This window comes from Brienomyrus brachyistius, chromosome 13 (assembly GCF_023856365.1).
Source record: "Brienomyrus brachyistius isolate T26 chromosome 13, BBRACH_0.4, whole genome shotgun sequence".
Classification (NCBI taxonomy): Eukaryota; Metazoa; Chordata; class Actinopteri; order Osteoglossiformes; family Mormyridae; genus Brienomyrus; species Brienomyrus brachyistius.
In genome coordinates, this window is record NC_064545.1 from 25,093,125 (window position 1) to 25,236,701 (window position 143,577).

The 143,577-nt window shown below is 46.2% G+C and overlaps 2 protein-coding genes across 6 annotated transcripts; both read left to right on the top strand.

The window, feature by feature from the left end:
• Positions 1-1,218: 1,218 nt before the first annotated feature.
• Positions 1,219-61,955, top strand: ccdc102a (coiled-coil domain containing 102A). Of its 5 annotated transcripts, none has more exons than XM_048972811.1 (10): positions 1,219-1,352; positions 23,608-23,707; positions 24,543-25,247; positions 29,359-29,576; positions 31,267-31,375; positions 32,681-32,797; positions 36,807-37,016; positions 49,835-50,005; positions 50,535-50,638; positions 58,776-61,955. In XM_048972811.1, exons 3-10 carry the CDS (start codon positions 24,615-24,617, stop codon positions 58,906-58,908), a joined length of 1,695 nt encoding a protein of 564 aa, XP_048828768.1. In that variant the 5' UTR covers positions 1,219-1,352; positions 23,608-23,707; positions 24,543-24,614; the 3' UTR covers positions 58,909-61,955. The 5 variants fall into 5 exon arrangements, with proteins under 5 accessions (XP_048828768.1, XP_048828769.1, XP_048828766.1 ...); XM_048972812.1 differs by having other exon boundaries at positions 1,225-1,352; positions 23,611-23,707; XM_048972809.1 differs by lacking the exon at positions 1,219-1,352 and adding an exon at positions 2,022-2,131 and having other exon boundaries at positions 23,611-23,707.
• A 26,478-nt stretch (positions 61,956-88,433) lies between these two features.
• Positions 88,434-139,904, top strand: LOC125706472 (docking protein 4-like). The gene is made up of 9 exons (XM_048973189.1): positions 88,434-88,741; positions 115,603-115,852; positions 128,974-129,081; positions 130,945-131,059; positions 131,489-131,608; positions 131,715-131,904; positions 132,873-133,011; positions 134,124-134,226; positions 135,160-139,904. Exons 2-9 carry the CDS (start codon positions 115,787-115,789, stop codon positions 135,297-135,299), a joined length of 981 nt encoding a protein of 326 aa, XP_048829146.1. The 5' UTR covers positions 88,434-88,741; positions 115,603-115,786; the 3' UTR covers positions 135,300-139,904.
• Positions 139,905-143,577: the final 3,673 nt, after the last annotated feature.

The following is a 143,577-nucleotide window of genomic DNA, read 5'->3' on the forward strand; positions in this document are numbered from 1 at the left end:
CATTGAAATCAATCCTTTTGTTACCTGTGCTGTTCCCTCCATCCTTTTTTGTTTTGACCCCTCATGATACTGTTTATTTCCTTTGCTCCTGTTTTTGACCCCAATAAAAACCCCCTTTGGTTCTCCTAACTCCTGCCCTAGAGTTTGTCCGTTTTATGTCTCAACATGTGGCAATGTTTACATTGTAAATGTCTAAATTTAGACTTTTTGTTCCTGAGCCACCATTTTTCCCATCAAAATTGCAGCATCGAGCAAACAGCCAAAAACTGAAAAATGTCATACTGATGTAGGCCTGTGCGATGTTGATATTAACTTGGGGTGGCAAAGACTGTCATAGTCAGCTGCGTTGAAATTAAGCCTGGGTGGTACCTAATTTTTCATACCATCATACTATCCACACATTGCACCACAGCACACAGTATTTTCAAAAGCAATTTTGAAATCTTAGTGATAAAATTCAGTGCTCTCAGGGGATCTAAGATACACTCACCATACTGCTATACCCTATTACCATAATAATGCCTAAAGCCTATTACTAATACTGGGTATTTTCTAATACTCTTACTCTGTCAGATAAAAACAAAACTTAGCGAGCTTTCTGGGCCAATCATCAGCGTTGTGGAAATTACTCACAAAAGAGTTTAGGTCCAGAGAGTAAAAAATGCAGACCAAGGATTTGTTTCAACCACCCTGTTGAGTACTCTGTGACTCTAAGTGAGTCTTTACCCTCAACTGGTTGGTTGAAACAAAACCTTGGTCTGGGTTTTTACTTTCTGGACCTGAACTTTCCATTTCTGTCTTTATTTGATTACTTTTGTGAGTAACTTTCCAAACACTACCGATCATAATAATTTTCGTCCTTGCTGTTGGAGTCACTCATAGACAGCATTCGCCTTCACCTTCCGCTGGATGGAAGTCATTTGGATTCCATAAAGGTGATATTAAGCAAAGGTAATTGATCTGATAACAGACAATTGTTAATCACTGGAATTAAAAAGAAATATTCGCAATTTCACATTCAGAGCAATAATCATGTACATCAAGCAGATGATTGATTATCGACAACAAGTTTTGGTTATTAATATTAGGTCACATTATAATCATTATTATTAGTTTTGGCGTTTCGCTACATCCCAGGCGTCAAGGAGACTTCTTAACCTGTCACCCCGCCTGGAGCGTTTTCAAATCCCGCCTTCATCGCGGGTCCCACCCCCCTCCCACCGTACTTCCACGGTCTGTAGGGTTTTTCTGGAGGAAGGGACGGACTCGAAATAAAGGCAGGATATAGCAGGATATCGCACAGTAGTGCGAGCAATCGACAAGGCGTTTCTGTCGAATCGAGCGCCAATAAGGTCAGTGCATCGCCACGTTTCTTATAGAAGGTGTTGGGTGGGTCGGGATAATAACGTGCGGCTGGGGGGCGGCTGCTTAGCTGGCGTTCGGCTCACGGTACCGCACAACTCAAGATCGGTAATGGGTCACTGCCATTGTGTGTTACTGGCTTCAAATGGTTATTAAGTAGCCGGAGAGCTGATGCCGATCATTATAAAAAAGAGACGCGGCAGCCTCTTTCCGCCGTGCTTATAGGTGTGGGGGGCGTTGGCGGTGCGCTCCGCCGCCTGTAACGTGTCGGAATCCTGCCTTGCACTGTCGCCCCTCGGTTAGCTGGTGAGCTAGCGGGCTAACCAGGCGAGCGCTTTGCTAGCGCGCCTCAGCCCCCAGATGAAGGCGTTTCAGATGGGTCTGAGCGCAGGGAGAGCCGCCTGGCTGTTTAAAAGGCGTGAACAAAGGGGGACGCTTCTCGGAAGCGCAGGTTTATAACCGTAAGCTCGCAAACGTACTCGGACTCCGGCTGCCCCCCTCACGGGGAAGTAAGTGTCCTTTTGTTTTAATAAACTTTAAAGTAAATTGGCTCCGGCCATCGCGCTAGCCAATGAGAGACATCGCTGCGAGGACTATATGTCAAATCAGCCAATGAGATTTCGGGAGGATGTGAGGCGCCCGTGAAGTTCCGTGCTGCAGTTTAAATGTCAGCTGAGTGTCTGCATCCCTGGGACTTTATTAGGGAAATATTCGGTTATTAATTACACTTTGGTGTTAGAGCCATTAATTCACCCAAAATGGACACGAGGTTGGTACAGTGATGCGATAAAACGTGACAAGTTGGATTCATATCATGTGGTGTTTTAATATTTTAAAAACTTTGAGCTTTTCGTTCGCAAGTTAAAAGAGAAAGATGAAGTATTTTGCATTCATTTTTAAGTTTTTGTGCATTGAGACTTTCCTGACTGTTATTTTCTGTTTAGATCCTGGCCTCTAGCAGCAGTAGTTGCTCTGCAGGATAATGTTTTCTATGTTTTTTTTTTTGGACTTTAGAAACTCCACAAAAGTCATCTTGACATGCTGAGTGCGGTCTGTACGGCCGAAAGCGCCTTCTGGCGGCGTGGGCGGTGGGCGATGGCCGTGGAGGCCGCGGCCTCTTTCATTCCGTTTTTACGCGCAGTTGTAAAACTATAGCCTTCGCAAACAAAGAAGTTTTAATGGGAGGGCGTACAGATTCAAGTGTGCCGCCTTCCCATCTTCCGCTCCCGGAATAGCACCCAAAGAACCGACCTGTCACACAGTCAATCCCTTATAATGTCAGGCCAGGCCGGATCCTGGGAGTCCGGCATACACACAAACGGCAGTTTTTGGTGCAGCGTACGATATACTGAGGGATCACATAGGGATCACTGTGTTGTATTTCCTAATTTTGTAACATTTCCCCCATATGGAAGTTCTTGTATTGCACGGCTGCGGCTGACAGATTGTCTGTCCCCCTGCTCCGCTCCTTCTCCTCTGTTCTCCACTCCTTCTCCGTGTTCTGCTAGATGTTCTCCACTCCTCCTCCATGTTCTCCTACTCTTGGCTGTGGCGCTCCTCTTTCGGGCCGTGCCTCGGTAACATACTCCCGCTTCGCGCTTCTCCCGGACCCGCGTTTCTCGGCGGTTTCACTGCTGTTCTCGTGCATCACGCCCCACTTTGTCTTAAAGGCTGCATGGGATTTCGTCATATCTGGCCATTTGCTGACATGTAACATCAAGCGTATGTTCTAAGTTAATACTCTGTTTATGGCACTGAAGAATTCGTTTGATTTTTGGAGTAGTTTGTTGGCAGTAATACTGAAATGTTACCCAATGCAATGAGCCATACTTGATGTTTGGTGGCGTTCAGTTTACAAGTAGACAGCACTGTTTTTATCAGATGCTTTATGGAAATCAGTGTGAAGTGCAAGGTTACTGAGCTGAATTTCTTAAGTAAAATATTCAGCTATATTAATGGGTAATGCTGTGTGTGTTTACGATAAAATCGAGAAAGTTTAGGTGTGTGTGGCATATGTAGTGAATTTTGGCAGATGCATAATGGACGTTTTTAAAATTTTTATTACTACAGTCTAGTATCGTGTGTGTGGGGTTGATGGAGGGGTGCAGGTGGCTGAGATTAGCCCTATCTTTTTTTTTTCTTTTCTTTTTCCTGTCCTGTTCCCCATTCTCAGCAGTTTGTACATTTTTGTATTTACCCTCCCTCAGCCCCGCCCATCCTAGACCTCAGAGTTGACATTGATGCCGAAGCTTATTTGCTTGATTTCGATTCATTTCCAAAGCGTGCCATGTTTGTTTATTGTTCCATCATTTTTGTATTTACGTATCTGTCACTTTGGCCTCGTCCTTGTCTCCATCTGCCGGGAAGACTGAGGAGAACCTGTCCAGATATATCCTTATCAGTCTCACGACTTATTAGAAGCTCTGCTGCTTGTTTACCATGCAATTTTCCCATCGCCTGAGGCTGGAAGATGTTCCTAAAGATTCATGGCACCTGTGAGACGGACCACCTGCTTTTTGGAATTGTGTCTGTACTTAAAATTTTTATTTTAAAACCATCATGAAAGATTTTTACTTGGTAGGAAGGTGTTCTCTGCAAGGGGGGGTGGCTCAGTGGGTGGCTCTGTCTCACACCTCCTGGCTTGGGAATGTGTGCATGTTGTCATTATCTCACGTGGGTTTCCTCTGGGTTCTTTTAAAATGAACACATGTAGTTTGGCTAGCTGCCATCTACAAATTGCCCATAGTGTACAGTTGTCTGGGGCTGTGTGCATGCGCTCCACCCAGGGTTTGGCCCAGCCTTGAACACCATCCTGACTGGGACATGCTCCAGGCTGCTCTCATGACCCCGAGCAGGATGAGCGGTTAGATGTTGGTTGGCTGGTTGGTACTTTACTATAGTATTTGTTAAATTGATATCTGTTCGTATTGTTTTTTGCTTTCGGACTTGATTCATATTCTGTATTGAAAAGGAGCCTTCACAGGTATCCAGGTAGCATAAGCATTGCTGTTAATCTATCCTTACACGTGGGTATTTGTACGAAATCGAATCATTTAAAGTCCTGCTAAGAAAGAAAACGTAAATTTTTTATGTCTGATAAATGTACATTGCGTGTTAGATATGAAGGAAATGTGTGTCTGTGTGTGTATACACGCACCATACAGTAGCCTTTGCCAAAGCCGGTAGTTCTATATTTTACATGTAAGGACCATATATCTATACAGTATCTGTGAATACTGTCGTCTTAGGTCTCCAAAATGTCTGACTGGATGCGCAGTTGTTAAGATGAATGAGCTCCCATGTTGGCGTCTGAGTGTCCCGACGGGCGAGCGGCTATTTCTGAAAGCCACGCTTGGTGAACCTCTCCACGGCTTCTCTGGTCCCTGGTGAATGGAGGCCTGGCTGACAGATGCGACGTCGTCTCCAGCCTCCGTTCCATTTTCTTTCTGATTCATTATGGGGAGAGACTCCTGTGTGGTTGCTATGGCGACGCCGTGTTTTCGGTAGACCGGGCGAATTACCACCCATCTGCTCCCGTCTGTTGGCTACGTGTCCGTCTCGGGCGTGCAGAGGATGAGATGTGGCTTTTTATATTGCCTTTTCACAGCCTGTAAAGAATCGAAATATTTCACATTTCCTTACAGTTAAAAAAAAGAAAAGCAGGCAGTTAATGGATTTGCTGTTGTCATATTTGCTCATAGAACATGCTATTAAATGGATATGGTTCTGCTAGAACTTTCTTTCCCTGGGTGATGACTACTGGTTGTTCAAAGTGTTTAACCGCAAGTTTCATCTCCTGGCCTCACCCTGCACCTGCCTTCCACTTTCTGTATCTAATTCCGTTATATTTCCTCTTTGCGTCCTGATACTTCATCTGTGTGTCTGCTTGCCGTTCACCTACCCGGCTTGAGTTCCAGTTTGACGGGCTTGTGTCTTGGTCAAGGTGGAGACATTGCCAAAGGTCTTGATCATGCCAAACATGGTGACTGGTTTGATGTGCTGTATGGACCCCATTAGTTCATATGGGTCTTTTTAAGCTAATCTGCCGTGACAGTTGGCGTGTGACTACTGGAAAGTAAATATTTAATACACTAAGTTCATGGAAGCAAGTTCCCTCTGACTTTTATTATAGTTTTGCTAACCTTTCTGGGGAATTCCATCGTCAGTCCTGTGTTTTGTCTGTTTTGCTCTAAATTTGTCTCAGGTGCAGTAGTGAGGATATATGGCTCTGTGGGTGAAATGCTGCCTGAGCTTATAAAGACCTCTTCTGGGGCGGGCAGTCAGCATAGTCAATATGGAGACAAGATGTTTATTCATTTATTTTGTTTTAAATTGAAGTAGGTGGCTCCATGGTACCTGTGATTAGAAGGTCACTGATTAAAAACTTGTAGGCATCACTCTGCTGGCTGCATTGTACCCTTGATCAATGCCCTTAACCCCATTTACGCTTGTAGTGCTGGAGGCTGCCTGACCACGAAACTGGTCTCACCTGTATATAGGTCTCTTTGTGTCAGGTAGAGCAAGATGGGATGGCAGAAACTACCCAGTTTCCCCACTATCTATTCCGAATATGGGCACCTTCTTGACATTTGGGGTTGGGGGATTTACCCTTGGGAATGCTGGAGTTCACCCTTGGGAATGCTGGAGTTCACCCTTGGGAATGCTGGAGTTCACCCTTGGGAATGCTGGAGTTCACCCTTGGGAATGCTGGAGTTTACCCTTGGGAATGCTAGCTCTGGGTTTGGTGTCATGCTAGACCTTCCCCTTGGTCACTTGGCGCTCTTGGTTGATAACCTGTCAATTTTTATGTGGTGACTCCTTTAAAGTGACCTTTCTGCAACTACGATGCGCGTAAAATATTCTTATAATCGAGGGCCTGTGTGACTCCAGTGCATAGCGCGAGCAGCAGGGGCGCGGGGTCCGTGAGCGTGGACGAACATTCCTGACTCGGGTCTGAGCTCGAGCTGGAGCTTGTGTTTGACCTCGCTGTCTGGATTAATCTACACCAGCTGTTACGCGGCGCGGTGCGTCCATGTTGTTTGCTGGGGATTCCAAGAGGGCGTTGGGGGGGGGGGGGCTTGGCTTGGCTTGGCTAATTCTCTGAATTTTTTTTTATTCCTCTGCATTTCTCTGGTCATATAGTGAAGTATAGAATCACAAATAAGCTGTGGAAATGCCTGTTTTGGTTGCATCTTCATGTTTCTGCGCAGTTCATCAACAGGAGTTCTGTTTTAAAGGAACACAGGACTTTGTCGACGCTTTAAGTTTGCGTTTTTGCTGGACTGTGTCTGTGTGGCCACAAAGCAGTGTTTACTTTTGACTCGTGTGTGTGTGTGTGTGTGTGTGTGTGTGTGTGTGTGTGTGTGTGTGTGTGTGTGTTTTCCGGCCCTAAAACCTGCAGACTAATCAGAACATTTAATGCGGCCTCCACCTCAACACCAGTAACTAGCAGCAGGTAGATTGAAGTCTTAGCCTTGAGTGTTTTTCTTATTTTAGCTTAGTGGTGTGTTTTCTTTACTTTGTTACATACCAATCCTTTATTTTCTTAAGGTGTGTTCCTTGTAAGGCATTTATGTTTTTAATCATTGTGTGCCTTTACGTTAAGTAGTTTCAGTGGGATTTTACCCCTGATTCTGGGGAAATAAACAATGTTTATAAAAAATGCTGGCAATATATATCTGTGTAATTGGGACACTAGTTATGATCTGATAGTCTGTCACTATCTGAAAGCTGGACTAGTTTGTATGGAAGAATAGCCTGTTGTATGATCTCAGCTCCCTCTTTAGGAGTCACGGGATCCTCGGGGGGCTGAAATGGCAGCCTAGGACCACATCCGGGAAAGGAGCCGGAAAAGGCTTGGGGTTTTTTTGCCCCCCTCTCCTTTTCTCTGTGTGAGTATCATAGTGGCGAAAAACTTCCCTAGGGGGGGAGTGCAGCTGGGGGTGGAGCCCGAATGCGATGAATACAATGCAAGTAGGGACTGTTAGCACTGGTGAGGCTCCTCAGCTTGTAAGCCATAAGCCTTGTGAATTGAGGGTGGGAGTCTGGTTATTAAAGGGTCCTGGTGGCAGCTAGTGAACTGCCTGCCCGCGTGTGCCCCCTGCCTGCCTGCCCGCGTGTGCCCCCTGCAGGGCTGTGCTCGAACCGTTAGGTGATTGTGTCTAAAGATTGGTGGCAGAGGGGGGATTTATTGGATGCTGCTGTATATTAAATCATTTTCAGGGCCTCTTGACTAAAAGTAATTAAGATAAGGCAATAAATATACGCAGTATGTCGGAGAGCTGCTGGTGTTTAATCGTAGGTTTACCTCCTTGATACTCAGTCCGTGAAAGTTTTAAGTGGCCTCCGAGAACCGAGACTTTTGAAGGGTAGCGTAGTTATTAAAAATGGTGTAATTGAGGGTTGTGTGGGGTCCTCTGGTTTTCTTTGATTCTCTGCTCCTTGAGCAAAGCCAGATTAAGAAGATGCTCATTTGAATTGGTTAATTAGCCACAGATGTGCGAAAGCTCGCTAGCGATATGAAGTCTGGCTCCGTGTCTCTGTCTAGCCCGGCTTGAGCTGAGTCCTGAGAACCAGCGGAATGAGAGCTGTGCGGTTCTCCATGCTGTCCTACGTGCTGCCCCGTCAGTGTGCGGAACGTCGTCTTGGGCAGACGGGACCGCCTGCATCATGTAGGCTTGTGAAAACACGGACGCTTACATTTTATCACCGTCCTCCTCTAAAATTGTCCTTGTATGTGGGGAAAGGCATGGGGTGCCTGTTCGGTTTCATTTAACTGTGTGTAACCACGTCGGACTTGGCCTCTGACGTCTCCATACCCGTGTTGTTGTATGAGTGGGATGGATCAGCATGTGTCTACAAATGCATCAGACTGAGGCTTTTTTTTTTTTTTATCTATAGGCTTGGGTCTCGGGGGGGGGGCAGTCCATTAGCAGCAGGATTCTGATGCTTTAATGCTCAATTACTTTTTCAGCGTCGTGATCGTCAACCACTTGTAACGTTTGGTTAATGGTTTCTCATCTCCGTCAGCTGTGGGAAGGAGACCCTCCTTCCAGCTACGGATTCTCCAATAAAATCAGGCAGAATCTCCCACGGTCTAGTGCGGGGGCCCCCCCTCTCAGGCAGGATGTGGGCGGCTGGGGGATCTACATGCCCTTCAGAAAAAAAGGGAAAGCTAGCGAATTCCTGAGGCTGTGGAGATGAAGGCCACCCTGAACCTGCAGCTCTGTCGGAGCAGGGAGCCTGAGAGTGTCGTAAAGGTGTCAAAGCCCTGCTTGGAACCCCTTTTGGTATGAGATCCAGAGAATGGAGGGTTTATCGTCAGCTGGAAGCTTGTAGCCTTTGGGGGGTGGGCGACGTGACCTGTGTGTCGACTTCATTCCAGCGAGGCCGGCAGATGGGCTTCAGGCCTTAACAGCAGGGTAATCTGCCAGCCAGACGGGATTTGTGTGTTGATTTTCCCCATCGTGTGGGACCACGCCATGGAGATGGAACCCCTGCATGGTTCACTGCAGGCGTCAAAGATCTAAGGGGCCGTTTGTCTCCGTTCTTCAGGGCTGTGTGTAGGGGTATGTGTCAGATGTCCCTTTCTTATAATGATCAACATCTGCCCAACTGATCTGCAGTTTTACAACTATATCATCCTACTGAGCAGTGATATCCTGTATGTATTTCAGTAGATGTGCCATTAAACACTGCCAGTCCTCAATTTGTTTATCCACACCAAATAAGTATACAGTGATCGTTCAGGGAGAGCAACTTGTACTAATGTCTTTTCGCATGTCTGGAGGGACTGTGGTTAAAGACGTTTAAATATAGTTGAGGAACTCCTTCCACATGCTTTCTGGTAGCACAGAAGCCTGTTAGACCTTTTTTTCCTTTTCTTCGTAAGGGTTTTGCGCTGACCTGTAACACTGCATAACTGGAGAGAGCGGGGATCAGTCAGCAGATATAATTATGCATTCTGCTCCACTGCTTTTGACGGCTCTTAGCTCATAAGCATCTGTGTCATGGTTGCCTAAGAATTCCGGTCCTGCTGCTGATGTCCTCAGTATAACTGGGATGAGATGATGGGTTGTGTCACACTGCGTGCGGATGGCTTCCGGAGTTCGTTGGGAAAGTGGCGGCACGCTGAGGGTGACCTCACCACGGCCTGGGCGACAGACACTGCTGGAGTGTCTTTGACGGCCACCCAGCTCGCTCGTTTGTGGACATGGAAACCGAACACGGGCTGTTCCCGCTGCCGAGGGGCACCGATGGAGAGCATCCAAGGAAACCCAGGTGGAAAATTTCCAGCCTGGTAACGGATAGTTAATCTTTCCACGTATACACTTATCCCTTCTCGCATGATCCGGATTGCTTCTCATGCTCTTGGGTCGTCTTGAAAGGGCTCATGTGCAGAGAGACTAAATTTTGCCAGATGGGGCGGTGAATGTGCTTTTTCACCTGACAAGGTCAGGCTGTGAAATGTTACCCCTCTGCTCTGATCGGCTTCTCATCCGCTGAATAAATGATGGGCAGTGACAGCGTGGCACCGTGCTGAGCTCCCAGCAAGATCCAGACGGACTTGCCTTTTTACATACGACACCCTCCCCCGCACTAGGATCGGAATTCTTCTCGCAATGCCACGGCGGCACGCTTACAATGTTTTCCCCGCCATTTCATTACGAGATTAACGGCCCATTTGGAATCGAGGCGGCTGGAGTTTTATTGTCCTTGCCAACATCTCTCTGTTTTTTTCTCCCTGCAACTCGAGTAATTGGCCTGGTAATTAGAAGCTCTGCACACAAAGGCTGTTTGTCTTTGGGCAAAATGAATCGGAACACCGTCTTGATGCAGGCCTGCCTGCCGGTGCTGTGGGCTGATCGTGTGTTTGCGAGGCAGGCCTGCAGTTTCTTCCTGGTCCTCTTCGCTCATATCGGTCTGATGGTACTTGCATTTGAATCTCTGTGTGGGGTCCTCCTTAACATCTGTGTTTGTGTGTGGCTGAAGAAAGTTTATATATAGCATAGAAATTGGACAGCTGCAAGTGGAATGACGCGTTGAAACATGGCAGGAGGGACTGTTGTGCAATGTCAATCAACGTTTGTTTTAACCCCATGTGACCAAGTAAAGTAACCAATAGAAAGTGGGTTAAACATATCACTGCCCGTCAGTGTGTGATTGTCCCTTCTATTATGCAATGTTGGGGGGGGGGGTCAACTTTGCTGATCAACTTTGGATTCAGAGGGTTTTTTCCTTCCTTCCTTGGAAGGCTTTGGTTCCTCTCCTCCATTGTCTTCTGGCTTTCGTTCTTTGGACTTTCCCAGTTTCATGTACCATTCTGTATGAATGATGTAGTAGTACTGTGTGTGTGTGTGTGTGTGTGTGTGTGTGTGAGACAGAGAGAGTTTAGCTGTCATGAGAACTGCATGGAAAAAAACTTTTCAGAACATCCCCTCAAGGCAAAGCATTTTATAATATTTTTTTCAAAACAAACTTTCTCGAGTAGTTTATTCATAAGCCAGAAAAACACACTTAATGTAAGATGGGACTTGATGGGAGTTTGTCTCCCTGGACTGGAATACAATCATTGGTGCAGCTTTTAGTAAGATTCAGAGCACTGGAGGAACATCCAGCACTTCCTGTTACTGTCAGCATTGCCGGAAAAGTGAGTCGGCCCTAACTGGATCCCTGCGGAAGTGGGAGGCGCCATGGAAACGGCGGAGGTCCCGGAATGGTGTTTTACCCTGTTTACAGCCGTTTGTGGGATTCTTATTCCTCCTCCTGCATGCATGCAGATTCTGTGGATTGTGCTTCATGTGGTTTGGAACCAGGGACACCCCCGCCCCCCCATCCTGGTTACCTTGGTGGCCTCTGTGCTGCAACCCCTCTTGCTCTGGCCTGTGTGAGACGTTGCATCCAGAAGGGTTTAGATCACATGGTTGGAATCTTTTAGCTGGTGGTACTTTGCTAAAAAAAAAAAAAAAAAAAAAAAAAAAAAAAAAAAGTTGGTACCATATGTAAAGTTCACAGTAGAAGTTTGGTGAAGATTTGGGATTGAATTTGAGCTAGTTTCTGCATAGAACTCCTCTGTGGATGGTCTTAATCGTTTTTTACTCAAATATCCTTGCTGGCAGATGTTCCATGCTGATTTGGATTTAAACTATACTTAAAAATCAAATCCATCCCGTCTATTCCACCCACAGCGCAGAAACAGAAACACGGGAATATGAGAGACCACCGAGTTTTTCCTGTTTGAGGTCTTTAGCCCAGTGTTTCCCAATCCGGTCCTTGGGGACCCCCAGGCAGTCGACTTCTTTGCAGGATGTGGGAGGGCGTAAGAATGGTGGGGGACCCTGAGGACTGCATTGGGAAAGACTGCTTTAGACTGACGTATGTCCATGTGCGAACGTGCGAAATGTGGAGAGTGTTCTCGCTGTGGAAGATGGCAGCTCGCATGTCATGCTCACGTCGTCTTGCCCAGGACCTAGATGACCTTTCAGGCCCCGTTGACTGTTAATCGAAAGACCCTAACGTGGCACGTGACGGGAGAACCGCGGACCGCTGGCGCCGTCCAATCCGCTCCGGGGAGCAGCCTTTCCAAGCGGCTGGCTGGGTGATTTATGTGCGCGAGTCCATCTGGTGTCTCTTAAACCTTGGGGAATGGAAACTAGGCCACCTTTTTTGTTATCATTCCTGCTGCCTCTGTTTCGCTGAGAACTCGTCTCGCCATTGAGCTCATGAATTACTGACCTTCATAACAACAGCTTTCATTCATGTCGAGGTTTTGTAGTGAGGCATTTGAAGAGAGACATTTGTTGCTTTCGAGCTGTCATACAGTTTGTGCTCAAGAAATGTAGAGTTGGGAGGGATGAGGGCAGAAGGTCAGATGGTCACACGTCTCTCTGACCTGCCAGCAGTGAAAAGCGCAGGCAGCTTGTTCCACCAGAACAGACTATGGCCGCCCCAAGGTGTTGGAGGCCCCCAATAATTAAATGATTAAAAAAAGATTTTCCTCCAATTTTTCTCTGTGGGCCAGACGTAAATGTCTTTGTACCTCAATGGAGCTTTTAGCACATTCTTACTCGAGCCTTCCTTGCTGAGTGGGACACGCCTCGCTTCAGACGCTTATCCCAATGAGGCGTGAGGCTGTGGTTCACCGGATGGACAGTGCCCTCTGTTGTAGGTCTGCTGAAAGATGGATGAATGTGTCAGTTTGTCAAATTGTCTGAATGAAGAAGAAAAAAAAAACTAATCAGACTGATCATCAGCGTTTTTATTTTTAGCATCAGATTTGAGCATGAATGGGTATTATAACAAAAGCCAGATCTCTGTGTGGCCAAGTGAGAGAGAGCTGGGTGGAGATGACCATTAAACCAAGGAAGCAGCTGTAACTGAAGCTGGAATGAGTCTCCTACTCTTATGTGAATGGAGAGAAACCGCAGGGATGTTCTAACCCTGGAATGGATGGCTTGCGCTTGTCAGTGTTCCTGAGAGGTGTATTCTATCACCAACCTGCTTTCCTTTTACCCTTTTGCTTGTTGGCAGTGCAGCAGTCTGTCAGAGGGTAGCGTGGACCCGTGTCACTGTTTATGAGCAGTAGTGGAATGTTGTCATGTAGTGCTAAGTGTACTGCGGCATTAATTGCTCCACATGTGTCAACAAGATGTGAGTTTTCCGCCTTCAGCCATTGTGTATAACCGATTTTAGTTTTGTGCCTGAGTGTGGGAGGACAAGCTGTTGTTCCTTTGTCTCATTTGATCTTAGCTGAGGGTTTGCGGCAGTTTATCCATCTTCTTTGCACTCAAAAGACAATAGACTGAAATCATTCTTCAAACAATTTGCTTCTTTCCGGTTTGTTTCCCCCACTGTGGACGTTTCTCCTGATTCCACAGGCACCCATGTGACCTGACAGCCGGGTGACCTGTTCTCACTGAAAATGATATCTGACTTCATAGCATTGGAATGGATTTTTTTTTTCCTTTTAAGAATTCATTTATCTTCCTGGGTGGAGAGTGTCTTTGTCCCCCCCCCCCCCCCCTTCTGGTTGCAACTCCGTCCTCATATTTCGGTTTTATTACTTATTTAGTCTGTTTTCACTGTATCTCCATTTTTACACATGAATGCTGCTACATATAAGCAGGATTAGGGGTCTGTGGCGTCATGCAGTCATTCTGCACGCTTCAGTCCTCATGTAGGCCCAGGGAAATGTAACACCCCCCATGTGGATGGCTGTGTTTCCGTAGCGACTTTTTTACCAAGTGCCGCTAGTCGGGTCGTACCATAAATCAGGTGGCCCGTACCGGGGAGGCGTGGCCCAGTGCCCTGGCCCACCTCTTGAGTAGTAAATAACCGGGGTGTGTGTGATTCCCCCGTTCTGTCTTTGGAGTCCTCCGCTGTGCCGTCTGTTCAGGTCATGGAGCTCTTTTGTCTGCCGCTGCCCCACCCGCATCTCCTCCCATGCGCTCCCCACCCACTGCACAGCTTTCCAGAGTTGGCCTCCACTGCCAGCTGTTTTACTGAATGGGACTGACCTGCGTCTCAGTCCTTATCGATACACACGTGGTCCTCCACTTCAAACGCACGCCGCTTTTCTTTGGCCCTTTTCTTTGCTCTCCACATGGATTCATTTCACAGGCCCCTGTCACATTCCCACCTCCTTTTCGGCTCTATCCACTCCTTCCCCGGCTGTTACAGTGACCGTAGGCTTTGGAGCTTGGACCGTTTTCCCACATCAGCCACAGATGCAGCTGTGGGTTTTGGCTTTTGTGTCTGTCACATGGAGTTAGTGCACAAGCGGGTAGCTTGCCAGGAAGGTCTACCCCGCCCAAGTACATGGTTTGCAGTCATCTGCTGTTCCTCCGTGGCAGTGCGGGGCCCAGCTCTCTGGCACGGGCCCTCGCTGTTGATCCGTAGCAGTCATGGGACCACTGGAGGTCTTTTAATCAGTTGCATGCTATTGCACAGTAAATTAATTGTGTCTCTCTTGTGGAATCTGCGTATGTTCATTTACTTCTCTGTAGGATTCTGACAAAATGCAGCAAGCTGGATTTATCGCAGTGAAAATGATCAGTGAGATAATGTCTCTCCTTCTAAAGGTGTTTCTTGAGTTATTTTTATTTTAAAATGCCTGCTGACAGGAGTAGCAAACCAATGGTTTTTGATCTGCCAGTTTTGAACGGCGCATGCTGGGTTACACAGCGGTTGAAAATAATTTTGAAAAGAAAGAAACAGCGGCTGTATCGTGAAGAAACCGGATATTTTAAAATTAGATTTGCCACAGGAAAAAAAAAAAGGATGAAGTATGTTTGTGGATGCAGTTCGCTGGATCTGCCAAGAAAACAGAAGAGAACTTCTACGGCTAATTGTGAATTTAAAAAAAAAGATATAGAATCAAGGCTATCAAATGTGTGGTTAGACCAACCCTTAACATATTAATAAAGGCTGTCTGTTTGCCTTTGAGGCACAGTGGGTTAAGAGGACAAAGGGTTCAGACAGTGCATGCAGGACCAAATCAGACCTCTGTGTCTTTACAATGAGCTCTCAGGGAGAGTGTTGGACTGCTGGGTTGATTATAAGAGGTCTGTCACAAAGGCACGCCACCATGAAACTTCCCCTCCGCCTTCTGGATTTAATTGCCGCTACATCTGCCTATGGCTTCCGGAAAACACCGCGTGTCAAATTAGAAGAAGCTATGCCGTTAACCCAGAGATGGGCCTGTTACATGCTTGCGGCTGTTCCCGTGAAAGTTCTCTGCCGAACAGGTGCTTCTGCCTCGTTTGAGCGAACTGCACCCAGCGGGTCCCGGGCACCAGGCTCTCTCTCTCCATCGCAGTGGGGGCACATGCTGGGTGCTGACTAGAAGTTCAGCCCCCTACTGCGGGGGCGAAACAGGGAATTCATGTGCTGGAGGTGAGGCACTACTAATAGCCCAAGATGATCAATTGCTGGATACCACTTATTCCCCCTCCATACCTGCCTCTCCAGTCTCTCCTGCTGGTCCTCGCTTGCTCTCGCTGCCCATTTCCCCGGCTCCTTCATCCGCTTCTCCTCTTCTGCCCCCGTTGATGCGTTTTTTTCCCCCCGCGGTGCAGATCTCTGCTCCGTTCCTGAGCTGAAGCCTGTTACTGCCGTGCACCTGTTGTTTTACAGCCCACAGTCTAAGGCTTTCAGCGTGTTTCTGCTTCGTGAATAATGGCTCTTACCATCCAGATGAGTAGGAGGGAGTATCCAATAGCCTGCTGGCCATTTCAGACACTCGACCTCTTCCCTCCACAAAGGGGGTTGTTTTTGTTGGAAAGAGAACTGGGTTTTAGCTGCTGAAATCCCTTTACTACTGTGTATGTGTGAGAGCAGGGCAGTCCACTATTTGTTTTAATGAGGTCCTGAGTTATCAGGTTTTTGCGTTTCACGTTTCACCTAGAGCCTGGCGTTCTGCTTTGTTGCTCTACAGACAAACAGGGGGTGCGTTTTCTTTCTAAGCACTTGCCACTCTCATCTCTCCAACTTCTGTCAGTTTATGCTCCTCGCAGCTGTTATAATAGTGATACTTTTATTTGCCATTTGTACAAGCATATAATTCTTTTGGTTTCCATATATCCCATTTTATTCACAAATGAGGAACACAGACAAGAGTGAAGCTTGCAGTTGGAGCGAGGGTCAGCCAGCATGCAGCCATCCTGGAGCAGCCTTGCTCATACGTTCCTTTGACCTTCCAGATATGGGCACAGACTCCCAACCCTCATAACCACACATTACTATTTACGATTTCCTTCCTAAGCTGTTGAGCTCGCTCTCTTGCAAAGCCCCTGAGCCACACTTTAGCACACTGCCCCACAGGGCACAGTCATCTCCTGTCCCAACCTCCCTGCTTGATTCATTTGCTGGGGGGAGGATTCGCACTTGTGGGTCCAGCCCCCTTGTGGGACTATATGGTGCAGATCCAGAGCTTTTCATGTGATGTGGAGCCTAGAACGGAGACCGTGACCTCTGAGCAGCTCTGTCTCTTGAGGGCAGGTGGAGAGGATGTTTATGTCTGTTTGTCTCGGGAATCTTACTGACAAATACAGCAAATGGTCTCTATGTAGAGTATCCCAGACCTGTAGCAGACACTCTCGGTCTACGCCAGGTGTACTGGACCTGCAGTCAAATGTGTGTGTCTATCTGCTGGAGTATACTGGACCTGCAACGGACTGTCTCTCTATCTGCTGGAGTATGCTGGACCTGCAACGGACTGTCTATCTGCATTGAGTGTACCAGCGGTGGACTGTTGTGTCTATTTGTCTTAGTCATTTTACTGAGAAATACAGCAAATGGTGTCTGTGTAGAGTATCCCAGACCAGCGGGGGACTGTCTGTCTCTGTGTCTATGTATGCCGAATGTAGTAGACCTGCCATCACTTATCGCTCTCTGTCTGCATTGAGTGTATTGGACCTGCAGCAGAATGTGTTGCTCTATGCATGTAGAATGTATCGGACCTGCGGTCAACTGTCTTTCTCTGCCTTGAGCGTACCGGTGCTGTAGCAGTCTCTCTGTCTCTCTCTGTCTCTCTCTCTCTCTGTCTGCCTGCCTGCCGAGCGTACCGGAGCAGCCATTGACCATCACTGTCTGCATCAGATGTCCCCGATCTGTGGTGGATGGTTTCTCTGCATTGAGAATAAGCGTTTTAATATACAGATACTACAAGATTAATTGTTTGTGGAATTTTATTTGATAAAGTTAGTCTTGGCTCTAGAGGTATGTACAGTCGTGCAAAAAAGTATGTACCCTCTTTCAGCTCTATGGTTTTATATATCATGACATAATGAAAAGGTCTTCTGGTCCTTACCAGGTTCTAAAATTATTTAAATATAACATCGGATGTAAAACAACACGAAACAGATTCCACCGTGTCGTTATTTAACAAAAATGTAGTCAAAATGGAGTAACCATTTGTGAAAAATACATCCCATGATTCAATAGGTTTTATAACCACATTTAGCAGCAATAACTTGAAGTAATCATTTTCTGTATGACTTTATCAGTCTCTCACATCATAGTGGAGGAATTTTGGCCCACTGTTCTTAATGTTGTTTCAGTTCATTTAAGGTTTGCAGCCATTCGTTTATGCACAGCTCTCTTAAGGTCCCATCACAGCATTTCAGTCGGGCTGAGGTCTGGACTTTGGCCCATTGCAACACCTCAATTCTTTTCTTTTTCAGCCATTCTGCTGTAGATTTGCTGATGTGCTTGGGATCATTATCCTGTTGTATGACCCAATTTCAGCCAAGCTTTAACTGTCGGACACATGGCCTCACATTTGGCTCAATACTTTGGTATAGAGAGGAGTTCATGGTCAAGTGACTGCAAGGTGCCCTGGTCCTGTGGCTGCAAAACAAGCCCAAATCATCACCCCTCCATCACCATGTTTGACAGCTGGTATGAAGTGTTTGTGCTGATCTGCTGTTTGGTCTTTGCCAAACCTGGTGCTCTGCATTATGGCCAAACATCTCCACTTTGGTCTCGTCTGTCCAAAGGACATTGTTCCAGAAGTCATGTGGTTTGTTTAGATGCAAACCTAAGCTGTCCTGCCATCTTCTCTTTAGAGAGAAGAGGCTTTCTCCTGACAACCCATACTTGTTCTGTCTTTTTCTAATTGTACAAAGTTATGAATTTAAATGAAACATACTAACTGAGGCCTGTAAAATAATGAGATGTAGCTGTTTGGTGTTTTGCAGTTTCCCTGAGCGTTGCACGGTCTGAACTTGGGGTGAATTTGCTGGGACGTTCACTGGAAGATTGGCAACTGTCTTTAATGTTTTCCACTTGAGTAATCTTTGTTACTGTAGAATGACTTGAAATGGTTTGGAAATGGCCTTATGACCCTTCCTTGATTGATGGGCAGCAGCAATTGCTTCTCTAGGATCATTGCTGATGTGTGTCCTCCTCGGCATTGTGTTAACACAAAGCTGAATGACCCATTCAGGCATCCAATGAGGTCGTCACTCTTACCGGTGATCAGATAAGTGCATTAGATTAGCAGTACCTGGCTGCTACTTGTGCTCTTGCCCTCTGGAAGCAGTACTGGAAGCACTGCACTGGGTGTACTTATTTTTTCACACAGTGTCTGCAATATGACTTATTTTTGTAAAATAAATAATGACACTGAGTAATATGTTGTGTTGTTCATCTGCGGTTGTATTTGCCTAATTTTAAGACCGGATTTTTTTTTTTATGATGTCCGGATACATGAAAACTTCAGAATTGACAGTGGGCGTACTTTCTTTTTCACATGAATATGTAGTGGAATTTGTATAAAAATATTCTTCTAAGGTGGCTGTAGGCAATAGCTTTAGGTGCAATAATAGAGTAATCGAAGCCACCTCGAAATTGTTTATTGTTTGCAAGGTGAATATGCATGTGGGCTCTTGATCTTTCTCCCAACTCTTCACCCATGGTGGTGGACGTGGTACTGTGTAGAAGGTCTTTTTCTGGAATGCCACCATGCTAATTATTTCGAGTTGAAATGCAGTCATTGGATCAGGCAGTTAATTTAGGGCTGGTTCCTGACACAATGCCTGTCAGGAGCCGCAAACAACATGAACGCCCACCGTAATTATCATTACTGGTGGAAGGAGTTGTCTCCAAGCTGTCGCCCTCGTTTACCCACATCAAACCTTGCCTCCCTGCGGTGAGTGATGTCATGCACATCTGGAGATGACATCTTTGGGTCCTCGCCCCTCACTTTCTCGCCAGTCCCTCCCACTCCCTTCTGAGTTCCTTGTACTACTGCAGGGGAACTTTGGAGGACGTTCCATGGTCCCCGAGGGCCTTGGGAACCAATGAGGATGAGGTGGGAGATTCCAAGTACCCTGGAGGGGTTCAGGTCATGGTTACTGCTGCATTGAAATTGAAGAAGCAGCCTGTGTCTGATTACAGTGGTCTCCCGGTGGGCTGTACCTGATTTATTATGCTCGTGTTCTCTTGTCATGTGAGGATCCGCTGCCACTTCATAGGAGGGGAGGGGGTAAGCTCAGAGGAACACACCAAAAATGTGCCAAAAAGCAGCGTAGTCAACTCTGCTTCCAGCACTGGAATATGGGAAGAGTACCAAAGTGAAGCTGTACTGGTGAACGCCCAGATACACTAAATCTTCCCCTGTACTGGAAAATGGCACAAACTTCTGTAATTGTACTATTTTAAAACATTAGCAGCCCACACATGCTAACTCTGATTGCACCCGTGGACCCGCCCCCTTTCCTAGTAACCAAAAACCTTTGCCATTATGACCAGTAGTTGGGGATATGTTGTGTATATTATTAAGGTTTAATACCATTGTTTTACTTTTTTGCTTTAATATGGTAAGGGGCACGCACTGATGACAGTGCGTAAGGGGCACCTCAGCACCACACTAGTCCAAATGGACAGTGAAGGAATAGAGCATGGTGAATTTGTTTTAAACATTAAAAAAGCACACACTCTCTGCAGCGGCTACAGCCAACAGTTGGAAGAGCTTTCGTGTTTATGCAAGTAACGGGAAACACAGCTACAGTTCCAGCTAAAGCTCTCTCTTCTATTCTTTTTAACTGAATGCGCTGCTTGTATTTGCGTCCTTAAAAAGCCTGCCATCACTCATTGGTCTGTGAACCAATCATTTTGCTGTAAATAGCAGGTGGGCATTGCCATTGGTGAATGCCAGTCTAACCTACACCTCCTCCCGTACTGGAATTCGGAGCAGCTGTGCCATTTCTTTGCCAGGCTTGTCCTGGCTTTTTAATGCACTGTTCTTACTCTGCCACTCCCCCAATGCAGTTTGTGTATTATCGACACCTTAGCTAGTAGCTGTCAGTATTTTGCTGAAAATTGTGAAACTTATTCCACCAGTGTTCCTTAGTCCCGACCCAAATTATCTGCTTTTTGATGTGGGTATGTTCACCTGGACTGTAGCATTACGAGCAGCACTCAAATCCCTCCTTTCCTGTCCTACATCTGTAGGCATGCCGCAGTGATGGATGGGCTTTGAGCTGAGAGAGGATAAACTGCTCCTTTGGGGACTCTTCTGTGTGGGCTTTATATGTTTCCAGGTTCTTTGGACCCTGGTGGAACCTCTCATCCAGAACCTGTACCTGGATCTAGAGGTGCTCACTTCATCTTCCCCATTCATCACGACTTTGTCATAATGACTCAACCCAGAAAGGTCCTTTCAGCCAAGTGAGCATTTTGAAGGCTCACGGAAAAAATCTGCTTATTTCTACACTTGCTTTTCAGTTCTTAAAATGATGACGATGTCTACGCCTCGATTCCCTCAAACATTTTTCCTCTTCGTTTACGTGCAGTTTTCCAAGCCAAGACACCAGCCATTTGTTTTTGCGTGGGCCGAAGGTTCTGTTGCACCCGATTTGCCGTTGGTTGCCGGTTGTCTTCTCAGTGCTGAGAAATGAGTGGTGAAATTCATGAGTGCGTTGAAGTGGAAAGGAAGTGTAGATGGGTGGTGTCTCCGGTCGTCCCCCTTAGGGGTCCGTGGCAATTGGCATTGTGGTGAGGTGGGAGTTGTGGGGGGTGGGAGGGGGCTGAGTGGTTAGCCATGAAAAATGTCTTTGGGCGAAAGTTCCAGGTACCCCACACTCGCTGATTTATTGATCTTTTCCTTTCTGGCAGCGTGATTTCATCCACCCTCCCCCATCTAGAGTGGAGGCCCCGCTACAGTGAACCACTGCCTCCATTTTTCTGACCTACTTCACTCGCCATCTCCTGGTTTGCTGGTCGTTCCTATTTTACCTGTGGTGTCTGATACCCGGTTAAGTGATACTGAGAGGGGGTAACCTTACAGGATTTATGATGCGTAAAATCTGCCAGAGTAAAACGCTGAAAGAACTAAGCGGACGGGCGTGAGGAAAAACGTTCAGTTTTTAGATTTATAATGTGTGACAGGTGTTTATAAATTTTTATCCTTCCGAGTTTTTTCACTCTGGGCTCCTACATAGTAGGACACGTAGGGCTGTAAATTGGTCCGGCAGTCAGATATTTTTTTATTAGGCTCTTTGGAAAATGAATGGTCTGCCATTCTTTGCTGAGTCGGCCTAATTCTCAGTCAACAGGCAGGTGAAGTATAGATTTTTGATTTCCTGTATTTACAATGCTAACGGTGCCGTGAATGACATGGTCTTCATAGACATCTTCCATTTGGGTGAGGATTGCAGAAAAGGACAGCTGAAGGTCTTGCCTCAGAAGTGCTTGCAGGTTTTTAAATGTTCACCCTCCAAGCCTGCTACCGAAGGACAACAGTGGCGCGAAGGTCTTTGACCTGGTCTTCTCATCGCCATCCCACAGTTCCAGCAATGACCTTTGCATGCCTTTGTAACTCCCTCGTCTTCCCTTTCAAGACATTGCTGAAGAGCAGCAGTAAAGTCAGTTCCTTACCCCTTTCATGCGGAAATATCCAGATGGAATCCTTTCATTCTTTTTCCCCTTTAATCTCTCTCATTCTTCATTTTGGGTTCTGCTCTTCATTTGCTTGCTGCATCCCACTCTCCGTGGCTCTCCTCTTCCCGGCGTTCCAGTCCCGGGAACAGCCACAAGCCGAAGGACTCTTGTGGTTATTGATGAGCTACGGGGGGGCCACTCGAAGTGGTCTTCAGCAAAGTGTCCATGGGATGCTTCTCAATGTTCTCAGTCTGGCACTATGGCGACATGAGCCAGAGTGGAACCTGAATCCCAAAGACCCTCAAGGCGTAAGAGGAGCTGGACATGATGGTACCAGTTTACTTTGATGCCGTTACCAGAATCCAGGATCCACGTGTCGCTTCACTCTTCTGGCCTCGTCTGTCACCATAAACCACTAGCTTTCTTCTGCCCTTCAGCAGAAGATTCTCTTCTTATTGTTCTTTCAAGGTTTTCAGCATCTATATTTCTCCTCTTTCCCCTGAAAAATCCTGCTTTTGTGTGTATCTGATACCCTGGTTTGGCATGTTGCCGTTACTCCGCTTTATAGCTAAAGCACATTCATATGAACAAGGGGCTATTGAGGCTTATAGATGGAACTATGACCAAAAAAAAAAACACTCTTCCCTATGCAGGCTTGTATGAAAATTGAGCCCCTTTTGTTCTGTGCCCTCAGCGCCCAAACTGCTGCTTAGGCACCTCAATGCTCAGACCCCGACTGGAGTGTCGAGAGGAGATGCATCCTCTCTAGTAGAGAGCATCTGTGCCATGAAAATAATGCTTTGTACCAACAGTAATGAGTAAATGATAGTCATTTCTGTATAACTCCAGCAACGTCCGTCCTGCTCACTTTGTCTGGGGCCAGGAGGGATGTGACTGGGCCCAGTTTCCATTTTGGAGTAGTGGGGGACAGGTCTTCAGCTTGATTCCCTTCTTAGGGAGTCTGACCTTGTGCTCACCCTTAATGTTAACCCAGGTGCCAAAAATGCCAGGTGTCTGTAATCCTGAGCATCCACTTCGGCCTGTGAGAGAGAGACGTCTGGAATGAAAAGCGGATTGCTGCTCACCCAAGCAGTAAATACGGGCTGGTAATTTCCCATGAGTCTTCAGTACTGCAAGATTTAAATCAGGCACTGAGAAACGGGTCAATATCTGTGGTATGGGTGGGGGCCTATTGCGGGGTTTGTATCCTGCCTTGAATGTGTGTGACTGTGTGTTTGGGGTTTAAATATCTCTCTTAATCCATAACACTGAAGCAGTATCTGTTGTATCATTGTTACTTCAGTTTTTTTTTGTGTGATAATTTAATATCCTGTCCTGAGTGAGTCCAGTCTCTGGTTCACAGAAGTTGAAGAACATTCACATTATGTCTGTTCATTTTGTGAAGGGTGGTGTCTTATTGATGTAGTCGTGTCTCATGTCTGGAGCCCCACCCCCCAACAGCCCAGCAGTTGTCTGCACAATAGCAGTGGATATGTTGAACAGCTGGAGGCAGGGTTGCCATGGTTGCTGTAGGGTTGCCATGGCATTTCCTGGGCTCTGCAGTGACCCATCTTTACACTGTTATGCACATCTGTGTCCACTGCAGCCTGCTACCGTATCTGCATTTTGAACGCTTGACTAAGTGGACATACGTGCTAAAATTGCAGCAGTGAGATGTAACCACATCAGTGTCGCACGCCCTTTTTGAAGCTGAAGTTCTAATCCCAGAACGTCTGGATGGCATTTCCTTTGCCGCCTTTGTGATGACGTTCTGCAAATAGCATTTTAATGCTGCAGCCAAGTTCTCCACAGTCTGAATCAGGCTTATTTGCTTTTATTTTAATTTTTTTTGTCTCGTTTCAGCAGCCCCACCCGTGAACCACATGACCAAGCCTGGCTGGCCGGAGCTGCTGGAGACCTGAAACGTGCTGCCAGGTTTCACAGTTTGCCTGCTTTTGCGAAGGTAAGATGCCAGTTTGATTTTTTTTAACCACTTTGTTCTCCCCAAGTCTGGGGTCACGGGCACCAGAAAGCTGATTGCCCCCCCAGAGCCCCCTCCCCTGTCAGTCACCAGTTCAAAACACACCATTGGCTAATGATAGGGTTGGCTGCTCTCTCTCCCTCCCTGGTTTTCCCAACTTGGCACAGAAAAACTTTAGTTTTTTTTCGCACATTAATAGTACCTGTGCATAGTGGGTCTGCTAGTGCGGCACTCGGTGTCTCTCGTGGGGTCGGTCTGTCCCGCCGTTCCACGTGCTGCCGCCCTTCAAAGTATTTGTCCGGTACAAACGGACCCAGGGACTGATTATATCTTTTATTTAAGCCTTTGTCCTCACGTCGCCTCCCTCGGTCCCAGGAATATGGAAATAGGGGCTTCTTGTCCCGGGATGACGCTGCAGGCTGTGCCTGAGCTGCAGAAGTCCGAAAGTCATCAATGTCACCCCTTTGAAAGACTGCGGGTCTCATTTATTCAGTGTTTTGTGTTTGTGTGCATTTGAAATCCTGCCTCTGTTGTAGCGTTTAATCTCATCCTGGTTCCTCTGTTCTGTTTTCATTGCTTTTTATTTTTCTTGAAAAAAGATTCTAAATTATTGCTTTGGGTTGATTTTAGTAGATCAGTTATACATTACATTTCATGTAGGGAACTGAAGCTGTATGACTTAATGTGAATTGTACTCTGTTCATGGTCGTATTAATCAGTCTGAGCTCTTTGTCTCTTTGTATCTTCTAAAAGTGACACTGGCTCCAGTAGTTTTGTTTAACTTGCACTTTCCTGCCGCCTCCCATATGTTTTGCAGGAAATCCCCTATGCAGAGGATTATGGACTCCTAATACAGTTTCCTTCCTCCTCCGGAAGCATCGGTGCGGCAATGAACCACACCCCCAGCCCCCACATGACTGAAGCGGCCAAATCAGGGTCCGGCATCCTCTCCGGGTTGGGCCTGGGTCTAGGCTCAGACAGGATGATGTCCCCGGATAGCATGGCCAACACGCCGAGCCCCGTGGGAGGTACGCCCAACTCCAGCCCCCCGCTGCTGCTGTCTCCCGTGGGCTGTGTGGGCGACGGGGGGGATTGGGAGGGCCGGGAGGAGCTGCGACTGCGGGAGCTGGAGGAGGTGCGCGCACGGGCGGCCCAGATGGAGAAGACCATGCGCTGGTGGAGTGACTGCACCGCCAACTGGCGGGAGAAGTGGAGCAAAGTGCGGGCGGAACGCAACAGGGCGCGGGACGAGGTGCGGCAGCTGCGGCAGCGGCTGGACACGCTGACCAAGGAGCTGACGGGCGTGCGGCGCGAGCGCCAGGAGCTGGCCGCCGAGAACGAGCAGCTGCGCCGCGATGCCCAGCGCTGCGGGGGTGCCTCTGAGCCACCCGCCCACCCAGCCATCGACCCTGGCTCCCCGCCACCTCCTCTGGAGGACAAGGAGCAGGAGGCCGAGAGTCCTGGATGCCTGGAGCAGGAGCCTGTGCGGGACGTGGGAGCCGAGAAACCGGACAAGAGCAAGGTAGTCAATCATAAGTTTTGAATGGATGAGCGACAGGGGAAGGAGCATTCGGGGGGCCAATCAGCTTTCATTTGGGGCCAGTGCGCGTGTGGCCCCGCCCCTGAATATGTGCTAGGGCCCCGCCCCTGAATATGTGCTAGGGCCCCGCCCCTGAATATGCGCTAGGGCCCCGCCCCTGAATATGCGCGTGTGGCCCCGCCCCTGAATATGCGCGTGTGGCCCCGCCCCTGAATATGCGCGTGTGGCCCCGCCCCTGAATATGCGCGTGTGGCCCCGCCCCTGAATATGCACTAGGGCCCCGCCCCTGAATATGCGCTAGGGCCATGACGTTGGAGCTCAGAATGGGTCGACGACAATATCTTAAGTCGATTCATCTTTTTTTTATATTTTTACTATTTATTATTTTAATAAAATTACCTTTTAAATTTCTAAAAGACATCAGTTCATTGTAACACATTTTGTTTTATCACTACATAATTATGGGAGTAGTTTAAATTATCACAAAACATAAAGGTGGTTTTAGCCTGTGCAAAGTGCGTGCCATAGCGGGGGGGGGGGGGCGCGTGGCATAGCGGGGGGGGTGCGTGGAATAGCGGGGGGGGGGGGGTACTAGCATTGTGCTGGAGCACTGAAAGGGGACGGCAGGCGCTGTTCTGCATGAAGCATCATCAGACGCACATCAACACCAAGCGTTTGTTCAGGTGTGTTCATGTTTATTAAATTGCCATCAGCAGCAGAGCTTTATAATACGTTTTGTCATTGTAGCTGCTAAATACACTCATTATTGAAGCCATTAAGCTGTCTGCCTGCTGCATTACAGTCTCCCCTGAATAAGTGTTTGTGAAAATGTTTCGGCTAGAATCTGGGCTTGTTCTACGTTGATTGACGGTGCCAGTTTGTGCGTTCGAGTGCACTGGACTTGTTGGGACTTAAACTGGCAATCTCCCATACTGGTGGAATTTCATGTTTTCATGGAATTCCCGCCATTTCTTACATTTTGCGAGTGATAAACAAGGGAAAAAACTCTGATGCAGGTAACTTATTACTGCGCTAGGTAAGCAGGTAGCATTCTGTTTAAAGATAAGTTTGCAGTTGAAGGTACCCCCCCATGTTTAGTACTTGGTTTGGCCCGTCTGAATGCGTCTGCCGTTCGTGCCACTTTCCAGGTGGTCTGGTGCGAGGCATCTGTGCCGTGCTCGTGTTCCTGCTCGGAGATGGACAAGCAGAGGAAATGTCCCCCCCCCCACGCCCATCTCGCCGCGATACACGAAATTCCATCCCTGAAATGCTTCTACCTCCTAATGATCTCCCACGGCAGATGGGCAATCCCAGAGGGCCGGCGGCTCCTGTTTCTATGCCGACGGCCCCTTTGTAGGTCAAGGTCGCTGTTCTCCATCCCGGCTGCTATTTTTGCGAACCTGGAGCTGCAGGCTGAGGCAGGAATTCGTTGCAGGTTGTTTGTCTTCCCGCCGATACCACTGTGTGGAGCCTGACACTCTGGTGATGGTGCCCCTGCTGACCCACATTTTAAAAGTGTCCGAGTCCCAAACGTACTTGTGCTTCTCTGTGCCCCGCTACCCCACAGCGGCTGCGTAATCGCTGTGCGATCGCCGAATCTGTCTTTATGCCTGCTTTCAGTCTGCTGTGTCCCCGACACCCATGACACATTCTGTCCTGTTGACACCTATTCCTTCTCCCTTTTTTAAGAGTACGATCCAAATCGTTCTTCAGTTTTGTCTTCGCAGTTTTAATACGCAGCTTCATTTTTCTCCCTCTCTGTGATTGGCTGCCATCTCAGCAGCGACAGTTTATGTAATTAATGGCCGTATGTTAGAATCCCACTGACGTTTAGCTTTTGAGTTTTTTCACTGGGCGCGATGCTCTTTTTTGTTTACTTTGTTACAGGCTGTATTTGTCTCTCTTGGCACTTTGTTTTGAGCTGAGATTAGTTTCCGGCTAGATGTTCTCAGAATGTGCAAGGGGAAAAAATGCAAGACTTTTTTTCAGTTGTGGTGCCAAGTAAACTCCATATGTTTCCCTTAGTAGTCGGCTCTTGCAGTTACTTAATAGTTCTGTTTTTCTTTTTGCTCGTTCCAAACACTCGGATTTCGTTCTAGTGTTCAGAATGCAGACAGGTCCCCGAATCTGCTAGCTATGCAATCCATATTAGTACGTATTTAAGCAGTTCCTTTTTGTCACAAATGCTAAATATTGTTTCTCTATTTCTCTCCATCTAGAGAGGTTGGCATGGTGACAGTGTTGCTTCACACACGCAGAGCCGAGTGAGAACGAAACCTACAGCGGGGATGTGCAGTTTGCATGTTTTCTCTCTCCTTTGCCGTAGTCCATTGTTTCCCAATCCGGTCCTCAGGGACCCACAGTTGGTCCACATTTTTGCTCCCTCCTACCTCTCTGGGAGGGAGCAAAAACGTGGTCTGTCTGTGGGTCCCTGAGGACCGGACTAAGAAATAATATCATAGTCTAACTGCATGTATTTAGGTGCCTGATTTGCTCATTGTTAGTGCGCCGTGATAAACTGGCTTCCAGTCCAGCTGGTCCCCTGTGCTAATGGGTTCTGGGTTCCGAATAGCCCTGAATTTGATAAGTGGTTCCGGGAAACGAATGAAACAAGCAAAGTTTATTTTGGTTGTGTTCGAGGAAACATTCACACAGTACCTTGGAAATACATTTGGCAAAATGTGTTGTGGGAAAGCCACCCCAGTCAGTGAATTTTGGTGCCAAGATTTAAAAAATTCTGGAATAATGTTGCTTTTGAAAACGGCACTAAAATACTGTATACCGTGGTATAATGTCTGGAAGGTATGACGGTATGAAAAATTAGCACTCAAGCCTTGCTGAGACCGCAATGAATCTGCTGCTGTGTCACGGACATGTAGCTATACTGGCATTGATATAACCCTGCACAGGGCTGCATGCGTTACTGCTGGGTGTCTGGCTAGTGGCTTTAAATGCCTGTGCTCAGCTACTGTGTTACACTCACACACTGTGTTAAACACATGGCTCACTGGGGAGGAAAAACGGAACATTAGATAACGGGCCACCCTGCAGGAAGACGCCCTACATGCTGTACATTGGCAACTGCTTCTGTACCAACATAAACAGGACATATTTCGTATACATACGCACACAGTGTATACACACACGCACAGTGTATACACACACACACACACACACAGTGTATACATACATGCAGTTCACATACTAGTATATTATAAATCTCTGCTGGATAAACAGCTTTTAGAAGAGTAATTCAATTCGGAGGCCCTGGTCAAATTAGATCCCGTTTCCTGTCCCGTCCGCGATTCCGCTTTGAAACGCAGACTTTCCTGAGTGCTTCCACATGTGTCCAACGCCGAGTAGTTCTGTTTACATACGGAGCCCTCTTGTGGTAGATATTCGTAAGTGCGCGCAAGCTGACAGCGTTTGCAGCCCTTACGGCAGCTGTGCTTCGGGAATTAGTGTAGCTCAGTAGAGCAGCTTTGACATGCGACCACTGCTTTCATTTTCAGGCAGGAAATGATAACATGATCTGAGTCTGTGGTGCTTCCCAGCTATTTAATGTTCAGTGTCTGACATAACACATTTACTCTGTGTGCTTTAGATTATATACCCTGTTTTTAGACTTTGTGGGTGCTGTTTGTAATTAAATCCAGGCATATGTATACATTTTCTTCTGACGGTTGACAGCTTTTTACAACCCTTATGGTCGTGACATACTGTTCTGCTTGCCTATACTGTATTGTGGTATTTGTAGGTCAAAACGTTGTGAAGGGCAGTTGTAGTTAGTTGGGAACCTTAATAATGACAGCAAATGTAATTAAAATATAATGTAAACCAGTGAATATACCTCTGGTTACTGCTTAATTCAGTGTGATTCATATTCAATGACCTGTGCACGGTTATTTATATGTACATTCTTGCACTTTTACATTTATTTTTACTTATCTGATACTTCTGTCCAAAGCGACATATTCATAAGGCAAATAGCACATTGCAGCATAGGAGCTGCTCAATATTAATCAATATAGTTAATATTCAATGGACCTATATGAAGTCCATCCGAAAACGATCCATGATGTGCTTCCCCCAGGACATTGACCTCCTGGAGTGCCTCCTGCAGCCCCCAGCCGACACCCCCGAGTCCTGGGAGGGCCGTAGTACAAGCAGCATTCGCTCCGCGGCCAGCCGGCAGGACCGCGGCCGGCTGTTGTGGGACGACATCGCCGCCCTGGAGGGGGACAGCAGTAAGGTCACGGCGCTGCAGCTGCGGCTGGACGAGTCTCAGAAGGTCCTGCTGAAGGAGCGCGAGTAAGCATGCCGGCCAGGAGGGGGCACTAGAGGGACTGTCCCAGCTCACATCTACTCCGCGTAATTAACATGTCGACCGGCTATTTTTAGCTGGGTCCTTGGAGTGTTTTAAGGGAAAGTGCTTATTGAATTAAAATGTGGCTGTTACAAAGGTCCCCGGGTTTCTGATTAGCAGCCCAGAGGTAAAAAAGGCACTTTCAAGATTTCATTATGCTGTTAGTAATGTTTGAACGTTTCTGCTCCACAACTGGCCATTTTTCCACAATCCTGCCCCTGATGACCTCTATGGAAAAAGCCAGCTTCTAGAAAAGAACCTAAACCGACAGGTCGCCCAGAGTAGTTGTAATGGGGGGAGGCAGTCAGTGAGGCTCCATGCTAGAACTCCGCTGGCCGGATGCATGTCTGTCATTTTAAAGAGCATCGGTAATGGCCGTCAGGTGCCGAAGTGAAACCTTCCGGTACTCAGCTGATCTGGGTGCCGCCGCGCCCTGGTGTCGCCGCGCCCTGGTGTCGCCGCGCCCTGGTGTCGCCGCGCCCTGGTGTCGCCGCGCCCTGGTGCCGCCGCGCCCTGGTGCCGCCGCGCCCTGGTGCCGCCGCGCCCTGGTGCCGCCGCGCCCTGGTGCCGCCGCGCCCTGGTGCCGCCGCGCTTGGTCCTCTGGCCCTGGTGCCTCCTGTCTGCTCTGAAGCAGAGGGACAGCAGTAAGTAGAAATAAGCAGTCAGGACTTAGGGGGGGTTATTGCAGTGAAGTCGACATTCTTGTGCTGCTTTTCCATTGCCAGTGTGCTCCAGCCCTCTGTTTCTGAATTTGATACGGGGGAATAGATGTGACCGTGTGGGTGGGGGCAGCGTGTCAGTTGGGAACATGGGGGTCATGACATTGGTGTAGCTTCTGGGTATAGCATTTAAATTCCTCCATTATGAGTGACATCATGCTGCACCCCCCCCCCCCCCAGCCAGGAGTCCCCTCTCTTTAGTAAGGTGGGCTCCTGCAGGACTGCTGAAGAGCGGCTGCTTCATCTCCTCGCTGATGGCGAATGTCATCCTGCTCTCTTCCACGCCCCCCCCCTCCCCCCAGGCAGATCTGTCCAGCCTGAATTGGGCCGTGAGATGTTCGCCGTCACGCTCGTCGTCGTCTCGTTATGAATGAGGATCACCGCTGGGTCCTGCTAACGAGATTCAGAGGAGACTTCCTCTAATTGCTCCTGTTAAATTTTGAGGGGCGCAAATGCTGAGAGGTTGTTCACGTGTTGCTGGAGGTGCCTTGGGGACGACACACGTGTTTGTTACTTTAACTCGGCTCAGTTTTAACCTGCCGGGGTCTATGGCTGCCGTTAAGGTGGCATTTAGTGTCGTAAACGGCCGTATAGAGGATGCCAAGGGCTCAGCGAACGGAAGATCAGCAAGAGTAGTCATGAAAACTAAGATATCGGCAGTGTTTTTAAGGAACCCCTCTTGTAAACAAGACGAGGGAGATGCTTACTTGCTCTGGGCGAGTCCGAGGGCTGTACATGCCGTGTTCAGAATAGGACCAGGTGGACTGTTGTCATGTATTTACTATAGTATGCCTTGTAAAAAGTGTGTGTTGTTATGTTTATGAAAACGCCCAAGAAGGCGAAGAGCTCCGAGGCCCCGGTCTGGCAGCAGCGTCTGCTGCTACTTCTGACTCAGTCTTGCCTTCTCGCTCTGCAGGGACAAGAACTCTCTGACTAAGAGTATCGAGAAGCTGGAGGCTGAGCTCAGTCAGTGGAAACTGAAGTATGAGGAGCTGAACAAAGCCAGGCAGGAGGCCTTGAAACAGGTGGGGAGCCGCGATCGCCGAGAAAACTGCCCTGCAGCCTGTTAGCGGGAGACGGGGGCCGGTATATTCCATCACCTTTTTGGTACAGCACCTAGGGCAGTGTTTCTCAGCTTGGTCCTTGGGGACTCCTGGAGGGGGGGGGGACCCCCCAGTAAGAAGTCATGACGGGTTCTCTGAGGACTGGGTTCAGAAACACAGGCCTGGGTGTCTCAGGAGCCTGTGACACTGATAATCCAACTGCCCACATTCACAAATGAATACCTTTAACGACCATGTGACAGACTGGTTAAGTAACCAGGCCAAGAAAACGGAACCTAGAGGGATTGTTTGTGTGTCTGAGGAGGCTTCCATCTGTCGTAGGTAACACGCTGGCCCTTTCACACACAAACTGGGTCAGAATGGGAGGTATGTCAGTGTTGCAAGTCTGTTCTTTAATCAGTACTGCTGGCATGTTAGGTACCGGCCCCCCGCGGCTTCGGAATCGGAGCCAGCCGCGATTCCCCGCCCCATTCCGCTGTCATTAAAGGCTGGCACGCGCCCATTTTGTGTAGATGCAGCCGAGTTGATTACAGCTTCAAAACAAATGACTTTTTTTTTTTCTCCCTACTCTCCCTTCAAAGTAGGAACAGCTGTGAGGCTGGAGAGGGGTGCAGTATCTGTAGTCGGCCAGTAGGAGGAGCCAGAGCTTTAGTGGGAGGATGCAGAGAATAATACAGGGCAGAGACGCAGGACATAACTGAGAGGTTTCCTTTAGAAATGGCCTTAGAATGAACAGCCAGTCAACCAGGTTGTTCTAGAAGCTTCACCAAAAATAGAACCCTTTACGTTTATTTTAGCCCTTCAGACCAATTTAATATCAGCAGCTCGAGGGTAAATGGTAGGAAAGCAAGGCATCTAGACCCAGACGCTGGTCTAACTAAGCAGAATGCAAATGATGAAAATTAGCGTGTAAAATAGCTAAATGTGCCATGTGTGAAATTACATATGAGATTACGAGTCACGTGGAATGACCCCAAATTCATCTGTCATCCGCTTCATCTGGGAGTCTACAGTGTTGACACAAAATGGGTAGAGTGGTGCGGGTTCAAGCAAGGTGTCTGGAGTGGGACAGACCACAAGTACGGTGACATCCGGCTGACCCCCCGTTTCGGGGTCAGAGGTCGCCGTTGGGGTAGCGAAGTCATCAAGCGCCAGTCCGGTTCCTCTGTCCTTGTATCATGTGCAGTAAATTGGGTTTTATAGCAGTGTTCAGCCGGTAATGGGGTGTGTGGGATGTTGTGTGACCCCCTTCCCCCCCCACTCCAGTTAAATCTCCTTAAGGAGGTGCACCAGGACGAGCTGGGCCGCATGTCAGAGGACCTGGAGGATGAGCTGGGGGCCCGCAGCAGCATGGACAAGAAGCTGGCGGAGCTCCGGAGCGAGGTGAGCGCCCCCACACCCGGGCACCGCAGCGGGTTCTGCTGTCCGCCCAGCACGGGGAGGAAGGCTGCCAGGGTCTTTGATAAGAGTGACAGCGCACTTTGCAAAGGCACGTCACTAATAAAAGTGATCATGTGATGTCATTATCTGACATCTGGAAAGACCCCCCCCCCCCCCAGCACTGTCAGACCTTGATGGCCTGTCTAACGTCACTCATGCTTATGAAATTCATAAAATGTGTGACCATTTCCCATGATCCAGGTACGTCACCCTAAGACCTTTGTCGCTTAACATTTTCTCGTAGCTCTTTTAATTCTGTTAGGTACTTGTTAGGTACATCTCTCTATTAGGCACTATTAGCATATCTGTCTGTCTATCTATCCTATTTATCTGTCTGTCTGTCAGGGTTGAGCATTGTTGGGGGTTGAGGTCTCCACCCATTTAAGGGGGTCCAGGGGGTTGTATTGCCTGGTTTTGATTATTGGAGGGGTCAGAACTCCCCAATCCTCACAAAATGTCAGTCGGTCTGTCACTCAGTCACTCGTATATGATCTACCTTTCACCCTTTCACCATGAATACAGTCCTGGCTGCCTTGCATTAAACTGAGTTGACTGCCTCCGTCTCACCTGGGTCCTTTGCGGAGGTGTGTGTGTCAGAGAGACAGCAGCCCCAAACTCCGAACCCCGACGGCCTTCTAGCTGGTCCGCATCGATTGGCACGGCGCCATCTTGAATAGACTCTGCTCTCCTCTCCCCTTCCGCCGGCTTCGCCTGTCAGGTTCCTAATTACGATCTGTGTCTCGCCACAGACCATTTGTCATCGCGGGATAATAGAGACATCAGTAGCTGAGGCTCACGGGACTGAGTTATCCTTGAGTTCGACGGTACTGCCTCGCCCTTTGTGGCGCGCGGTGCGTTGGTTTCCCCGAGTTGCATGACGTAGACTTTCTGCTGGACTCGGGGCCATCGCGGCCCTGTGGCCAATCAGCTTCTGTTGTTTATGCGAGTGACTCATCACCCCAGTGCAAGGCCTGGTCGCACCCCCCATCCCGAGCCCCACGGACTTTATCAGGCGCTGTTCCAAGGGTGGGGTAATTTCCGGGGATCGTGTTACAATGATGCCCGCTCCCTGCTTGGTCATTTTCATGCTGGGGGCAGGGGGTTGAAGCGTGTTTCCTGTAAACTACGGCGGACATCCTGCTGCGATATATTAAGCAGAAACTCTGAGCTCCAATGCAGCCTGACTGATGGAGTACTCACCCCCCCCCCCCCCCAGCCCCACCAAAAGAGAAAATATATGAGGTGCTGCTACTCAGAGGAAGTGTATGTAACTAATGAGGTATGGGGGTTGGGGGGGGGGGCAGCTTAAGACCTGCCGTTGATGAGAGAGCCCCAGCTGGGTGGGGGGGGGGGGTGGCGGTTTGAGGTTCTGGCTTCCTGGCTCCGAGTGGATTATGACCCCTGGTGATTCTGCCTCCAGAGCAGGCGCTGGGTAGGGGGTCAGCCTCCAGAGCAGGGGCTGGGTAGGGGGTCAGCCTCCAGAGCAGGGGCTGGGTAGGGGGTCAGCCTCCAGAGCAGGGGCTGGGTAGGGGGTCAGCCTCCAGAGCAGGGGCTGGGTAGGGGGTCAGCCTCCAGAGCAGGGGCTAGGTAGGGGGTCAGCCTCCAGAGCAGGGGCTAGGTAGGGGGTCAGCCTCCAGAGCAGGGGCTGGGTAGGGGGTCAGCCTCCAGAGCAGGGGCTGGGTAGGGGGTCAGCCTCCAGAGCAGGGGCTGGGTAGGGGGTCAGCCTCCAGAGCAGGGGCTGGGTAGGGGGTCAGCCGCGGGGACGGTGTGACCCACCCTCCAGGTGCCTATGGATGGCATTTTCCATATTATGGCTTCTGATCACAGAACCTGCATTGATGCCTATGGGAGCCGATTTCTGCAGCGACAGAAATCCATCCTGTCCATCACCTAGATGGGAAGCTTGTGTGGGAGTCTGGGTCAGATTGGAGGGCGGGGGGAACGAGGGACCATCCCTGCAGCTAATCTCCCTACTGGCCGGCTGCGTCTCTGCAAAATGTTGAAAGCCAGGCCGAGCTCTCTGTGTCCGCTGGTGGGAGGCCGTCCGGATCCTTCAGTGTTCATGCGCCGTTGTTGTCGTGGGTCGGTTTTGTCTGTCCATAGGTGTATTAACATTTCCCAGCTTTCTGCCAGTCTGTGTTTTGGAAGTTTCTGGCCTGGTGTAGCTGGATTGTGTCCGTATATCTACAAAAGACTGGGCCCTTCTGCTCCTCATCAAAGACGCAGTCTCTTCTGGGCAACGTTTTATCCATTAAATACATACACGCAAATTACTGCCTGACAATGAATACAGTTTTTACAACTAGCTCCTTCTGTCCAGCATTGATCCCTGAATTGTAAAATACGACTGATTTAAAAAGAATAAATAAAATGTTATGATATTCAGGATATGTGTCTCTGGCTGCGGAGTTTACCGGTTCGCTGTTTTGCCATTATTATCAGCACAAAGAAGTGAAGTGTTCGATATTACTGCCTCATTGATTTGCTGTTTGTTCTGTGCCACATGTAGACATTTATGAAATCACTACTGAGTAAATATAAATCATGTTTATTTCTCTCTGCATGGTTGAATGAGTAGCACTGAGGCCTCACGCATTTTATTTAACTGACGACCAGCCCCTGGAGCAATTGGGGGTTAATGACCCCAGTGGTAAAATCACTCTGCTGACTACGGGATTTGAACCTACAACCTCCTGACCACAGACACGGCATCCAAATCCGCTGAACCACATACCACGCTTGGGTTTGTATGTGGACTTTACATGTTTTCCTGTTTGCATTGATTTTCTCTGGGTCACTTAAGGTTCTTCCCACAGTCCACGTGCTTCAAGTAAACGTTTAACAGGGGAAACCTCACAGGAGTGAGTGTGACCTGTGAAGGATGGCAGCCCTCCCAGCCCTCCCAGTGCGCCCAGTGCGCCCAGTGCGCCCTCTGCCCCGTGTCCCACAGCTGGGTTTGGCTTGGTTTAGTGCTTCTGGCAAAGGGATGGGTTACTTTGTGTTGATATGCAGGGTTAAAGTCAAATATATTTCATAATGAATGAACTATCCACACAATTTCAACAGAAACCAAACATTCACAGCTTGGCAAACAAACCTCTGTTGTAATAATGGTTTTGAGCCAAATCTGTTGATTTGATTAAAGTGAGAGACTTTGAGTAAATAATGAGTCTCGCTTTGTGGTTTCTGAGAATTTCTTCTCCGAAACTGTTTGCTTTCAACAAGGTTTTATCCGCCTGCAATATGCCACAAGCAGGTCCTGTCCGTCAGATTCGAGTCTGTGAACATCGTGTCTGGCAGCCAGGATGCCATTGACTACAAGCCAGTCTACCTAAGGAGAGAAACCACACAATTCAGTTTTTTTTTTCTTCAAGCATGGAACATAAATATTTTTCCCAGCTTTTTATGGTTTTTCCTTTGCACCCTGTTAATTACCATTTTATGGGAAAATCCATGAAAATGTCTCTATGGGCGACTCCCTTGAAGTCCTGATCTTCTTTTTTTTTTTTTTACATGTCAGAAATATAATATGACCTGTTATTTCTGTCCCTTTTTTTTTGCACAAACCACTAATCTGCTCTCCTGCTTCCTTTTCTGCCAGTATCTCATTTCGGGTCCTGATGACCCCATACCCCTGCCGCCGCCAACCCCACATTCCTTTGTGTTGCATCTCTCATCAACGTGTCATCGAGATCGACTGACTATAATTGTGAATTTGCCTAAATAAGTAAATATTGAGGCAAAGTGGGATAGCTGACCGCTGTGTTTGCCTTCTGATGATGATTAGCTCTGAGCGCCCAGGAGTGTCTTTAGGAGGTGCCACCAAAAGCCGTGTTGAATCTGCATCATACTTTTAGGGACCGAGGAGACATGGATGTGTCTGTTTTGTAAATTCTTCCTTGTGTCCTTGCTGGTTAAATACAGAGCTTTTATAATCTTGCCCCCCCCCCAGATGGAGCGACTACAGGCGGAGAACGCGGCAGAGTGGGGACGGCGAGAGCGTCTGGAGACGGAGAAACTGGCACTGGAGCGCGACAACAAGAAGCTGCGTGCGCAGATGGAGGACCTGGAGGAGCAACTGGCACGCAAACGCAGACAGGCCGCCTGCGCCCTGGACTCCGACCTCAAGAGTATCCAGAGCGAGCTCTTTGAGAGGAACAAGGTGAGAACCAGAGGGGCCTCCTGGGAAGGAGGGGGCCTGGGGACCAACGGGAGTGAGGAATTACCGCGGCTGGATGCGTCAGCGTGTGACGCGTGCAGGTGTTGGGTAGGTGGTGCGGTGCGTGCGGGGCTAATTCAGGCCTTATCTTTGCCAGTATTATGATATTTGGGTATATCTTGGTTTTTTGGCTATACTGTGATGTTTTGAATTGCTTTTGGAAATGCTCAAAATATCGTCTACCACAATGTAATGTCTGGCAAATGCTTCCCTAAAAGGACTCTAGCAGGGTCCCTGTTTCCATGCTTTTTAGTGTATATAATGTAGTCCTGTATTCATTTTAATGAGTGTTTTAGTCCGTAACCACATGATGAATGAGGCCACAATCTTTCCGTTCTGTAGGATCGGTGGACTTCACCGTGTGAACGGCCTGCAGTCGCCTCTGTCTGCTCACATTCTCTCACTCTCTCTCACTCTCTCATTATGTGAACGGCCTGCAGTCGCCTCTGTCTGCTCACATTCTCTCACTCTCTCTCTCATTATGTGAACGGCCTGCAGTCGCCTCTGTCTGCTCACATTCTCTCACTCGCTCTCTCACTCTCTCACTATGTGAACGGCCTGCAGTCGCCTCTGTTTGCTCATATTCTCTCACTCTCTCTCTCACTCATTATGTGAACGGCCTGCAGTCGCCTCCGTTTGCTCACATTCTCTCACTCTTTCTCTCTCATTATGTGAACGGCCTGCAGTCGCCTCCGCCTGCTCACATTCTCTCACTCTCTCTCTTACTCTCATTATGTGAATGGCCTGCAGTCGCCTCTGTCTGCTCACATTCTCTTACTCTCTCTCTCACTCTCTCATTATTTGAACGGCCTGTAGTTGCCTCTGTCTGCTCACATTCTCTCTCTCTCTCTCTCTCTCTCTCACTCATTATTTGAACTGCCTGTAGTTGCCTCTGTCTGCTCACATTCTCTCACTCTCTCTCTCACTCATTATTTGAACTGCCTGTAGTTGCCTCTGTCTGCTCACATTCTCTCACTCTCTCACTCTCACTCACTCTCATTATTTGAACGCCCGGCTTTCCTGTATGAGCGATGTAATGGGGAATTTAGCTGTGTAAAAAGGGCCTTTTATGGGGTCCATTAGCCATCGCCGCCCTTTTGGACAGTTTGTTTTGTTGGCTTCCCAGGTTTTATGGGTTGACTTCTTAAATTAGCTCCGGGTGGGGCTGCGTGGCGGTGGTGGGGGGGCTTTGTGGGCTGTGCTGGAGAGAGGGGTCAGCCAGAGGGCCAGACAAAGAGAGGGAAGTCCAGGCTGAGCCAAATCGCTGGGTCTGCGGTGGACTGGGGAGGGCAAAGTCAGCCAAAGGTCAGGGAGAGACAGGCCAGAGGGGAAGGCCAGGCATCCCCAGGGAGAAGGGGGCGTGACAGGCAACAGACGGACTGACGGCCCTCGCTGCGAGCAGAGGTCCGTGTCCCACCGGACGCCTCTCGGGGTCTCTGGTGCGGTGGGGACGGCCAGGGGTTCGTTAATTGCCGGCGACGCTTTTACGGTCACAGAAGGTGGACGGGCATATCGGTGTCAGACTCGGAAAATGAATTAGGCACCATGGTTGATGCTGAAAATAACATGAAAATGAAAACAAATTGAATATCGATGAAGATGCTCCGCTGGGATAGAGTGTGGGCTGGGTGTTTGTTTACTGTGAGGCCTGCCTCGGACATCCTCTCAAGGACGTCACTGTCAAATGTCCGTTAAGGGGGGTGGCATTGGGAGGGGGGGTGTCTCCTAAATGAAGTGGGGACACAGGTGGTAGGGGCACTGGGGGGTCGGGGTGGTAGGTACCCTGACCACAGCACCTCCAAGGCTTATTGATCTGAGAGTGAGTGGCGATGAACACGCGATGTCCTGGGATGGAGCATAATTGTGATTGATACCAAACTGATGTCTTCCCTGTAGTGCCAATTTGGAGAACTGGGAGTGTGTGTGTGTGTGTGTGTGTGTGTGTGTGTGTGTGTGTGTGTGTGTGTGTGTGCGCGCATGTCCATGTCTTCCTAGCTTACTTGGGACATTTTAGACTATGATTGCTATTTATAACATCAATTAGTTTTTGTTCATTTTATTTTAATTTGTGCTTCCGTCATTTGGGATTTTGAATAAATTGCATTAAAGTCAGACTACGATGGACCATCCCTGTGGAGTCCATGTATATATTGCAAATGTCCCCACAATGTAATTAAAACGTGTTTTTTTTTTTTTGTTTGTTTTGTTTTATGTTTTCAGTTCCCACAAGGAGAATCTTATCAACATCTGTGACCGCAATCAAAAAACTAAAAATGGCAAAAGATTTGTATTTTGTTTGGCTTCTTATGGTTAAGGTTAGGACTGGGTAGGGTTAAGGTTGTCATTGTTGGAATTAGGGTTTTGCCCATTGAAGTGAATGGACGGTCCCCACAAAGATATGTGTGAGTGTGAGAGAGAGAGATCATGCGCCTGCAAAATACAAAAGATACTTTAGACGGCCTGCCGCTGAACGTGCACTCACTTTGCTTGTTCTTACCCTGACTGATCCATACTTGGTTAATCTCAATGAGTCATTCATGTCGGCCAAGCAGGAGCGAGACCTTGCTCGACTGCTGGTTGGATGGATGCTGGTGTGAGGAGTTGTGAACCTCAGACACTAAAACTATCCACTGTGTACATCAAGGTACGAGACCTTCTCTACCAGAGCTGCTTTCTCTGAGAAATGGTCCATTGGCTGCTTGGAGTTGTAGAATTTTCTAGAAGGGCTGACTGCGGGCACTGCCGATGTCCCTCAGAGCATTTGCATTTTGTCTCAGATGCTCTGGCCCCGGAGAAATCCGCTGAGCAGAAGGACTCATTGTATGACATATGGCGGTTTTAACATGGTCCTATAATTTAGCACTGCATCATTTTATGAATGTATCATTTTTAAATAGATTGTGTGCAGCAGCTAGAAGATATAAGATGGAGCGGGTTCTATCCTATGAGAAGACAGCGTCCATCCAGCAGATGCCTCCTGTTTCTTTGAAGGGTTCTTCATGATTTGGCTCTGTGCCCTTCCATGTTCTTATTTCTCAACACAGTCTTTGTGGCTCCCCAGTTAGTCCACATTTTTGCTTCCTCCCACCTTCAAACACACCTGTACCAGGTATTCAGTGTTCTTGATTGCTTGGTTTAGGTGTGCTGGGAGCTGGAAGGGAGCAAAAATGTGGACTGTCCGGGGGTTCCTGAGGAATGCGTTGGGAAACACTGGTCTAGAAGCTTCCTGCTTGTGTCTAGGTAAAAGCCACAAGTATACTACAAGCTAATTGGTAACTGCATACTGAAAACAGTTACAATTCACACAAAACTGCACATTAAATAGTCGGATTAGTCTAAGCTTGAGGTGGGCAATATGGATAAAATTTCATATCACAATATTTTTGCTTAGAATCATGACCCATGATTTGTTTACAAACCAGCCAAATTATAATTTATCAATGTTAACAATTTAAATTTTACATGGGACTGTGTTTGGTGTCGTACTGCTGCAGCCTCTGACTATGCAGCCATTGTGTGACTGTTTGTTCTGCCATTATAACAACAGCGTTAAGTAGTGATGTACTGCGATTCTTGCCATAACTGTAAAATGCTTACGTGGATACAGTTGCAACCAGTCATGAGAAATTGTCGTCGTATTGCCCACCCCTAGTCTATGCTCAGCCTTTGTTTAGTGTGGTCGCAAATCAGGAATTGTTTTAGCTCCTGACCATTGTGCCTCTTGGCTGGAATGTCTGGCCATTATCGTTATTGGATGTGTGCTTCATTTGAGCACTAAATGAGCAGAATGCAAGGCGTGAAGTGCAGCTCACTCGCTCCTCTCTCCTTAATTAAGCCGTCGTTTCTAGTGATGTTTTTTTTTTTCTTCTTTAAATCTCTGCTCCATTTGCACTTCGTCGGTTCTGCGTTTCACAGCCACATTGTGCCTGCCGTTTACCCCGCGGGGGAGGGGGCGAGTTCATCTCGGGCCGGTGACAGATCGTTCATTGACATGCTTAGTCTGCTGATGTCCTATTCGGATTTTCTGCTCTGCGTTTGAAACTTATCCTCTCGTTTTGCTAGTGAGACAAAAAGGATGAAGGGTGATCAGTCACAATCCTGATCAAGCTGGGAACTTCAGACAGCTTACTCCACTGTTATGCAAGATGGGAACCAATGAAAAATAAAGTTTTACTGAAAAGGGAAATTTTTTATTTTTTTTAAATTAAACTACTTAATGCCTGAAAGGTTCCGTTTTGGGAGTCAGGATACCCCCCCCCCCACCTTGTGATTAAAAGCCTCTACTCACCTGAGGAGAGTAAATAAAGACGCGGCCGGCAGTGATAATATATAGGGTTGGGCTGTCTTTGCCCAGGCTCCTGCCTTGGAAGCAGCACTTGTAAATCTTTTCCATTTTGAATTTAAAGCATGTATAGTAAATTTCCCTTTTATGTGTTTATGTAGATTATAGAGCTGTATCTGTCAGGAACGCATCAGCTACAAATACATGTTATAGCATTAGCCTGTGGGGATGTCATATTAACTATAACTCATTCCTTTTGTTTATCTGTGGACTCAGGCTTATTAAAGCAGCACTTGGGTAACTTGAAGGTCACTGGTTCAAGTCCCAGTTTGGGATTCTTGCTGTAGTACCTTTGAAGGTGGTTCAAAATATTGCGTCTATAAATGGGCGAAAATGGATTTTCTTTACTTAAAAACGACGTATAAGAAACTAAATATACATTAGACCTCTACTGTTCTCTTAACAGTTTTGTTTACATGGGATGTTTGAGCAGCGATTCTGCGACACATGAAAGGCGCCTTAAGAATCTGTTATAGTTTTCTGCTCTGCAAAGTGGGCTTGAATGTACCAGGAGCACAGGGACCCTCTGGAGGTTGGGTTGTTTCAGGTGGGCGGAGCAAGTGAAGCCCCACCCCCCACACAGATGGCCTGGGGTGGGGCCAGTGGCAGGGACAGTAGGGGAGGGGGGGGGGGGAGGTAGCAATTCTGCAAGGTGTGCGTTTTGTGAAGGCAGGGAAGCGTCAAGATGGAACAAGCCAGCTTCCTTGTAGGGGGATTCATCCCAAGGACAAGGCGTTTCTGCCAGCAGAGCAGCCCTCCCCCTTCCCTGCATGAAGACGGCACAGGTTCACCCGGTGGCTTAAAAATAGACGAGTACCGTGCCTCTCAGACCCAAAAATAAAAGATGTAAGGTCATTGTCACAGTTTGGGGATATGGCTCTGAACGTAACACCGTTTTGTAATAAGACTGTTTTTGCTATGCGGGCTAATGGCCTTGACACTGAATGTGATTTTACTGCCACACCATCTGTTGGTTCCGGGTGAGCTGTGCATCTCCTTAATTCTCCTTTGCTGCTCTTCCTGCTCTTGCTGTTTTTTATGCCGTTATTGACCATTGATTTGCTTGCCTGTTGGATGGCGATCCCCGGATCCCCTGATCCCCCTGAGCTTTTTTTTTTTTTTTCCTTAGAGGATTACATACCTAAACTTGTGAATTTCCTGCAAACTGCAATGCTGCTATCTGCTGGTGTGTGTGTGCGCTTGCATTCGTGTGCGCAGTGTCCTGGTAAATTATGAGCTGTGCTTTTCCCAGTTGTTTAAAAGCACTGGCTGAATTATTATTCACCGTGGTTCAGGCGAGGGCATCGCTATCTCAACAGGCAGGTTTATAACCGTGCATTATTTTGTTTAGTTACTCTAATTGCGTTTTTTTTTTCCCAGGAATTTCTTCTGCATGCGCGTGTGCCAGCAGATGTTCCACACATTCTGACTGCCAGCCTCACACCGCTGCATGGACTCATTAAAAGTACATTATCGAAACTGAGGGTGATGTCACAGCTTGGCTGGATGCAGGATTTGAGCTGTTTCACTGAATATAGGGTAGAATGGTGTAGACCAGTGTTTCTAAACCTGATCTTTTGGGTCCCCCAGACAATCCTTGTTTTTGTATCCTCTCAACTTCCTGCTAAGCAGGTTCGCAAGGAAGCAAAAATGTGAACTGCTGGGGGTCCCTGAGGACCGGGCTGAGAAACACTGGTTTATTCAAACGGCTACCCCATATCGCATGCAAACATCTGGTAACCGGGAGCTGTCCATGCAGTAACCTGTGTTCAGCCGAGTTGAACAGTGAGTAGCGTGTCGATTGAGGACACTCTACAGTGTTTACCTTTTACCCGCTGTTGTATTCTACGACCGGAATGACTCAGAGATGTAGTTTCTGTGTATATAAAGAAGTACAGTTTGGATGAGTGTAAGCTAAAAGGCTAGCGGGGGGGGGGGTGAAATGCATCACGGTGATTAAGTGACTGGAAAGGCATCTAGTTAGGGCAGTGGACCATGTGCCTTTAGGTTCATCCAGTGGGATCTGAGGAGACACTTGAGTTTTTCATCAAGGTGACTTTAACCAGTGATGTCTTGCTGTAGATGAGCCCGTTTAGTAATTAGTACACATTGGTTAGAATACTTATCAGTTCTGTTGGTATTTCACTAATCCTCGTCTGAACGCCACGCAAGCCCCCAGTGTTTGACGCGAGGGCACCACTGCGGCATATTCTGCGGTTGTGATACAAAAATTAAATGATTCATTTTTTGTGTGTGTATCAGTATACGTTCATTGCAGTGCTTCTTTCAAATATCCCCTCTTGTTCTCCTTTTGAGACATACACATACATAGTGTCCTTGGGGTCTGAGCGCAGGGTTAGCCATTCATCTGGTGGCCCAAGAGCGATCGGGGGTCAAGGGCCCCACCTGAGGGCCAGACAGCAGCATCAATCTGCCAGCCCCAGGACTGAAAACGGCAACCTTCCAGTCACGGGCAGGGGGTCCTAACCTGCTGGAAAATGTGCTCACAGGCACAGTAGGAGAGAAGATCTCCAAAGCAGAGGGCATGGAGAGGACCCCCGAAGCATGCTCCAGCTCCCGGCAGCCATCCCACCTCTGGGCAGCTGCATCGTTGTTGACATTCCAAGTGAGGCTTCTTAAGTGGGATGAACCAAGGAAACTTGGGAGGTAGAATGAAAGTGAGGATGGAAAAAGATGGGAAGGGGGCAATAAAAAGAGGTGAAATAAGAGGGAAAACATATTTAGGGTGGGGGGTAGGGTAGGGTAGGGGGGAGCCTGTGTCATGAGAGGAGCTGGACTAGGATAAGGTGACTGTGTGGGCAAGATCTCCAATGGCGTCGAGACTCCAGCTGTGGAGGTCCTTGGTTTGACGCCACCCTCTGTGCTGATTTGTCAGTTTGCCTGTGTCAGGTTCCTGTAGCTCCACAAGTCGAGCATTGTGCTAACAATGCAAAGGTTTTGGGTTCAAGCGTCAGAAAAATGACTTGATGTTAATATGGGGCAGGATGTGTCCTGTATATTTCTTCAGATTGAAAGTGGGAGATGGGTAGAGCAACCTTCAAAATGCAGTTGACGACACGCACAGAGCAAAAACTGAAGATGATCTGAAGACGCATATAAGGAAAGTTGAGCAAAAAGATGGGACTTCAGCTAAATGGAAAGCAAAGTTTTCAGGAGCTGCAGGTAACTTTAGTGTTGATGGTGAAGATGTAGAGGAAATAGACAGCTTTACCTCCCTGAAACAAAAACAAAGGATCCTGCAGTCAAATGTGTCACTGTTACAATGAAAGGCCTTGGGGGAGAAATCTTCAAAAATACTGACACATCTTGGAGAACAAAGATCAGAATTGTATTGTGCAGAATATGGTAGGAAGAGTAATGACACGTTTGAACTTGGCGCTGAAGTAGGGTTTTAAGAACACCGTGGAAAACAAACAACTCAAGTGTCAGCTTTGACTTGAAGCATAAATGACCAAACTGAAGTTGCCTTATTTTGGGCATATGTGAAGACCCAGTGCAATGATGTCACACATGTACAAAGCTATGTAAGGGTAAGTTCTATTTCTTATGGGATTAGACTTGGGTTGTCGTTCACGGGAGTGTATGAAGTTTGGGTTTTGGCGTAGGGTTAATGGTGCATGCTGGGAGTATTTTCAGCGTGGGGTTCAGTTATTCCCGAAATCAGGGTGGGATCATCATCGTTCTGGTAGAAACCTTTTGAGTTTAAACTAGTACTGTTGGTTATTAACATCACATGATTATCTCCCTAATGTGAATTATGAACCATCAGTCGTGTGGTTTATTGCATTATGCTGGGATCTGGGGCCATTCCAAGGTCTTCTAAGGTGGGGGAATCATAAGATATTTAATTCATACAGAGGGGCTAGCCTTATTGGCTATATGTTTTCAGTTGGTGTGGGCCAATCAGATTACAGCCGGGGCCAGTGTCCTTGCCCCTGTATGCACTGCGTGGCTGGGATTATGTGTCCATCATGGCTGAAGGCGTGTCCATTACTGTGTAGTGTATGATGGAGGAAACGGCCAAGGCTGGGAGGGAGCAAAGAGTGTGGACTGTGTGTGGGTCTCCGAGGACGGGATTGGGAAACACTGCCCTGGGCTGAGAATCATGCATCACGGTGCTCAGGAACATGGAGGGCCTCAACATTAAGGTGCCAGGCATCCATTCCCAGATGGGGAGAACTGAAATTGAGAAAGCGAGCTGCAGGCAGGCAGTGTGGGCTGTAGGGGGTGAATGACACCTGTTGGCTTGGATGCTCATGTGCAGGACTGAGCTGACAGTGTAGCCTTCACTGCCCTCATGGCTCTGTAATCAGCCCCGGTCCCCTATTGACTGTGGGCCCCCCTTACCCTCTCACTCGCGTTGCTGTCTGGTTAAATCCTCCCCAATAACACTGGACCCACGAAACGGCCTTTGACGCGAGAGACGTCCTGCTCATCTATCCTGTTTTTCATCCGATGATGCTCTGGCCTGTGTTATAACTGGGCCGGATGGGTGAACAGGGCTGGAGTGGACAGTCACATGGGGGGTTTGGTGTAGCAAACTGGCCCTCTACTGTTATTACAGTCTCCTGTCTGGTGGATGAAGAAGGATTAGGCTCTGTTAAGGCTACAAAAGTAATGATAAATGCAGCTGGGCCAAAGACTGTTGTCCAGGGATGGAACAAGTAGCATAGAGTTACCTTTGTACTGCTATGATGTGCAAAGATATGTGACTAGATAAAAAACACTGGGCTGGAGATGGAACAGGCCAGGCCTTACTGGTGACGTAGTAAATCCGGCTGACCTGTACCTCCTCAGCCCAGGCCTCTTTCAGGGTAGTGGTCACTCTTAGAATCTCAGTGTTTCTGTCTTACCATCTTGATTGTTGACTCCTGTCCCCCTCCATCACACTGAATCTTGGGTTGTACCATTGGGGATGAGGGGTGGGGGGGGGGTGGCGGCATAATGAATGGTCACCTTAAGGAACAGCCCACTTTGTCACACCTCTGTGTAGCAGGGTGGTGGAGCGTCGATGGTGGTCTGGTAACATTTACCTTTTACTGTACAGGGATGCAAAACCATTTTCAGAGGCAGAGGCCCATGTTAATTTGCTGTTTCTCCTGCGTGTTAATAGGTGTGCTTGTTCATCCATGTTGAGGAGCTGGAGTTTGTGTTCTGTATAGCTGGGACAATGTTTTAAAGCGCACCAATGATGTCTAGTCACTATCATAAGAATTAGTTCCTTTTGAAGGAGAAACTAATTTGGCCCAAGATATTAGAAAGGTCAAGTACTGTATAGATCCTTCCAGATTCATTGCTGTTATTTAAAAATTGATTAAACAAAAGGGTGTTTAAATGTAAAGCGTGGTCGTCTGTATATATCAATATAAAATCTCCATAGTCTATAATTAAATGCTGCAGCCACAGTTACATTTTGCGAACAATCTTTAATTTCTGAATTTATCCAGAGAATTGAGCTATATTTGAATAGTAGAACGTTATGCTTACTGTGTGTACAATATTCTATTCTGTTCTGTTCACTTCCACCATTTAGAACTTATAATTGAACCAATACATTCTAAAAATGCAAATTCCTTGCGTATAGGCTATATATAATACTGTGGAAATTCTAGCAAATTGGGGATGTTTAGTCATTTTCACCAGGGGTCCTACTCTCATTTTATTGTGCTTTGTTCTGGCTGCCTTGCCCTGCAGTGGTCACTGGCCTTCTAGAAAATTCTCTGCGCGTGTGTGTGTGTGTGTGTGTGTGTGTGTGTGTGTGTGTGTGTGTGTGTGTGTGTGTGTGTGTGTGTGTGTGTGTGTGTGTGTGTGTGTGTGGTCCGTTTTGTCACTGGGGTCAGGTCACATTCAGCCAGCTGACTTAATAAAGTTGACATCCTGTTTGTTTCAGTACCCAAATGTTTTACATAAAAAAGAAAAATATATATATTAAAACCCCTTTTTTGGGTCAGCTGTCTTTTAGAAGCCCCTCCTTCTGGGGGATGTGGAGTTTAAACCCCTGAGTTTGTGATGTTTTTAACCTTTCGTGCTGGCTGTCATTCGGACTGCCAGCCTCATTTCCAGTTTGCCTGCTGGCCAATGAGATCCACAGCTTTCCTCTGCATAAAGGTCAGTGGGAACCTCCCTGCCACTTCACTCTGAATGCTGCTCTGCATTACATTCTGAAAATCCTTCCTCCTGTTCCGTCTCCTGCCTTGCAGATTCTCATTGTTTCCTGCCATGACCATTTGTCTGGCTCTCGTGTTCTGGGGGGTGCTGGCATCCATTCAGCGGGGGAAGACCCCAACCCTCCATTAATTAAAGTCATACTCCATTAAAATCCCATATCATGCTATTGGTTTTACTTTGACAGTGTTTAGTTGGGCCCCCGCAAACCTGACCTTTGGATGGCCGCCTTCAGACGTAGCCTGAGGTTCACGCGGGCAGTAGAACAGCCGGTGATGGGCATCTTCTGGGCCTTCCGGGCCCCTCTTCCGGGCTCCTCTTCTGGGCCTTCCGGGCCCCTCTTCTGGGCCTTCCGGGCCCCTCTTCCAGGGGAATGGCAGAGGACGGAACCACATACCTGCACAGAGTTATCTTAAAGGGCTGGTGTAGCTCCCCCCCCCCTTTTTAGGCTGTATCACAGCAAGCCGAAGCCCATGGCCTGATTAGCTTGGCCTAGAAACAGCCACATGTACTAGACGTACATGTCATGTGACCCCCCCCCCCCCACTTTTTTTTTTTTTTTTTGTTTATTTATTTATTTATTTATTTTCCTCTGTCAGTGCATTATTGGCATGGAGAGTATTTCAGTTACTACTAAAGCAAAGCATAACTGTCACAAATGCATAAATGGAGTTACTAATTAGCACAGACCTTCGAGATGAAAAACAAAATGCTGAATAAGAAGTGATTAGTATAAGCACACACACACACACACACACACACTCTCTCTCCTCAAACCCCGCACACACACACACACTCTCTCCTCAAACCCCGCACACACACACACACTCTCTCCTCAAACCCCACCCACACACACACACTCTAAATGTGACTGACATGCCTCTCCCTTTCTCCCTGTTCAGTGAAGAGGGCCATGTTGTAAAGTGGTTCTGCTTTTAAACTCTTTGTACTCTGTCGTCTCTATTAGATGTGTGCTATAGCTGTATCCGGTAGTCTGCTGCATGACCGTGATTCGACTCGGGACCATGAGCCTGACTTCCTGTAACTTTCTGTCTGGGGTCTCCGATGGGGTTCCCCTGTATCTTGGTTATTGCTGTCACTCATGTGGTCTCATCGGTCCCCTACAGAAACGGTGTAGCTTGTAGCTTTATGCACATCTGTTCGACAGTGATAAACGACGGGGCGATTCAGAGTGGATGTGGGATGTTTGGATGGGTGGGGGGCAGTTGTGGGGAATGCGGGGGGGACACTGATGGATTGTTCCATTGCACAGTGTGATGCTCAGCAAAATTCTTGTTCCGTGTGGAACTGGGCCTCCTTGGAGGAAAGCCCTCTGAATGGTCTCCTCCCTTCTCAAGGAGAGGTCTCGGCCCCGAGAACGGCCCCTAACCCGGCGTGCAGGCTGAGGTGCGGCCGTCCGGAGTCGTGCAGCGGTCAGCGGGGTGGGGCGCCCCGAGCATCGGCGCTTCCTGACTTACAGGATGTGACACGGCGGCACCTCTACTGCAGTGACAGGAAGTTACTTTGGAACATGACTTGTGAGGGAGAGAGAGCTGGATACCGGCAGCGCGGTGCTCGGAATGGATGTTGCAGCTACTGGTGTTTGTAAGCTGGTGAGGCGCCGTGTTGTGAAAACGGCATGATGTGCTGTCTGTCTGCTTCGGTAACATCCTTTGTGTTGGGGGGGCTTCTTTGCTCTGCTACGTGCCAGCGGTTCCAAATCGCAGAATCTTGCTATTCCTGAAAACCAGCCTAAGTTATTGAGTACAGATGAAGCAACGGAGTGCGGAAATTAAAGAGATCAGTCCTTATGGATAGAGACACATTTTGTGGGGGGTGGAGCTGAAGTCAATGTCGGAGCCCTACCTACAGCATAAAATGCTGTTGACATCAAAAAAACAAACATTTTGGGCCCTTTACAACTTGGGCTAAAGCCTAGGTTAGTCCGTGTATAAGTCCGGCTTGGCTCGTGGGTATAAACCAGGGCTGTTCAAACCACGGTCCTCACGAGCCGAGCACTGCTGATTCTCCAGCCTTCCTTTACCTGTGAGCCAGGTGTGACGCCTCTATGCTCAATCAGAATCGGTAATCATTAGACTAACTGCCTGGTAAAACTGAAAACAAGGCCTGGATTAGAAATCGAGGTTCAGATTTGAAGAGCCCTGATATAAACCATGCGGAAGATATTCGATGTGAATTGTCACGCCCACTTTGGCCCTTGATCTTCCGTCAGGAGCTGGCAGACATGAGGCACGTCCATTCCAAGCTGAAGAAGCAGTACCAGGAGAAGACGGCAGAGCTGGCCCACGCCAACAGGCGGGTGGAGCAGCACGAGGCTGAGGTGAAGAAGCTCCGGCTGAGGGTGGAGGAGCTGAAGAAGGAGCTGGGCCAGGCGGAGGACGAGGTTGGCCATTAGCGGGTCGTAGGTCGCTGGTGGGCACGGGTCGGTGGAGCGGTTGGGGGGGATGTGGGCGCACAGCCCATTGATTCCCTAATTAGCCGGCTAGTCTGCTGGAGGTGGGAGGTGGGATGGGCTCCGACCTGCATGTGCTGGCTCCAGAATGTCACTGGAGGTTTCGCAGCTAGTGAGCTGCATCTCCCACTGTCACTTGTGTGTGCTGGCCGGCTGGTTCTGGGAGGGTGGCACCAAAAGCTGGGCATTCAGCCTCGAGCTGCTTGCAGACCAATTCAACGTTCTCCAGAAAACAGAAGATGAATGTTTAATCAATTCTTTGTTAGTACTACAAAATATGCTGATTACCAAGTTTATTTTGTAAACTCTCAAAGTTGACACGCTCCTTTGTCAATTTTTACTTAGGAAAAAAGATGCCAGTAGCACATGTGAAACAGATGCTCGATGGGTTATTACCCCTTTGTGTATTGGGGTGTTCTCTGTGTGGCTGACCCCCCCCCCCCCCCTCCCCCTGCTTCAGCTGGATGAAGCTCATAACCAGACACGCAAACTGCAGAGGTCTCTGGATGAGCAGGTGGAGCAGTCGGAGAACCTGCAGGTGCAGCTGGAGCATCTGCAGTCCAGGTCAGTGCAGACGTTTTGCAGGCGGCCCCCCACCCCGTGGGGGTTCAGCAGAACCGCTGGTTTGTGGACCTTTAGGTTAGTGTGTGTGATTAAGCAACTGTGCCTGTAACCTATTGGCTGGTGGCTGTTGGGACGGTTCCAGTGAATCAAGAAAAACTTTGAACAGAGTAATGCAGTGAAGAGTTTACATTAAAAACAATTATGCAGTATTTACAGTGCCCCCTACCAAGATACAGTAGTAAGGTAGGGTAACGCTGGGGTTTTCTTAAGAGATATACAGATAGGGTTATCACTTGTATTTGGGGAAAAAAAGTATTCCAAGTATAATTTACTGTACGTATCAAAAATTTTAATTGATGAGACCTTATTTGCAAATCATTCTGTGCTATTGTGTTACATTCCTGGCAGTTTATCAATGAACTCATTAAAGTGCCTCTTTATACTTTGTTTTTGAGGTATTTTCTTAATCCTACTTTCTGGTTTGAAATGGGATAGTGTAAATACAGTCTATTCTGCACCAGTCAGTCTCATCTGAAACTACCTACTGAAGCTAAGGGCGTCTGCCAAATCATGTAAATGTAAATGTAAGCTAAGTTTAGCCTATTGAAGGATATACTTTTCTGAGGCTAGTGGAACAAATAAATATACATTAACTGGAATGTGAATCCTAAGGGTTTTGAATAAAAGTTACTTTTTAATCTATTTGATTTATCACAAATACATAAAGCATAAATGCTTCAAATATTGTCTCTTTTATGGTCAAATGGGCAAACTGTTCATTACATTTTCAAATATAAATGTGGCTGGGAGGTAAGTTAGTGAAACTCACTAATTAATTGCCTTTTTAAAGTGTAATAGAGTTACATGAAAAACCAAAATTTTCCCAGAGCAAAGTGCATAATGAAAGCCAGAAAGGTCACGCTCATGTTGTGCGGGGTTTTTACAGCATTGTCAAAAAAATCAGGGTTCCTGGATAGTGTATGATCGTCTGTCTGTCCTGTCTGTCTGTCCTGTCTCTGTCTGTCCTGTCTCTGTCTGTCTGTCTTGTCTTGTCCGTCTGTCGGACAGACAGACAGACAGACAGACGGACAGGACAGGACAGACAGACAGGACAGACAGACGTCCTGTCCGTCCTGTCTGTCTTGTCTGTCCTGTCCGTCTGTCTGTCGGGGGGGGGGGGTGGGGGTGGTTGTTGTGTATGCTTTACATTGTAGGGACTAAATGTCCCCACAATGTGATAAAAACCTGTTATTTTGAGGCTGTAGCGACCACAAGGGGAAACTCAGTTTTATGAAAATCTGTGACTGCAGTCTAAGAACTACAAACGTCAAAAGACTTGTATTCTGTTTGGTTGCCTATGGTTAAGGTTAGGGCTGGGTGGGGGTTAAGGTTAGGGCTGGGTGGGGGTTAGGGTCGTCATGGCTGGAATTATGGTTTTTCCTATAGAGATGAATGGAGAGTCCCCACAATGATATGCATCCAAACATTCCTTTCATCTATGTCCTGTTGCTACCATTCTGGACTGAATCTGCATAACACCGACCTGGAAGATTATAATAAATAAATAAAAAACGTCTGGTAAGCAAATGCATGTGTGAAAGGCCGCAGTCAACCCGTCCTCTTTGTATTAAAGTAAAGGATGGCTCTGGATTTGCTTGGATGTGTTTATTGAAGACTCGAACAATTGTAACATTAAATTTGTAATATTTCCTGCCGTAAGTGGAGTTTGACATTCAGAAAACAGGAAACTGAATGCAATGGGAAGCTTTGGAGCCCGAGCAGGTGCAGATAGTCCTCTCGCAGACGTCGTACACCGGTACGGTCTCACAGTAACGCCGGCGTCTGAGGCTCCTCTGTAGCCAGTGCAATGTGACAAGCAAGCTGGCGTGTTTGATCTCACTGCCACAGGTCCCCCTACAGTCAGCGTTGCATCGTTAGCACTGGCAGCCAATCGCAGGCTTCCGCTGCTCGCGGCTGGCCACTCAGCAGCCTGTTACCATAGCAACAGAGCGAGTTGGTCCCACCCTCCAGCAGTGGAGGATGCTGGTGTAAGCCCTCTGGAACAATGCCACCCCTTCCAGCATGTGAGAAATTCAGCCTTCGCTTCCCAGCAAATCTATTATAATTGAGTCCCGGGATTTTGGAAATAAGGTTTTTTGGATGGCTTCTTTACAATAAAGATTAAATATTGAGTAATTCAGGGAAATTATTACCGTGGTGGAATTTAAGTGAATTTCTCCATGCTGTGGTCAGAAGTTGAATTAGTCATTTAGAAGAAGCCTTTTGATTTGAATTCTTTCTTTGATGCTTTGCAGTGCTGCATGCTTCTTGCAGTACTGCATGCTTCTTGCAGTACTGCATGCTTCTTGCAGTGCTGCATGCTTCTTGCAGTGCTGCATGCTTCTTGCTGCTGTCTGTTCAGTTTTGTGCTGGGTTGCCAGTCCCATGCTGATCCCAGACCACTCTCTTTTATGCTCCTGGGCGGGGGGGCACTGCACAGCCTTCCATTTTCTCCCCTCTGCTGCCTCTCCATCTGGGATGTAGCAGTCCAGGCTAGGAGATGCAGTTGTTACTGATGCTCGAATGGCCCATTCTAGCCACTCAGGCATGCTCCGATTGGCTGGCTGAATGATGCGGCGGCTGTCTGGGCCGTTCCCGGTTCAGATCGCGGGGCTGAGATGCTTCCTGCTGCTGTTTCTACTTCACTCTATAGCTCATTGCCCTTAATGGCTTCTGCCCAATCAAAAATCTCCCAAAGAGCCTGAGAGCTGACAGCAGACTGCAGAGCTATGGATGGAGGAGCACATGACCAGTGTGCTGTCAGCTCCAGGTTTAATAACCCCCCCCCCCCGACAGTGCTGTTGCCTGTTCCTTGGCATTATGTAGCATGAACAGATATCCATAGGTTATCATAATGATCTGAATGCTGAGCGGTACAAGGCAAGGCGGATGTTGGTAAACACCTCAGCGTCACCCTCTATCAAAGGGGTTTGACGTAACGTGTTTTGACAGCACCGTGGAAGTGAATGGGGGTGTGAAAGGTGACCATCTCTCCCTCCCCCTTGTTTAGCAGTACCCCCCCCCCCGTCCGACTTGTCCCCATTTCATTGCTTTCCCCCCCTACGGCGTCGATGCCTCCCATACTGTTATCTCCCCCTGTCAGCCGCCCGCCCCTTTATCGTGTCGGCAAGACCGGCCGCGCCATGTGGCCGCTGGAGAATGACCCAGAGGGCGGGCGGCTGGCGCATGGTGTACGACATGCTTAGCGTGTGCTTAGCGTGTGCCGTGCATTGTTGTGGTATGTTTCTGGCCGGTATTAGGTCAGATTTCACAGTGCAGAGCTGTCTGCTGCAATCGAACATTCAAAGCCTGTTTTTGCGTATCTTTGTTTCCCAGAGTGTTTATACATTTATTTCTGAGTGTTGTATCACTTGACAGTTTTTTTTTTATGTTAAGTAAATTGCCATCATTCAAACCCATGTCACAGGAACATATTTTATTCCGTCAGTGGACTCTGCACCAGAAATGAAATTTAAAATGAAATGAAATCAATCGATCCATTTGCACAAGTATGAGTACGTTGTACTCATGAAGTACGAGTACGTTGTACTCATGAAGTACGAGTACGTTGTACTCATGAAGTACGAGTACGTTGGAATGCTTCTCTGCACATCTTGCTCTGTTGGTCAGATGGTGCCTGTGTGTGCATGTGCGTTATGTATGTATTACATTCAGTTCCCACAAGGGGACTGAAAATATACAAATCTCTGAATGCAATCAAAAGTCTTGTGTTTTATTTAGTTAGTTATGGTTAAGGTTAGGGGTTAAGGTTGGCATTGTTGGGATTATGGTTTTTCCCCTTCGAAATTATGATTCGAGTACAGGCGTGTGTGTGTGTGTGTGTGTGTGTGTGTGTGTGTGTGTGTGTGTGTGTGTGTGTGTGTGTGTGTGTGTGTGTGTGTGTGTGTGTGTGTGTGTTATCCACAGTTGCTTATGGGGAAGGCAGGAAGACAGGTCCTGCGGTGGATTAGTTTGTCTTTTTACTCCTTTGCAGACAGATCTATGCTATTACTGCCTCTGAAGATTTTACTGCCCTCCTTATTGCAGGCATCAAGGAACCATGTGCTTTACAGTCTCCTCTCCAGTCCATAACAGTAAAGTTGATTTCAAAATCAATAGACGGGGATCCTGGGGGGGGTCTGTGGGAATGGAGTCCCTTTGGTCCATTGCTGTGGGCTCTTGTGCTCCTCTTGATCTTCAGGTCTCCTTCTTGTGTGTGTGCCAAAGAAACACGAGTGCGCCCACACACACGCGCACACACACCAACTCACGCCTAGTGACCACAGTGAGCTTGGCAGCTGTACCTCGAAGATTAAAGACCTCTGTCGGCCAATAATGTCACGTTAGCCTCCTTATATCCTGGGCCTTCACAGCTGTCGCTGTAAATTTCTACCCTCGCCGCCACGTCAGGCCTCTGTGAGGTGCTTAGCGTCCCTCGGGGCTGTAATATTTACAGCTCGGTTTATAGAATGTATAACAAGGACAGTAAAAACACAGCAGGTTCCACAGCGTCTCCAGGGGGCCGGAGGCTCCAGACTTGTGCAAATACCTAGCGGCCACGTTTCCCTAAGAGTCAGGTGTCTGCCGCACGAGCACTGAACTAAGTGAGTGTAGGAGAGCGAAAACATGAAACTAAACCCTCGTCTGCTTTCTACACCCCCCCCCCACATAAGTGGCATTAACTCATTTCAGAATGACTGCTAACCTACTTAATGAGTCTGTGAGAAGTTTGGCTTTGAATCCGCCAGGCCTCATGCAGGAAGTGGGCGCGGGACTGAGGGGGGCCTGAGGTACGTTTCACAGGAACCTGGATATCCACAGAAGGACACCTGCAGAAGACGGGGTCTGAGAGAGTTGAGGAGTGAGCTGGCGCTCACAGCCAGCTCTGCGCAGCTGTCTGCCAGTAGCATAGGACCCAGTTAATCCATCTTCATTTGCTTGGACAGGTGTAAACTCTCCCCCCCACCCTCCCCCAGTCCCCAATTACTGGTTGAGGGGGTTTCCATCAATGATGCAGCAGCCTGCCAGCAAGGAACTGGCAGAAATGGTACTGAGCGCAACCTTCCAGCTAACTGGAAATTCTGCCCTCGTATATCTTATGCATGTATCTGTGTGGTCTCTATCGTATTCCATCTGCTGGTATTTCATCCACATGATTGTAATGGTGTTGTCTTACTGACCATGCCTGGTGATCTTAGGAGGGGATTATCGAGAAGAACTAAAACAAAAGTGGCTACAGCAGCATGCCTGCGCACTGCTTAGCAGACCAGTATCACCACCAGGAGCTGAAAGACGTCTTCTTACATTTCTGCAGCAGGTTTATGGTCATTCCCCTTAATGTGACCCGGCTGAGCGTTTAGCTCCAATCTAAAAGCTTTTAGGGAGAGTGGGTGGCTCTGGTCAGAATGCCGTTGCGTGCAATTTAGTGCCATTAAAACTCTCGTCAGTTCGTCCCTGCCGGGGGTGCGGTCTGGTTCCTGTCAGTACCAGGAATGGCAAGAATCTTCCAGATCCCATAGAACAGCTCTGGAAACACTCGTACCATCAAGTAAAGACACTGTGTGGCTGTGAGCTTTGCAGGGGCATAAGGACCTGCAGGTGGAGCTGGCCAGTGATGGGACACTGCGACCTAATGCTTACAGAATGGGTTGGATTCATTGTTGAAGACCCCATTAGCAAAAAAAAAAAAAGCAATGGGATTTGAGGGACAGTGTTTACGTTTTCTAGACCTCTGATCAGATATTCGGTGTCCTTGATTGGCTGGGAGCTGGGCGAGGGACAGGGCTGAGAAATGTCCCTGGTCTCCCGGGACAGGGCTGAGGAATGTCCCTGGTCTCCCGGGACAGGGCTGAGGAATGTCCCTGGTCTCCCGGGACAGGGCTGAGGAATGTCCCTGGTCTCCAGGGACAGGGCTGAGGAATGTCCCTGGTCTCCCGGGACCGGGCTGAGGAATGTCCCTGGTCTCCCGGGACAGGGCTGAGGAATGTCCCTGGTCTCCAGGGACCGGGCTGAGGAATGTCCCTGGTCTCCAGGGACCGGGCTGAGGAATGTCCCTGGTCTCCAGGGACAGGGCTGAGGAATGTCCCTGGTCTCCAGGGACAGGGCTGAGGAATGTCCCTGGTCTCCCGGGACCGGGCTGAGGAATGTCCCTGGTCTCCCGGGACCGGGCTGAGGAATGTCCCTGGTCTCCCGGGACCGGGCTGAGGAATGTCCCTGGTCTCCCGGGACCGGGCTGAGGAATGTCCCTGGTCTCCCGGGACCGGGCTGAGGAATGTCCCTGGTCTCCCGGGACCGGGCTGAGGAATGTCCCTGGTCTCCCGGGACAGGGCTGAGGAATGTCCCTGGTCTCCCGGGACCGGGCTGAGGAATGTCCCTGGTCTCCAGGGACCGGGCTGAGGAATGTCCCTGGTCTCCAGGGACAGGGCTGACTCTCCTTCCTGTGGCTGTTGGTATTTACTCCTTTTTTCCCTTCCTTCCCCACTAATCAGCAGTTAGCCTGCATGCTCACGCCTCTCAATGACCCTCCCTCCTCTTCCCCCCCTTTCAGTGAGGATGGGTATTAAATGAGAGAAGCTTCCCTTTTCTTTTTTTTTCCCGTAATTAATCTGCATTTATTCTGATGGCTGACAAATGTACCGAGCTGTGATTTTAGAGGCACCCGCTGCTGGAACACGCGTTTCCGGCAGATTAAGTCGTCGTCACCTACCGGAGTGAAACGGCAGAACGGTGCGGTGGCCGGGTGACTCGGGTGGAGAGTTTGCTGGTTTAAGGCATTAACGGCACTCGCTTCCATTTTCTGCTTATCATTTAATTACCACGCCAGCTGACAGACTGCCTGCACATACATTTATAGAAATACATCCTTTAATTCCGATATACTGATGAATATTTACCTCTGACTTAATTTCGGTGAGTCATAAATTATGGCAGCTTTTGAAGTTTAATTTCACTGGTGCTAAACTCGACTCCACGGTAATCAGCTCTGTGTTCGTTAGCATTCAAACATACAGAAAGACATCTGAAAGACAGACTGTGAACTGCTGCTTGTATTTCTGGTGAATGATAGATTTCACTGCTTTATAAATGTGTCGTCCTTGTTCTCCAAGAGAGAAAGTATGACGGAGCTGCCATGTGTCAGAAGACCTGTCATGCGTATTGTGGCAATACAATCTTCTGTCATCTAATCGTAGTTTATTGCTTTGCAGACCATTGTACTGATTTTTGTTTTCCGTGACATACTTTCTATAACAATCTTTTCAGCTGCATTTCCTTTACCCAGTCAGTCTCTGTTGTTCATCTTCATTTATCCTGAAGTTATAACCCTGCATTTTTTTGTGCACTATGTACATTGTGCATCTAAGGCTGGTAAATAGTATATTGACTAATACTGTTCTACTTGGCAGTATATATGTGCTTTTTGGTGATTTTCGTACAGTATAAAAAAACGCTCTATGAAGAACTAAAGATATTCAAATATTCTAAACCGATTAAACAACAACAAACAAATGTGTTTTTGTATAGCACGTTATTACAAAATTGCGTCGTCTCAAAGCGCTTTACAGCATCCCCACCCAAAGCCCCCAGTGAGTAAGCCATAGACGACAGTGGCAAGGAAAAACTCCCTAGAAGGAAGAAACCTTGGGAGGCACCAGACTCAATGAGGGAGCCCAACCTCCAGGGGGCAGCAGGGAGAGTCAAATTGGACTCAAATGCATAATAATAATAACAAACTCAAATGCATAATATTTAAAGTCATTTCAAGACAATACGACTAGAGTACGAGCAGAGGGCCACCTTCGTGAAACCCCAGGAAATAGTTGTTCTGTGCTCCGACAGTGATTGGTGCAGTAACTGAGATTGGTGGGCATCTCACATTAGGACTGGAACAGGGTAAAGAGCAGGCAAACGTATGGCCAACCATAAAGAAACACAGGGTGCAGACAGAGTTTCAGGATGAGGATTAAGTTTTGGAGCCGATCTGTCTCCCAGCCCCCAGCCACGGATGTCTGCTGGGAAATCCTTGAGTGTGTGATATTTCTGTCTGATTCATCTATCTCTCTCTCCTCCCTTTCCTCAGACTACGGCGCCAGCAAAACCCAGGCCTGTTTGGGAAGATGCGCTCATCTCGGTTTAGCCCGGAAAACCCAGAAGCGCCTGCTAGTGACCTTGAGGAAGAGGAGGAGGGTGAGCTGCAGATCCAGATACCCTGAGCGTCGCCGCTGAGAGCCTCCCGCAGCTGTGGCCTGTCTCCTCACGTTGGAGAAGTACATCGACAGACACACTGTCAGCCAGCAACCAAGACTGCAGAGAGTGTGCGGAGTGACCGAACGTGTGGCTCTGTGTGGATCGGAGCTGTAGGTTTGACGCCACAAATATGTCTGTCTGCTTGATGTTCTAGCTCACTGCCCGAGGACACCGATCCAACACACCCCCTCCTCATCCTCTCAGGAACTCCCCCCCCCCCACTGACAAATGACCACAATCCCAAAATGTTGCTCTACTGTTGTGGAACCGAAATGTCAAGGACATTAGAAGAGGAGTGTGTTATGCATTGTTGGTATCTGCAAACAAATAGCCTCTCTGGACGTCGTCTCTGTCCCTTCCAGTTCGGTTACTCAACACCAGTTTAGAATAAACCATCCATAAAAGCAATAAGAACACAGTTTACTTCCACCAGCTCCATCGAAAACCAGTGTAATTAGGACCAAGCCATTTGTGATGGTTATATTTGAGATTATTTATCTTTTTTATATTGAAATGTATTACAGTGTTTTGTATTATGCTTTATACAGCACCGTTCAAAAGTCTGGACTCAGCTTCTTTCTATGTCTTAGTTATATTGTTCGTCTTATAAGCCTCATGGCAATGAAGTGATACATATCAAATACGGTAACCACCACCAGAGGTTTTCAACATCTCAACATTTTCTCAGATTTTAGACTCTTCAAAATTAGCCTCGTTTTGCTTCGGTCTTGAGATGACAGCATCGCAGAATCTTGGCATTCTTTCAAGCAAAATCCAGATGTGGCCAGCAGTCCTGAAGGAGTTTCCACAAGTTCTGGGCACAAGATGGCCACCTCACTCTTACTCTTCGATCCAACTCATCCCAAGCCGGCTCGGCAGGGTTTAAGTCGGGATTGCGGGGTCCAGGTCATCAGTGACAGCACTCCATCTCTCTTCTTGTTCATAAGATGATAAAACCTCGAGGTGTGTTTAGGGTCGTTATCTAGTCAAAAAGCAAATGATTTTCAGGAGGCATGTTCAGACTTTTGACTGGTAGTGTAGCTGTTGTATGTTACTAGCTGCATGTCTGTGCTGAGCCACACCCCTGTTTCCCAGAGTCTTACTTCTGTCTCTCTGTTTACAGCAAGGTCATGTATCTTTGAATTCTATCATCAGATTGTACATTTAGGTACATTTAAATATGTTTTTCTTTTCTGAATTATGATTCTGGAACATTCACTTGTGTGCGTGTGTGTGTGTGTGTGTGTGTGCGCGCACACACATGCCCTGATCGGGGTCCACGGGTCACTGCTAGCCCGTGAAAGCCGTTACCATGCGATCGCCATAAAAACCAAGGAGAAGTAACCTTGAGAAAGTAAATGCTCAGTGCATTTGGAGGTGCTGGTCATAGTAGTTGCTTTTTATATGCTTTTAGTTATGAAAAAATACACCAGTGTTATTTATGGGGAAATATTAAAAAAAAAAAAAAGTTTGACCTGATGAGTCTCAGCTGATACTGAATGTTGTATTTGCGCATCCTGGTGATGCCTGTCGTTGTGGATAACATGTTTCCTTTACCGGTCAGCCTGATTAACCTTTACGTAGTAGTGGTTGGTTAGCCGCAGGTCTTTCTCACGGAGTACCATCAGTCTCGCCTACCGGAAGCTTCCAAGCTTGTAGATTTGTTGCTCCTGCCTTAATATTTTGATACATTTTACATAGGAAAACAGTCTTACTAGGCTTTTCCAGGCCTTCAAAACACTTGAAGTCTTGGGGTGGGTGGCTGGGTGGGGGGGGGGTTTAAACATTGGAACTCACTACACAGTGAAAGATCTTTTCAGATCTGTAATGAAGGAATAGGGAAAACAAACCGTGTCTCTCATCAGTGCTATGAAGCTGGATCCTTCCTGCGGTGTTACGGTCTTTGGGCCTTTCGTCCTTCAGGACTGGCCACAGAGACAAACAAAGGGCACAGTCACCCTTCCTTTGCTGTGCGAAGTGCGTTCTTCTGTCTGTCGTCTTTATTTATGTGCCAATGTTAGCTTTTGCTTCCTCCGATACGTCGGTGGATGCCGTTTCCTAGAATCTCTCTTTCCATATGTATCTTACCCACTACTACAAAATACAGATGACCACTTACCACTGTATCCGATCAGCTGGCGTATTGCAAATGTATGTTTTTAGAGTTTCATTCCAGTTAATGGAGTAATATTCTTGGAATGTAACTGTAATGTTGTAATGATGTCTTGATGTAATGAATCGGCAAGTGAAATTCTGTGTGTTCTCTGCACCCGTGTTTTTCTTCCCGGTCCTCGGGGGCCCCCAGACGGTCCCTGTTTTTATTCCCTCCCACCTCCCAGCACACCTGGTGTAGCAGGGAATTTTGTGGTGATTCGTTGGGAGCTGGGAGAGAGCAAGAATACGGCCAGGACTGGGCTGTGAGACACTGCTCTACACTGCATTAAGCATTACAGCATGTGCATTTTGCATAGTGTTTCGCCCAAAAATGGTTACCTCCCGAAATGCACCAGTTTTAACCAAAAAAGGTTCTAATTTGTGAGGTGAATAAAGTTCTAAGGACAGGCATGAGATTGATGCAAGACTTGTGGAATCGGGCAAGGTGCTGTTAATGGTGCCGAATGTGAAAATCTCTGTCAGCTCTGCCTGTCTCTCGTTCATGGCACTTCCTGTCCTTGTTCTTAGACATCCATTATAACCTTTATGATACACCTGAAATAGAGGGTTCTTCATATAAGAAATTAGTTTTAGGCTGGTGTTTAAGTGAGAAATGCATGTTCTGCTATCTGAGTGTTTCTGTCGGATATTATGGAGGAATATGTTCAAAAGGTGTGATTTCGTTTTATGTGATGTGTTTACTTCTCTAAATACTCATGCTGTCGAACTGAATACCGTTGTCAGCAAAATACCCCCCAGTCTTGACTGTTCCAGGTCCAGTCATGAAAACCATGCACATGCATGTTGAAGAGACTACAGCATTGTGATTTGTTTTGTATTAAATTTTCTAACAAATGTATAGTTGTTTGTTATTGGTGGTCCACCTACTCCTCCATAATTAGTTACGCTACTGAATTCTTGGGGGTCGGGGGCTTTTGACGAGGGAGATCTCTCTCTGTCCAGTTAGTGTGACCATTGCTGATGCTGAAGTTTACTATGGTAATATAAATGTTGGAAATGACTCTCTGATGCATCTTGACTAATGTAGCGCACCCATGGCTAATGTAGTGTGTTCCAATACCCCACTAGAGGGCATTAGTTAGGATGGCCCAGAAAATATCATCCCAGAGCAGCTCCCAGCAAGTCTGCAGCTGCTGTGCGCAGGCTATACGCTAACACAAAAACGCAAACCCTAAAGAGCTGTCCATCGTCAGCCATCATCAGATTTACAGTCCGTGCTTAACATGCATCATCCGCAGCCCTGCGCTGCAGTGCATTACAGCCCTCGCAGCACTTAAGTGCATCTTAGAACTCGCTATTCAAGGTGCTCTCCTCCCTCTACATCTGCACAGTCATCCACCTGCATTTTCTTCCTGTCCATCAAACTAAAGTCATTATCATGAACTTCTCCCTGTCCAAGACTGCAACAATCTGAGGAGTAAAAACCTGTTAAGAAGATGATGAATGGGGTAAATAATGACAAAATTGAACAAAAATGAATAAATGAATGGGAGAAATGATTGCTTGAATAATTCTGCCCATCTGTTATGTCCGTAACGCGCTTAATCTGATTTGAAGGCTTCCTTAACTGTCTTATCAAAGGCAGCGCCAGGCTGAACGGAGAGACCTCTTTCCAGCCAGTGCCAAGTGCTGTAGACATGCGACATGAGTGACCTGGTTACCTGAACGGAGGTAGGAAACAATGAGGTTGCGGCTCCCAGAGGTGGGGCTGGGGGGGGGGGGGGGTTGTCACCAAGTCACTGCCTGGTCCCTTCATGGATCTTCTGGTCCACATGACTTACCAGGGAAACTGGGCTATTTTTCTGGACGGGGTTTAACCATAAGTACCTCGAGACAGTGTTGACTTGTAAAAGTAGGCAGGATGCATGTTAGAACATTAAAATGGGTACAGAATAAGGAAATACCCTGAAGTAACAGGGGACCTTGGGTACAATTCGTGGTTTCAGGCTGGTGTGTAACTTTTTTCAAAGTCCTACCTTTTCGGGATTTTATAATAGCTTTTCTTGGAAAAGAGGGGCCAGAGTTTGCAGTCATGTGCAGCACCTGGGGCTTCGCCGTTCAGGGTCAGGGTCCTTCATTTACTGCACTAGGAGCCCTCTTGTTTTGTCAGCCATAAGCAGGCTTGTGGAAAGAGAGAAGTTGTGCAAGTTAGACCAAGATGACACCTGTGTGGTAGACTGGTTCCCCTGTGATGTGAACACATGCTGTGTGGTAGCATGTGTTCACATCACAGGGGAGCCGGACTGTGTGGTAGCATGTGTTCAACATCACAGGGGAGCCGGACTGTGTGGTAGCATGTGTTCACATCACAGGGGAGCCAGTCTGTGTGGTAGCATGTGTTCACATCACAGGGGAGCCAGTCTGTGTGGTAGCATGTGTTCACATCACAGGGGAGCCAGTCTGTGTGGTAGCATGTGTTCACATCACAGGGGAGCCAGTCTGTATGGTAGCATGTGTTCACATCACAGGGGAGCCAGTCTGTGTGGTAGCATGTGTTCACATCACAGGGGAGCCAGTCTGTGTGGTAGCATGTGTTCACATCACAGGGGAGCCAGTCTGTGTGGTAGCATGTGTTCACATCACAGGGGAGCCGGACTGTGTGGTAGCATGTGTTCACATCACAGGGGAGCCGGACTGTGTGGTAGCATGTGTTCACATCACAGGGGAGCCAGTCTGTGTGGTAGCATGTGTTCACATCACAGGGGAGCCGGACTGTGTGGTAGCATGTGTTCAACATCACAGGGGAGCCGGACTGTGTGGTAGCATGTGTTCACATCACAGGGGAACCAGTCTGTGTGGTAGCATGTGTTCACATCACAGGGGAGCCGGACTGTGTGGTAGCATGTGTTCACATCACAGGGGAACCAGTCTGTGTGGTAGCATGTGTTCACATCACAGGGGAGCCGGACTGTGTGGTAGCATGTGTTCACATCACAGGGGAGCCAGTCTGTGTGGTAGCATGTGTTCACATCACAGGGGAGCCAGTCTGTGTGGTAGCATGTGTTCACATCACAGGGGAGCCAGTCTGTGTGGTAGCATGTGTTCAACATCACAGGGGAGCCAGTCTGTGTGCTTCATGTTTAAATGTTTGCACAGATAATGTGATCTTGGAGTGAAGTGATGTTGTGCTGAATGTGGAACATAACAAACCCACTGCTGCTCAATTACGATAAATCATCACCGTGATCATTTTGGTCAGTATTACGGTCACGGTTGTTTAACATGATTACTCATTGACTTTGGAAATATCACCTTATCTTTTTAACAGAGGGTTTCACTGAAGTGTAATTCGACTGAGAAACAAATAAAAAATGGGAGTTTCGCTGCAAAACAGAATGTGGTGCAATTTCAATTTTATCTCAAATGTTTTGTTCTGAAAATCATCAGAAGGCGTAATTGTAATTAAAATTCGATTAATCGCCCAGCCCACAGACACTGTAAGGCACGAGAGCTGACGCTGTTCGTCCGTCTCTGATGGCCTTTTTGTCCAGTGTTGTGTCCAACCACATTACAAAAATAAATCCCAGCACAATAGTCCTGCCGTGAATCAATGAATTAATTAAGAAAGTGTGTAGTAGAGTGCAGGTGGTGCGAGTCTGATAGAAGAGCCTGTTTTAATGGGAAGATCCTTTGCTCAGTGCTCTGCATTGAAGGAGAGGTTACATGTACTATAGTCCATCAGGATTGTTCTGCTGTCAGCAAAATGAATGCTCTTCATTGATTAAGCAATCATTATAGCAATACACTAAGCTCTTCTGTAATGCTCAGTGAGTAATACAGAACAAGCTTGCATTTATGGCTAGATCTACTCTTCAGGATGTGTATCTGGTGAAGAAGATGCCTGTAGGAATATACCGCTGCACACACCTAACCCAGGTAGCTGAGACCTCAGGAATGACCTCCCCGGCAGCACAGACGGCGGAGCAGTACAGAAAGAGCATGTAAGGTCCTCCCTGAAATCAAGAATGCTTTTTGAGCTGTGAAAGGTGCGAATGCACCACAATAGGCTGCAACCCAGACTTCTAGATTGAAACTGAGAGAGCGAATTCAATTTAGCAGGGCAGGGTTAAGAGAGAGGGTGGTCAGAGGAAGGCTGCGGTTATGAAGGCCCCCCCCCCTGTTCTAAGCTGGAGTGTGATAAATCAACCCCCCCCCCCCCCCCACAAATAGGTCAAGGCTTTCTCTGCCGGGGAAGTTATCCGGACCAAGTTGGCTTCAAAGGCAGGGCAGTACAGAACACGTAATTGTTTTTATCAAGAGGATTTATCGCGGAATCGCTGCAGCGTTTATAAGAGTTTGATCTAGTAAAGTGAAAAATAATTTCGAAAAAGGCCTTATCTGTGTAACCATAAAGGTTTAATATCATTGAAATAAAACTACTGATAGTCTTTAAAGAGCCCCTCTATAGAGACCCAAGCTCCCATTAGTTAGCCAGCCTGTTTGACGTACGCATAATAAATGTAAGTAACTTTAAATAAATCTCATATGAGATTTACGCGTCCATAGCAGAGGTAATACTCTCTTCTGAACCGTCATGCCACCCTGAGGCAGTTCTCTCCCGTTCTTGTGGTTTTAATAATGTTGATTTTCATATATGTGTGTAAAAGAAAATGATTGTGTATGTAGCTATTTGGTGCAAGATGGGAAATGTTGTGGCTGCTTTCATGCATATTAGATTGTTTGTGTTTATGACTATACACTTTGGGGGAGTGGGGGGCTTTAACCTGTGTGGGCACTGGAGCTAATTTCTGTTGCCTATACCACCTTATCTGGCTTTCAACTCTTTATCCAGAACTGTTGGAAATGGCCGGGGCTCCATCCATCCATCCATCCATCCTTACTTTTCCTATGCAGGGTCATTGGCATCCAGATCCCAGGACAAACCGGGACTGGGTACCAACCCGGGACTGGGTACCAACCCAGCACAGGACACACACACATTCACATCTACAAACACATACAGTTTGGTGACTCCAATTCACCATATCATGGTGAGTGACTGCATGCTGGTCCTAGAGTTATGAGATTAACCACAGTTAACTCAGCCACAGTTAACCACAGCTCACCTTCCTACTTATTTCTATTGTAAACACAGCAAGAAAGCGGCTGCGTGTTAATTTGACGGGTCAGTCAGGGCGTTGCTAGGATCTTCTGACATTATCGTGGCTTATCGCAGAGGCATAACCTGTCGGAGGAGTTTCAAACTGAGAGCATCTGACTACACAGTCATTCAGGGCTTGTTTGGATTCATTTGGGGCTTCACTGCTGAATGCCTACGGCTCCATGTGCATTTTCGATCGATGACCTGATACTGTGTCCTACTGGTGTGAGACATGTGAGACCGTCTTAGAGGAGATGAAGCTGGCTGTTGCAACCACGGGCACCTGCTCTGATGACTGTCCTGCAGGCTGCAGATACACCAGGATCTTGTCCCCTCCTCTTGGATAGTACTTCACCGAGGATTTGCGCAGGTGCTTTTATATCCTCTGGGTTCAACGATCGGAAATATAGGATTGGGGAGGCTTTTTGAGCGTATCAGCGATTCTCTGGGGCTGTTTGTGACATCCTTATCTGCTAGAGTGTGATGTAGCACCTCTACTGATACAGCTGCTCGCACACACTCATACATACAAAACTGATGACACAAGCTCAGCCTCAGCCAATGGCAGGCATTAGAAAATGTGGACCTGCGCTTGCAAAAGCCTAGAGTGACACGGTGCCCAGGAGATTCTATCACGCAGTCGTAATTCTCCCGTGTCTTTTAGTGACTCTGCCAGGCGAAAGTGCAAAGAAATGCAAACTAAGAATAATGTCAACAGAGATGTTGTTGGAAGAGGAGAGATGAGAGTTAGATTAAAAAACAAAAGACCCAAGAGGCTGGGAATTTAAAATCCATTCTTCACTCGGCTACCTCCAGCACGAACGCTTATAAAGACATTATGTGAGTCTTTGCAATTCACAAAAAGTGCCGTTTCCGAGCAATGAGAGACTAGGGTCATTAAGACATGCAGTGTGACTTTTTTCCAGGAATGTGGGTGAGGACAAATCTGTTTGCTTTCTCCTTTTTAATGGGCCCTGTTCACGTACATTTGCTTCATAATGAACCACTTGCCTTCTTATCCTTTTCACTCTTTATTCCGAAGCCTTTTTGCCGCCTGTTCTCTCCTTTTCATCCTGCACTCATTCATTCACACCCCCTCTACTCCTCGTTCTCATTCAGAGGGGAGGTATTTGAGTCCGTGGTTGTACTTTCACAGTATTCCCCTTCTCTATTCAGAAAGAAAGAAGATGTTGGGGATGGGGGGGGGGTGGGGGGAATTACATGGTGCTGAACGTGTGCGTTTGCAGTCTTGTTAAAGTTCTCAGCTGACACCTCGGATGGGAGGTGAGCGCTTCTTCACAAGGTTGCCTTTGGCCCGGATTCTGTGCTCAGGATCGTTGCCTGAAGCTACTTTCACAGGAACAGCAGGAAGAGCAAGAACGAAGCGATACGCTGGGAAAAGCAAATAAGTGATCTGTCTGGGTGTTTGGATGCTCACAAATACACATGCAGGCACAGACAGCACAACCGTGGAAGAAACTGAGAGACCATTCTGTGTTTTTAAACAAACATGCATTTTTAAATCCTGGTTTAATCACCGTTCTGCTGGCAGAAGGCTACACTGAGCAGCAGGTTCCTTCCAGGAACCAAATGTTTAAGACAACAGTACAGTCCCATAAAGCAGGGAAGAAGCCCTTCATTAATGAGAAACAGAAAGGAAACTGGGCAAATGTATTTTACACAGAGACACACCCATAAATTGAGAAATGAATGAAACTGAAAATTGTGCTGTGGTTTCTTAATTTTTACTAAGGCAGAAGTGGTTTGTAGTATGAGTTTGTGGGCTGTAGGCAAAATTAGGAATGGGGCTGTGCTGGAGTCTGCCTGATTACCAGAGTGTGAAGAGAATGCCGAATAGTGTGAGGTCTTAAAGTTGGAATAGTCCATTAGAGCTTGGATTGGGGAGGGTCAACTTTGTCTATACAAAGTTGGATGTGTGTGGTGGGTGTGAGTGGAGTGTAGCACAAAGGAGACGACACCCCCACAGAGTGACATCATTAACCGCCGCCGTTCATTTGTGGTGCACAGTGAAAGGCCCCCTGTGTTTTCGATGACTGTATGTCGAGTTCCATAAGTGGTACATCCCTTGATGTCCAAACAGATTGTATGTAGGATTAATAGCACCCCTGTCCCCAGCAGCTGTACACACTTGTAGTATTTACCACAAATCGGAGCCTTCGGATAATGATGGATGCCAGAGTCTCCCCTGAGACGTCTGTTATCACCAAAATTGTTTATTTACACCTTTTTTTTTTCTTGTTCCTGACCTTTTTTTCTGGAACATTCTATTGCTAGATTTGATGACACATGGAACTGACTCTCTAAGTCAGTGATAAAGTTGCTGGAATTTTAGATCACAAGGTGTCTGGTCCTGAATCCATTTCTTAACCAATGAAGTGGCACTACGAACCTGTCACATGACTTCTGATAGTGAGACTGGCCGTAGTATTACGGCACGTAAACATGAGGCAGTGACTGCTGCTGTTAGTCTGTTAATGTTTACAGGTGTGATTCAGAGGAATAGATGCTGGCAGTCTGTCATTGTGTGTGTGTGTGTGTGTGTGTGTGTGTGTGTGTGTGTGTGTGTCTCTCTCTATACAGACAGTTCCAGTAATATATTTGTCATTTGGGTGGCGCATAGTTTTACAGGCAGTGTTTTCTCATGGCTACTGGGCTGTGGGTTCTAATGTATCCCTCGCTCTACACATGCACACTTTCGGTCCAGGTTTCTCCCACAGTGTGAATTAGCGGTATCCTGTTTGGCATGTTCGCCGCCTAGTTCCTTGGACAAGATCCAGATCTCTGTGCCCCTCTGCTGCTGGATTCAGCAAACACAGCCTTTGAGCAGCTACAGAAATCTGACTCGCTACCACCTGATGCATTCAGAATAAGAGCTATTCTGCATAAGTCTGGCTCTCTGGGAAAATGTTAATGTTCACGTAAACTGCGGAGGGCATTTCTTAATGGTCAAAGCTGTGAGATTATGCGTTATGGTTGTATCCTCTCCTAGAATAGTATATTTAAAATCTAATTGGATTTTATTATTAAGTTATGTATTACATAAAAGAATTACTTTCTGATATTAAACAAAAGTTGCAGCTTAATATGTGTGGTAATTTTATGCTTATTTTGTTCTCTATATTTCTGACTGCAATTAAAATATTAAAGCCCAGCAGGCAGTGGCTGATTTGCATAAATGGCAAAAAGATAAACTGTGATTTCTGTACAGGGGGAAACGAGACCTTCTTCCCCTGACATTTGAAGAATGTGTTTTGTTCTCCAATCTAGCATCGCTATCAAAATACCTGGGAAGTAAATCACATTCCTGGCAAGAGAAGATGACCTCCGCCGTCTTTATCGGGGGGGATGGGGGGGGGTGTCCTCCAACGTGTTTTTGAATGTCACGCCTCCCAGTTTTTGAACATTGCACTGGTGTCTCTAGATCTCGCAGAACCCTGCGACTGGGAATGTTGGGAATGTTTATCTGCTTTATTCCTCTCTAAATAATTTTGTATTGAACCGGTCCAACTGTCAATTGTGGCACAATCTCATATATTCACCGGAGAGTGTCAATGGAATTGTCCGATGTGTATCCATATGTACTGCTCTTAGTTAGTCATCCAAGCTATCGGCCCGAAATGGAGATTCAGATTATATTAATATATAGTCCAATGCATTTTGGATTGTAATGTATGCATGTGTGGTTTCCATGGAAACTTCTCCTGAGGCAGAAAAATCATTTCATATAGAGATATTAATGCTGTATTAGTGAGACCGCTGGCGTTTATGCCTTTTCCACACTGTGCTGGATTCCACGTTTGGGTTGATTGCCCAGTACTTTTATCCAAACCTACAAGCAATTTTACACACCTGGATATTTACACTCAGCTTCTGAATTGTTATTAAATATTACATTCAATAGTACAATGTCAAGCAGCAAGTCATCTTCAGATTATTGGCTCATGTCCTTAAACATTATTTTAGCTTCTGCTTTGAAGGATCAGGATTTTTTCTTAAGGTTCGTACCTCTGATCTGCCCCCTCTACAAACTGAGACCAAAAAAATGCACTGGGTGCTTGTGATAATGGACATGCGACGTCTCCAGGGTCTCTTGCATGTTACCTCATGTGTGTATTATAATGTGTGCATGGCTGACAGGAGGTGCAAACATTATACTGTTAATCTCTTCATATATGCGTTTTTCAGAGGAAGGTAAAAGACCCGGTCTGAGAATAGGCCAAGTGAAGTTGACGTAATGAGGGGAGCCGTTTTTTTAAAAATTATTTTTAAATAGATAAATGCTATCCATGAATGTATAGTGTTGATGTGCAGCACTTTAAACACAACAGATATTTTGCAAGTACTTAAATGCATCTTGATTTACAGTAATTGGGGAAACTACTGGGGTGAACTGAAAGGATTGTTTAATCTTGACTGCGTAGTTAGAAGGCAGGTTGATTTTGCCCTTTCAGACACGGTTAGCCTGATAATGACCAGTCCCGAGTTGCCCCTGCTTAGTGCCAGTCGCTGTCTGTCTCTGTGGGAATCGAGCTTAGAGTACTAGACTGGCCAATGAAGATCCCATGCTGGCCGGCAGCCAATAAGATGAAAGCTCTCAGCTGTTTCCTGAGAAGACACAGTGTCTGGCCCCATGGTGATAATTACAGGCCCTGTCACCTGACTCGCAGCACCCCTATATTATGTCACATTGGGTCTGGTATGTCTCAGGCAGGACCAGTGGTCCGTCTGTGCCTCCCTGTAGTAGCTACCTTCCTTTGCCATGTCCTCCTGACATTTGGTAGCACAGCTGCTGTTTTAAGTGAAGCTGTAGATAGAAGAGCCTTTTCTGTCTTCTGTCCTGAAGAAGCAGTGGGCAGTTACTCACCATAAAGCGCAAATTTAAAGTGATGATGCAGCACATGAGGGCTGACAGCGGCTTCGGAGCAGTGCGACAGCGAACATACGGACATACTTTGTCTCCCACCGAAGGCATATTTGCTGCATATAAGACACCATGATTTTTTTGGATCAGCCTAATGAGATAGATTCCATGGAATTAATGAGAAACAAGCATCTTCTCCATACTTGCTAATGAGGTCACCTGGCCAAGACAAGGAGAACAACACAAGACCGATGTTCTGGTCCTGTCCTTTTGTCAGCCAGCAGTATTGGGAATTATGTATTTTACAAAATCCTTGCAGTAGAGTATTGAATGTCAAACTATGATAAAAGGCCAAATCTACAGAAGAGAACATATTTAATTTAATTAAAACGCTCTTCGGGTCTGAATGGGGATAGTTGTACTCATGTCTGTCTGTTGCTATCACTGTCTGTAGGCTATGCAGATGGATCTCTTTTATTAGAAGGGCTCTGCATCACTTTTTCATTTCAATTTGGACTGGGCAAAGTTTTTGACAACTTGAAAAACTAAAGTCTTACAAGACAAGCTCCCAACAGTAGTTCAGGAATGAAGAATGCACATTCTTCCCTGGTACTTGAATGCCTTACTTGGTGAAAAGTCAATAGTGTTTTTGGGACATTAATTCTAACTTGTCAAGCCTTGCTTAGTCATGTGGTGATGCAACGTTCTCCAAATCCCACTTTTATATGGCTCCTGCGCTACAGTTATAGTACGCAAACAGGCTGTCAGTTTTTACAATGAGATCAATCTAGAGTAAATGTGAAATGGCTGGAAACCCAAATTTTGGGTATCTAGTCAAGTGGCTTCCATTTTGCTGCGTACCTCCTGATGCATGCCCTGAATATTAAATGAATACCCATTTTTGAAAAGCCATTTAGTTGGTGCTTTTGTCCAAAGCAACACGCACATTTGAGAAAGCAGGCTTACAAGGGCCTCGGTCAAGAAGCACAACACCTTAGTAGAAGATGATTTCGATCCACCGGCCTCTGGGTTATCGGCCCAGCACGCTTCTGCTGCGCCACTGTGCTCCGTGAAGAAGTCGGCAATGTGAAGAGGCAGAGTCGACGTGCAACGTGAGAACAAAGGAATCGGTGGAATGAACACTTGGTTTGTTACTGTGGAGCCTGAAGAGGCTGTTAGATGATCGGCGCATCATCCCAGCTAAACAGGAAAGTATTTATCTATTTCACAGGAGGCAACGTTGATATCTAATTGTTTTTTTTGTTATTGCATGACGTCTATTCCTGCTCTTACTGAAGGGAAGAGTCGCACTAACTCTAACCCTAACCCCTAACCCTAACCCTTTTCTCCCTACCCTGAAAGTTCTCTGGGGGTGCTTTGTGGTGGAAGCTTGCCATGACGATATCAGACACACTTCTTGGATTGGCTCAGTGATGGGGGCCGTAGACGTGCAAAGCAAGTCAACCTAATGACAATGTCCTTCTCTTCAGGGCAGGAACAGGTAAGTATCCCAGTGCAGAAAAGTCAAACTGACACGCTGAGACCTGGATGCTGAATGCTCAGTCTACATGCTGAGACCTGGACTCAAAGCCAAAACTAAGAAGCCGTCATGCATATGTGCACAGTTTGGGTAAGGAATTCCTGAAGAATAAGGTTAAGGACCAATGCATAGGGTGGAACACGTACCAGACTGCATTTGACCAGCAGATGTGACAGGCACGGTTGAGCTTTTCAATGCCTAGTTTTGCACATTAATAGAAGATTTAACTTAAAAAGATGATGTACCCTTTATAGACTTTTAGATTTGACTATTGTGGTCTGCATACAAGAAGAGCATTAGCATTCGGGTAAACCTTCAACCTGATGTGGAGAATCCTGTGTCCTATTTACTGTACCTTGTGACGCTGGCAGCGTACAAGAACAGTTGTGATGTGTGGGTGGGGTGTTTTTCCGTCTCTGTCCTCCATGTCAACCGTGGGAGGAGAGAAGACGAGATTAATAGGGCACAGGAGGGTGGGCTGCTAGCAAGCCTGGATGTGTGGCACAAAAGGAGAGTAAAGGCAAGACAGACAAAGGCAAATGAAAAGGGAGCCAATTATCTCCCTGTCTGGGAATGAAGGCAATTATTTCACTGCCCAAGGCCCCAAATATAACTACAGCTAGTCCTATAAGATTTTATTAGCCCCCACACGGTTCAGCTTTCCGAGCTGTGTTTAGTGCTCAAGGCCGGTCTGGTGACCAAAGGTCGGAGGTCAGCCGTGAAATGATTCATAGTTCTGTATCTTGTTAATACCATCCAGAGGATCTCATTATGATCTTCTCTCCTGTCCTGCTACTGCTTACGTGAAACATGATAATCAAAGATTCTCATGACTTTTTGTTATGAGAAGATATTTTATAGAGGTGATGGATTAATTCAAGGACACTATAACCAGTGGACAATGTTCATTTGTTCATTCATCCTCAGTATTATCTATGAAACCAAGCAGTTGAGTCCTGTGACTGCGACTCTTTGAACTCAACTGGTTGGTTGAAATAAAAGCCACCTCTTTTTTTTCCCCCACATATCCCATCTTGCTCTCCGCTTTTAAAGACACACAAACGTTAACTTAGGAGAGCTGGGGATCCTACATGCTTATCTGACAAGGCATGGAATATGTATCAGAATCTAAGAATCTGACACATGAGGATCATTACCTAGAGTCAGACACCGAGTGTTGCAAACATTATTTGGGAGAACGAATAATTGAAAGAATAATTTGTATGATTTATTTTGTAAGAATGAACATGTTATGGAGTATATATTTTACTGGGCACCCTCACAATGTTTGTCCTATAGGAAGAGCTGAGAAATTATGAACTGTGTGCAAAAGCTTACATAGGAAGTAAGTTGGTTACATAAGAGAGTTCATGCTGCCAGATTTTTATGCACTAACTTGATATCGGCATCCAAGCTTGTGAATCAGTCCGTGACTCTTATAAGGAAGGGTCCACGTTGAGAGAGGACAGCTACAACCTCTCGCCTTCAGATATCTGGCGAATCGATATGGCTGTTCCTGCATGTGAGCATTTTCTGTGATGGTTCATCAGATATGGACGTGGTGGTGTCTTGGCAAAGGGTCCCACGGCAGACCTGACAGCTGAGACTGAGCCGTCAGATGGACAGTTGTCCAGAGATTCTGCATGACGGCTCCAGCCGTACAGCTTCTCTCTCCCCGACTGTGATTAATGCAGTGACAGTTGTGAGTGTCAACATGGAGTCCAGTCTGCCAAAGACGACCATCCGTGCTTTGTTACTCTCCATCGCCCGTCACCATGGAACTGACCAGCAAAGGAGCAAGTAAACAGAGAGAGAACAGAGATGTTGGTATTGCTACAGACAGGTCATGGTCTATGAATCATGGCTACACAACATACCCATGGCCACTGGGTGCCAGTCACTATCAGAAATCGATGCCTGATTAAATTAACGCTCCTTGTGTTGTGCGCGAGAGGTCTGAGCTTGGAAAGGTGGGCGGATTTCTGGTCTTAAAGAGGCGACACAAATCTTTCGCAAGTGGCACCCATTCGGGGCAGCGAGGACGGAGACGAATTGGCCGTCGAATCGAAAAACTGCCGTGTGAGTGAGCTAGGTAAATACACGGACGAATTAATAAACGCGGCATTATAAATGCCGTCATCCTTCATCCTGCCACGCTGGCCAGCCAGCGACTGAGTGAAGCAGTGACATTAGCACTGTGGTCAGCTGCAGTGACAGATGGAGGACTGGCCCAGTGGTACGTCAGGGTGCCGTTTATAACCCAAATAAAAATGCTGGCATGTTACCGCGTCACAGAGAGAATTACTTCAAACTGCGCTACCATATTCCTAACTCTGCATTAAATCCTAGGAGCATTTAAAGGAACGACATTGTAAGTCGTATATAAAGCTGAATTATCGCACATGCAGTGTGCATGAACACTCATAGTAGCAGAACTGTTAGACTACTTATGGTAGGTAAGTCTGCGAGTTTGTAGTCTCTTATTTATAAGGCTTTAAGACTTAGAATATCCTGCTTATCCTTTGATATTTGCAGCTCGTGAGGTCAGACACTTCATTGATATTCATTTCCAGCTGACACAGCGATCTGAGCAGATGGGAGTCGCGTTAAATCCCATGTCTCTCTGGCCTTTACATGACTCTATTATTGCTTTGTTTTGTTTTCCATTAGGAACTTCTGACAGAAGTTGGGGGGGGGAGCCAAAGTGATGGCTAATATGTCTTCCAGCTGGGAAATCTGGGGGCCAAGATTGCTGCACTTGGACCTTGGGAGCCAAAAACGTTCCCAGAGAGTCACACGGAGAAGCTGGAAGCGCTGAAGTGATGCCGATTAGCCTCCGCCTTAGTCGGCCTCCCCACGGTCCTAGATTCCCCAAGATCAACCCACACCACTGATTTTTAGTATAAAAACTTTTATTCAAAATGGTTTAATGCCAGATTAAACGGGATTTTCACAAATATAGATATATAAAATACATGATGAATGTATGCCACTATGCCAGGACTTAAATGCAGAACCATCTTAAAGGTTCCCTTCCTGAGCCTCTCCGTTACTTTTCGACCCCATAAATAGGGACATATATGCATACTAGGAGATGCCATTAAAGATTCCTAGATCAAGGACAAAAAGAATCCTTGTTTGGGGGAAGGCAGGTGTAGGAGCTGGTTGCTCCTCATCCACAGGGAGAAGATGAAGGTCTCCTCCTCCATCAGAAGCTGCTCCTTGGGCCAGTGTCTTTCTTCAATGCCACAGACAGCTGAGCTGAGACCCAGCCCTTGTTTCCGGGCTTTCTGTCTGCAGCGGTGTGGGACCTACCTTCCAGCTCGCACTGATCATTATCAGAGTAGCGTGGGACTGCACTGGAGCCCAGCTCATGAAATATTCAGGGCTGTGTGCTTGGTAAAACTCTTTATAATCAGAAAGGGGGGAAGAAGGTTCTCCTCCAAGCAAGTTTCAGGGGCTGAACAGTGACAGAGTGCTGTAATTTGTTTTTTGTGTTTTTTTTTATTTGGGGGGGGGGGGGGGGGTCGGGGTGAGTACTTAATACTCATTAAAGACCAGCATCTCTACATGTTAGTTTAGGCTTGATCCCAGCAAGACAAGGTAACTATGCCTGTAGGAGGTGTGGCCTATGTGTAATACTGCTCCTTCTAGGGGGAAATAAGGTCTCACTGTATCTACTAAAGCAAAGATGCCAGATTAATTTACAGTGTATTTCATTTCTGGCGGTCAGAGTTGCCCTCTCCTATAACAAGGGGCCACAATGAGATTCATTTTGTCCTTTTGATGTATCCTCCCTCTGGCTTGGGGCAAATTCTGGACTAATCTGCACCCTCCCTTGACCAGAGATGAGCCAGAGATATTTTAGCCTCTTTAATTAATCTTCACCTGGCTTGTGAAAGACATGGGACCATCTTACTGGTCTTCTCTCTCCATTTCTCACTTTCCTGTCCCTGCCCCCTTCTCCCATTTACACCCATCCCAGACTGATAAACAAAATTTGCTTTGGTTTTTCCCCTCTGGACACAGACCGAAAGACGCTCGGTGGTTTTGAAATGCAGGCAGGAGGATACCTCAATTTCAATTGATTGGGTGGCAAAAAGACAGACGGATCGGGCTGTGATTTCATACATTATGTGAAGTAGCCTCATGCCTTCATATCCTCAGTCAAGGCTGCCAGTTTCTATGCATCTTTATGGTCTCTCTTAAAAGGACTGGTTTATTCATGAGAGGTCTCACACAGGTGTGGAGGCTTTCGCTGTGCATTGAAAAGACGCAACACAAAAAGAGAGAGGGGGCAAACAAGAGTCTATTGTATCTCTTCCTTCCTTGCATGAGACGTTGGTGTTGGTGTTGTTGAACCACTGCATCTATTTCTCTGTGGTGCTGAGAGAAGCAGACCATACAGCCGCAGCCCTGATAGACCCACATTCATCTCCCTGAGCTGTGCTGATCCCTCAGCTACCCTTTACGATCGCACCTCGTAATCTGCCCTAATCCTGACTAACAATGACCGTCAGTTATTTTTATACTATTATCTGTCTTAAACTTGCTTCTCTTTCTATCTTCTGCTATATCCCTTTGATAATGTCAACATAATTTTACTTCAAATTTTCATTCTCTGTTCAGTCTGCATCAGGGGTAAAGAATCGTATCCCATAAAGGGTGTGTGGGCGGGTTTTCGCTGCGGCTTCCAAATTAGATTCCGGATTAGAGGACTGATTGGCTGAAGAGTCCTCACACCTGGGTTTGAACAGCTGACCTGAAGGCTATCCCAAAAAGCCGCACACACACCTTTGCGGGTAAGACTGGCCTCCCCTAGTCTACATCAATACATTCCTTCTGTTTCTTTCTTTCTCTTCCTATGTCCAATCATACATAATTTCTTTGCAAATTTTGTGAAATTGATGGAAATTATTTTTCCATTAAAGCATTTTCAAATAAAACATTACATCACTCTTACTAGATAATCTGTCTTACTTGTGTAAATAACACTCCTTATTCTGGAACTTGTTAAACATTGACATTGGTGCAGTTAAATGCAAAATAATGAATTGGCACTATAAATATTTAAAAAACTGTATGGTAGTCCTGACGAGAACGTGGGAACATTTTTAGGTGTTACAGAACCACTGCGATGGAATAAATGTCATGAGTTGTAAGAGTTCTGTACACACTGTTAAACATGCGGTTTAGCATTTCATTCTGCGCAATTCCAGTTCTGACATTATTCACAAAATCACAAATGAATAGACTCATAGTGACTCTTAGTGTGAACAAAAGATAATTAGAAAAGCCAGCGAGTCTTGCGTTCCTACACGCGCCGGGACCTATCGGACTGCTGGCAGACGGCCCTGTTGACGAGTTGTTTTGGAGGAAATCATGCGTGAGTAACCTGCAGGCCGGCACTGACGATTCTTAGGTCTATGGCAAACGGGGGCTCTACCGAGCCTTTGGTGGGTGTGCTGTGTCACTCTGCTCACTCTGCTCACTCTGTAACGGCTGGGCCTGGTTCAGGGCATTGTCAGCTCCAGAGGGGCCTGTTAGCAAGCTAAAATCCAGCCCTAATGTTCACAAGGATCGTCGGTCCCAGCCCCCAGCTTTTCCTTTGTGCCCAATGGGATTCAGATTAATAGCTTCCTTTTTGCTTGGGGGGCTGGGGGATAGATTTGTTTCATCCGCAGTGGGATTCTCCGGAGATGGGCAATGAGGTGCCCTGTTTGTGATCTGTCAGTCAGTGGTTTGCAAAATGGTCCAGGCCAGCGATAATCTTAGCAAATATGGACTTGCAGGGCCCCACTGATGACTGTAAATTCTTTCCCCTGGCAGAAAACCAGCTTGAGGCAGTTGTAAGAGAGCAGGACTCAACGGTGATGCTGAGGTTTGCATACGCGCAGACGCTCCGTAATTTTAAATATTAGCATTCATTCGCGACGTGGCTGTTGATTGGCCGAGGTGGCTGATAAGCACCAAAATGGGACAGGTGTGCAAGACGTCATGGAAGACGACTGCGTGTCAGCGGGGGCTGCCGCAAACAGGAGCCCGGGAGGACAGCGCTGTGCTTGGAGATGGCAGTGAGGTTGGGCAGCAGCACCTCACTGGCCTGGTGCAGAAGAGGCGGGAGGGGAAGTATGAGAGAATGCGGCATAGCAGGATATGAAGGGACAGCAGGATTACAGGGCCTGGGAGGGCAACTGGGACACAGCTGTAGTGGTTGTGGGCATGGCGTGAAGCAGTCAGACAGTGGTGCAATGGTGACTCACTCTCCCCCCTCTCTGCCTGCCCCCCTCTTTTTCCCAGACAGCCTAGAACTCTGACAGGGAGTGTAAGCCGATTCCCAAGACTGCCACATGGAATCCCCACAGCTGTAAACATGGAGCTGGTATTTTAATCCAGAGATACCATGGCCTGGATTAGGTGCATTGGAGCAACTGTGAGCAGCCACAGGTCCTGGCAGCCATTTCGATGATTAGCCTGTGGTCAAATTACTTGGACTTTCTGCTAGCGAACAGCCTATGGGGAGCTAAGGGCCACATCCAATGGCTATTAGGAACAGAAGTCGTGGGGCGGGAGGCTCTGAGCCGGTAAACGTCTTTCATTGGTTGCGGTGATGGGCGGCCCTCTGCCTCAGGTTCCTTGCTGGCCAATGAACTTGCAGGCAGTCAAGCCCATCAGACAGAATTACAATTATATCTATCCCTCTTACTGGAAAATCTGTGAGTATGTGCATGTTTTTCATGGAAATGATATCTTTGTGCGTGCAACTGCAGTGTCTGTGGTAATATGTAGAAAAATTTTAAAAAAACGCCTGCGCATGTGCTTATGACTGCGCATGTGCTTATGACTGTGCATGTGCTTATGACTGTGCATGTGCTTATGACTGTGCATGTGCTTATGACTGCGCATGCCTTTGTGTGTTCGTGCATATTGATACGTGTATGTTTGTGTAGCTTTTAGCCATTTCTGTGTGTCCATACAAGGTAGGCTCACTCCTGGTGAGCGCGGACATGCGTCCTTTAGCGGACTGGGACATTGGAGCAACATCTCCTCTCATCCCATCAGTCACATTGAATAGATAATAGCCACTCCTATTGTCAGACAATACACTCCTATTGTTGATGCCTGATTACCTAAAAGATACATCCTGGAATCTGTCCTCCAAAGCAAATATGCCCCCAAATGCACCCATTACAGCTTGTGTTGCTGTGATGTAATGCGATAATGGGATCAAGCACTCACAGCAAGTTTAATGACAGTGTGCATTCTGCCTTTCGCCCTGTGCTGAGTTATTGCCATTGGATTTGCAGCAGTCTTGGTACAATGTTACAGCACTGTGGGATTTTTGCAAGCTGTCAAAATGTTTGTCAATGAAAAGCGTTTCTAGATGTACCCATCTGCCAGGATGCATGCGTAAGTGGTGCAGAGTTAATGTTGCATTATTATATAGTTTGTTTTGTAGAGTGTAGAGGTTATACACAATGGGTATTAAATGACATATATTTGGTGGTTCCAGTGAAGGAATTGCTGCAGCTTTCTCATATGGAAGCTGTTTGATATATGAATGTCTCATTATGACACCAGTCAAGATGGAAGTGCCGTATTAAGATGAATCAAGCCACAGAGACTCACACGATGGCTTTACAAAATACTTCTATAGGGATAAGTACGGTTTGACAAATACATCGTTAGGGACTTTTGCCAAATAGGCTTAAGCAGCCAAGAAGGCATTTTTTGGAAAAGGAATTTTTTTCAGGCCCTTTAGCTTGTCTACAGAGACGAGGAATCGCAATTCTCCAAATGACCAGTAATTCCACGAAAATCCAGAGCCTTGCAGAAAATATCCCATAGTTTGCTGTAGTCACAACCTGTTACAGTAAAAGTGATTCTTCATTTTGCTTTATGTAGTCCATAACCCTGTAAGAAGTAGGAGATGTAAGTATGATTTCTTGAGTTTTCCTTTGTTGGAAGTATAGGTTGCTGGTTAAAACGTGGGATCTGCCGGATGGTTAGGCCACGTTTACTCTTGTAGGATGTTTGATTTGCTGAATGGAGAGACCATCCTTACTTTTGGTTGGGTGTATGGTCTGCTGAATGGAGAGACCATCCTTACTGTTGTAGGGTTTACGGTCTGCTGAATGGAGAAACTATCCTTACTGTTTTTACAACATACAATTGTACTATAGGTAAACTGCAGTAGGAGTTAAAGGCAAAATCTGTTTCTAGGTTTGTTTCTGTCACTTGTAGTGTTCAGTCATGACAGCAGTTTTTTCACAAGCTGCTTGTTCTTGCTGTGTTCAGTTCACAGCAGCCTTTCTGGTATGAAGAGTGACAGCGTTTTCTTAGTGTTCAGTGTGAGCCAGCCCTCTACCTGGATTTGGTGGTGACAGTGCTGTGTTCAGTCCTCAACGGCACGTGAAAAATGTCACTGTGCTCTGCTCTGTGATATGAAGCAAGGAAGGGACCACGGTTTGGCGGTTTTTATCACTCTGTGCGTGTCTGTCTGTTTATATCGGTATGTTACGCTCTTGTTTCTAGATGTGCACCCTTGAGCGTTTCGTTTTGCTTGTTCGTCTGTGAGCTTTTCACTGCCTGTGTTTGTATTTCATTGTTTGTACTTTTCAGTTTATGTCTGAGTAAGTGTTTATGTCTCTTGCCTTTGCTCCTCTGTGTGTGTGTGTGTGTGTGTGTGTGTGTGTCTTATGATGAAGCCTCCGCCTTCAGAACTCTGCATTATGTACCTCCCTGACTCCCTGCCAGTTCACATTACACTCTTATTTTTATTATTTAGCACACGCCCTAATACAGGGTCAGCGTACGCTGCTAAAACTTACATTTCTTACACGTCGCGCCCACTGAACTGGTGTAGCGCCCCTACAGAATATGAGTATGGGGGGGCCGACGTCTGATTACCGCAGCCAGGCAGGTGTGCCAGGGGTGGCGGTCTAGCTGTTCTGCATGTTTTGGGTGGGTGACACGACGCTGCTGCTACGGGCTACAGCTGAGACATGTTTACCCGTCAGAGACACAGACCCTGGCATCCTTCCCGGTACGTGGGCATGGGAGAGTGAGCCCTCTCTGGCTCCGCCCCTAATATTCCACTGAAGACAGCGTTCATCTCATGGGTGTATGTTCACTTTCCAGGGAAGGGGGGCCCTGTTTACATATTTGACAATTACCAAGGTAAAAAAAAAAACAGCTTTACAAAAAATAATAATAATATTGCAGCTCCCTTTGGATAAAAGTATGAGATTCCCGCTGGCCGTGGTGACGCTGGCACGATGTCCGGCCCTTGTTGGCCATGCCAGGCTGACAGAAGCTGTACCACACAGTCTGTGGCATATGAAGAATTCAGCTCTTTCTCCCTTCATGTAGCTTGCCAGCATAGCTCATTACTTATAGTAGGATAGCTTGGGCCAAGAACAAACTGTCGCTTGGGTACTTGTTCAGCTCGGTAAAATATAATATAATCGTGCAACAACATTCTCTAAAAGATCCAACCAAAGGACCCTTATTAAGGTTGCCTAAGGTAGCTGGCTTGATTCTTTTGCATGAAATACATTTTATTTTATTGTGCTTTAAGAGGAAAATTATTTTAAATAAGGTTAGCATTTAGTATTCACAATCTTAAAGTGCATCATTTCCCTCTGACTCACTGCATCTTATAGAAAAATTTATAAGATTTACAAAATCATAAACAGGGACCTTTAGACCCTGCATTTCCTAGAGCAAAACAAACCTTTTGATCTGCCCTACAAGCTTTACTCTTTATTAGCACTAAAAATTCTAGTTGTAAGGCAAAGTGGAACTAATATTTTTTGCATCTTCTATAGTGTGTCTGTCTCTCTGACAGCACACAAAATATATGACACATTACCGGTTCTCGAACAGACTGTCGGCGTCCATGTGCTCCGTGAGCATCTGAAAATAGCAGTAAGAGGAATCATTTACCTGCTTTTATTTACGACAAATTCAGAGCCATTAATCTCAGGCTTTGTGATGTACAACAAATTTGGGCACGCTGTCAGAGTGAGAATATGTGAGGTAATATTCATGCCTGGAGACCATTCATATTATTTTCAGAAGGCCTCAATTCTGACCTTCCACAAACAATTTGGCTCCACCCACGTACACAGTACAACAATGTGTCACAGCTACGCTCAATCTGGTTGCACTGAACACCAACTGCTTGGTGCTCTCTCCACCCTGACACTGCAAACACCGCGGCCCAGTGTTGTTCCCAGTGATATCACGTTGATTACGTTTAAAAATGGCAGAAAATTGATTCCTTTGGTTGAGTATCACTGTGTCGGGTTGCTTTCAGGCTACACCCTTACTGATCTGCTCTTTCTCCGCGTCACTGAAAACTTTTACTCTTAGGGAAATAGACCCTCTGCTGCTATGAAGAGATAAACAGTGTCTGCAAGGCGGGGAAGACACCAGGAAAAAGGCTCTCATCAGCGGAAGGCAGACGTTCTTTGTAAAGTCACTGTCGGAGCAGACGTCCTCGGGGGGGGGGGGGGGGGGGGGTACCATTATGCAGATAAATTTAATTGCTGTGGGTCTAAAACCCTCGGAGGGAACATTCAACTAGAGCAGGTGGGTGGAGTGTCAATGGAGAAGTGGGTCGTCATGGGAGAATCTCTGGCATCTCCACCCAAACCATTTGACTGGAAAAATCTTGGTGGAAAAGCACGGAAACATCTTCAATGAAGGCAAATGAGGAAACACTGCAATTGACATTTGGCTTTCATGTGACATTTTTACCTTACTGAGGTATTAATGCACTAAAATTCATGCTGACTTCATCTCTGAGGGCCTTATCTTATCTCCAGCTGCATGTCAACTTCCTTCCACGGAATACGCACTTGTGAAACTCAGAAATAGATCAGTGGGTATTAAATTGTACCATTGTTCAGTTTCTGTTCAAAGGATGAGCTGCATTCTTCTCAATAAGATATTAAACTGAACTGCGGCCTCAGCAGCGATGGCGGATTTTAACGAGATTCGCACGTTAGCGGCTTTTCCGTCGCCCGGCGCTAGTTTTCATTTGTGTAGCTATTCGGATCTTGGCTTCCGACTCGGAGAAATGGGGCCTTGAGAAAGACAGCGTGAGGAGGGGGGGCGTGAATAACAAAAGTGCAGCCAGGGGCAGTGACACACGGAGCACAGGGCAATGCTGGATGTAATACTGGGAGCAGGGACTGGGGTGAGAAAAGCAAGCACTGGCAAAGTTTGTTGGGGGGGGGGGGAGTTCCTGTGACGGATAGACGGGGGGGGGGGGGGGGGTATTGAGGTGAGGTGGTGAAAATAGGGGAGAATCTAAGGTGCCAGATATAGTCAGGCAAGAACAAAATGGTCTGAAAGCTCAGAGCTAGATGTCATAACGGGAACTGGGAGCTGGAGCCCAGTGCGGCTGAGCCCTAATCTCACTGACCCGACTCAATTAACCTCCCACTGCTGAGCAGGAGAAACATATTTAGGGCAAATATCAGGCTGTGTGCTACCAGCACGCCAGTACGAGGTGATTTCTGCCAGCGAGAGGCACACAGCTGTGTCCTGGAAACAGGGAGAGGGGAAAAATGCTACCATTTAGGAATCCGCATGAAGCAGGCCGCAACACGAGGCTCACTGGGACGAGCTCCCAGCACGGACGAAGCGTCCCGCCAGGTTGTCAATTTAAATCGACATGAACGTCACAGGGAAAGCGCCCCCCAAAGCGGGTGACATGAGGAAGGGAGGTGTTCGCCGCTCTCTGTCCAGGTCGCCCCGGCTACTGAACCTGCCGCATGCCACAGATCATGCTTCTTCATAACAGATTCCGATTGGATGCTTTCAGCTTCTCACCGCTGCTGCCATCTCCCCACTAAAACGTTTGACCGTTCAAGCCATCCACTCAAAGGCTGATGGGAGGAATTTGGGCGCAATCGCCCTGCCGCCAATATAGATTAAATGTTTAAGGATGCCCCTCACATGCATCGGAAACAGAGCGTGTCGGCCGGCTCCAAACCGGGCTGAACCTTCAGTGGCGGCAAATTCTCTGGATCCGCTGTCCGTCATCCCTGACGTCGCTTCTAGCGATGGCGCCGGATCGATGTTTGCTGTTAAGGTGTGAGCCGGAGAGGCTGTCATTAAAGCAGGGCTTTGGCGGCAGATCACACAGGGGGGTGATTAATGTTCAGGGGGGGGGGTTATGTCTTTCCAAGTGTGCGGGGAAATGGAGCAGCTTTCTCTGTTTGTGAAGAGGCGGGAGTAGGTTTGCACGTTGCGTATTACCTCCCACATAAACTCGCGTGCTGAAACGCCTATATATATATATATATATATACATATATATATATATATATATATATATATATATATATATATATATATATACATATACATAACACAACTGAGCCACATGTGACGTCCTAATGTACCTAGTGCGGGTATTTTGGCTGTCATGTTTGCTGCGCGTGTCTGTGTGTCTGTCTGTGCGTGTCTGTGTTTGTATGTGTGTGTGTTTGTCTGTGTGTGTGCGCGCGTGTCTGTGTGTGTGTTTGTCTGTGTCTGTCTGTCTCTGTCTGCCTGTCTGTGTGTGTGCGTGCATGTCTGTGTGTGTGTTTGTCTGTGTCTGTGCGCACGTGTCTGTCTGTCTGTGTGTGTCTGTGTGCGCGCGTGTGTGTGTTCGTGTGCGTGCGTGTCTGTGTGTGTGTGCGCGCGTGTCTGTGTGTGCGCGTGTGTGTGTTCGTGTGCGTGCGTGTCTGTGTGTGCGCGTGTGTGTGTTCGTGTGCGTGCGTGTCTGTGTGTGCGCGTGTGTGTGTTCGTGTGCGTGCGTGTCTGTGTGTGTGCGCGCGCGTGTCTGTGTGTGTGTGTTCGTGTGTGTGCGTGTCTGTGTGTTCGTGTGCGTGCGTGTCTGTGTGTGTGCGTGTGTGTGCGCGCACGTGTCTGTGTGTGTGTTCGTGCGTGTCTGTGTGTGCGTGTGTGTGTGTGCGCGCGCGCGTGTCTGTGTGTGTGTTCGTGTGCATGCGTGTCTGTGTGTGTGCGTGCCTGTGTTCGTGTGCGTGCGTGTCTGTCTGTGTGTGCGTGTCAGTGGCTGTGTGTGTGCGTGTCAGTGGCTGTGTGTGTGCGTGTCAGTGGCTGTGTGTGTGCGTGTCAGTGGCTGTCACAGCCAGCTCTGGCTTCTGTCTCCAGACCCACACGGTCTCCCTCCATGACGCTATCAGTCTCGTCTATCAGCCGAGTGGCTCCAGACTGTCCGCAGACATGTTGCTCCCCGAGTGCCTGCAGAAAGACTCACAGAGGAAGCTCATCATTAGCTGCACTCCGCTCTCTCTCCTGAGCTTCGCCGGTGACCTTCGGGTTGAAGTTAACTTCATGACTGCTTTCACTGTTTGGATGTTGACCACAAAATATCTTGGTCTGATCTCATTAGCTGAACACTACAGGAAACATCATTTGTTTAAGACACAGGGGCTGCTCTAGTGTTAATTCCACTGCTCTGTTTTCCTGCTCATTTCAGTAAATTCTGGTCACCGCCCGTCACGGTCTCTCATCCTGGCCATTCCTTGTCTACTGTCCTGTGATTCACTGGATGGACCCCAAACTCTTTGCAACACTGCATTTTATAAACAGCTAGACGGTAGATCATAGACGGATAGTTATTAGCTGATGGAGTATATCTACATTGCCCTGGCACTTCATTAAGCAAAGCAAATGAAGACGCTGTTACCATCTAGGCCTGTTTTATGAACCACGACCTTTTGGGGATTTAATCCATAAGTTGAAAGTGCTGTTCTTCCCAAGAATGGTCCTACTGGCTACGCCGTTTTTGGTTAGACTTATACTAGGAAAAAGAAAATTAATAAACAGATCACTGAAGTAATGAGCAGAAAAATAATTACTAAATCCAGCAATATTACATCTAATATTCACAAAACGCAGGAGCTTGGTTTGTGACCTTTCCCTGTGCAGATTCTGTCCGTGCAAAAGCAATTAAAGGAGTGTTTGTTATTTAAACATGAAGGGAAATGGGATCAGATGAGGCTGTCTTCTCCACAGGGCCGATGAGGACAGGAAACGCCGCTTGTCTCCACGGTGCCGAGATGGACCGCGGCTGTATCAAAGGAGCGTCAGCTTTCTCTGGGGGGTGAGCTGCTTGCCCAGGGTCACACAGGAGGGTGTCTCGGGAGGAGCTGCTGCAGAGGAGAAGCGGTAGAAAGTTGGGCCTTTAGTGGAATTTGTCTTGGATAAAGGAGCCCTTCTGTCCTGACTGCCTACTGAATACATTTAATGAGCAGTTCATTGACAGTCTGGTAGCTTGGAATCAGTAACTCAGATAATATGGCTATAAATGCAATTTGTAGCCCTCTTCACTTATATTTTAACTTTTAATTTGATTTCATTTCAACTGCCTGAATTTTGTCTTTATGCATTAATTGTTATTGATTTTTAAATTGTTTAAAGAGGTTAATTTCCTTCCTGAAATGGGCTGCTTGTGCAGTTAACATTTAATTGAAAAATTTGTTGCAACCATTTATCGCAATACAGGGATAGTTTCACCGTTTAATATCTATATACAATTCTTCGTGAGTATCTCGCTGTAATAAGATTAAATTAGATTTCAACACTCAAAATTATCATTGCATTAAGCTACACAACAAATTCGGCTACCTTCATGTTAGATATATACGCGGTGCGTAATTCTCTCTTTAAAATGGTTTGTTTCAGTAGATGTAGTGAGGAATTTACTCTTTTCACAGTGAAGGCTCCTCACACCTTGTCCCTGCACTTCACTAGACTCACCACCTTTGCGTTTGTTAACGCAATTATCCCTGAAATGATGCATCGCGTTTTTGCATTCATCGGGGCCCCTGGAGAGCCGGAGTTGACCCAACAAACGTGGGGTGTCCATTATAACCCCACTGGCGCAGAACTGAAATCGGTGACCCGTGGGCCGTTTTCCACACCCACAGTACCCTGGCGAGTTACATAGCCATGCAGACTGATGCTAAGGCGTAATTGTCGTTTCTTTTTCCTTAACCAAGGGAAACATGCTGGAAAGTAAAACCTTCTATAGGAATTGTCCGCCTTATTCATTTCTCTAAATTTTAATCGCATAAGTTAACAGAAGCCAAATAAATAGCCAATGTAAACGATAGTGAATTAGTTTTATTTTATACAACCTGTGTTTCGGTTCCTTCAGATCTATATGTCTTTTACTGTAACGCGCCCTTCTTGCAATAGAGTTTAGTTGGGTAGGGAGGAGTCCCATGCCTAGGTTTCCGAAACAGCTGTACTGTACTCTTTCTAATATCTTCGACTTTACATTTATTTATTTTGCTTAAGATTTTGCGCTGACCCGTCAATGTTACTCTTTCGGAAAGGAACATGTTAATTGGATACTCTAGTTTGTCTTTATGGCCTTTTTGTTGATATATTCTGATCTGGTAAAAGGGAATCAGAATGACTTAATATTGTAAAAATGTAACATTTTTTCGCACAGTATTTATGCAACTTGTGCTCAATATTATGTCCAAGTACTGAACTTAGTTATTTATTATTGTTTATATTTGATCATATTATATTTTAAATGAAATCGTTTCATTCCAATTTAAGTGAAATATAAATTTTACTACGAAATCGAATCCATATTTCGTTTTTAATGATTTTGCTTCATTCCAATTGTCCTAAATTGTCAGAAATCAATCCACGTCCGTAATAGAAGACATGAATGAGGGGCGTCTGTTGTGGCAGAATGAATAAATTTGCGCCGTGGCTGCTGTCGGGTGTTTTACGGTAATGGTAAACTACTGAAACGTGTCTCTGTGGAGACAGATAGCTTCTCCCATGCAGGACCGAAGCTGATCGCAGATTGGAGCGATCGGGTGGGTTTGAGCCCGCTGTCACACACACACGGGGCTGCACTCCGCTCACCCGCAGATCGCTCGGCCATCAATGGGATTACTATTAAACGTTTCACATTGTGCTTTTAAGATAGACTCCGTAGTCGCCTCGGCTGTCTGAAGGTCATAAAGTGTTGCACCGAGACAGGAGCGCTATATTTGCGAATCGCCCTTCTTCATTAGATCTGCAAACGGCGGACGACCGCAAGCTGTACAGGTAAGAGGACCATTCAAGAAATACTAATATCTGTTTTGCACACATGCATCTTGCGGTTGCGTTAGTCTTAGTGTATTACTTGTTGAATTGTAGTTGCTGCTTTAGTGTATTGTAGTTAATTCAAAATTGGTCAGTCGACTTTGTTCTCCTCGAAAAAGTATCGCTGCTATATATGTTAAAAATCATCTCTAACGACTTCGATTAATAAACTGTAGACAAGGTAGTAGCATGAATCAGGTCGTTATGGATATTTTGTTAATATGTATCATCACTGTATAATAGTCGGAGGTTGCACATGCATTCATGACTCAACGCATTTTAATGTACCATTGTGAACTGATGCATAGTGCAACATATACATGGGTGCCTGCATATGTGGTTATATGGTAATAAGTCGTCGCGTTTTGTATTCTGAAAAGTAACCCCAGTCCATTACCTCGTCTAAACCCTGCCCTTTCACAATAAAGAGTTCGCAGTAGGACGCACATGATGCAAACTCTATCATTTCTTTCGCTAACAAAACACATCGCATTCCTAGACACGTAATTATGTGCGGCATCTTCCACATAATATGACCGTATTTCCCGAAAGGGCGACGTACAGTCCAGTTCCGATCAGCATGCTCTTATTCCTCAGTATAGTTTCCCTTTACCTGCCTAAAGCTTGCATATTAATATGTCAGTAAAATTGCCGATGCACCTACAGATAGCTGCTATATTTCGCGTATCTGTTAGATCATGTTTCTATTTAAAAAAAGTCACATTTTGCTATGTTAAGTACGCCATGTTAGTAGCAGTCGGGAGACCAGCGAATGTGTTTTATTGTTAAGGGAATGATCGAAAGGATACAGCGATAGTGTTTGGAGATGTGAAATAAAACACGAACACTCGAATTGCATCTAAAATGAATAGGATAGGCAAGAATAGCATGGTTTATCTCGTTATGTATGGTATGCGTATGTTTTATATTGTCTTTAAATACATGATTTGCTGGGAACTGACTCCGGGAGCTTCACGCAATGTATATACAATTAAAGGTGGAGGTATGTCTTTATCCATAGTTACTAATGAAAACAAGAAGGGTCTTTCCGTACCACAGTCAGTTCCCGTTTAAAGACCTCACTGCCTTTTATATATAATTATGATCACCACATTTCTCCGTGTTACAGTACCTTGCCAAAGACAAAGTATCCGGAATAATTATTCCGTGGATGCCCTCTAAGTCTATTAATTAAAAGGAACGACACCCTTTGTTTTCGCGAATAAACGGCACTGTTTCACAGGAATAACGAAACGGCTTAAACGCTCTTCCCATTTCAAAGGGGAATAAATAAGCCCGTTAGACGCCGTGAGCGCGAACCGAAACCCCACGAGTGACACTGATGTCCGGCCATCACTGGGGTTTTTCGTTCCTGTTAGCGCTCTCATGCCGGTTTGGCTGCAGTATGGCAAACAGCGATGCCACCGTGGGCGCTGAAATGCCACGAACGCCCTACGTTGTTCGTCTGATTACACAAACGCATGGGCTTCACACATTATAGCTGCTGACGTATGTATACATCGTACCTGAGTGGTACCCAGGTAAGAGATGACTGGCATTTCATGAATGAATTAAGCAAGCTATTAGGATTTGTACGTAACTGAGCCTGAGGGAGGTGACCTGGGTGGAAAGGGATTTTGTCAGTGTTCATATATATTACAAAGAATAAGCTCTCTCTCTCTCTCTCTCTCTCTCTCTCTCTCTCTCTCTCTCTCTCATATATATATATATATATATATATATATATATATATATATATATATATATATATATATATATATATATATATATATATATATATATATATATATATATTGTGTCTCTGCTTACTCCAGTATGAAATCTTTCCGCTTGCTTAAAATGCGTGAAAAATGCGTGAATACTTGACTTGACTTTGAGTCAAGCAAGGATATAGGAGCAAGTTTTGCCGGTGGGGGTCAACTTAATCATTTTAATGTAAATTGGGAAGGGGGTGCCGATGAAGCCATATTGGGGGGAGTACATATCCTACCCATCCCTCCTGGCTCCTACGCCCCTGTATATAAGACCGTTAACACACACGCACGCACACACACACACACATGCACGCACACTGCAATATACACACTCAGAGTCACATGACTTTCTGATCTCGTTCTGGAAAAAGGCAACGAGGATGGAGGGGATGTAAAAAGATGAAAACCTGTGGCATGTTAAGGCTCCTGCAGTCCATTAAGCGAGCGCATTTAGATCACATGCAATATTTATTTGCGGAGATGCTGGGCAGCCCGAGCTGCGATGCAGGACGCTCCCTGCGGGTTTCATTGCGATGCCCGGTGCGTGTGGATGTGAGGGCATTGAGGACTATGCTAAGCTTGACTGCTGCTCCACGTCCTACATCCCACATGAAGGAAATGAGGCAGCTTCTTTATTTTTTCCTTCACTCCCTGCTTATTGCATTTCTTTTCCTTGCTGGGAAAAGAGCAGGAAGCCAAGCACGTCTGGGGGGGGGGGGTTTCATGGCCTTCTTTTGCCCGCAATCCAGAGGTCTGACAGGGCCTGAATCTGAGCAACCTGGAAAAGCCCAAAGTTCTGTTTGACGAAACTTCTAAACATAGTTCCGTAGTCGGGCAGGACTGGGGGGGGGAGAGTGAGTCGCACTCATTTATTTTAACTGCAGGAAACAGACCTTACAGAACGGCTGAAACGTAGCTCTGCCCCCCGCACCCCTGCCCCCTTCAACCCATCTTTGATTCTAGAAGCTGCAGGAATAAACAGTAAAGGTTGCATAGAACAATCATTTGTCAGCAATGTCATTCATCCTCTGTGTCCTGTCGTTCGGAGCTGTCAGGCTATCAGGTGTGGTATCCCCCCGGTGCCAGAGTGAACCCCCCCATCCTGACTCTTTCCTGCAGAATGCCTACAGTAGGATGAATGCCTCAGCGTTTCTTTGTAAACTGCTCAGAGGGACAGAGGAGGGAGATGATTGGAATAATCAGAAAATATATGAACGGACACAAGCACTTTGTGCGGCTTTAGCTTGGAGAGGAGTTGAAGCAGAGGTAACCTGCCCTTATTTTACTTGCCGGTGACTTTGAGCCAATGAACTTGCTAGATTGGCTGTTAGAAGAGGTGATTTCGTCGGTCTTTTTGTTATATCAGTTTAATGTCTGGGATATTCTCTCTTTTATACTCTGCAGTCTTCAACAAATAAATGATTCATTTAGATAAGCTGATGTGTGTCATTCGGTACCAAGGTTATTGCTATATACTACATGCCTTCATGCTGGGCTTCTTCCGTATGATACTCCTTCGGTTTGTTTGCTGGGGATATGATTGATCTGAACTATTTGCAGAGAGAGAAACAATATTAGAAATCCTGTATGGCAGGAAACCAGTGAGTGTTAAGGGAGTCATAACAGGGGACGAGTCACAGAATCTGTGCTTCAGCCTCAGTCTTGAGGGAGGCATAACAGGGAATGAGTCACAGAATCTGTGCTTCAGCTGCAGTCCTGAGGGAGGCATAGCAGGGAATGAGTCATAGAAGCTGTGCTTCAGCCTCAGTCTCCAGGGAGTCATAACAGGGAACGAGTCACAGAGTCTGTGCTCCAGCCTCTTTCCAGCTCACGCTTTAGCATATTAACATGAACAGTGAAGAACTACGATACATAAACAAGGTTGTTTGTTTCATTCCCCCTTCTCCATCTGTTTCTCTTCCTCTGTGAGAAGTAAGATGTGTAGATTGCATCTCGGGTTTGGTCTTTATCCAGTTAGCTCACAGAGTTGTCCGGATTATTTACCCGCTTGACATTCTGGGACTGCTTTACCAAATTACTGCAATGTAGCAGCAGCAGCAGATGCTTGTGGCCTCGCAGGCAGGGTCCCACACAGCCTGCTCTGCGCCGTTTGCGATGCTGCGCCTTGGCGAGATGCACGGCATCGTGGGAGCTGTCTGGTTCTGCTTGGCTGGCCTCAGTGGAAGCAGGCGGGCGGTCTTTTCCATCCTGGAGGAGCGGTCTGTAATTAGCACCCCGAGTCGACTGCCGCGTCCCCCCATGATGCGAATCGCAGACCTGCCGGGACTGTTCTGTTAGGCCTCTCAGGTCTGACTGTGCAAGGCCAACTCCCCCCTGCCTCGCCCCCCTGCCACCGTGTGATCAGACCTTCTGCCAGGCCATTCTGCTGCTTGCTTTTCCCACCTCAGGTCCATAACCTTCTTCATCTGGTAATTGTTTACAAAAGACTCCCCTGGACCTGAATTCTCTCTCACCTTCTGGTTCCACTCTCAGCACATGCATGCTCACACATACCTGTATATATCCACATTAAATGAAAGCCTTTGTATGTGGTATAATGTAGAACTGTGTAGCGTAATATTCATTTACTGCACGTAGGCACATCCTAGAGTATGAATTACCTGTGCTGGTGTCAGTGGTTTTCGAGCTGAGTTTGTCATCTGCCTGCAGAAGGTGAGGTGACCGGTGACCTACCTGCATCTCAGACGGGCACAGAGGCATCGGACAGACTGGGAGCCTTGGCACTAAGTGGTCCACACGTGGCCTGCTCTGTGGTACTCTGATGTGGTGGCATTATTTATAAAGGTCGCACTGCACTTTGGCGTGCGTGAAAAATCATTTGCGACAGCAATGGTTTCTAATTCGTAGTGAGTGCAGGGGATGACACATGCAAAGGGGTTTGATCATACTGCTGTTGACGGTTGATAGAGCGCTACTCAAAGACGACTTGTATACCTAAAGTTAGCCAGCTAAGTCCTAGGAGGGCTTACAGCCGTCAGAAGGATCTTTAATCTGAATTGCTCTGGAAAAATATTCAGCACACCGTTCTGCACAGACTATGATGCCTGTTCACAGAAAGTAGCTGCAAACTAGCGAAATTGTAGTGGTTTATATTACTTTGTGGGAACCAACTGTCCCCCACAACGTAATAAAAATTTTATTATTTTTTTGATGCTGTGGGAAACCATTTTTCAGGTCCCCATGAAGACTTGTGAATGCAATCAAAAAAGTAAAAATGCCATATTTTGTTTGTTTACTTATGGTTAAGGTCAGGACTGGTTAGGGGTTTAGGTAGCCATGCTGGGATTAGAATTTTCCCCATAGAAATGAATGGATAGTCCCCACAAAGATATAATTACAAACATGTGTGTGTATGTATTTGTGTGTGTTCATTCCTCACACCCAAATTCCCACTGTTCAGTCCAGTCACAACTTGTAATGGAAGTGACCTTGTCGCACAGTCAGAATTCTATACAATATTCATTTTTAATCTCAAAATAGTTCATTTCTAGTTCAGAAAGAGCATTTTTCTCATAATTGTGGCACAGTGTGTAGACTAGAGCTGCTACCAAATCCATCCTCTTATGGGCTTAAATAATTGGCTGAATAATCACTGAAGTGATTCTGTGTATTTTCAGAGAGATGAGACAGTGGTAACTCACACCAGTACCTGCCGCTAAAATGATTCATTACTTATACCAGATCCTACAAAACCATACCTCTGGCCCAGCCTGCTTCTTTTCATAGAGCCTTGCTTGGTGAGACTTTCCGGGGTCTGTGTGTGTGTGTGTGTGTGTGTGTGTGTGTGTGTGTGTGTGTGTGTGTGTGTGTGTGTGTGTGCGCTTCTGCATGTGCATGCATGTGGGGGTGTGTGTACATAAGTATATGCGCATGTATGTGTGTCTGTACATGCAAATGCATATGTGTGTGTGTGTGTGTGTCAGTGCACGTGCATGCATATGTGTGCGTGTGTCAGTGCACGTGCATGCATATGTGTGTGTGTGTGTGTCAATGTGTGTCAACTTCCATGCATAGTGCACATGCTTTCATCCTCATTTTTTGCTCACCATATTTCCAGGTATATCCGATGCTGCACAAACACGCCATGCATGGTGATAATAATCTGCTCTCCCTCCCATCCTGACGACTGAGCTGCTTTGTTTGCATGCTTGTGATACTTTAATTCTGCTTTATCTTCCTACATGATGTGCAAATTTGTTTATGTGTGTGTCTAAAAACACACTTACCTAAAGATTAACAACAGGGACTAGTGCAAATTTGATTAACACACAGTGTTTTAACAGTGATGTCAGAATACACACATTAAATACGACTCTGCTCCTTTGAAAACAATTTCAGATATAATTCCCATTAAAGCAATGTTTTTGCACAATAAATACTGTGGAGTATGAATACGAAGCCACATCTTACTGTAGTATTGAACTACTCCATTAATCCATTAAACGCAACCCCCTGAAGTATCACATTTGACTTTGGTTAGTGAGCAGACCTAAATTCTGCAAACGATTCATTTCCGTTCACGACACTTCCCGGTTTTCGCATTGTGTTACAGTTTATGTTGACATTTAGTTGCCGACTCTTTCTCCAACATGACCTACATTTACGATCCATTTATACATGCGGGATATTTTACTGGAGCACTTTTGTTGAAATACCCCGCTGAACGGATACCACAGAAAACCATTTCTTGTTGAAATAGCAAACTAGCATCCCTTTGGGTCATGCACAGAGGTGCATTAAAATGGTCAGAGGCCCCTGGGCTATTGCAGTTGTCAGAAGGCCCTCTACTGTATTCTGTGATGGTGTAATCATCAGCTGGGGGGGGGGTGCTTAAGCATAAGTAAGGCTGTGTATTAAAAGCCTTTAAGTGCAACTAACTAGCAGCTGCTGGAAACACGTGACTTTCTTTTGCTGCACAGTAACGGCGGGTTTGTCGTAACACACAGACGAACCCTGGACCCCGACATTAAAAAGCTGACAGCCGACTGACTGAGCAATCCTACCGTTGGAAGGGTGTTTATAGGGTTACTGGAAGAGACAGGAATCAGGCCTGTGGTAATCGGTCCTGGCACCTGCTTCCTCTGCTCACGGCACCGCGCTTCTTCCTCTGTCCCTTGCTGACAGCGAGTGGGGGCTGTGGTCCGGGGGGTGTGGCTGTACCCGAACCCTTTGCTTTCTTGTCTCTGGTACGTTCTCCCTCTCTTGCCCGCTGTCTGCCTTGGTCTGTCTGTTGCTGTTACAGATGAGTAGTTGGCTTTGAATTGGACGTGACTAAGAGCATCTTCCCAGTGTCCCACGAGACTGTGAGCTACAAAACAATTTACAACTGTCTGCGCTGCTGCGAATCTGCTCATCCCCAGGAAATCATAATTAATATTGATTGTTTTCATCCAAAATCAGTGCCAACCAAAGTATGACTCCACCCTTTCATCCCTTCTTCCAACCTCTCAGAAACTTCTAGAAAAATATGTCAATAAGTACATATATGTTAATAAGTCAGAATGATTAATCTGTATGCTTCTCTACTCCTATGTAAAAACTTCCACATGCTTCCACACACACGTTATTAATGGTTTCTGGAAATGAAAACGGACATTTATTCATCCAGTGAAATGTTCCTTGAGGAACTCTAAAGGTGATCACCAAAGCCATTTGTATATTGTCATTCTTTTGTTAATGATGCTCTCCGGTATCCAAGAAACTGGCCGTCATGCGCATTAACAAATCTGAGGGATTCCCATATTCAGCTCCGTTTTATAGACCTGTGAAAGACATTGTCTGTATGCCTGTTTTGGACTTTGAGGTGAGGTGGTCCAAGTCTGGCCTGCTGAGATCTCATATTAAATTGTTTTATGTAGTGGATATTTACCCATTATATAACGACAGACATTATATCACTGTGAATCTGCACAATTTCTGCATGTGCCTCAGTCAATACTATTGTACATGACACGAGAAGTGTGCTCGCGTATGACACAGTGTTCACTTTTTGTGGCAAATTTGCATTGATGCGATTCTCTGGAGAGCTGATAAGAGCATAAATATATTCTGTAGAAAAATAGAGAAGCAAGTTTATTGTGAGGATCCTCAAGGCCCGTGCATTAGGCTGCACACCCTCCTCCGTTTGTGTGTTCGGAGTGTCAGTGCGTACAAACATAAGCTGGATAACAGTTTTAATAGCTTTTACCTACTTAGTTGCCTTCTAGAATCCTGTCAATGTGACAGACGTGACAGGAGCTCTGTGAGCTTGAGGACAATGATCGTTTTAACTAGATGACCTTCTGACGCTTGCTGCTAAAGGAAGGTTTTCAACATTTTAACTGTTGTTTTCTAGTGATATTTTTTTTTCTCCTTTTTTTGTCTGTCTAGGATCCTACAGGGTTGCATCCCCTTATTTAGCGTAATTCCCACATTCCTGTGGCAGTTATATGGTTTCACACAGAGACCAGCTGAGAGTGGAATTCATTGTTTTGGCTACTAGGAAAAATGCCATGAAGTAAACCAATGCATATTTTCTTGGCTGTTCTATATGGACACTTCCTGCCTGCATAATTCACTTATCTGAGATCTAGGCATGACTTTTTCTCATGTTTGAAACCTACAAATATGGCAACAAATGGCCTTTCTTGTGATTTGCCAGCGAGTGAAGGGGACGTCACACAAATATCCAATGAACACCAAGCAGCATGAACGAAGGTTCCATTCTTCTCACCATCTTATGCTGATGCGATTGCAGCTGTTTTGGTTTCTTATTTTTTCAGTTTTTTTCTTGTTACGGCCGTCAGCTCGAGTCCTGGGGATTAAATATATTTACATGCTTAATTCTTTTTGTTTTGCAAGTTGTCTTTGTGCTTTCTGAGGCTTTTTTCCCCCAGAAAGTTCTAAAGAGCAGAAGTTTGGACCCTTAAGTGTTCTCTTCATCTCATTCCCACATCTCCCTAAATCTGGATCCTTCGTGTGTGTTTGACATACGCAACACTGCGATCGGGGACTACACCAAGACAACACTGCGATCGGGAACTACTCCATGACAACACTGCGATCGGGGACTACACCATGACAACACTGCGATCGGGAACTACTCCATGACAACACTGCGATTGGGGACTACACCATGACAACACTGCGATTGGGGACTACACCATGACAACACTGCGATCGGGGACTACACCATGACAACACTGCGATCGGGGACTACACCATGACAACACTGCGATCGGGGACTACGGGCTAAGCGTTGGATCCCAAGGCTTAGTCTCTGTAGGCTTTCGGGAGGGTGGGGGGGGGGGTTCATTATCTCTACCTTCAGTGCTCCTCATGTATCCTCTCTCTGAATTTGTGGATTAATTTTAATGGCGTCAAACTGACATTAGTATCAGCATCTTCTTCCTAACTACTGTCCATTAACATGGGTCTGTTACCTGATACACTTCATCTAATGTACATAGGTATGTGGTGTAGCCAGGGACGGATTACGGACCGGGCCAGCGGGGCCGCTGCCCAGGGGCCCTTGGGGTGCAGGGGGCCCATGGGGCCCCTAGCCCAAAACAATTTGCAACGCTTATCAACAAAGTATTTTCGTTTGTCTATTTTAGAGGGCCTACATTCTTTGATCCTCTGCCTACAAGGGCCCCCGACCCTATAGGGAGGGCGTTTGGCTGCCAAGGGCCCTTGAATTGTGGTGGTTGTGGTGGTGGTGGTGGTGGGGGCCCTCGCGAACGTTTTGCCCAGGGGCCCACACAACCCATAATCCGTCCCTGGGTGTAGCTGCTTAGGTTAATTTATACATAACTGAAGCTAAAGTCTACTTATATAATACAATATATATAGGTATATATAGATATACCTATATACTTAAAAAGCTATTAGCCTACGTATTGTATACCTGATTTGTAATGTGCTTGTGTGGTTAGTATGCTGTACGTTATATAGGTGTCTGTGACAATGGCCTTGGAAGGAGTTTGACTGAATTTGGGGGGGGGGGATTGGGGTTCGATGTATATCGTAACATCACAGTGGGCACACATGCAATAGTCACATCGTGTAAGGATGTAATGCACGAATAAACGTAAAATAAGCCCTTTTTTAGGTATATGTTTCGACCTCCCCTCTGCAGGCACTTTGTCTCCCGTAACTCGCTGATTCATGATAAAAAGTAAGGAACCTGCTCTTATTTGTCCTGCGCTCGGTCCCGGCTCCTTCCTGTGAGGAGTTCGCACGCTTCTCCCCGTGTTCGCGTGGGTTTTCGCCAGGGGCTCCGGTTTCCTCCCACTGTCCAAAGGTGTGCAGGATAGGTTGATTGGTGAGTCTAAATTGGCCCTGTAGTTGTGTGCGTGTGCGTGTGCGTTTGTGCGCCCTGTGGTGTGTTGGCGACTGCCTGGGGTTGGTTCCCTCGTGCTCAGTGTTCCCAGGATAGGCTTCAGCCCCCCTCCCCCATGACCCCAGTTGGGATTACGTGCTCTTATTGGATGCTCTTATTGGATGCTCTTATTGGATGCTCTTATTGGATGCTCTTATTGGATGCTCTTATTTGTTTATTTGTTTGTTTGGGAAGGAGGGGGTCTGCTGATATTTGGGGGGGGGGGTGTCCCCCCTATCCCCTCTATTACCGACATCCCTGGTCTGTGATACGTCCCCACAAATCCAGAATAAATGATTGGAAGATGATTGGATGGAAGGATGCCTGTTATACTGATTTTCCCTGTCATACAGCTTGGGGTGCTTGCAGGTCGCCAGTGAGGCATGACCCCATAGCTAACGAGTCCAAAATGCATGCAGAAAATACCCCATAAGTAAAAAAACAAAAGCCCAGAGGAATAAATGAATATCAGTGAAGACACTGAGCCAAAGCATTAAATTAACTGTAAGTGTTGTGGCACCTCGTACTGGAGGTGTCAGACGCCTGGCTGCGTGACTCCCACCTTCCCCTCATGTTATGTTTGCCTTTTAACAGCCAGACACTTTCAGAATGAGAGGGATGGTGCAATGGGGCGAACTTCCTTTGTCCTCATGTAGTGCTTTGACTTCTGCAGCATATCCACCCAACTGACAGAGGCCTACGCTATTGTTTTTCGACTTGTTAAATGAAGTCTTTGCGGCATTCAGGCACCTGGCCTGTTTGAAGGTAGCTAAAAAATGAAGAGTACGGTGTTGCTATAGCAGCACCGTTGTCTGTTCTCTAACGGTGCCTTTAGTTTAATTTTCGCTTTAATTTCGTTTTACTGCCACAGTGCACTGAATCCTCTGCCAGTCACGGTTTAGGGAGAACGCTTTTTGCCTCCACGACAGGGCTGTAGGTTGACAAACCAGACTTGGTGGAACCCGACTAACAAAGGAGCTTCTCTGTAATTAAAGGGTATCATATTCTCCTGACTGGCTCCTGAAGGTGCGTGAAAAAAAAACTGTTTCTCATCTCCGGCAGACAGTAATTCTGGTTTATGGCTAGTGCCATTCAGTTATCGCTCCCCAAGGGGCCACAGGGTGAAAACCCTCCAGACGTCTTGTATGTTTTTTTATGAGAAACAGAGACGTGCACAGCTAATCTGCCTGATAAATGTGTCAGGAGAGGAAATTCACAGGAAAGTGTGACAGAGCCTTGCTCGTCAGATGGAGCTCATCGGCTGCCCTGGTGTTCCTCTCATGCCTCTAATCTGGTTGACCGTCGGAGTGAAAAGTGTCGTGCATTGAGTCTTTTTGTCTGCGTATATTTTATCGTGCATGAGTCTGAGAAGCATTTAGCCTGCCGCGATTAGGGATGGGTTTGAACACGTCTTCCGACTGCATCTCGCCGGTAGATCTTAATCTGGCTTCATTACATTCCCTGGTTCCTCTTTCCGTTTATCTGCACATGCTAATCTTTCAACTCATGGATACTGAGGAGGGCTACAACCCTGTAATGCTGTATATATTACGGTCGACGGTGCTGAGCTATGAGCAGGCAGCTGGCAGTGTAACAGTTAAGGACACAGACTGTAACGTCAAGGTTGCTGACTCAACTGCCAGTCATTAGTACCCTTGAGCAACTTGGTTAGCCTGAATTGCTCTAGTTACATTTCTTATTATAAAAGCCAGGGAATAAAAACATCAGGTAAATTCAAACATCCGTTATGGCCAAGGGCATCAAAGACAGCAGGTGTCTTTTCCTTGGCGATGTCTCTGGTAGCTTGGTACTACTGCAGGCTGCACTCCACTTGTACCAGATGGGGGCGCTGTACTTTCAAGCGTCAAACACCCATAACCATCCACACCCAACCTCTAGGTTCTAATACGAGAGCAGAAGTCCTATTGGTGACCAGGACATGCTCTGCTAGCGTCATGTATCCTGCCTTCTCCATCCATCGTATTTAGTTGTATATTCTGTGACTTGCTATCATGATGCTACATTGTCTCTTCCATTTGTATAGCCATGAATTTGCCATGTAATACTTCTATTTCTTTATTACTGCTTTGCTGTGTTTTCTCACCTATTGTTAGAGTCTTTAGTTTCTGATAACACTGTATATATTAAATATGTCACTATTATTATTATTATTGTGTGAGCATCTCTGCAAATGATTAGCTTCCATGTTTACCCAGTAACCTGGCAGCCTTTAAATCAAGGCTGTCAGTGCTGATGGATGCTAAACTTAAGCCTTCTGGCTTTTTGTTGGCGTTTATCACACGAGGGTCTGACTGGGCAGAAGCCTGTGTTTCTTAAAAAGCTGGCCAGCGTGCTTGCTATCCGCGCTCGGATGCTCACGGGGGTGGTCATCTTCAGGGGACATTTCACTGTTCTGCTCTGAATCAGCAGAACTTCAATTTGGGTGCATACCTAGGAGTGGCAGGCGTGCGGTCACCCCCTGGATGTGTTCCTCTGGTTACCTCAAGCTGCTTTAGACGTTAGATGCTCCTGCAAGGCTCATGCAAGCATGCATTCCTTTATTTTCTTTATTTATATACTGTGTGTTTTTTGCTCATGTCTTTCTTGGAAACCCCAATTGTGATGAATGTATCGACTGGTAGGACACGCGGATGGGGCAGTACAGTGGCTCAGTGGGGGGCACCATTGCCTCCGGCCCCCCTGGAGTTCGAGCCTCGCCTCTGTTCTGTGTGCCCAGAGCTCGTACGTTCGCGAGGTCCTGGGGATTTCCGTCGGATATTCCGATTTCCTTCTCCGGTCTGAAGACACAATGAATATGTGTTTCCAGAACTGTGCATAGTGAGTGTGAGAGACCGGCATCCCATCCAGGCTGTACTCAGCCCCACTATTCCGAAAAATCCTGCACTGGATAAGCGCCTGGAATATGGATTTGTGGACGCCTCTGTTCTGCTTGCCAGAAACACATGAGGGTGATGTGTATATAAAAAAAACAACTAAAATGTCTTAAGGATGCCTTGGGTTCACAACAGTAAATTGTATTTGTGTCTGCTTGCCATCAGGGATGCGATGAATAAAAAATATGCATATTCTTTAAATGTAGTGTGATGTGAAGTAGATGAAAGAGCCTTGCTCTGTGGGACGAGTGTTAATGTTTACTCGCGAATCGTGTTTTGGGGCAGTTATGGAGGCTGTGGCGTTTAGAGGCTCGGTAAAGAGGATTCGGGGGTAAAGAGGCTGGGGGCTGGATGCTGGAGGGCTGATAGAGGTGGCCGGGGGCAGGCAGCGCTGAGAAACTCCTCTAGTTGCACTCGTGGCACACAGGCATTACGTCCGGAGACCTGGGCTCTATAAGAAATTAGACGTTTCTACAGAGATATGCTGTCTGCTGTTTTCTCCAGTCCAACACATGGACAGAACACACACTGAATATGGCGGAACAAAGTGACCAATAGGGACCCCATATATCATGTGTCGTTTGTTGACAAATTCCAATTTTATAGAAGATTCAAAAATCTGACGGGCAAATCCATCCATTCATTGTCAGTAAATATTTTTAGTCCGGATCAGAATTGGTTCCTGGGAAGCTGACAGTATGAGGTATCATGCAGCCTGAACAGCATGCTGGCACCCACAGGTATGGTTATACACGCACAGTCACACACAAAGCGTCTTTTAAAGCCTTTGTGTCACCGGAACCTTGATTATGGAAGGCCAGAGAAAACCTGTGTTGCATTTTTTGGGCTATATTTGGCCAATTCCAGCATTATGGATGTGACATTTAGACTCATATTGGCAAACAGAATGCCTCACGGCAGGGAAAAGCTTAGTATCATTGAATCAATTTGCATACCTCTTGAGCTGAATATAGGCAAATCCTCAAAATTCATATATTAAATTACTGGTTAGAAATGCACAGCATTTTATCATGGATATGACATCAACAGGACCTTTGCATGGAATTGCCCTCATTAATATATATGATATTTCTATGTGAGCTCTGCATCCAGACCTGTCAGGAAGTGAAGAACCTGAAAATAACACAAATGGCTGCCTGCGGACCCCAGCACATCCACGGACGCCTCAATGCCTGTTTTCACTTCTGCCTGTCGTTTTGGGCTTTGGTAAATGCTGTTAAGAGCGTGGGGGCCCACGAGCACCAGGGGCCCCCGCTGTGTAGCCATGCCGTGGGCTTCTTTATGTATGCGTTTTCATGTCGGGGGGTGATGTAAAGCAACCAGAGACGTGTGAGCCGGGGGCCCGGGGAGGTGTGGGAGGGGTCCTAACGGGGCAGCCCGCGGTGAGCCGTTAGATCAAGTGACACCGCAGCTTTCGTTAATCACCCCCCAGGCCCATAACTCCTGTCCTTCCTCCCATCTGCTACCACAGACCCAGAGGTTTATTTAGTGGGTCACGTCTGAACCTCCTGGGGGGGCCATTACCCATGCCTGTGAGCGATGGGGCCATCGCCCTGACAACTGCCCCTGCTGCTACGAGCCGGCGGGGGTGCCTCCAACTGAGGGCTTTCATTAAAACGCCCCTCAATCGGAGTCCATGGCAGGATAAAATGCCCCCCCCCCAACACCTTGCTGTCATCCTCATCTTTATAAATGTGTCTCTGAGCGACATCCTCATGATCAGCCTCTTCAGAACCAATCCCCGTAATCTAGTATCTCTGCACAGACCAACTTATATGGGCAGGGGGGCAGGTGATGCTGGGGTCCTTGGGGAATCATGAGCAGCTTTAAAGGGTCCCTTGAAGGCATCATTCTCTCTATGAGCGGCAGAGAGAGGGCTTGGGGCATCATAACCATGTGCAGACAGTGCATTCAGGCGGGACTTGGGGCTGGACTCCTGACCTTGTCTCCTAGGTGTAACTGCAGGGCTTGAGGTCTCACAATGCAGCCCTGCGTGGCTGGTAATGGATGACCTTTCTGTTACCCTGAAGGGGGATTTTTAGCTTGTGCCCAGTTGGGTTTTATTTCGGCCTCCTGATTGATGACGGTTTGTTAGAATAGGAAGTTATTTGTAGGTGGCTTGATGGAAAGTAGGACACTGATTGACTATACCTACAACTCTAACTTAACACCATTCATCCATCTTTCACTCCCACTCATTCAGTACAGGGGCCACGGTGGACCAGAAGCTTATCCCAGGATGCACAGAACTTGAGGCGGGGAACACCCTGACTCGGATGCAAGGGCATGGCTGGGCACACACTGCTTATACACGATGGGCAATTTAGAGACACCGGTGTGTCTGTCTGCATGTTCTGGAGGAGGAATGCAGAGTGCCTGGAGGTTGCCTCAGTGAATTCAGCGAGGACAGGCAAACACACCCAGAGCTGGGGGCAGGAGGGTGACCCTTAACCTTAAAGGCGTGAGGACACAGTTCCAGGGGCATAAGAGGCAGGCCATAATTCATGCAGAAGGGCCTGCCTTATCACTAGCCAATGACATGTTTAGAATTAGTGAATGACAGGGGAGTGGGCACTCCAGGGGCCAATCAGCTTTCAGCTGGGGCCAGCACTCCTGTGGCCGTGCCTTTATACACCCCTGATATGCGGTTTTGCTGGAAAATTATTAAGAAAACTGACCCTTTGCTTTGGATGTGCAATGTCACAGGTTATGATGGCAAACCGATGGCGTTTTTGCTTAATTTATCGCAATATTAACGTAAGTGAAGTGCAGATTCGCTTAAAATGAGCATGTTGCCATTGTTATGACGCTGCCTCCTGCTAAAGGCACGCAGGGCTGTAATCATCATGACGCCGCAGGCTTCAGGCAAAGCAAACGGGGCTGTTTTCTGGAGGCTGCAGCTGTTGGCGTGCTGACGGATGTCACACCTGGCCTTGGCATATCTGCTGCAGCCGGCCGCTCTTTCCACATGCTTCTGACAGTAATGACGCGTTTATATATTTTCATAGGGGGGGGTGGGGTGGCTGATCTGCTCGGTGTGAAAGTGCAGGGGTGAGCGGGTGCAGTAGCACAGGAGGAAATGGAAAACTGTGAAAGTCGTCACGAGGTTATAAACACATTTCACGCTGTGAGAGTGTGTTTGAGAGGGTCAGCGCTTGGATCTTCCCCCTCTGACTGTTGGGAGAGCCTGAGAGTTTTATGTGTTTGCGTGTGTGTTTGCATGTGTGTGTGAGTGTTTGTGTTTGTGTGTGTGTGCGCATTCATGCTTGTGTGAAGGTGAAATTCTGCAGGCACTTTGGTATTTGTGTGACTCAGGTGTGTGTGTGTTCGTGTGCGTGTGTGTGTGTGTGTGTGTGTGTGTGTGTGTGTGTGTGTGTGTGTGTGTGTGTGTGTGTGTGTGTGCGCGCTTTGCTATCTGCATGCATCGGGTCGGTGTGCGTGCCAGCGCTCTCCATTATCTGGGTGTATCGGCTGGGAGCGCCTTGGAGACATGATGTCTGGAGTCGCCTGCATCCCGGGGCGTTCGGCTGCGAGCTGCTGTCTGTGGGTGTTCCTGCAGGATTCCGTCTAAAGACGCCATTCTCACCCTGCAAGGGCACTGGGGTCATACACAGCTGAGCCATGAGCCGAAAAGCCCAAGAGCAGCATTCCACTCTCTCAGATCTGACAAAAAACTCAATACGTTTAGAAAATGAAAATGTTTTTATCATTGTTGCTTTTTATTTGTTGTTGTTTTTGTTAATACTGCAAATACTACTATTAATACTACTAGTATACTATAGTAATAATAATGAATATATTTTTAGCCACTATTAATTGTCTGCTTTTCTGTCCACATCAACGCTGTGTTGATCCGGGCAGAGCTTGTAAGGGTGTGTTTTCACTGCACCAAAAGTTCCAGTATGAAAAGTGCCAAACCAGTTGGGGTACTTTTTTGGTACTTCAGTACTTTGGCATGGGACTTGAAACGCTTTCCTTCTCATTTCGTTAAGCAAATAGTCGTCTCTAAACACAGTGCAACCCCAATATTGAAAAAAGTTACTCAGAAAACAATGGTAAAGAAAGTTTTAAAAAAAAAAAAACGAATTGCGATCTGGCCAGAAAAACAGATACAACAAAAAGATCTGGATGGCATGACGAGAAATAAAAAAGTATTTTGTTTAATATACTAGGATGGGTTTAATATACTAGGGTGGGTTTAATATACTAGGATGGGTTTAATATACTAGGGTGGGTTTAATATACTAGGACAGCACACATGCGATGTGTTGTAAATGTACGTAATGTGACTCTGTTGTAAATATAGCAGTGTGATTTTGTTTTAAAAAATACTGGCGTATTTATAAATCAAAAAGGAGTTAATAAATTTCTCACAAACACATGTAGGAGTAATTTAAGATGAAAATGATTGCGATCGTCTGGGAGAACACATGCAGCGCTCATGCAGGAGCAGCGGAGGTAAACTTCAAACTGGTTTTTAAACATATATTAGATAATCTATAAAAGGAATGATATTTTTTTCTCTGTAACAGAGTGAAAACCTTTTAATCTTAAAACCTTAATCTAGCTTACTTGCGATGTAAGAATTGCATGTGCATAGAATTTGATGCTGGTATTAATATCACACATCATCCAGCCACATACTGTACTACAGCCATTTTTCTAATTCAGTACAAAATACTCCGCTTTGCATTGTGATGTGACATGGTCATTGTAACTTTCTCAAAGTGCCAAAGGTATGATACCTGGTACGGTGGAAAACTGCCCAAAGTGACTCACACACTTCACAGCAAGCAGTGACCTGCAGTGGTCCAATCTGCGTTGCTACTGGCCCAGTAAAAGACAGAACGTGGCCAGTATACACATTATGGCATTAAGACTCCCCAGTCCATATTCAGGAGGCGCAGGCCAAAATGCTTCCACTGAGTTCTGTACGTGTGGTTTGTACGAGGAGCTAAATTATCTTGCCAATGTATCTTCAGGGATCTGAGGTGAGCCTTATTTTAATGAAGACTTAAAACGTTTCGCCGCTGCCTGCTCCATTGAGGCTGTCTGACTGCTCCGTAGCTGCATGTCTGTGTACTATATTTAAACATAACTTGCTGTGTTTGTTTTATTTTCTGTAGCGTCTGTCATTTTTTGCATCAGCACAAGACGTTTTCATGTGTTCTGGTTATAAATATGCAGAACTTAAAATAGGAGCACGATACATTGATGGATCGATACCCTCACAGGTCGCTTCCTCCTGGAAACGTGCAAGTAGCTGCTAAAATATGGGAGATGTCAACATAAAGTGCCTTGATGGGGTTCTGGGTCTCCACATGGCACCTGAGCAGCATCACTGTGCCTTGGAATAGAATCAAAACACGTCCCAAACTCTGCAGGGTAGCTTGTGATGTGAAACTCTTTCCTCGGTGCTGGTTGAAACTGTTGGGTCTGGCTGTACGATTTCCCATAAGTGATCAGCGGGGCTGATAAGTGGGACAGCCATGACATATGGTTTGCATCTTCTTCATGTTCATCAAACCATTCCGTGACGCATTATCGATCTTGAAGGTTCCAGTTCCATCGGGATGGAGATACTTCATCGTAGGATGAACACAGTTTTTCAGAATGTAGTAGGTAATGACATTTACCTACAACTCAACGTCACAGAAGCTAGGAAAATACACGTCACCACAAACTAAAACACGTTGACCATATGCACATCTCTTACTTATTGATACTAACTGTCACAGACATACATATCTCAGTATACTGTTCTTTACAGCACTCTCAGAAGTTCATTTTAAGACGGTCAATATACCTGCTTGTGAAATTGCCTCTTCTGTACTTGAAACTGATGGTTAATATTTGCAGTCACATCATTCCCAGATGCATCTCCCTTGCCTTGCATGCCGAAACAATGCATGCAGAATCTTTCCTTCCCCATTTCACGCCAGAGCCTTTTGTCACACTAAGGTGTCTTAACCTGCCCCAACAATTAGGGTAGTGAAGGTAATAGGCAAATAATCCTGCCCAACATTATTATACATGATGATGGAATGTTAATTGCTTAATTAACACAGAGACCACATCTATGTGGAACCCTTTCAGTATACATTCACAATTTATAATTATAACATTCATAATATGTCTTCTATTTACTCCCATAATGTGGGGTCCAACATTTACAAGGTGTTTCCATATGACAGTTACCTGTAGAACAAACTCCAGTCCTGCACATTTTTGGGTTTCCCCTCATTTAATACACCTGATTCAACTTGTGCTAATTACCACACAGCTCTTGAGCTGAATCATTTGTGGTGGAACAGGAAAAGAACTAAGCTACACAGGGCTCCGCACTGTAGTTTGACACTCATGCTGTAGAACATTTGTGAAGGATACACCTGCAGAAGTTCTTCCAAGGATGGCCAGGTAAAGACAGATAACCACTGGGGTTTGGTGTTCAGGGTCAGGATGCAAGTCTAAGCAAAAATGCTCAGTAATTTAGCCTTGTATGCTTGGTGACACTGTAATATTTTAAAATTGGACATATTGCTTATCCACGAGGTCACATGAGGCCCTGTAGTCTTCCCCAGGCAATACAGGGCTCAAGGAAGGGCTACACCCTGGACTGGATGCTAACCCAGAATTATATTGTTGTTTTTTGAATGAGTATGTGCATCAATAGATGCTTTGGCCTCCAGGCTATAGCTGGTAGCTCTGTGTTTTCATTTGGCAAATGAATAGCACCTCTTCACAGATGCTTAAATATTTATTAGTGGAGATGTTGCCTTACGGTGATTTTACAGCATGTCTTGAGTAGGTCTTTGTCTGTCTGATGGGTGCAGGTGGTTTCCGTACATGGTGCCTCCACTTTGGTTGCTCTCTGCTTCCCCTCTCTTGCTCCGTATTCGTCCTTAGAGCTCTCTCTCCATTTGTTGGCGCGTCTTGCCTCCCCACCTCCTTTGGCGGCCTTGAGTGTTTGTTACCCTGCTCTGGCTGGTCGGCCTGGCTGACGGTCTGTTTTCCCGATAACTCTCTTTGTGCTAATGCGAGAGACAAATGCCCCGAGATGAATGGGGCCCTCGGCTCTGAGAAAACCCACGTGACGTCCTTGACCAGAGGTGCGAGTGAATGGCGTGCTTTTAATTAAAAGGGCCTTTTGCGCTTGTGATTTGCCGGAACCTTCCACGTATCTCCTCTGGTAAACGTTTGATGACAGAATAAAGCAGGACTGTGTGTGTCTCTCAGCCTGCTCGATTTATACTATTCAGCTCTTGTCCTTGGGAAAGGCTTTCAAGCTCCGGAGTCTTTGTTCCCGGCCCTTTTCTCTTCAGGAAAAACAAATTCAGGTTCGATATCAAAGGTCTCGCTGCGGTTCTGCATCATGTTTTGTTGTCCAGTGTCTCGCTATACGTTAGAGTTAAAAAAAGAAAAAGAAAAAAGTTATATATTCATTGATTTGAAAAGTTTAAATTCAACATTCTGCATTGTCTTATGGCTGCCTTTGCTCTCTTATTTAATGGCCCTTTTATTCAGCTCAGTTTACGCTCGGTACACCCGTCGATTTCAGATTTAATCCCCAGTTCCACAGCAGACAATTTCGATTCCAAATGCAATCTTCCCATTGATTTTGAATCAACATTTCTAATCCGGAATAGACGACAAATCAATGGGTCTGTTGGCTTCCAACTTATAATTACTTAATTAGTAGGAGACTGTGGGGCCACATTATTATCTGGAAGCCATTAAGGTGCTTGTAACTTTTGGGATATTCTTGATATCTTAACCTCTGAACTGCTTAAGTGGTCCTTCTTTAAACTGCTGTCTATAGAGATGCCTGTTTTGTACAGGGTCAGTTCTAACTCTGTATCCACCTACTAATCCTTAATTTATCCGGCTAACTCTAAATCCCATATGTATCCTGCCAGGTATCTCTGTATCTGCCCTTATAATACTGTATTTACTGTACTAACTTCGTCAACCATACTGTTAATGCTGTAGCCACCATGCTTGTAATATAAGCATCCTGCTACAAGCCTGGCCACTAGCTACCATCTGGCATTCGCTTTTCAGTACTGGTACCTCAGATGCCCTCTGCCACATATCTGTGGTAAACACCAGTGGTAATCTCATCTCGTATCTGTGCCTGTTCCTGCCTTTATCATCACCGGCAACGTCTCCGCCATCCTCGACATTAATCATAATTATTATCATCTACGTTCCCAGCAAGCACCAGAGCAGCGCTCTGTTAGGTCATGGACTGAGGGAACAGAAGGAGAGAGAGGAAGTGATAAGAAGCTGCTCTCTCCAGCTGATCTCCCACTTTGCTCCCGTTTTCCCTGGGGAATTATTACAGCATCTGAAGATTAATTGGGTGAGGGGGGGAGTTTGCTTTGGTGCACGTTGCCAGGAAGGCGTGAAGGAGGGGGCACAGGGGTTACTGAGGCCTTGTGGGATTCGGCACGGGCGCAGACACAGGGGCTGTTAATTTTGCTCCGAAAATTGCATCAAGATGCGAGAGAGAATTCGGTGAACTACAGCCCCTCCTTAAGAAGTGAAAATTAACCTTCGGAGTCAAAAAGAAATCTCAGCCTCATAACTCTTCTTAATTCACGTCGCCTCTCCTTTTTATTTATTTACCTGATTTAGTTTGATATGTATTCATTAGATTCCTTCACAGTGCAACTGTAGTTAATCCGTTTTGTACAGATGGATATATCACTGAAGTGATTCAGCTTAAGTAATTTTTATTGGTTCAAACATGTGCCCATACATGTGCCCCTACTTGAGATTCAGATCAGCGAATCAGCACTTCCTCCAGTCTGACGCATCCTGGTGAGCTGCATGCGCCGTTTGGTCTTCACTTTCACGTTTTCGTGAGCGGGCTGTGCACCAGCTGTTCACTGCCCTACCCCCAAGCCAGCAGCTGCCCCCCTCCCTCGCCTTCTCGTCTCGTTTAATGGCTTTCAGAATAAGATTTTTAAACTCTGTGGGCGTGAAGCTGTGCTCGAAGCAGAGACGATGCCCTTAATGTGCCGCGGATCTGCAGAGAAATAGGACCCTGCTTTTTATTTATTTATGAACAAACAGAAAATAAGAGGAGTGAGCACAAATGGGGGCTTTTATGTTGTGTCATCGCGAAGCCTTTCAAACGTCATTCGGCCCAGAATGAAATGGTCCATAAACACACAGACACCTGCCTAGTGTACCTGTCACTGTTGGGGCTTCGCATTGACTCACTGGAATTCAATGTATGATTCATAACTCTAACCTCAATAAAAGGCTGTAAAACATTTAAAAGTAGGTACCAAGCAAAAAAAAAGAAGTTTAGGTTTTTTGAGTGGACTGTGTTTAAAAAAAGGCATTTCAGCTTGTGTGGGTGACCTGATAAGGTCTGATTCTTCGCGGTGTTCCATCCCTATGGGGATATTTTGATATTTCTCCCAAAATTGCGCCCACAAGGTTAAGAACATGGACTCACTCTACTGCTGTGTCCACTGTGCTCACATCAGCCTCTAGATTTCACCCCCCCCCCCCACTCCTGGGGAATTAGTGTGAAGTGACTCATGAAATTGACCTAAAACTGACGATCGACCGCCTGTAGTTCCCTCTTTTCACTTGGAAATGAGGGGGGATGGATGGCTTGCCCTCTGCCGGGGTGGGGTGGCGGGGGACCCCACCTGACCTGTGATTTCCCAGGTAACGCCGAGCCGGCCGATTTGCTCCCGCCCCCTGTGAGATCGCCGGGTGTGCCGCCGATTCCCATGGACCCTGGATATGGTACCTTTCATTTGCTGTTGGCCCACAGGCAGGATGTGAACCTGTGTTGGATCCCCCGCAGGTGTAGATGGTGGCCTAGGAGAGGGCTGACAGCTGACTGGTTCCCATCTGTATGAATTATGGTCCCTTTATGCCCCCCATCTTAAAAACCCTGGAACTGATCCTGCTCCTCAAATCCAACTCAAGCAGGGCAGTTAGGTGGATGGTTCTGTTTCACCTCGGCTGTTAGAAATGGGCTGGAACCAGCTATGGACTATCAACCAAGAAGCTACACCCATGTTATAGGCATCACAACATGTGCCTGAAGGAGATGAGGCAGCACTGACACAGCATGGCCCTCAGATGGAGGCTCTGACTGTAGTCAATCCTTTTACGCTACGTCAGGTCTGCGTAGAGGGGGTCGCGCTGAGATAGTGAGCATATGAATCTTAACTGTGGGAGATCAATCAAATGCAGGACTTCCTGCAGGCAGACGGTCACATTTTATTTATGTATTAGATGTTTTTATCCAAAGCTATATTTGTTCTTTGAGAAATCAGGGCCAGTCAGTCCCCTGAGCAACTGGGGGGGGTTTAAGGGCCTTGCTCAAGGGCCCAGCAGTCACATCACTCCGCTGCCCCGGGGTTTGAACCAATGACCTTCCGATCACAAGCATGACAACCTAACCCGCTGAGCCACACAGCTACCCACAGATGGGGGTGCCTCTTCCCTCCTGCATTGTCTTCGTCTCTGTAATAGCTGTCCAGACATGCTGTGCATGGTAAGCTCAGATTCCCCTGCATTACTGGCTATAATGGAAGCAGGTATTACATTTAGCAATTTGGTGTGGAAATGTGATGCACAGGACAGTTGCATCTAGAGGGAATATCTGATAAAAAATGGATGGTGGAAGGAGGACAGGAACTACCCCCTCCGTTTTCTGTGAACAGTGCAGCCCGTGGGGCCATCTGCTTTTTTGTAAGAGGAGAACTTGCAGACTGTCTGACTCTGAGATGTGGCTGGGGAACTTTTCCTGATGGGTTAGTTTTGCTGGCAAACCATTGAACTTTGACCTTTGAGTCACAGGCTGGTGTCAGACGTTTTGTTTCCGACAGGGGTGGTCAGGACTTTTCCTACAGGAATGTCATTATATATGGCCGTGTTATTTTACATTGTTTTATATTTAATTAACCGTAATATAGTTTTTATTTGCTTCTTCCTTATAAATATTGGTTTATTTTGTTCTAACTAGTCTTTTAATTTCAATTCTGTTTAATTTCTGTATTATTTATGTACTCTTCTGTTTCCCTCCGGCTAATTAACCTCTCATGCCTAACAGGTAGGTTGTTAAATTTTCAGAATCCTGCTTATTTAGCCCTACGCCAGTAGATGTGGCTTAAATATGATTTTGTAGTGCAGCAATCTGTTGTCAAAATATTGCTGAGAACATGCTTAAGTTTACAGTACTGCCTCTTTTCAAAATGTGACGTTTTAGTTGGGTTAATAGATAAGCGTTCATCTTCTGGATGCAGTGTTTCAGTGACCTGCACTGTGGCCTCACATCTCCAGGGATGTGGCTTTGGCCTCCTGCTCCACACTCTGCCTGCGTACAGTTTGCACATATGGGTTCCCTCTTGTTTCTCTGGTTACCTCCCACAGTGCAAAAGCCTGTGATTTAGGCGGATTAGTGTCTCTGAAATACCCTGCATGTTCTGTGTTCATACTTTTTTTGAAGGACTGCGATCTGTCCATCCGGGCATCCTGCCTACCCTAACTCATGCCCAGTGCATTCTGGGATAGGTCCCAGTCTGACCATGAGCTCTGCTTTAGTTCAGTATTAACTAATAATAAATCACTTTCCGCACGGTCAATGTTTGTATGCCTTTCTGTTGGCAATAATAACCTTGGTTCAAAAGGCTTTTTTTTTTGTAAACCACCTTGGTTTATTAATGTTCTGCCATCTTGCTTTCAGTCCCCTTAAATGTCTCGACACCAGATAAACGTTGATAGTTGCACTCGGGCCCAATCCTTTAATCTTCCATTCAGATATTTAACAAAGCGCTGTGATATTAGACAGGGGACAGTTCTGGAATATCAAGGGTGAAAAGGGTGTTTTTTTCCCTCATGTCCATTTATGCGAATGATTACGGCTGAATGTGAAGCATGTAAATGAATCATTCATTCACTGTCTTTGAAAGGCAACATCTAATGCTTATTGATCATAAAACGGTCAGGTGGAACATGGGAACTGCTACTGAATAGATGCATCTGAAGGCTTCCGAGCTGGAATTATCTCTCCTTTTTCTGTTTTTTTGTGTTTGGGTTGGGGCCCGTATGCATATCACATCGTGTGGCCCCGCTTCACCTCATCAATCACTTTCCTCCTCTCCCTTCAGGGGCCCGAACAGAAAGGATGAGAGGATCTCTATTGATAAGTGCATTTCGCTCTCACTCTCCTCTCCATCTCGAAAGCAATTTGTTTTTAGACGTCCTGGACTCTCACCTCACTCTGCGTGGCGATCTAACTAACCGCAGGCTTCGTGGTCGTTCCATGGCTCTGTCTGCCGGCCAGGCCATGTGACGAGACCCAAACCCACAATTAATATGGCGCGCGGATGTGTCTCTGTCATTGACACCCCTGACCCGTTTCCCTCTCTGACGTCACTTAGGTTGAGCAAGGCCACCAGGCAATGGTTTGCTAAGGCGGGGTCAGGTCAGGTCAGGTCAAGGGGAAAGCCGGGCAGCTCGAGGCCTTCGGCTGTGGAATAACCCTGGGCTGCTTGCTGACTTTCACACGTGTGTGTGACGCATTGGACAGGCGTGTGATGTGTTTAGAACGATGTGTGTTGTGCAGCAAGGCTGATGACTCGATGATGGATTTCCTGGGAAGGAGAGGTCGTGCAAGGTAGTGATGTCTCGTTCTCAGCTTTGACGTTCTTCATGTGACATGTATGACAGGCTATTATTTCAGGTTTCTGTCAGAATGATTTATGAAAAATCTAATGGCTACATTGGGCTACAGTTCTGGGTCCTGTTCTTGCATTAAGGTGACTTTCAAAAAGGTTTGGTGTGGATATATAACAGTCATTGGGGAAGATGGTGGCACAGGAGGTAGTGCTCTCGTTCGGCAACCAGAGGGTTGCAGGTTCAAGCCCTGGTTCCTCCTGACCCCCCATCAAAGTGTCCTTGAGCAAGACACTGAACCCCAAATTGCTCCCGGTGAGCAGGTTGGCATCTTGCATGGCAGCCTCCGCCACCGGTGTGTGAATGAGTGTGTGGATGGGTGAATGTGAGGCATGAAATGTAAAGCGCTTTGAGTACTCATAGGAGTAGAAAAGCGCTATATTAATGCAGTCCATTTACCATTTACCATTTCCTCCTGTTCTAATCTTGTGAAATCTCTCGTCTTTTTAGTGGCCTGCTTGTGGGTGAACCGGCTGTCGGATCAGTTGATCATATGCCGAGTTACTTACCCTTTACTGATCATTCATGTTCCCAAATGTACGTTGCTTGGTTTATGACACACACAAACTTGGCGTCCCCATTGAAGCTGCTTCGGAGTTACCAGGATGTCAAACTGGTGTGGGCATTTGGGTGTGTTGGGAGGGCACCAGTGCTCAATTTGTTTCGGAGGTCTTGGAGGATTGCCTGGTGGGCATTTGTCGACTGTAGTGGGGGTGGGAGGGTGCAATCTGTTTGGGTGGGCACTGCCTACCCCCTGTTCAACCATAGCCACACCCCTGCTTTGGAGCTACAGTGAAATCCTAAAAGCCTTGCTTTGCCCGTGAAGTGAGTTTTGAATATCTCAATTAGTGACCAGTCCTGTCATTTAACTGGGAAATCTGCATGCCAGTAACTGACCTTGCAACATTTCTAGGGAGGGGTAACGCTGTCTACATGGAAAATAAATAGTGTGCTGAAATATCCTGGGGGGGTTTATCAGCCTCTCTCCCGCCTTCCTTTTTGAATAATGGTTTTATGTCTTCATTTTTCTCCCGTCCACAGAGCCTGAAGTATAGCCATGGAGAGAGAGTAGAAGACGCTTTGGTGGCTGGAAGCGATTGAGGAGGAGAGCAGCAACATCGAGGACGCCCCTGGCAACAGGAGGGGCCGGGTAGGGACGACCTCGCCTCGGACAGAGGGACTGGATGACCCCCCCTGCTGGCCGGCCCCAGCGGCTCTCGCAGAGATGGCTTCCAACTTCAATGACATCGTCAAGCAGGGCTACGTGCGCATGCGCAGCAGGAAATTAGGGGTGAGTCCCACAGCCGGGAGCACGGACGGCACAAGGTGGAGAGGAGATGGCGACGAGTGCGTCGGCGATGACAGCGTGACGCTGTAAACTAGCGGATTTGTTCGCGTCAGGCCTTGGGAAATCCCGGCTTATCCCTGCAAGTTCTGCCAACAGCAACAGATTTTGGGGAGCTTAAGGGGGGGGTTACCCCCCACCACAGTGCTACTCTGCCTCCCGTCATCTGCTTACCTTCGGCCTGGTCTGCAGCTCCGTCTCAGGTGCTTGTGGGCAGATGTCTCAGGGGTTTGGGTCACTCACCTCCAAGACTGAGCAGCTGTGCAACCGTAGTGGAGGATGCTAAACAACGCTAAGCTAAGCTTCCCTGTGCATTTAGCCTGTGTCCTCATGCTAGAGTGGAATTGGCTACTGTTGGAAGCTGCCTCAGTATTTATGCACTGTTACTATATAGCAGACACCCACAATCTTGATTAGCCATCTCACCCCTTCCTTCTTCTCGGATTAATGTTTAACGGGGAAAGATGGAGAGGTTAATTTTTGCTAATCAGCAGAGGGTCCAATTATCTCGTTGTCTTTTGCAGCATCAGCGCCCCCCCCCCACCCCAATTTCTCCCTCCTGTCGATTGCTCTGCTCTTGCTTGTACTGACCTGCAGATAAGTTTGACCTTTAAGCACCCCCCCCTCCCAGTGCACCTCCTCCTGCCATTAGCTGCTTGGAGGAGACAGGGCAGTCAGCAGGACCTGCCCTGGTGTGCATCGTGCACTGCTCTCTGGAGAGTAAACACTGCAGAACACCTGAGTATGCTTCAGGCCTCATTTGTACTCTGCTGACTCTCCCCGCACACCTTCCTCCCGCCCTCCCTTCCTCCTTTCCTCCCCTTATAACTCCCTCTCACTGTCTTTTTCTTCTCTGCCTCTCTCTCTCTCTCTCTCTCTCTCTCACTCCCTCTCTTTCACCTCTCCTCCACTCCTTACTCTCCACGCTACAGCAGCTGAATTAAAATCAGACTTGTGCGGCTTTTGTTGAATAACAAATGCCAACTGCCAATTACAATTACTGCCAGAGTCAATAATATTATTCTATTCAAATTGATTTCATTTATATAGCGCCTTTCACAAGTCAAGTGTATTTATAAAGTATATAAAACCAAAGTGTTAACCAAAGTGCTGTACAATATATCAGGAGATATACGAGAACACATCAGAAAGTGAAAAAAGAGACACATCAATGCTAAAAATGAGAAAAATAACAGTTTCATCACAGTTTATCTACGAGTACAAGTCTGATTCAGTCTTGACTTAAAGGTACAGAGTGAATGTGCAGACCCGATGTACATTGGCAGGCTTTTCCACCAGGTTGGCACGGTAACCGCAAAAGCACAATCACCTTTGGTCTTCGACTGGCTGTGTGAAATGGCCAAAAAGGGGTGATTGGAGGACTTCAGGGAACTAAGGAGTGTGTGACAATCCATTATTGCCTAATTTGTGCAAAATGGTTTATGAAACAGGGAAAGGGATACAGGGAAAGAATGCTGTAGTAAGTTCTAAAGACTAACCTAATGTCAAGACCCTCGTGGTGCGATTGAGCTTTATACCTTTGCAACCTCGCGCTTACCAGTGTGTGCATGGAGAAGAGCATCCCGCGGCTTATCTTGTGAGACAGCAGCTCTCCTCCTGTTTCCGTGGACAGACGTAGCCGGACTGGTTTGTTGTGTAATTCACAGCTGTCTCGCGCTCGCCAGTTGTGCTGAGCGGAGGTCTCCCAGCTGCGGCGGTCCACGGTTAACGAGTCAGCAGTGTGGGAGGGGCACTCCTATTTTTGTGTCTCTTACCAGTGAAAGTATGCATGTGACTTCAATGATGTAACCTATTTAAAGGGATTTTGCCTTTTATTAAGCTCACAGTCTGTCTAGTTAACATACTTCTTTATTTTCATACTTGGCTCATCTCACTGTTAGGGCTGTGCTGACATCCATGGAAGAACATTTCACTGCGGAGGACCAGACCTCCGACAGACCCCCTGTTTTTGATTAGTGTACAGATCAGCGGATGCCTGACTGTCCCTGGATGGGGAGGCCTGGAGGGGGCGCACCGCTCTCGCTGATAATGAAAAAAGTCTTTATGCCACACTTCACTTTTAATAATAGCACATGGATGGGAGCTAAGGGAGAGACTGGATGAGTCAGTTCTAACAAGCCTGCCCCCCCGGTGTCTGAGACGGGAGACCCTCTCTGGTGATTTAGCCCCCCCCCCCCGTGTCCATACAGGCCCCTCCCAGTTTCTTTGCAGGCCTGTATGCCCCTCCCCCTTCCATGCAGGCCTGCCCCCCACGGTGTCTGAGACGGGAGGCCCTCTCTGGTATTTTAGCCCCCCCCGTGTCCATACAGCCCCCTCACAGTTTCTTTGCAGGCCTGTCTGCCCCTCCCCCTTCCAGGCAGGCCTATCCCCCTTGGTGTCTCAGACAGAAGGCCCCCTCTGGTGGTTTAGCCCCCCCCCCCATGTCTATACAAACCCCTCCCAGTTTTTTTGCAGGCCTGTCTGCCCCTCCTCCTTCCAAGCAGGCCTACCCCCCTTTGGTGTCTCAGACAGAAGGCCCCCTCTGGTGGTTTAGCCCCCCCCCCCCTTGTCCATACAGGCCCCCTCTGTTTCTGTACAGGCCTGTCCGCCCCTCCTCCTTCCATGCAGGCCTGCCCCCCACGGTGTCTCAGACAGAAGGCCCCCTCTGGTGGTTTAGCCCCCCCCCCCCCTTTATCCATACAGGCCCCCTCTGTTTCTGTGCAGGCCTGTCCGCCCCTCCTCCTTCCATGCAGGCCTGCCCCCTTCTGTTTGTTTTTTTCTTGTGACTATGTAATGCTCTATCTGTCCACTATGGCTCTTGCTGGTGCCGGTGGGTCGCCATGCCTGTTGAATCACATCCTACCTGGATTCCTGCCCATGTGCCCTCTGATCCATCCCAGCACAACCTCTACCCCCACCCACTGTGGCCCTATATGACCACCTTCCACAGACTCCTTTCGATTACTTCTTTCCACGGGCTTCTCCAATCAGGGGAGGCTAATTATCTCACCCCTCACCCGCCTCCTCATACTCCTCCAGAGGTTAAATTAAACCAAGAACCCAATTGCTCTAATTAGAGCTTTACTTAACATTTGATTCATGCCTTTATTCTGTTTTGGAGCCTCACCCGGCTCCCTGCTAATTGTCCAGTTAGGCTTTTCTTCTCAGTTCTGGCTTATCGGGAGGAATGGAGATGAGCTGTGGGGAAGGAGGAGGAGGAGGACCATGCATTACTGAAAGTGGTCTGTTACGATAAAGAGCTATAGCAAGACTAAGACAAAAAAAACATAATTAAAGCAGCTCTGTGTGGGATTGTCATTCTCTATGGGGCACGGAAGCCTTGGTTTCCTGTTGCATTGTGGGGCGGATGACAGCTCTGCATTCTTTTGTGTTTGTTTGTTTTCAGTATCTTCATGGGACAAACAGAGGTGGGTGGTACTGCTTTGTGTTTGGTCTCTGTGTCATGACTGACAAGAGGGGGGGGGTGATTATACCATCTCATTGCCTCCCATGGTCATCTTAGCGGGTTTTTGTTTAATAAGCAACCCCGATCAGCCATTTAGGAATCCAACACCGGCCCTCAGTATCCAAGATTACCGTTATGGATTAGCAGCATACTATTGGCTGATCAGCGTCCCACCTCCCAGGGGGATGGAGAGAGAGGGAGGGAGGGAGGGGGAGAGAGAGAGAGAGAGAGAGAGAGAGAGAGAGAGTTCCACCTCCTCTGTCATTCACCTATTCAGAACAAACCATTGGCTAATGATATGGTTCACATCTGTGTTTCATTTACGGTCTTTTGCCGTCCACCTTAACAAAAATCCTAGAATCGTTGGAATGAAGCTGAGAGTATGAGAGAGTGCAAAGAGGTGAAAGTCAGATGGCTTTCGTTCTGAGGTGCGATGGAGCCTCAGACTCCCAGTGGCTGCAGCCCCCCTCTCTTCTCACACAAATTGGCTGTTTTTTCTCCCCTGTCTCACAACAACCCTCCCAAACTCCCCCCCCCCCCCCCGCAGCCTGCTTGTATGCACCCAGGTGGACCTGATTTCCAGCTCCCGTTAAATACAGTGCTTAGCAATCCCTGGTGCATCTCTCCCCCCGCCCCCATCCCCATAGAACTAGTTCATTAACGTGTCGAGGTGCCTTCCTGCCAGGGCTGCGGATCACTGAACTGCAGCGCTTAGCACTGCAGGTGGAAGCCGTCCACGGCGGCCTGCCTCAACTTGCTCTTTTTTTGCTTGTGTTGTGTGCAGTGTCGCTAAAGACAAGATGGCTGAGCCACTAATTTATAGCTTCTGGAGGCTGATTGGCTTAAACATGCTTAAAATCAATTATTTATTTTGTACCTGCTGGGTGTCCATTTCTAGACATTCAGAACATTTACTTTAAACAGCTTGTTTTTCACTTGGATGTATAACACAAAACATCCGGTGTTATTCTGTTACATAGAAATATCTTTATGTATAATTTTAATATTCATCCTTCCATCTTATCCTGGTCATGGTCATGGTCATAGGGGGGGGGGGGTGGAGCCTATTCCAGGCACAAGGCTGGGTAGACCTTAGACGGCATGCCAGTCTGCCACAGGGCGTTTTTGGGTCGTGTCCCACCAGTTGAGAACCACTTCCCTTTTGACATTTTAGAGGTACTAATTAATCTTGTGGGAGGACACCCATGCAACAAGGGTAGAACATGCAACCCCCACACACACAGGGTGGAAGTTAGGGGTGAGAGGCAGTAGTGTTACCCATAATCCCACTGTGCCACCTATAAGGTCAATATAACTCTTGCAGTTCCATTTTTGGAGACCATGAAGGATTTTTTTTTATCCTCAGAGGCTTCAGTCTGCTTTGTGGGTCCTTCTTATCCCAGGAAACACCTGTGCCAATGGAAATCATCAGTGAAGACACTTTAATATTAGATGGAGGACATTGGCTTGATTTGTGAGTAACTCTAAGGTCTCTCCATTTCTGCCGTTCAAAATCCCTTTGAAATTCATAGAGCTGTTTCTCCTGGAGAAGGGTCGTTTCATCATCATTTGTCCCTCACACAATGGGTGTTGAGTCTCCAGAGAGGCTTTCAGAGTCATTCCTCTTCCACATTAAATCACCTGTCCACGTTTGCTGACAGAGAAATATTTAACCATAGGAAATGAAACAAAAGGCGAGAAGGAATGGTGTGACTCGAGACTGAAAATGAAGTGGTGCTTCAGAAAGTGGTCCTGTGAAGGAGACTGTTCCAGATGGGAGCTGAGAGCTTCAGACTAGAAAGCTACTGCAGGTTGAGCTGGGGTCTCCACTAAGCATCATGGCTGCTGTAGCTTCGAGACGCCGACCTGCCCTTCGTGAGCCCGTCATCAGCAGTGCCCCCCGAGGGTGCCTCTCAGTTTGGTGCCAGCTGTAGAGTTTAAGCAGAGCAGTGAAGATCAGACAGTGAACATCGTGACTCCAGATAGCCGTGCTTGCTGTAAATATGGTGTTGACATATCAATCTGTTATTGAATTGGAAGCAAGTAGAAAAATTGATTTCCTCCCTTTCTCATATTATCGCCGCTGCAGCTGGGGTGGGTTTTTGGCAAACAATCTGACCTTCAACCCTCCTTGGTGTTTCTAGTGCTCCCTCTCTGCGCCCTACCTTCTGTCTCATTCTCTTTCTCCCCCCCCATCCCCCCCCCGCCCTTCACTCTGTCGACCTACGCCTGGCTACCCGCTGTACAGTGCCCACTAATCTACAGAACACGTGTAGGGACATGGTCGTCGAGTTCCCACATGTATTTTCACAGTAACTTAGTCATCGTGGCTGGCAGAGCTGACAGATGTGCTTTGGCTGTAGTGTGGTCATCGCCGGGGTGATTCTGGTCATCGCCGGGGTGATTGTGGTCATCGCCGGGGTGATTCTGGTCATCGCCGGGGTGATTCTGGTCATCGCCGGGGTGATTCTCGTCATCGCCGGGGTGATTTTGGAACCTTGTTGGCCTCTTCTCACACCAGGCTTTTGCCTCCATTCTAACCTCCTTGGTTTTACTTACAGCCCTAATTCTGCAGTGACTGTGAAATCTGCTTCAAATCCGGCTCTTTTGACAGGAGGCTCCCAGGGGAGCAGATTCATGTAAAAAGTTAAATATTTATGACCAAGTGGGAGTGGGTTGGGGGGGAGGGGGTGCTGGTGGGTGTTGGTTGACCCATCAGTCAGGCTCCAGAGAGCAAATGGGAAAGGTGGATGACAGTAGGTTTGGTTAAAACCCCCCAGGTATCTGAGCGGGGGCTAGTCAATTCCCTCCAGTCTGAAAGTGACAGTCTACTGCAACAAAGGCGGTAGAATTGGATATGTAGCAATGATTTTTTTTTCTGCTCTTAATGGTGTGTTTATGTTACAGAGCATGTCAAAACAAGGAGGTGTGAAATGATGTGCGCTCCTCTGTTTTTAACATAAACAGTCACACATCGATATATGCTACAGTGGCCTTCTTTGTGGGCTCTTCATTCAATGAAGTGCCGTTTGGCCCTAATCTCCTGGGAGGGGCCAAGCATACCCAATCAATCACTGTAGATATGCAGTTAAATGATCTAGTAATTTTGAATAGCTAGTCAGGCTTTGCCCAACGACTTAAACCAACCGCATTCAGCTCTGGAGACACCGCCCTTAAAGGCCACATCTCCTCTCGACATCATTACTGCTCCTTAGTGCAGCTTTTCCAACCAGCAAAAACAGGCTCAGCAAGCATAACCACCCTACATTAATTCTGATTTGCAGGGTCATTTATTGAATATAAAGATGAATTTGCTGTACTGGGTCTTACTCCGGATATGTGACTCTCAGCACGGCATGTGTCGGTGAAGGCTGGAGTGAGAGGAGACTGGCCTGAGCTGGGCTTGTTACGGGATGTTGATTGGAAACCTCAGTTTTTATGTTTCATGCAGAGAAATAGTGTTTATATGCTGGCTCGCGTCTGCTACATTTCTGGTGATCATACGGTGTGGGGCATACCTGCATCAGCGCCTCCCAAGGTGACATTTTGTCTGGTGGCCCAGAATTCTTTGCTACGCCCTTGACCAGTACTGAAAGGCAATAGCGATGGTTATTATAGTATATTAAATGAAAGGAAGACTCTGATGGGTTTTTTCGCCTTGATGGATGAGCTCGCAGTTCCAGTATTTACCTTTTGTCCAGCAGTTGTTACTTGAAGACTGATAGCGAGCAGAGAGATCCACAGTTAAACTGCTGAGAAACAGGGTCTAGGTTGGATGAGCTAAAGACACACATCAGCAGGATTCTGTGACTGAAGTAGGAGACGTTGTTGCTCCTTAGAGCGAAAAAGCTGTTTTAACATTGTTTTAAAACTTCCCTGGAGCTTAAACAGAGGGTATTTAATTATGATTATTCAGAGTGTTATACAGTTTAATGCAGCTGTTGCTACACATTCGGTTTTTTCCGCGAAATAAACACTTAGCTAAACCAAGAGAAGGAGGCCTCTCTGCAGTATTGTGGGAACCTTCCGGGCCGTTTGCGTTGCTGTTTGCCGCGGTCTTGCCTCCTTTTCGGCGCACTTACAGGGCCACGTCCAAAATGCCAAGGTCTTCAGTCCTTTGCAGCAGGAGTGTTGAATCAGCAGGAGACTAATTGGTTTGACTTTATCAGCCTCCACCTCCCCTCTGTGCACTCAGTCACATCCCTCCAAAAATGGCAAAAAGGGAAAGTGCTCCGTGGGACGACCTCAGAGCCTCAGAACAATCCGCATCGCCTTTGCAAAACTAACTCGTATGCTGCCCCCCCACCTCCCACTCCACACACGCAGCACTGCTCATTATCAGTTATTTCGGTGTTCAACATACTGTTTAACCTGAAGCAATGTTCACACATGAATATTTCTGAAGCCATGGTGATGAATGTTCCGCTAAAGAGAACTATGTCCTTCTTGCACTAGAAATGGTGACCTTTTTTTTAACTGGATCATTAACTTTTCCAAAGGTTCTCCCAGTCACAGCACAAAACAGCTCAGCGTTGTTTCCTGTGCTCTGCCGGTCTCTTTGCACGGAAGCCCTGTGCTGCAGGAGTTCTAAATGATGGCTGCCCAACCTGTATTTGATTGTCAGGAATGTAGCTTTTACCATTGTTAGCTTAACTAGCTGGTAAGAGTTGGAATTATTTCAGTAATGTTTATTATAGAAAACATTATTTTTCTCTCTGTGTTTCAGGGCTGTTGGTATAGCCTGCATGCTATTCGCATGTAAAACCATATTTGTTCATAAGGTTTTACGTTGCTGGTATAGAATTTCTGATAAATTGGATAAAAAAGATGTCTCTGGAAACAGTTTGAAGAAATGATGATCTGTACAGTATGTACACCCTGAAGCCCGTTTGTGTACTTTTGGGCCTTGGGCAGATGGGTGTGACTGGCACTCAGAAAGCTCTCTCCTGGAGAGACCCCCCCCCCCCCCCCCACTTTCTATCATGTTCTTTCAGTTTGTGAGTGAGAAACAGTGAGAGAGACTGTTTTTCGTGGGTTTCATGCCCAAGTTGACACCTGCAGTGTTTCCGGACTTTATTTCAGTCTCTCCGTTCCCTGGAGATGACGATCTATCAGCGTTTCATTTTATGGGACCAAAACGACTGGCTTTGATGTGCAGTCAATCGGTGTTTCCTAGATCGATGGAGTGTTTTGTTCCGGTGTCCGTTGTGGAGTAACCTGGAGTGGAATTTAGATAATGGGACGTATTTCTCTTAATATACAGACAACTGAAAACACCATATATATTGAAAAGATGTAGATGGAAAAGAAGTGAAGCATTAAAGAGGATATCCTCTGCTTGTGGGGATGTATCTGCTCTCACATTGTGTTCCCAGCTGACGTCGCTGGCCAAGAATATCGAGGCATGATTATAATGCTATGCAGTTCTTCTGTCTTGTTAGCCAGACTAACAGGTGGTGCGAGGAGAGAAGCAGGGGAACACAGTGTTGGTTAAGGCAGACAAACAGGATACTGGCTTGTCACTCTAGGGCTTCGAAAGACAGTCAGCACTATATGCACAGCGACGTAGAAGAAGTCCTGTTGTGTCGCCCATAATGAACCAGTCTGGTATTATGAATGATGGTCAGCAGTGCATTGTGGGAGTTGTGTTTTATACTACTTAACTGTGTGTTCCTATCTTAATGCCTCTTGTGGCACCGTCTGTGTGAGTCACAAGACACAGATCCTTGAAAATTCTTCAAATTGTGTGGCTCCTTAAAAAAAAGCCATAATCCAGACATGTGAGACCCTTAAAAATCAGATATATACTCTCAGTAATATGTTTGTTGGTTCTACTTTTCTATTGCCATACACCCTGTTGTGAGAAGACTGTATTTACGAGTCTTAATTATAAATCGAAAATTACGGGCTACCAGCGTTAATGAGAGCCTTCCCCAGGTGGCTGCCGCCATGATGATCAGCTCCTTCTCCTTGGTCTCCTCAAGCTCTGGGGAAACTACAGGTTTACTTACTATTCTGTACAAACACCAGGCTCAGCAGAAAGGTATGATTGCAAGGAAAGAAGAAGAGGGGGAACGGGAAGGGATTCAGCAACAGACACGGACTACAGCTTGTTTATCCTACAAAACACACACACACACACAAAGGTTTGTAATTATAGCTTCGTGGGGACTCTCCATTGATGTCTATGGGAAAATCTCCCAACATGGCGACCTTAACCCCTAACCAGCCCTAACCTTATATTTTGTTTGGTTACTTATGGATGAGACTTTTGACATGTTTAGTTTTTTGATTGTATTCACAAATCTTTCTGGGGACCTGAACTGAACTTTGATGTGCAGTCAAACTGAGTTTTTATAAAGCATCAAAATAAAAGGTTTTTATCACATTGTGAGGACATTTGATCCCATCAATGTAATATGTACATAACCCACACAGACTCACAGACATACACACACACACACATGAGCACGCGCGCGCACACACACACACACACACACAAACAAAACAAAAATGTAGCATTTATATATTGTAATCCTATAAAATGAAGTGCAGGTGAGCGAGACATCCTGTCATCCTGATCACAGCTATTAATGATACTGCATTCAGTATAATAAGGAGGTTCAAAGGATGAAATTATATTAGCGCTTCAGACTAATTCATTATCTCTGGGTATTACTGCTCTTCATTAAATCATCTGGCACACAATAAACAGTCTAGTAAAATGAGGGCAAGATATGTTGTTTTCTTCTGCATGGGGCCAGTGCTGCGCTCCGTGTGTGAGCTCTCAGGATCCAAATTACATATGCAGTAAATGTCATTTAAGGATGGGCTTTACTGCTCTTCCTGTGAGATTTTAAATGCGGATCTCTTTAGTCAACAAAATGTTTCCAGTGTTATTTGATCATTTGATCCTGATCTGCTGAAAACTCCGTGTTTTGAGCTGGTCTGTTTCAAATATCATCAGTTTCACAAATTACTGGCTAAGATTTGTTTTGGTTTGTTTTGTTTTGTTTCGTTTTCCTGGTGGTTTGTTTACTTCTGTCTCTGTCTGGTTACTGTGGCAGTCGTGCTTCTGTCTGTGTTCTGATTCCTCCAGCTTTTAGGGTCCTCAGGAGCATGGGAACCCCTGGCTTTACACATGGTGTGTGTCTGAGCTCTCCCCACGGGGACCGAGACACTAAAGGGTGAACCGCTCCAGGAGAAAGACTGCTTGCAGACACTTGACCGGGAGGTAGAGGTTGTCCAGGTTTCCTGGGCAACAAGAACCCTGCTAGTGCAGGCCAGGATAAATGTAAATAGAAGAGAATGATCTTTCATCTTAAACAAGAAATAGCCCAAAAGTTCAGCAGGGCCACAGAACTCTAAAACAATTGTGTCTCCACAGCAACGGGGTGTCTGCCGGTGTCCTCGGGATGGATTTCTCATTACTCCTGCTAGACAGCTTGTGTGTACGCATTTTTTCTCCAATAACTTATGCACGGTAAAATTGTCCTGTATGCAATATTCAGGTGTCAGGGCAAATGGTTCTCTCTGCTGCTTTCTCTGCCTCACTCACCTCTGCACCTCTCTCTTGCTTGCAAAACCCAATTTAGATGACAGAGAATTGTAGCCCTCAACCAGTGAACTGTCAATTTGAAGGTCAACCGAACCATTGGGCCAAAAATGATATTCAGCAATAATAAGTGAAATGAATTAATGAGAACCCTGTAAATTATAAATTAGTTCCTTTTCTGTGGTTCAGTTTCTCTCTAGCTGTGGAGGGTAGCAGCGCAGTACTGGGCCGGTCCTTCTCACCCCTGTGTATGCAGAGCAAAGAGTTGAATTATGATCATTCTTTTATTCAGATGTTATGGATTTCATGGTGAAATTTACCCTCTATTGTTGGTCGATCCTCTCGTGAGGCTGCACTTTCTGAAATGCGTGCATATGTCTCATTCTGATATCTGTACCTCACGAGAACAAAGATCAGATTAGTTCGGAAGGTGGTATTTCCTGTCACACTTTATGGTTGAGAAGTAGCAGGGCAGGGTGATTTTTGATGCCTTTAAACTTTGGTGCTGAAATAGACTTTTATGAATGCCATGGGGTGCAAAAAGAACATGCAAGTGCATTCTCTAAACCTTCCCTTGAATCTAATTTTAGGCCTATTATGAGAAGACCCAGTGCACTGGAAAATTACCTTAATGTTTGGTAAAGTTGCACCTAATAATAATAATAAGTCATGATATCATTAAAAGCAGGCGGTGTCACGATGTCTCTATGTTTAGTCTTTCTCTGATAAATTAAGAACCATTTGTGGTGTAAAGTGCTTTTACTTTAAATTTCCTTATTATTATTATTATGTATATTCATCATGTACACTGTAGTATAGATACAGATTTTAAACAGTTTCACTCTGATGCCTTGGAACCTGGTGTATTTGTAACAGTAAAATTGGGATTTTTTTTGTGTTTGAGTTTGTTTGGAGAGCAGCTTTACTTGGTTAAGGACACATTTTTAATCCCTATGTGTACTAAGACTTTTGGGTATTAGGAAGCACAGTTTTTCAGACAAACCAATGGACCAGCCACATTTATTTTTTTTATATTTTAGTAACACTGTACTTAAATCACCTATTCATAAAGCATTATAAACATGGCTATAAATATCTATAAAAAGGCATAACACATTATAGCCATGTTTATTATCCATTGTGAATGCTCTATGAAGCTCTTATCTATAATGCACTGTAATTACCTTTATAATGCATTATAATGGCTTATATTGACCATTATAATGCATTAGGAAGGTACCTATAAAGTATTATGATGACTGCCTTCACTGGTACCAGTAATTTTCATTTATTGCTTATGTAATATATTATTTGTAATTTTGTTGTCTCTTTTATTGCTTGAAATATCATGTTTGCCACTTATTCCCTGCAGTGCCAGAGCTTCCCTTTCACTGTATTTTTAGCCCCAAAAATGCCTGCGCTGTTCTGTGAAATCTCTCCAGTCGTTCCTCAGTTCAGTGTCACCTTTCTGCTTGCTTTGGTTACACCTTTTGCCATGTCCCTGATCTGGCAGCAGGAGCCTGTACTGCAGTGAGTGTCGTACCATGAGAAGTACGGCACGCAGCACAGCTTTTCAGCTCCATGAGATAAATGTGCAAATGCCACGTGAGAATGAATGATGTGCAAGAAAGAGTCCATGCAGACTGACAGTCCCAAACGAACTCAATGCCTTTCTGGTACCTATAAAACATTTTCTTGTATGCCTGCATGATTTAATCATTGAATGTAGTAACAAGCTGGAAACGGAATCCCCTGAGAGTGGATGGATCTAGATTTGTGTGTTAATAATCAATAAAAGAGGCGAACTGAGGAATTATGCTGCTAAAGACCCCAAGAGTATCTCATCATTGAATCGTTAAATCTCTCAGCTGTAACATGTTAAATGGGTACAAATGTTTGTGTATTCGTTTAATCACAAAGGCTGATTGTGTGAGTACACTTACGATGGATAATCACTGGTTTCGCATTTACTGCATGTTTTTTAATGCGATGCTGGCAGAGGGATAAACCGTCTAAAGATATGCCTGGTGTGTCTCCCGTCACCAGATCTATCGCCGCTGCTGGCTGGTGTTTAAGAAGTCCTCGAGTAAAGGCCCCCGGCGCCTGGAGAAATACCCCGACGAGAAGTCGGCCTACATCCGGGCCTGCCCTAAGGTACGCTGTGGTTCCGCTCGAACATGAACATCCAGATTGATGTTTAGCTGTAATCCAGCCAGGGTCATTACCATTAACGAGAACCGATGTTAAAACTATACGAAAACATGTTTGTAAACTGAAATAAAACAATTTACAAAATAAATATTTTAAAACTACAGCTAAACAAAAACTATAAATATTGCTTCTGAAACGAATTGAATTAGAAAAAAACACTTTCTTTAGCAAAAGAAATGTTTTGTTTACCTTTTTTTACCGTAAATAAGACCTGGAACAGGTTTTGCCTGGTTTGAGGACATTAGCACATAGTGTGCGCTGCATATTCATATAGGATTTTCAGACACATAAAACACCTATACAACTTTCAACCTATCTGTAGAAATAAAATTCCAACAAGTAAAATATGTAAAAGCTCAATAGAAATTCACCCATATTCTGTAACCCGCTTGGCCTATTCAGGGTTGGGGGGGGGGGGGGGGGGCTGGTACCTATCCTAGAGGCTACAGACACCAAGCAGGGAACAACCTGGGATGGGGCACCAACCCGTGGCAGGGCAAACTCACAGCCCACTCATGCACACATACGGGCAGTTTGGTAGCTACAGTCAGCCTCAGCATGTTTTTGCACTGTAGGGGGAAACCGGAGGAAACCCCACGACGACACGGGGAGAACATGCAAACTCCACACGCATGGGGCCCTGGCACAGACTTCAGTCCCGGTCCCAGTGGTGTGAGGCTACAGTGCTAACCACTGTACCACTGTGCTGCCCCATAATAAAAATATCTCATTAAAATAATAACTAATAAAACCACATGGGACACTAACTAAAACTACACTGCATTTCAAATTAAAACTAAAAATAATGTTAAACTAAAAACTAAATTAAAAAATCAAGATTTGGAATAAATGAATAGGCAAAGCTGAATTTCTTGGTTATGTATGTAGAGCAGATGGATAGAAGACTCTGGAAATTCATTATAATTACATATTTTGTTAGCCAACATTTTCAAAGTACATTTGCATCCGCCCTCATGTTAATAATATAATGGCTAGCCAGTTATTCCCATTCTGACAATCCAGTACTCTGATTATACAGTGACTGACAAGGGAATACAGTTTGCAGCTGGAGAATGTGAACTGTGTGTATCGTTGCAGTAGGGGGTGCGTGTTTTTAGTGATTCGCCTGGAAATGGGGCTTAGCAGGTCGTGAGGTGGGTCTGCAGAACGAAGGTGAGGTTGGAGGGCCTGTGTGTGTCTCCGGCCGCTCATCGCCGCACCTGTCACAGGGAATTCAGAGGAGAAGAAGCAGATGTGAGGACGTGTTAGATCTGCAGTTAGAGTCAACATCAAACGATGCGTCGGCGCAGAAGCCCCCCAGTCACGCTGCCTTTGTTGAGTCTTGCAGTTTCTCCGTCTCCCACGTTCTTGCTCTCAATATGAAGCATTTCACTGCAACAGGGGCTTCTTCATAAGGAATTCGTCAATTATCACAATCATTCATTTTTCAGCCCATAATTAGTTACTGAGAACCCCCCCCCCGTTCTCCTTTTTGAAACGCTTCCAGTCCCCCGCCTTTTTGAAGAAGACTCCTCCATACTTCAGATTGTTATATTTCGGTCCTTCACACCTACTTCACACCATCCTCTTTGCCGTCGAAGCACTTCACCACCTGATCTCACTTTGTATTGGCCAGTGTGCACCAGGGAGGTGCCACCAGTAAAGCTTGCTGGGGGGGGGGACACAGTGGTTTTCCAAGTCGGTGCTGTCTCAGAAGATGCCCGTCGTGTCCTTGCCAGGGACCCACCCATGCTGACAACTGCAGCCCAGGTGCTCCCTTAACCCGTCGTTTGTGCCCCCCCGTAGGTGACGGAGATCAGCAACGTGAAGAACGTAACGCGGCTTCCTCGGGAAACAAAGCGCCAGGCCGTGGCCATCGTCTTCCCAGACGACACCTCACGCACGTTCACCTGCGACTCAGGTATCCTGTCATCAGTTAGGGGCTGGATATCGGACCAGTTCCCTGAGGGTCTGTTAACCTTCTGCAATCAAACATCAAGACAGTGCATCCTTATTAAAACTTTTGGTAACACTTTACTTAAAGCAGTCATCATAATGCATTATAAATAAATATAAATACCTTCATAATGCATTATAATGGCCAGTATAAGAATTAATGATTCTTTGAACTGCATTATAAAGGTATTTATGAATAGTGTTTATCATACCTTATTATATTTGTAATGCATTATGAAGGTATCTATAATGCATTATACATGAGTGCTTTAAGTAAAATGTTACCAATCTCTCTAATCCAACTGGAGCTGCATGTTACATTTATTTACTGTTATGCTTGTTTTTGTTCTGGTCGATCAATGAGAGCCTCACTTGTGTTTTCTTCCACTTTCAGAGTTGGAAGCTGAGGAGTGGTTCAAGACCCTGTCCATTGAGTGCCTTGGGACCCGCCTCAATGACATCAGCCTTGGCGAGCCAGACCTCCTGGCCGCAGGAGTTCAGTGTGAGCACACTGGTGAGTATCTGTAGCTGGGATCCCAAATCTCTGTGGGATCGTTGTTTGTGCTTGACATCTGAACCTACTGTATGTGATGGAAACCTGCACTAATGTTCCTCGGCAGAACGCTTCAATGTGTTCCTGTTGCCCTGTCCCAATCTGGACATCTACGGGGAGTGCATGATGCAGATCACCCACGAGAACATCTACCTGTGGGACATCCACAACCCCCGCACCAAGCTGGTCACATGGCCCCTCTGCTCCTTGCGACGTTACGGCCGCGATGCCACACGCTTCACCTTCGAGGCTGGAAGGTTTGGACGGACAAACCACTGACAGATAGAACAAATCATGCACATAAATGGGATGCTGAGACACGAGATAACAACCCAGCTCCTCACAATCGGCTTAATTAAGACAAGGAACCAGTGGGGGATGGAATGCGGCAGAAGAAGAAAATTCAGGCAGGATACAAGGAGGACAGATTGAGGCTGACGAGGACTGGCAGGGGAACAAAGACTCTGGGTAAACAGAGTAACAGTTGAGGCCTCTGCATCGTGGCAGTTTCGTGAACAGGCCTGGCACAGCTATCTGGAGTGTGATCCAGCAAATTGAGCTTCCCTGCATCAATCTGGGCTGTTTAATAAGGCGGCCTGAATGCAACACTCAGAACAGGCCTGTCCCAAAACTGTGAGGATATTGATCGAACAGATTATAAGGAAAGGCCTGCCCTCCTGGGGCATAGTTCTCATTGATGAAATAAACTGTATCCCCTATGCACTGGTAGATGTGCTGGGGGGCGGGGGGTGCCTCTTGCCTAAGCGTTATTAAAAGGTGACAATGCACTGCCCCCTTGTGGTAGAGGTAGGGTGTTACTTTTCCCATAGTCCCGTTGCTTTTTCCATCTGGTACCTGTTCTGTAGCTGCATATTCATAGTTGGCTTACGGAGCTCATTTACATTTACACTGTTGTAGTTACTTTCTAATGTTGATATTACTGAGGAATTATATGGTCTATGCAGTTAATTAATATGAATGAATATGAAATCCAGTATAGTACTACACTATATTCATCCATCCATCCATCATTCTCCTTGGCATGCTTGTCCTGATCAGGGTTGCAGGGACTATACATTACTACCATACCATCTGTTTTTTCTGTTTGTATAGCAGTGTTTATGAGTGATGCTTACCTGATCCTGTGTGTGTGTGTGTGTGTGTGTGTGTGTGTGTGTGTGTGTGTGTGTGTGTGCGCGCGCGCGTGCGCCCACACGTGCTTCAGGATGTGCGACAGTGGTGAGGGCCTCTACACCTTCCAGACACGAGAAGGAGAGCAGATCTACCAGAGGGTCCACTCTGCCACGTTGGCCATCGCTGAGCAGCACAAGAGGGTCCTGATGGAGATGGAGAAGAACAGCCGGGTGAGAAACACAGACAAAATGAAACGCACAGACTAATGCTGTTACTATTGATTATATCAACAATTGAGTCATCTACTGATTCATTTGATGATTCATTGAGTAATGGTTTATAATATAATATAATTTAGCAAGCTTTGCAATTCTAACAATGGTTCCTTTTGCAAATTATCTAGTATATATGGAAAAAACAAACATCTGTCTGAAGTTTACCACTTTTGCATGAGCTCTGCATGCGCTCTCTGAGACAATCATAATCATTATCGCCCTTGCTGCTTGCCTCAGTCATAGACCGTGCAGCACGTACGTGAGAAGTTAAACAAAATGAGCGAAGAGAAGAAAAGCGAACTGTAACTGCTCATGAAAAGACCTTTGTCTTCCCTTGTATGGAAAGATTTCGTATTTCATTGAGACGATATTGAGGAAAAGCAAGTGATTGTCGGCACTTCATTGTGTCTATTGGCACAACTAACAGCAATATCACCAACTTTTTTGACTTTGTTGGTAGATAAGTTATATTTCGATAGTTAATTTTCAACTCTTAACAACAAATATCATTCAGCCCTACTCAGAACATGCAGTAAGGAAATTCTTCATCTATGCTTTTTTATAACCGAGTAATCGTGACAGCTCTTGTACAGACTGACGTTTTAGGTGCATTTTAAACGTTTGAATATTGTGCTCAGTTGGCCCTTAAAGCAGACGAGGAGATTGAGAAGCAGGAATAATGACCTCTCTCATTGAGCAATGGTTTATAATATATCCCTTTGTCTTCCTTTGTCTGCCTCTGTCTGCCTCTGTATGCATCTGTCTGCCTTTGTCTGCCTCTGTCTGCCTTTGTCTGCCTCTGTCTACTTCTGTGTGCCTCTGTCTGCCTCTGTCTGCTTCTGTACGCATCTGTGTGCCTCTGTCTACTTCTGTGTGCCTCTGTCTGCCTCTGTATGCATCTGTGTGCCTCTGTCTGCTTCTGTGTGCCTCTGTCTCCGTCTCCCTCTGTCTCCCTGTCCCCCTATATCTGCATCTGTCTCCATCTGTCTGCCTTTGTCTCTCTCTGTCTCCCTGTGTCTCCCTGTTTCCCTCTGTCTCCCTCTGCCTGTCTCTGTTTTTCCGAGCAGTTGCTGTCGAAGAGTTCAGAGGCGGGGTCCTACCCATGCACGCCCACCGCCATCCTGCCTCGCAGCGCCTTCTGGCACCACATAACTGGCAGTTCCACCAACGGTATGCTGGGAAAATGCCGTGTGTGACACAGCCTGCCTCTGCACTGTGTGCTTTCAGCGTGTCTGGCCAATGTGGCCCCATCACTTAGACTGAACTCGTTATGAGTCCTGCAGTAAGTGGGATTTATGTATCCTGTCAGTCAATGCACATTTTATCCAGATGGAAACCATCACTAAACAAGTGGGTTAAAGTACATTTACATGTTACATATTTAGCAGATGCTTTTGTTCAAAGTGAGGCAAGTAGCACGTACAAAAATGCTGTGAGGGAGTTTCCAGTGAATGTTCAGGTACAGGAGTAAGCAGTATTGCAGCGGAAACTACACAGCAGCTACACAATAGTTTCTAACAAAGCAAGAACCCAATAAGATTAATTAATCAAGGACCAGAAGTGCAACATATGAACATGAGAAAATGTGAAGAGGCATCAAACTAGTAGAGGAGTTCATGGAACAGATGGATCTTGAGGTGTTCTTGAAGGTGGAGAGCGAGGATGTTTGATGACCAGATGTGTTTCGGCATCTCATTCCGCCAAGTGGGCTAAATTACCTTGGAAACTCAAAGCCAAGGTCCACTTGCCCTAAAATTTGCAAACTGATCGGTTGTGTGGGGCAACCATTTCACTCTCATGGGCCTCCACCTATTGGGGAACTACGATATAAAGAGTTTGCATTAGGCTGTGGAGAAAACCTTTGTTCCCGATGCTGTGTTTGATCCAGATTAAACTGTATGTCCGCCTACTGAGTATCCATGAACTAGACCATAGCCATGTGTGGACACCAAGAGTAGGTTTTAAAGCCTGCCTAATCCCAACGCTCCTTAGCCATTGTTAAGGAGCACTATATGACCAGTGTGACAAAAAACATTAAACAACATTAAACAGTAAACAATATTTACACCCATTGATGACCTGTCCCCTTCTTCTGTGTTTTAGGTGATGTGTTCAGTAGCTCACAGACGGAGCCAGAAACAGACCTGCTTCCCGGGCGTCTGCCCCCTGAACGCCAAAACACAGTCCCCATCAGCCACAGCCGGCACGGTCCCGACCACTACCGCTCATACTCTGGCCAGTGAGGGGTGCTGTACATTCTTCCCACCTAATGTTTAATCTCCCTTATGTCTGTGGGCCTGGGACCTCATTTTCATCGCTTCAGGCCCCCCACTGATCCAGGGGGGCGATGGTGGAGGTGGGTGAGAGCCCGACACACACGCAGGGAGAATTTGTTTTTGGCCACGGAGGATCGACAAGACTCGCACACTCCTTCCGTGAGGAACTCCATCTCCCAGCAGCCCTCAAAAAGAAGGAAGAAAAAGGGGGGTGGTTTTGAGACTCGTGAACCTTTGTGTAATTCTGTTTTGGACACATTTTCGTGAGCTGCTCTATGCATGGCCCCCTTGGCAAGAAACAAAATGACTGTGTGGCGTATGTGAGTGTGTAGGGGCCCCTCAACTACACAAGCCCATTGACATCATATTGTTGGAGAAATCTGCCTTTAGAGAGAGATCACCAATACCCACCCAATTTTATGGGCAAGAAAATTAAGCAGTCTAGAAAATTTCTATGGCGAGTGCAGCTGTGAAGCATGAAACCAAGTCTGCACTCCCTGTGCTTGAACCCATAACCTTAATCTAGCACACAAGCAACGGGCCTTATAGCAGCGTTTCTGCTACTGGAAATACACGACGACATCGGTGCCGGTGAAGACGGCGCGTGACGGCCAGCCTTGTACGACGAGAGAGAGAGAGAGAGAGAGAGAGAGGGAGGGAGAGAAAAGAACATCTTCCTCAGACAAGGAAGAGGGGAATCGAACAAACAGCATCTTTCTGTTGTAGGCAACAGAACAACCAGACAGCTAGATGTTTCCTTGAGTCCGTTTTGGATGGATGAGACAAACGCATTTGGCTGCGTTCCTTCTTGCTTTATCTTGCTGCTCTTCAGTGAACCACAGGCACTCCTCTCCTGGGAACCGCCACTGAGAATGCTTCCTCCATCCCTACATCTCTTCCTCTGATCGGGGTGCCTCTATGTTCATGGACACATGGCTTTTCTGTCAGCGGGTGAAACAAACCATGAAAAAGCTTCTCTGGACCAGTGGTTGCATCACTGTCTAGCATCATTTAAAAACAAAAAAACTGAGAGGAACTGAAAGACTGAGAAAGGCGGATGACAGCAGCGTGCAACTTAAATTATTTTTTTACTCATCCCCATTTTTAAAAAAAATCTTTTCCATTTCTGAATGAGAAAACGACACAATTTTGAAGTTTGGTTTTTTTAAGCATTCTTTTTTCTCCACAAAAGGGTAATGATGACTACAAATATCTGTGGGTATTGCTTTATCGTTACCTGTGTTTTGAATTTTAATGGTAGGTCCGGTTAAGCACTTGCGTGTTCTTAACTGAAAGTTTGCACTTGGGGATGATTTTAAACGTTACTTTTTTAGATAACTCAGGAGAAAATAGGTCTTCTATTTGAGACATTGTGTTTTTTTTTTTGTTTTTTTTTTTACTTTGGGGGATGCAGCGTTGTTGGAAAAACTTTTCTGGGTCTGGATAAGAGGGGAACCTCCCACGTTTCATCTACCTGTCTATCTGTCTAAGAGGACTGTGTAACATCAACTGAATTGCTATGGTTGGCAAAGTCATCCCACGTCAGGTGGGCTCAGAGTCGGGGGTTAGTCCAGGGTCCGTTGTATGTAGCACTCGTCCCTTTCAGAAGTCTACGTCTCAATATGAAACTGATGCAACGTCTGCAGTACAGTCTTTTAGTCTTTAACCAGTGCTACACTCACACTCTGTGCCCGTCTTGAGTCTGCTATGTTCACAGGCTTGATGGCAAGCATTCTGTAGTCAGATTTCTAAGTGCTCTGTAACACATAGTATGTCTGTCATATTCAAGTGGGTGGCTTGCTGCAAAGTGATCTATTTTTTGTACAATAAGCTGAGATGGGGAAGCGACTCTGCACTCTTAATGAACCTGTGTGAAGTTCTAGGTCTCGTCGATTTGCCTGTTCACCCCTTTTTGGCACCCAGTTTAAAGCTTGCATTTTATTACCAGTTATTTATTGTCATAATTAATTGAAAAACACTTTTTTTCTGCAGAAAAAAATATATTTACACGTGTTGGGTGAGCATGTTGCTCGTACAGAGCTGGGTTCAAGGGCATAAATTTGGATATGGATGGTAGGGACATGTCCTAGCAATGTGGGAGTTTGTATTTGGGGGGGAGGGGGGGTGCGGGACTGATTTGGTCCCAACCATTGTTGAAACCAAACGTAGACACTTGGCTGGATTGGTTTTTCAGCTCCATTGGGGATGGCTTGGCGTCCTTGAGGGACATTCCTGTACTGGTTGACCCCAGGGATCCGTTGTCCTGTTGGTCTGCAGCGTGGAAGACATTTATGTGTGAGATCTGTTATACGATTCAATACATATGAGTTTGTGTAATTTAATGTTATGTATAAGAAGGGCTAAGCTTTTGTTGAACATATCCCTAACATATCTAAGCTTCTGTTGAACACTTTTTTTCCTCTATGTTGTGTATTTATAACCTGGGTTGACCATTGTACATATAGCTATTTATTTCTTTGTTTTGTGCAGGTGTCACATAGAGACCCTGTTCTTCCAAATCTGTGTGTGAGTGCGTCTGTCTGTCTTTGGATAACAATGGGGAATGTTAGGAGAAAGCCAAGGCACCTCATCTTGTTTTATAAAACATGCTTCAGCATGCTGGGAAACACTGTTAACAAATTGTTCTGGATTCACCTTTGTGCATCGGGGGTGTGAAGACCTGTGAGAGGTGAGAAGACTGGGCTCAGCCCCTCTTTCAGGGGACAGCAGGACAATGGGCCTCGGCTGTCTTTGGGCGGGATTCACAAACTGAAAGAAACAATGAATATTAAACAAAGATGGGCAATGCTAGAGTAGCTTCTACACAGAGCACAAGTAGCTAAAGACCCTGGGGGGGAGGGAGAATTTCTCATTTTAACTTCTCAGCCGTCTGACTGCAGCCCATTGGTCATTGCAAGGTGTGTGAATTAACTAGCAGATAACAAATGAGTCTTTCTTTTCTGTCAAGGTTTTATTTTCTGCCTTAAAGCTGCTGTTTGCTTTTTTGGGGGCATCAGTACACAGATAAGATTAAGTTGTGATGTACGCTTAAGGTCTAAAGACTTGTACTCTGTGACAGATAGCATTTATATAGACATATTGGACCCTGGTGGGTGTATTTGAATGTGATAAATTGAACTGGAAGTCACATTTGCCCCTGGTTGGAAAACAGCTATAGCTATCAGAACATAGTATATCCGTTTTATGACTTTTTACCTGTGCTAAATTGCAGAAATCTGTTTTTTTCCCCCGTCCTTTCTAGGCACAGTCGTCTTTCATGTGGTTTACTGTGCAGCTCAAAGATGGGAATATCATGGGATATACACAAAACACCATTTTTATAGCTGTACTGGGGAATGTTGCTTTGCGGTGTTTGTCTTCGTAGGGCAACAAACATTTTTTTAAATATATATAATACAATTTTTTAATATGCAGGCTGAGTAGTTCTGCGCTCTGGTAAAGTAGCTCAGTACATTTGGAACACCCCCGACCTTAATGGCCATAGAAAACATCCATTTAATTCATTCCCAACTAAAACACGATGCTACCTTCTCAGATCACATTGTTGTTATAACAGTCTTGATGCAGTGATGTTTGTTGTTTGGCTGTTTAAATCAGTACGCCAATGTCCAGTTGGTGTGTCATCTATTCTCATGGAGACCCATAAGGTATAATACACGCCACGTTCCACTCCTCCAGGTCCTAAGCAACAACAGTCTATGTGGATCGGAGCAATTTATGACATTGAATTATTGCGTAGAGTTAAAAAAATGCTTGAAAAATACAGCCAGAAAAATATGTTGCTTACTGCAGCTAAAATTTATTATCGCAGTTATATGTATTGTCCTATAGTTTCTGGATGTTCAGAAACATCACTTTCACTATGTATGATGTTATCCTTTATTACATCATTTTTCACCATGTCCTATGATTCATGTCCATATTATTACACGTCGATAATGCAAAATAAGACAGTCATACTAGCTGAATTTTTCAAGTAGAGTATAATACTTAACAAAAAAAAAGTAAAATAAACGCAAAAGCCATCAACGAATCTTTATCTTCTGCTCATTTGAAGCTTTTGCTGGGTCCGTTCCAGTTTAGAATTTAAATTCACACACTGACCACATCATTCACAGTGGTGGCTGTTTACATTAGATAACTTGTTTCGAGTGAACATGAAAATGCAGAACAACAAGGGAAATAGAACCTAGTAGTCTGAAAAGTGGGAAGCGAAAACTCTGACTGTCGATGTGTCGCGTTCTGATAGAATTCCTTTAAAACAATATTTAAAATGTCAAGATCATTGACTAAATATTTATTTTACAGCTTATGTTGCACAAGGCATAATGGCATTTTGGAATAATGGGGACACTGCTAGCTGCGGTCTGGTCGGTTAGCTCACCAGTGTGATGGAAAGCTAAAGAGCATGTTAGCATAGAGATCACCTTGCATGCGTTGAGTTATATAAAAAAAACGCTGTGTGTGTCATGTAATGTTTGTGGTACAACATTTTGCAGTTTTACAATAAAAAAGATGTTTTGTTTTTTTTACAATAAAACCTGAAACTGGTGTCCTGATTATCTATCACTAACCAACTCAATATCCTGTGAGTTTTAAATTAAAATGAAAGAATACAATCAATATACAATATGCTGTATATCCTAAGAATATTTTGAAAACTTGGAATGGGATTGTATTATTTTTGACATCTGCTTGGCTGAGCTGCATGGTGGCTCCGTGGAAAGACCATTAGCCCTGTCGCTATATACTGAGCCCTCGGGTACTTCATTTATAATTCTCCCCCCGGCTCTGTGTGTGCAGAGTTGGAATGTTCCCCCCATGTTTTCGGTCACAGAGGAAGGATCCAGGCTGTTTCCCTGCTGCAAGCAGTGACCTTGTACTGGATGGAAATACTTGAATGTGTCATTAGTGTTTAAACAGCACGTTTTCACGTTTCTCGCGTCAGAGGGTTAAGCTTCCCCCTTAAAATGGCCACTACACACAGCACGGTCAGAATATGTAGAAGCGGCATCGTCATTTCTGTTCTTTTTCTACACTGAAAACAACGGCACCACCAGAAGGTTCCTAGAAGATGGGTCAGGATCTCGTTCCCTTATTGTCAGGAGATGAAGGAGAATGTAATTGTGCTCAAAAACTGAAGAGACAAGGACTGCAATCTAATCACCGGTTTTAATAAAGGTTTAATAAGTAAACTGATTATAAAAAAAGAGTCAAAAGGTGATTATGATAGCCTAACCGCACCAGAGGTACCAGTGACTCCTGATTCTACGAATAAGGAAATCATTCTGACCAGGTTTTACATTTTAGACAATAAGCAATAACACACTTTTACGAATGTATAATAAACTGAAACTGAGCTCATACTGTACAGGTACATGATGTATTGGAAGCAGGATAAATGAGCAAGAATAAAGATGAGCGACTATGACAATGGCCATATTGTGATGGCTAGAGGATTGAGACCTTCTCCAAAATGGCAGGTCATGTGGGATCTTCCCGGTATGCAGAGGTGACTAGCTAGCAAAAATGGCTATTTCAGCTCATCAAAAAAATGGAATAGCTAAGCTGGACTACATCATCCGAGATAATTGCACGCTCCCATGGACACTGACTAGGCTATATAAATTGACATGCAAAATCATGATTGACAAGTCTGTGACTGGGCCCTACACTCTCTGACTCACCTGTACGCCTTCATTTGCACGAAGACCCATCAGCATGTTGAAGCAATAAGGGTTAAACCCTCATGAAGCGTGTCAGCAACAATTCACATAATATTTGTGGTTTATCATACATTATTAATCTGAAGAGGACACATCACAGTCTGAGATTTATGCAGGCTGATGACTCAGAGGCTGATGACTCTTTCGCTGGTAGAAATATCCACTAAGTTAATTGTTTTTTTTGCCTTTTTTGTTGATTCTGCAATGGGATTTTTAATTGTAATTACTGTTTATTTCTTCATGGTTATACACTGGAATTTTCTGTTTTGTCACAAAGATAAAGTATTAATTTAACCAATACAATTGTGCATCTTCACAGTACCTATTGGTACTACTTAGGTTGCACTTTCAGTTACAAAAATGTAAAATAAGGACGTCAAATGTTAGTTATTTGAAAATGAACTCAAAATGTGCAAACTTCAAATTGCTCAGCAGTGTGAAAAGACTGTAACTGTTGTCTTCTCACAACAGATACATTTTTTGATTTTCTGAAAGACTCATATATTAGTACAGAAAAGTTTCAGAGCTTCTTGTCAGCTATCTCGGCACGACAACATAATGCAGTTCCTCCTTCCTGTGAAGAAGATGGTGAGGGTGAGGCTGTCTCACATCTGTCTCGCAAACATTTCTATCAGTTTTAGCACATAGAGCCTATTGTGAGAGCAACTCAGTCTGAGTGTAACTCATAATGAAGACGGGGTGTTCAGGATCAAGTCCAAAATAGCTGAAGCGATACGAGGGATTTAAGGAAATTATATGAATGAAAGGCAACACAGACAAAGCAACCAAAACAAGCGAGGGGGTTGGCAAAAAGTGACTGACAAATTAAATGTGTGTCATTTCTAATTGTTACCATTGCAACTTTTGCATTTCCACTGCCTATCTGAATTATTCAGTGCGTGATTTTCAGCGCAACACCAAAGACATGTGAGTAAGTAAAATACAAAAATATTCTTGCATTACTTCTAACCCAATGAACAGTAATTGCTACAGGCCAATTGATTTCCTTTCCCTTTAAAGCAAAAAGGAAGGAGGCCGAACTTAAAAAATGAGGGCCGGCTATGGCTGATCTCACTGCAGCTGGGCTGACGATCCCGCAAAATGTCCATCGCCCCACTTTAAAGGGCCAGTAGCAGGAAATGTCCTCATAATTCTACTCGTGCCCCAGCAATGGGATGGGGACCCATGTGACACGTTGGATGAGGACACAGGGTCTGGCTCTTATGGAGAAGGCGACTGCGGAGAATTTTGCAAGATATGATCAATTCTGATCTACTGAATGCTGTATGCATAAATGTAACTTCTTTTCTGGTTTTACTGTGATTTAACTATATGGATTGCGTTTCACTATCTCATATTGCTACGGCTGTTAAGTCTGTCCATTTGTACAAATCTACTAATGTTTTGTTGATGGACTTTAGTGCCTCCCTTATAACAGAGGTGGCCAATCTTACCCAGAAAGGGCTGCTGCTGTGTGTGGGTTTTCGCAGCATCTCACTAATTGGATTACTAATTAATGGACTGATGAGGCAGGAAGAATCCCCACACCTGAGTTTGAACAGCTGACCTAAAGGTTACCCCAAAAACTGCAAACACACCAGCCCTTTGTGGGTAAGACTGACCAACCCTGCCTTGTAATGTTTTTTTTCCCCCATTTATTTTTGTTTACGTGTCCCTGGTATTAAATTGCTTGTATTTGTACTGTCATGTTATGCAATAAAGTTCCATTAAAAAATGATAATTAAAAAACCACTCTTCTTATGATTGTACCGATTGCAATTGGTTGCTGTTGTAAGAATGGTGCGGCTATGGTTGGATGGGTTTCTTGAGTGCACACCTGCGTTTAAATTTGGGATCTAATCTTCTTTACATTGAATGAACCTGCTCCAGGCAAGCTTGCGCTTAAGAGTGGTTGCTGTGGCAAACAGTCTAACAAGAGTTTAGGAAAACCGAGCAATATGGGATCTTGTCAAAGGGTCAGAAATGGCCCATGGAGCAATGTAGGAAGAAGGTGGTCGGGTCTGACGCATCGTGTGGCCAGCCGGGTGCATGTGCGTCATTACCTGGGGAAGCTTTCCGTTTGCACAAATACTAATGTTTTGTTGATGAACTTTATTGCTTGCTTATACTGTTATATATATAGATTTTTTTTTAATTTTTTAAATGCGCCCCTGTCATTAAATTGTTTGTACTCCACAGGCCAATCCGCTTTCGGCTGGGGACAGCGTACACTCCACTTATTTCAGAAAACGGAATCTAACACGTCGTAAGCTTTTCTTGTGTGAAACTTCGTCGTGGAAGACATAAGAAATAGGTTTTAATAAACACCACATTCCGTGACTTCTGAGATATGTGTTCTTACTGTGAAGTAACGTGGAAAAGGGCGAATGAAGGAAAACAGAGACGGCAGCTCAGGTTGGAGGGGGAACTTCATTATAAGGGATAGCAAGGTCAGAAGGTGGCTAACTGGTCATTTGGCTGGAGTGAGATTTTTCGTT

Excerpts from the sequence above, each read along its gene's own strand:
- ccdc102a (XM_048972808.1), top strand. Across the intron at positions 23,708-24,542 it reads GTTTGCCTGCTTTTGCGAAG|GAAATCCCCTATGCAGAGGA; the intron begins GTAAGATGCCAG and ends TATGTTTTGCAG. Across the intron at positions 32,798-36,806 it reads TGGCGGAGCTCCGGAGCGAG|ATGGAGCGACTACAGGCGGA; the intron begins GTGAGCGCCCCC and ends CCCCCCCCCCAG.
- LOC125706472 (XM_048973189.1), top strand. The coding sequence starts at position 115,787 with ATGGCTTCCAACTTCAATGACATCGTCAAGCAGGGCTACGTGCGCATG. Across the intron at positions 131,060-131,488 it reads CACGTTCACCTGCGACTCAG|AGTTGGAAGCTGAGGAGTGG; the intron begins GTATCCTGTCAT and ends TTCCACTTTCAG. Across the intron at positions 133,012-134,123 it reads AGATGGAGAAGAACAGCCGG|TTGCTGTCGAAGAGTTCAGA; the intron begins GTGAGAAACACA and ends TTTTCCGAGCAG.